Consider the following 144179-nt stretch of genomic DNA (forward strand, 5'->3'; position numbering starts at 1 on the left):
GTATTTCAATTATATATGAACTACCAAGATCAAGACAAGTCCTGGGTTTTATGTTCAATTAACAGTGGGATGCTAAATCTCAGTCAGCATGGCAAGTGAGATGTTACAAGATGTTGAAACCCCATGGGCTGGCATTGGACTCAGACCAACGGAGACGCAAATGGGGTGTGCATCGGAACCGGGGGCCCAGCACGTGGGTAGGACAGGGTCTGTACTCTGGGTGTGCGCAGACAGAACTAGGACCAGGAACATTAGGGGCAATCTAAAACACACACAACCAGAAACATGCGTGTGTTCCATCACCAACTCCCTTTAAACCCACTGTTCACTGGAACGATTATTATAAAACCGTGTAGCACGGGGAAAGAGTGAAGCAAACGTGGTTTTTGGGTGTTGCATGAGGTAACCTCCAATTATCCAGAAAATCATGCAGTACTTCTAAACTAAACTAAACTAAACTGAGCTAAGGAGAGTTTTCATGAGTGTGGCCCAACCATAGCATTGAGTGCAAAGGTAAATGTTCACCTTCCCAGTTTCCTGATGCAGGGGATAGACAAGTAATGTCTCTGCTCAGGGACTTCTTCATTCTTTTTTACGTTGAAGGCGGTGGAATTAGAGTAATCCAGCTGTACATCATGGAAACAGGCCCTATGGCCCACCCTGTCCAGGCTGGACAAGTTGGCATGTTGGCCTAGTCCCATTTGCCTGCACTTGAACCATAGTCTTCTAAACCCATCCTTTTCCTATATCTGTTCAAATGTCTTTTGAAAGTCATAATTGTATCTACTTCTGTAACTTCTTCTGGCATCTCGTTCCAGATGTGGATTTCCCTCTGAGGTCCCTCTTAAATATCTCCCATCTCACTATCACCCTAAGCCAATGGCCACCAGTTTTGGAATCCTCTCTGTTGAACAATGTGTTGGATGCAGAGGCTGGTGTGGTGAAAGGTGATGATGGGGAAAGGTGACGATGGGGAAAGGGGAGCTAGAACAGAACTGTGGGACGCAGAGTCTGAAGAAAGGTCCTGACCAGAATCGTCATCTACCCATTCCCACCACGGATGCTGCCTGACCTGCTGAGGTCCTCCAGCAATTTATTTGTTGCTCAAGCTTCAAGAGGAAGGAGTTGAGGCAGATACAATAACGACATTTAAAAGACATTTGGACAGGTACATGGTTGAGATAGGATTGGAGGGATATGGGCCAAAAACAGGCAAATGGGACTAGCTTAGATGGGGCATCTGGACAAGTTGGACTGAAAGGCCTGTATCCATGTTGTATGTTCTGCTTATGATTATTCTTCCAATTGGTTTTTAATAACAATTTATTTGAAGCACACTGGAGTTGCTTTAGAACAATAATATTTGTACTTGTGGGTTTTTTTAATGAAACAAACCAGACAATATATATCACTCAAAGGCAAAGAACAGATCTTTTAAAATCTCCTGTTAAAATACCTGGCTGAGGAAGTGATCACTAAATGGTGGTAATATTAAAACTTAATTTGAGGACCAGCTATCTGCACATGAATGAATCATTATGTTGAGAGCCCCCAGGCTAAAATGTTCAAACTGACGTGTAAATCTTAATAATTCTTAATAATTCTTCAGTGGATTGAATTGTATTTCAGGATGATCTCATTCAGTGTGGAAATAATTTGATTATTGAGGTTGAAACATAAAATATAAATTTGAGGCACAAGGAACTGCAGGTGCTGAAATCTTGAGTAAAACACAGAGTGCTGGAAGACTCAGCAGGTCAGGCAGCATCTGTGGAGGGAATGGACAGAGACAGGCACAAAGTGCTGGAGGAACTCAGCGGGTCAGGCAGCATCTGTGGCGGGGATTGGACAGATGACGTTTCAGGGTGGGACAGCTGTCAACATAAGTTGAGAGGCGTGAAAGGGAGAGTGGAGCCAGGGCCACGGTGGGGGAACAGTGGGTGTGGGACCAGGGGAATGGTGGGTGTGGGATCAGTCTAAAGAAGGGTCTTGACCCGAAATGTCACCCATTCCTTCCCTCCACAGATGCTGCCTGTCCCGCTGAGTTACTCCAGCTTTTTGTTTCTATCCAACATCAATAGTTTCCTTTGTTGACAGTGGGTGAAAATCCTAGAAGGGTCTTGTGTTTAAATACTGCAGGAACCTATAATCTCTGTCAACCACCCATGGACAATGAGGACCGGCGATCCATGGTGGCCGTGTCAGTAAACACAATGTGCAAGGATGAACTGACCTGTTAATGTTAAGAATGGACGGACCCTCTGAGTCTGAAATCATCAAGCCGTGACTGTGCATGGATGACCTCAACTGCCCACAGACCAACACACAGGCACAATCCATGGCAATGGCTCAATCATTTTATCTTACTTACAACAATAAAGAGGAATAGGAATACCTTATTGTCACATGTGACTAGGCACTGGAGATTCTTTGCTTGCCTACCCAATGTATACAAATGTATAAAGAGCCCGTTCAGCCCATTGAGTGTAGCTCAAGTCCCAACAAAATAATCACATCAGTCCATTTTCCCCTCCTTTAATCGTGCAAACTACTTCCTCCCTTTGTATTCTTTTCTCATTTACCTGCAGTCCGAGTAATTTACAATGGCTAATTAACCCAGCGGGTCTTTATGATGCAGGAGAAAATCTAAACACCTAGAAGAACTTTAAAACTGAGGTGAGAAAAAACTTTTTCACCCAGAGAGTTGTGAATTTGTGGAATTCTCTGCCACAGAGGGCAGTGGAGGCCAAATCACCGGATGGATTTAAGATAGAGTTAGATAGAGCTCTAGGGACTAGTGGAATCAAGGGATATGGGGAGAAGGCAGACACGGGTTATTGATTGGGGACGATCAGCCATGATCACAATGAATGACGATGCTGGCTCGAAGGGCCGAATGGCCTCCTGCAACTATTTTCTATGTTTCTAAGAAACCTACACGATCAGCCTGGGAACTTAAGCCATAAAAAAATAACATGTTTGAAATAGTTCATAATAATTTAAAATATTAGCCCAGATTGCGTTGACTATTTTAATGCCTGTCAAAGACAAGAGAATTAAAGAGCAGGAAGATCGTAGTTTTGAACAGATACACCTCACAGACAAAGACCAAGGAATGGAGCGAGCGGGAGACAGTGTGTATGATGGCAAAAACATCCCAGGAACCAGCAGACAACCAACGCTACATAAAGTTAATCGTGATTGGAAAATAAATGCCAAACAGGCTAGAATCAGAGCCCAGCATTACTCTGTGGGTGGAGCAGAGGGATTTCAGAAACAAAATTCTTTCCCACTGACTCCATTTGCACCTCACGCTGCCTCAGAAAAGCAGGCGACCTCATCAAAGACTTATCCACACGGGTCATCCCTTCTCCCCGCTCCCGTAAGGCGAAAAATAGAGAAGCTTGAAAGCGCGCACCACCAGACTAAGGGACAGTTTCTTCCTTCTGTTATCCTCTGAGCAGTCCTTCTATTAGCTGGACTATTGTTCGACTCCCCTCTGCCCCATTGTTCACAGTGCAATTTGCCTCTGGAATGATGAGGTATTATGCTAAGAATTATATTCTGTACCGTACATTCTGTCTATTGTACTTGCGTTTGGCTTGATTGTATTGATGTATAGTTTTATCTATTTGATTGGATAGCATGTAAAACAAAGCTATTCACTGTACCTCGGAACACATGACAATAACAAATCTAAACCTCCCCATGTTGTTCACCTCCAATTGCTCAATCTACAACTATGAAATAATCTTCTATTAATCGTCCTACTAGTTCTAATGTTCGCATCCTTGTATCCATGTCGTTAGCCCACCTTCCCCACCCAACAATGGGCCATGATGGACTCCACCTTTCCAGAGGTCATCTATTGGCGGCCCTGTTTTGTTCTGGCCTTCTCTGTCTTTCAGTCTGAAGAAGGGTTCCGACACAAAACCTCACCTGTACCTGTTCCCCAGAGATTCTGCCAGACCCGCTGAGTTACTCCAGCACTTTGTGTCTATCTTCAGTATAAACCCAGCATCTGCAGTTCCTTCCTACACTATTGAATCTTTTCTTTTTGTGCGCATATCATCACAAACTTACAAAGCTTCACGAACTCAGAGCCTAAATAATTGAATGAAGTGATTGGCAGTGAGGGGCACTGGACACTGGAGAGTTCAAACGTGAAATATTACCGACGTTAAGGTCGGAAATGTTATTCATAAACCAGCAAGGAATAATGCCAATGCTTTTACAGTGCTGCTGAACAAGCACTATAGTATTCGCCACACTGTGATACTGCAAGATTCACTGCATTTCAGAAGAATAGTATTTCAATGATTTGCGGCTGGGATGTCCAAAATTGATTGGGCGATTGATCAGGTCCTCGGCAAATAACTTTAAAAGCTTTGCGATTCAAAATGGAATTCACAGCTCCAGTGGACTTTCAAAAGCAACATTTACAAGGATGAATTTGTCGAGATTAGTGTGTTGCACACTCCTAATGCACTGACTCCATGACCAGTCTGTGGGATGATTTAATTCTTTACCTAATGCTTATTGTCCTGTTAAATAAATTGAGCCGTCTCTATTGCTTTTAATCTTTATTAATTTATTTATTTTTTAAACAACGAGGTTAAACCATGCATCATAAAACAACAACCTTCCGCCCCTGGAACTGCACTCCGGCCTCGGGCATCAGACGAGAATTTCACGTTATCTAGTACGGCAATAGTCACTTGTGTCGCTTCGTGAATTATTAAATCAGTACTTCGTGGTAATACATAATTTCTTATCAATTATTCATGCTAATGTGTGTGTAGTTTACTTAATTGTGTTATTGACGATTAAAAGTAATTTCCTGAAAATCCTCAAGGACACAAAATTTAATCAGTGTAACTACTTTTCGGATGCAATGCTGTTAAGTGTTCTTAATTTGTTCAACAGTCATTTATTTATGTACTTTTCTGCTGGAAATACAAATTTAATCAAACAATTAAATTTGAAAGTTGGGTTTGCAACAACCTAGATCATATAAAGTTCAATTTTTTTGCAAGTTAATCATATTTTCGAAAGAAGAAGTATGAACGTGATAATTAAAGATCGGGATGCATAGTTTATCCCTGGGTGTGACAATTAATCTCAGACAGCGGCTGTTTAAAAAAATCACTGTGGCACATTGCTCCAGAATTTACAGATCAGATCCATTTTTCTTAGTAAAACACTAAATTAATGAATTATTTTGAAAATAAAGTAGCAACAATGAAGATATTTTTTACATTTTACTCCATCACATTCGTTTTCCCTTAACTAAATGCAGTTTTTGTTCTTCCCAGAAATCACACATTTGAATGGTATTTACAAGCCTCGATACATGTACTGTGATATCTCACTCTCTATAACTTACATCATTCATATTTCATCAGAACTTCAAGTTAAAATTAACAGCATAAATTAAAATCATAAATCCTATTGCAGCAGAAAGTATACCAGAAATTGTGCTATTAATATTTTAAATGAATTACTGTTAACAGTTTATCCACTTAATAGAAACCTACTATACCCGTGACCTCAAAGCATGGAGCTTTATTGCGTACTAAAGGTCACATCTTGCAGAGCCACGGACTTTTGTCTGCAAGTTTATTGGAAACCTGCTGGATGTTTCCACATTTGGTCTACAAATGCTTACCTGCTTTTAACTGCAATCTCCACCTTGCATGGTGAGCAGAGAATAGTTAACATTGCATGTGTTCTGAGGAGGTTCTTTCTGACATTCATCCCAACCATGCCAATTCTAGTAAGTGTCTGCCTTCCTATTAATCCATGAGTGGAATGAACGCGCTTAGAAGGAACAAAGGCAGGCAATTATTTTGCTGCAAAAATCCAGAATCCATCTATTTACATCTTTTGGCTTTGACTCAGGTTGGAACATCTTAGCTTTTGTACAGATAGAGTCAAGTTTGATCAGAGTGTGGGCCCGGCATGTCAGAACTCTGAGGATATTCTCAAGGTAGTCTCAAGTGATCTCAAGTGTTGTCTCCACAGTCAGTGTTGGGTTCTTCTGCTCATAGATTCCTTTCGCCCTCAAGCTTCTCTTTGGCATGGCTTGCCTTCTCCTGGTCTGTGTCCAAGGGAGCCTTTGGTCCAACGGCGGGGCTGCTGGCGGGCACTGGGAGCAGGTTGGCAGACTGGAGAACCGCCTCAGAGTGTTCACGGGCTTTCATCCGCAGTGCTGCCACACTGGCCGTCCGATTACTCTGGCAACCGTACGGTGGCAAAAAGGACAGACCCATCGGATCCGGCACACAGCAGGAGCACAGGGAGTTTCCTAAAACAAACACAAGCACCAGAATAAGGAAAAGAGACACAAAGTACTGGAGTAACGCAGCGGGTCAGGCAGCATCTCTGGAGAACATGGATAGGTGACGTTTCACAGAGTGCTGGAGTAACTCAGCGGGTCAGGCAGCATCTCTGGAGAACATGGATAGGTGACGTTTCGGGTCAGGGCCCTTCTTCAGACAAACTACAAGTGCCATAGTAATGCTTCTTTACAAATTGAAATGTGACATTCCGCAAAGTTTAACATTTACACAATGATGCGGTTGGCCAAAACATCGTGGCAGTTGAAAAGAATGCACTCGTGAGTAATTTAGATTGCAAGCAATTTGAGTTGGAAAATCACTTTCCATGTTAGGCAATAATAGGCCGTTGACAACTCAATGTTTCTAATTATATTTGTCAACCAAATATAAGTTAGATCAGAGGGGTGTACATACAAGGAACTGCAGAGGTTGGTTTACAAAAAAAACATGTAAAGTGCTGGAGTAACTCAGCGGGTCAAGCAGCAACTCTGGAGAATATGGATAGGTGATCTCTCAGGTTGGGCCCCTGTTTCAGTTGGCTAGAGAAGGTATTTTACAAACAAACACCATAAACAAACAATAACTACATTATTGGACCAAGTGCGGCAGAGTGGCACAGCTGTAAAGACCGTGAATATATGGGTTTCATCCCAGTGCCCCAGTCCACTCCTACATCCCAAAGACACGCAGGTTTGTAGTCAAGTCAAGTCAATTTTATTTGTATAGCACATTTAAAAACAACCCACGTTGACCAAAGTGCTGTACATCAGTTCAGGTACTAAAAGAGAACATACAATGGCACACAAACATAACAGCACGGGATAACACAGCACGAGTGTAAACAGGTGCTCGATGGTAGGTGTGGACTCGGTGGGCTGAAGGGCCTGTTCCATGATGTGTCTCCACACCAAATAACGTGCACATCAATGATCAAAACACAAACTGCTGGAGGAACACAGCGGGCGGAGCATCACCAGTGGTGGTGGGGGGGGGGGGGAGCATCACCAGTGGTGGGGGGGGGGGGGGGGGAGCATCACCAGTGGTGGGGGGGGGGGAGATTAATTGTCAACATTTCGGGTCAAGATCCTGAATCATCAGGGTCTCGAACTAAACACCAACCATTCCCTTCCCTCCACAGATGATGTACCACCCACAGATTCCTCCAGCAGTTTGTATTTTCCTCCAGATTCCAGCATCTGCAGCCCCTTCCGTTTCCAAACACTGATCATGGTTTGGTAGAATTAAAGCAGATGTTAGTTCACGTCTTGAAATAATTGAAAGATTTGCTATTTGGTTGTTACTCTAAATAATTAAGTCAATCTGCCGAGAGGACATCATGGGAAGGAGATTCAACAACACTTCAAAACTATCTACAAGATCCAAGTTACTGAGCTTTCACATCTAACTGGTGAGGGATACTCCCACATCAGTAATTCTGGGAACAAGGAGCATTCTGTGCAATAATATCTTGCATTTCTGCATTTGGTTCAAAGTTGCTTTCCACTTAAACAAAGTTAGGTCATGAAACAAAATATTTTTAACTTGCCAACCAAAATAGAAATGAAGATGTATTGGTGTATCCAGGTAAAGCCATTCCCTTTCAAACAATTAATAAAACAATATCCAGATGTGTAGGAAGGAACTGCAGATGTTGGGTTAAACCGAAGATAGACACAAAAAGCTGAAGGGTCACAACATGAAAAGTCGCCTGTTCCTTTTCTCCGGAGATGCTGTCTGACCTGCTGAGTTACTCCAGCTTCTTAGAGACAATAGACAATAGACAATAGGTGCAGGAGGAGGCCATTCGGCCCTTCGAGCCAGCACCACCATTCAATGTGATCATGGCTGATCATTCTCAATCAGTACCCCGTTCCTGCCTTCTCCCCATACCCCCTGACTCCGCTATCCTTAAGAGCTCTATCTAGCTCTCTCTTGAATGCATTCAGAGAATTGGCCTCCACTGCCTTCTGAGGCAGAGAATTCCACAGATTCACAACTCTCTGACTGAAAAGGTTTTTCCTCATCTCAGTTCTAAATGGCCTACCCCTTATTCTTAAACTGTGGCCCCTTGTGTCTAACTTTTTTTCATTTAAAAAATCACTTTACACAAAGTTCTCAAGAAACCTTCTGATTGATCTACAAACACATATCTCTATTGCGCAAAATTGTGATAATTGTGTGCAAGTTAAATGCCAAAATGTCCAAGCTTTTCCCACTGTGAACTTCCTCGTGTCAAATCATATGGCCGCAGGCCACAGAAACCTCAGCAAATTCTGTCATTAATTCCCATTTACGTCAAGCAGTGGTCACCAATATCATTGGGGATCTGATTTATACACCTATGGAGTAATAGTGTAAAAGAAACACAACGGATCTGCAAGTACCGTATCTGAACAAGGGTAGAAGAACCAGATCACCTGGGCTGCAGGAGCATGAACTGGTTGGACCTCAATGTGAACGCACCAAGCTTGTCAGTATGAGCCAACATGTGCCAATAAACAGAAGACAGGCACAAATTCAAAAATAAAATCTGTACCATCCAGGGATGGTAATTAATTCATGTTTACCCTGTGGACCATTAGTTCTCCTGTTACACGTAGATTACGCTCAGTATTTCTCAAAGATAAGGGAAGAAAAGTCATAATATTGCCAGACTGGGAATAAAACCCACATACAGCATTAAGATGTACATTCCAAACATTATTAGTTATCATGATTTATATTGACAATTAATGGATTAAAGATCAGCTTCCTCAGAATTGAATTTGTTCCCACTGTGTAATGAGTCTGGCCAATCTACCGCTAATTGCATGTAATCCTTTGTCTCGTGGCAAAGTGGGACTAGCTTCAGTTCATCAATACTGTTGTACTTAAAAAACTGAAGCGCAAACCTAAATGGACGCAGATGGTTAGGTTTGAAAGAATTCTGGAATTTGATCGAAATTTAATCTTACATTTTATAAATAAGAAATGTAGTAAGGTTAAGATTTCAATTTAAAAAATCCAAACGTTGTTTAATATACTCTGAGATGTTTTTTTTGTACAAGATTGACTTTAAATGTTCCATCCCAATTCGCGCAGGTGATCAAATATCAGCAGCGCCTCCTTGGTGCTGCATTGAATCTTGGCCCTGTTTCCTTTAACTATAAATGGTGACCTGTACAAAGTTCAATGGTTCAATGTGTGTAGGAGAATAACTCCAGATGCTGGTTCAAATTGAAGGTAGACACAAAATGCTGGAGTAACTCAGCGGGTCAGGCAGCGTCTCAGGAAAGAAGGAATGCTGGAGTAACTCAGCGGGCCAGGCAGCATCTCAGGAGAGAAGGAACGAGTGATGTTTGGGGTTGAGACTCTGAAGAAGAATCTCGACCCGAAACGTCACCCATTCCTTCTCTCCTGAGATGCTGCCTGACCCGCTGAATTACTCCAGCATTTTGTGTCTACCTTCCATGGTTCAATGGTCCTTTATTATCACACGTACAGTGAAGTTATTGTCCTTTTTGTTGCATGGGGTTCGGTAAAGTATTACCATATCCAAACACAATCCCCGATTAGTACAAAATGCATAGAAATTATCCACTGCGTGCAATAACTGGTCACTGAAATTTCATTATTACTATAACGCACGTGACACTTTCAATGCCCTGTAACTGTATCTGTTGATTGTTGGCAGACCAATTTCCCTCCGGGATAAATAAAGTCGTATCATATCATATCGGATGCAAGAGTCGCCCATTTCAGTGCCATTTTCCCAGTCTAATCGCATCCGCTCGCTCTGTATTCTGGAGCGGCGCCCGATCCAGGAGCGCTCCAGGCTGCAGCATGAAACCTCCCCTTGCACTGAGACTCCTCGGTGTAAATACACAGGCCTGGTCTCACAAGGTTGGAAGAACACACGTGGACCTTTCACAACGGATGTTCACCCATACCAGCCCATGTCTTGACTGTGTGATATCACAAAGTTGCACAGAACATCCTTCCAATTTCACTGCAAATTAGCCACGCTCCCAAAAACAGTAATTTGTATGAAACTAATGTATAAACTACTCTATCATTTCTCAACTTTTGTTCAGAATCCATTGTGCAAAGTTAACCAATAATTGGTTAAATTCGTACACTCTTTATACAAACTGATGTATAAATCATGGCTATAATTTCTCAACTTTTGTTCGGACTCCATTGTGTGAATTTAACCAATTATCACAAATGACATTAAGACATTTTGTTCACTTTGTCAATTGGATAATTGGATAATTGGAGATTGTTTCGGACTTCGACCCTGCCAAGTTTGGTTCATGTAAAACACCCGTAGACTTGATCAACCTGTTGGGAATATCTGGAGAGAAATGTGCTTCGAAAATCCTCGGCAACTGATTGTGGTCATGGAGGCGTGCGGATTGTGCAACCCTGAACAGTGGTGTTCGTTAGCCCCGCGGTAACTGGGGGAATAATGCCATTGTCATGGGAAACACGTGTATCTGCACATCATTCCTCCAGCGCCACATCTGCGGCTGCTTTGCGGATCTGTTCCTGGTTTCGTGCAGCTTAAAGCTGAGGGTCTGTAGTTCATCTCCACACTACAAACGCGTCATGGCCAGCAATCTCACAGCCAACATCTAACCTAAACCAAGAGTGAAAATACACGCCGTACCGGTTAACTAAAACGCCGATTACCCTCAGCTCTGTGCTAATACTACAATAGAAAATAAAGAAATATGTTTATTATTCTTGACTATTGTCTGTAACTATTGTTTGATCAGCCTTTAAAATACAGTCAATAATTAACCTGTTTCAAATTGTCCTCTTTCTCCAACAGATTTGATATATATAGTGATGGTATATAATGTGGTGGTATATATAGTGGTGCTATATATAGTGGTGGTATATACAGTGATGGTATATACAGTGATGGTATATACAACGATGGTATATACAGTGATGGTATATATAGCGATAAGCGATGGTATATACAGTGATGGTATATACAGTGATGGTATATACAGTGATGGTATATACAGTGATGGTATATACAGTGATGGTATATATAGTGATGGTATATATAGTGATGGTATATATAGTGATGGTACAAAACAGTGATGGTATATACAGTGATGGTATATACAGTGATGGTATATACAACGATGGTATATACAGTGATGGTATATACAGTGATGGTATATATAGTGATGGTATATATAGTGATGGTATATACAGTGATGGTATATATAGTGATGGTATATATAGTGATGGTATATACAGTGATGGTATATATAGTGATGGTATATATAGTGATGGTAAATACGCGGATTGTCGTTAATCGGGCTTTATCTTGCACTAAATGTTATTCTCTTTATCCTGTAGGGGAAGAAAACTGCAGATGCCGGTTTAAATCGAAGATAAACACAAAATGCTGGAGTAAATCAACGGGTCAGGAGCATCTCTGGAGACGAGGAATGGGTGACGTTTCGGATCGAGACCTTTCAGACTGAAGAAGGGTCTCGACCCGAAACGTCACCCATTCCTTCTCTCCACAGATGTTGCCCGACCCGCTGAGTTACTCCAGCATGTCGTGTTTATCTCCGGTATAAACCAGCATCTGCAGTTCCTTCGTACACGACCGATCCATTATTCCCGATGCCGACATTCGTAGCTCGATCTTAACTCGATTCCTAACCGCGTCCAATATTTCTGTTTAAATCACAGCTGGTTAAAAACAGCAACGAAACTACACGGGCGGCAACTGTGATCCAGCGTTAGAGTCGCCTCAGCCACCGGCCACTGGCGTGGATATCGGGTTATTGTGCAGCGACTGGGCGATGTGATTCACCTGGGGAACATCAGTGGTGGGAGGGGGGGGGGGGTCTAAGAAGGAACTGCAGATGCTGGTTTAAACCGAGGATAGACACAAAAATGCTGGAGTAACTCAACGGGACAGGCAGCATCTCTGGAGAGAAGGAGTGGGTGAGGTTTCGGGTCGAGACCCTTCTTCAGTGGGGCAGCAGCAGCCGGGATGGGGGAGAGTGAATCGCAGCAGCGACCACAGGTGTCCCTGGTCAGGACAAGTGCAACTCCGCGGCGCGAGTTCCAAACAAGCATCGCTTGGCCCGGGAGTGTGTAATCCGGCAGCCCGCCTTCACCCAGCGCTCCCTCACATACTCCCGTCTCCCAACTCCCGCCCTGACTCGATTCCACTGTCTGCTCTTTCTTAAACTGTTCGGACGGAATCCCATCCATAGATGCACTAACAAGAGACATTCCATCACGCCATCGGTTACAACCATCCAAAGGCAAATCAGTCTCACGCTGCAGATCGCAAAACCTCCAATAGGTGAATAACAATCGGATTAAAGATTCTCCTCGTGGGAAGCGGTTGGGGTTCAGACGTGGAATGGACTTGACAGCAGGTCGGGGGGTACAGGAACAAGATGCGGGAAGGAACTGCAGGTGCTGGTTTACACCGAAGACACAAAATGCTGGAGTAACTCAGCGGGATGGGCAAGCATCTCTGGAGAGAAGGAATGGGTGACGTTTCAGGTCGAGACCCTTCTTCAGACCAGAAACGTCACCCGTTCCTTCTCTCCACAGATGCCGCCTGTTCCGCTGAGTTACTCCAGCATTTTGTGTTAATGTTCAGGAACAAGACCCCTTGTGACTATATGTCTCTCTGTCACCGCCTACACTCTCCGCCCGGGTATCTCTGTTCCTGCCTCCGGCCGGGTGGGACTGACCCTGGCGTGTCCAGCCTGCCAGTCCACCCATACTGCCCGGACATGCTAGACAGACGAGCTGCCATCGCCTGGTCTCGCTGACCATTAGTACTGGACTGGACAAAACACAAGTGGCTGGAACAACACAGCGACGCGGGCAGCATCTGTGGAGGGAGCGGACAGGCGATGTTTCGGGTCTGCAGACTGACTGACCAGTCTGAGGAAGGGTCTCGACACCCATTCCTTCTCTCCAGAGACGCCGCCTGTCCCGCCGAGTTACTCCAGCATGTCGTGTCTATATTCGGCGTAAAGCAGCACCTGCAGTTCCTCCATGCACGTTTTGCCGGGCGGACTAGCGCGGGTTTCTCTGCCAAACCCGGCCCTTGTGTCTCACACTCTTTCTAAACCTTGCATCAATTGTCAGAATCACAACTTCACCGCGATCAGAGTTGTCACGGCCACCCCTCGGGGGGAGGCGAGGACAGGCTGCGGGCGTGTTGGCCGGTGCGGTTTACCTTTCAACGTTGCAACTTGGGTTAACGCTTGTGCGTACGTGGCGGTGTTGAGGAGAGTGGTTGGCAGACAGGAAGGAAAGAATGGTCCCGCCGGTCCCACGGCCCTGCTGAGGCTGAAAGGAAAGCAGCGTTAGGCCTCGGATCTCCACAAGTCACACATACACACCTCAAACGCGGCCAACTTGCACTCAGTGTCTCCCCAGCTGTTATCAGGCAACTAACTGAACCATCCCACCACAACCAGAGAGCAGCCCCGAACTTCTATCTACCACATCGGACTATCCTTGATCGGACTTTGCTGGCTTTACCTTACACTAAACGTTATTCCCTTATCACGTATCTGCACACACTGTAACTGGCTCGGTTGTAATTACGTATTGTCTTTCCGCTGACTGGTTCGGACGCAACAAAAAGCTTTTCGTAGTATAAGAAAATAACTGCAGATGCTGGTACAAATCGAAGGTATTTATTCACAAAATGCTGGAGTAACCCAGCAGGTCAGGCAGCATCTCGGGAGAGAAGGAATGGGTGACGTTTCTTCAGTCTGAAGAAGGGTCTCGACCCGAAACGTCACCCATTCCTTCTCTCCTGAGATGCTGCCTGACCCGCTGAGTTACTCCAGCATTTTGTGAACAAAAAGCTTTTCACTGTACACGTGGCAATGAACTAAACCGAAGGTGGGTGACGGTCGGCTCTTACTTCTGCGGCATTTCTAGCGCATCTTTCTTATTCCTGCTTTGATCCATTTGCGAAGGCGAGCTGAGGTTGATGATCGGCGGCGATCCCTCACGCACGGCATCCTTGCCCGCCTCCTGCTCCGCGCTCCCTCGCTCGGTCTTCCTCCACTTGGCTCTCCGGTTTTGGAACCACACCTGCCAAGCGGATACCAGTAATTAACATTAGGAGAGGCATAGACAGGTGGGACAGACAGACAGAACCCTGCTCCCACGATGGTACAATCAAATACCACAGGGCACGGCTTTGATGTGAGAGGGGAACGTTTAAAGGAGGTGCGTGGGGCAAGTATTTTGTACACAGGGGGTGGTGTGTGCATGGAACACCTACTGCATGAGGTGGTGGTGGTGGACGCAGATATCACAGTGGTGTTTCACAGACTTGTGGATAGGCACATGGATATTCAAGGAATGGAGGGATGTAGCGTATGTACCGTTAGATAAGACATAGTTTTGGCATTGAGTACGGCACAGACCTTGTGAGTCGAGGTACGATGTTCTGTGTTCTAATAACCAGCACTGTGGCGCTGGCTTCGGTTTGATTTAGGAAGTATGGATGATCGATACACTTGCAGCGGTACCCTCAACATCCAGGTTCAGTTCACCCTCTTAGCATAACCCAGACAGTGTGGGCCGAAGGGCCTGATCTTGCGATGATCCATGTTCCATGTTCCATGTTGCATGTCCCATGTCCCATGTCCCATGTCCCATGTTGCATGTTCCATGTTCCATGTCCCATGTCAAGGTGGCAAGGCCTCCAGCATTCACAGACTGCTCCTCTTTGACCCAATAATAACCAGTTGGGTGGCAGACGTTTCGTTCACATCTAAGTCCCGCTGCCCACCGGTGATACAGGCACTGCGGCATCGTGTTCCAGGGTAAAGTTAGTTTAGTTTAGTGTTTGGAGATACCGCGGGGAAACAGGCCCTTCGCCCCAGCGACCAGCGATCCCTGTACACTAACACAATCCTACACATGAGCGACGATTTTACTATTTTACCGAAGCCAATTAACCCACACGTCTTTGTGGTGTAGGAGGAAACCAGACGTACAAACTCCGTACACACAGCACCCGTGGTCAGGATTGAACCCGGGTCTCTGGTGCTGTGAGGTAGCGACTCTACCGCTGCGTTACTGTGGCGCCCATTAAACTCAGCAGTCTCTGCACACACGGACCCAACCTGCTGAACCCACCCCACTCACTAACATCAGTCTGAAGAAGGGTCCCGACCCGAAACGTCACCCATTCCTTCTCTCCAGAGAGGCTGCCTGTCCCGCTGAGTTACTCCAGTTTTCTGTCTGTCTTCCACTACAGGTTCACCTCAAACCACTACTCTGGAAAACCCCCAACAATTTCCCTTTCGACGTCTCTGAATGGTTACAAAAATCGTCCTGTTGATGGTCACCCGCCTTACGTTCGTTCAGAGGGAAACGCTTATCGCTCGGATACCTGACTCGAGTGTGTATTTTGGGGCTAAATGTGGGGGGGCGGTCGCTGACCGGACCCCACTCCGTCCTCTATTGCAATTGGAGTTACTCTCAGCGAGATATTAATGACTTTATAATCGTGTAAACTTGGGTCAGCTAAGTGCGGACCAGATGCGGACAACTTCTTGCATCATAATTGAATGAAGGTCGTTGGCTATAACAACATTTAATTGAGCAATTTTTCATTATCATATTTTAATGACTTTCCACTGACAGTCTGCTGCGGAGTAACATGCATGATGGAGTCGTTTATATCCTATTTAGCGATTGTTTGACAACATCAGCTTCGATTAAGGCTGGGCTTTCTAACGCATTAATCATATTTTAGTGGCCTCCACGTCCCACACAACCTCTTTGATTCCCTTTGTTTTCCTGCCCCCCCCCCCCCCCCCCCCCCTTTTGTGTCAAGGAAATAAAGTGAGGATTGGGAAGCGGGCGCTTCGGTTTCAAGCTTAATTGTCACCATTTGCTATCTCACCCTTGCACCTTCCAGTACAAAGTCGTGATCCGCCCGTCTTCAATGCCCCCTAATTGCTACATTTATCTCAATTTGCAGTTTCTTTTAGGCGGCGATAGGAGAGCAGACAACGCCGGGATCCGCTCAAAACACCTCAAATAGGATTCCATTGAAAAAATAATAATACTTTCCAAGCGAACGTGGAACCATGTGTAGATTTAATAAGCAGGATCCCTTAATCCGTTTATGGGAGAATAATATGTTTACTGTCCCTAATTTGGAGAAGCTAATTCCATTATCTCGCTGCATTCATTGAGTTTAAAACGATGGTATCCTGACGTAGAGACAATCCGCCGTAATTCACCCAATTAACTTCCTCTCATAGATCTCGGAGAAGAGAGATTCTGAAAGGCATCGTCTTTATATAATCATTGCACACGGAGCGAGTTTTGTAATTTACTAGTTGTGTGTTAGATTGCACAGGAGGAGGAGAATTTGTCAACTCTACCCTCGGATGGATCTCGCAGCGAAACATGAAAATCAACTCGAGCTCACAATTTAGGAGATAGTTTGGAGGGTTTTTTCTTTCCAAGGCAAGGAAATGGATATGCATTGATGTAATTTAGTACCTTAGAGACACGGACAAATTAGTGTAGAACATTATCACTAGTTAATTATGGATGACCGATTAATCAACCTAATCTAATATTCCACATTATGTTGGCGTTATTAAAGTGCATCTCATAAATGACAGATAGTCTTTCATTGTTTTATCTCCCGGCCAAATGTGCACTTTACATTGACGCGATCACGAAGGCCGGCCTCTCCTTCGAAGCCACTTTACCTGGACTCTGGCTTCGGTCAGGTTAATCTTCATTGCAAGTTCCTCTCTGGTGAACACGTCGGGGTAGTGAGTCTGAGCGAACACGGCTTCCAGCGCTTCCAACTGCAATATGAGGACAGAGTGCACCTTCTGAGAAACAATCCCTCCCACATAATCACACATCCCGATTCCTAATCGGCCTCGTTAGGCTGCCAATACATTTGCAAAGTGTCGTTAATGCCACACTTTGTAACCGGTCCCGTTTTAACGCCAACTATCGTTTCGTTTCGTCCGATTGTTTCTATTCTCAAATTAATCAAAACCTCTGCCAGACAATGTCGTTTGTTTTGTGTATGTGTGCGTGTGTGTGTATCAGGGAGAGAGGGAAAGAGGGAGGGAGAGAGAGGGGGAAAGGGAGAGGGGGAGAGAGGGAAAGAGGGAGATAAAATTAGCAACAATTCCAAAATAGATTGGATCGGAAACAAACTTTTATCATCCTGTATATGCGTGTGTGTGTCTCTGTGTGTGGCCGTGTGTGCGTGTGTATATATATGCGTGTACGTGTGTCTGTGTGTCTGTGTGTATCTATGCGTGTACGTGTGTGTGTGTGTGTGTGTGTGTGTGTGTGTGTGTGTGTGTGTGTGTGTGTGTGTGTGTGTGTGTGAGAGTGAATAAAGTTCTATCGTATCGTACATGTGTGTGCGTGTGAGTGATAAAATTAGTATCAATTCCAAAATAGATGGGATCTGAAACAAAGTTGTGTAGCGGCGAGCGGCCTGACACAGATGGGGTGCACTTTGCCGGGGTGTGTGTGGGGGGGGGTGTGCGTGTATGGTGGGGGTGTATGGGGGGGATGGGGGGGGGTTGGTGGGGGTGGGGGTGGGGCTGAGTGTGTGTGTGTGTGGTGGGGGTGTGTGTGTGGAGGTGTGTGTCGGGGCACACCGACCTGCTGCAGGGTGAACGTCGTCCTGTTCCGCCGCTGTTTTCTCCGGAGGAACCCATCATCGAAATCACCCGCGCTGTGACTCCCAAAACTGCTGGAATTCACTGAGGACAGAAACAGACCCGTCACTGGCTGTGGAACACAGAGGGAAACTCGGGTTGGTAAAGAGAGGGGAGGAAAATCCATCTATCCCGTGATAGAGTAAGATTTGCTTTTTAAAAATGTGTAGGAAGGAACTGCAGATGCTGGTTTAAACCGAAGATAGACACAAAATACTGGAGTAACTCAGCGGGTCAGGCAGCATCTGTGGAGAGAAGGGAATGGGCGACGTTTTTGTATCGAGACCCATTTTGCCAAAAACGGCATTGTTTTATTAGATTGCGATTGTGTTTAGTAACAGAGCTCGTGTAAGCGGAGCGGGGGGTGGGGGGCTGGAGGGGGTGGGGGGCTGGAGGGGGGTGGGGGGCTGGGGGGTGGGTCTCTGGTATTGGGGCCGATGTGCTTGATTTATGGTTTATAATTGATCGATTTCCACTAAACTAAAATGTGTTTAAAATTTTCGGCGAGAGGCCAAACTGCTGGGGATAACGAAAAATAACTCTGTCCTCTCCCCCACCCCCCCCCCTCCCCTCCCACCCACCCCCCTCCCACCCCCCCTCCCCTCCCCTCCACTCCCCCCACACCACCCCCCTCCCCCCACACCACCCCCTCCCCCCCTCCCCCCTCACCACCCCCTCCCCCCCTCCCCCCTCACTAATTCTCCCGGTAATTGTTATCGCAGTGACCGCTGCTTTCTGTTAGACCTGCGGAAGCCGCGGGTCCGGCGTTTGGGTCAAGAAGCGATCGCTTCCAATAAATGTATTCCCCACTCAGCCAGTCTATAATTTGTTTGCAAAACAGCATAAAAGATTCATGTGGAGCGTTTGGCAGAAGGAGGAGCGTGACGACATTTTACTGCGTTGATTGGAAGTCTGACACCAACCATCTGCGCTGCTGAAAGCCCGCTTGGGCCCGGAGGCTAAAAGGAAGGAGTCTTTGTAGGCGCGATGGGGAGAGGCAGGTGGCTCGCTTCCACACACACAGTACCAACACCCACGGACACTCGCCTTAAACGCAGAGCGGCCACTACACTACAGCGGGTCGATAATTCTGCAAAACATCCATAATTTACCACCTTTAAGATTGCAAAAATAAAGAATGCACAGTAAGTTAGATACGAGCTCGCAGTCAGCATTCTCATGATCGTTATTTATGTAACTCCTTAGTGAACTGCCGCATCTGACCCCCCCCCCCCCCCCCCTACAAAGTGCAGATACTGATTTAAAAATACACCGAAGGTAGAAGACACAAAATGTTGGAGTAACTCAGCAGGTCAGGCAGTATCTCATGAGAGAAGGAATTGGTGACGATTCGGGTCGAGTCCCTTCTGTTGACCAATACTCCGAAGTATTGTTTAGTTAGATGAAGGTTAGTTGAGTTTAGTGTGTGGAAAAAAATACCCCGACGCGCTTTCTCACATAGCCCGAGTGGAAACGGAATTTAAAAAAGAATCCTTCAAAAGGCGGACACGTTCGTTATGAGCTGGGGAATAACATTATTTAAATAGCACAATATTATATAACATTTCCGTTACCACTGGCAGGTTGCGCTTTTGACAACTGATATGTTTAGTGTGAACGACCCTGTTTCCGCGCGGGGATTGTTTACAAGTTACAGCATCGAGATTGCTCGCAGAATCGGCAAATGTACTTACAGGAATTAGTCCGACAACATTCCCCGTCCAACTGCTGCGGGCAGTGGAAATAAAACATCCTGTGTCCAGCGCGCCGGGCAAAATGGTTTAGTATCTGAGAGAGAGAGAGAGAGAGAGAGAGAGAGAGAGAGAGAGAGAGAGAGAGAGAGAGAGAGAGAGAGAGAGAGAGAGAGAGAGAGAGGAGAGATGGGAGAGAGAGAGGGAGGGGGAAGAGAGAGAGAGAGAGAGAGAGAGAGAGAGAGAGAGAGAGAGAGAGAGAGAGAGAGAGAGAGAGAGAGAGAGAGAGAGAGAGAGAGAGAGAGAGAGGGGGGGGAGAGAGAGAGAGAGAAACAGAAGACAAAATGTAATTTCGCACTGAAGTTTGCGTGTCGGGTCGGAGAGAGTGGCCGCTCCGTGTGTGGCGAGAGTCGGGGAAACAGAGGCAAAGGGTTGGAGCGGAGGCGATGACTGAGGGCGGAGGCGGTCGCGAACCTTTGCCGACTCGGGCTAGGCCAGTCCTCACTCTACAACTGACCAGATGCGTCTATCTATCCGCGCCAGCGCTGCCTTTATAATCTCACGCATAATTGGCCTTAATCTAATTATTGCCAGCATTGTCTTCAGTGAGTAACTTAGATAGGTCCTCCGGGCACTGCCAAAACGCACACGTGCTCGCCAACGTCATGTCTGAGCAGCGCAGGTTCGCCTTAGATTTGTAAAAGAGTTTAAAAAAATAGACATATCTTCAATGCCCTTCGTTGGCCACACGCTTCTCCGAAAACATAAACCCTATCCCCACTTCCCCGGCCGGTGGCACCTTCGCTGCAACTGTTGGTGGAACGACTTCTCCTGACTGTAACCCTCCCCGCCCAGCCCCACAATAACATTAAAACGAGCACCAAGTGCCGGAGGAACTGCAGGTGCTGGCTTACACTGAAGATAGGCACAGAGTGCTGGAGTAACTCAGCGGGACAGGCAGCATCTCTGGAGAGAAGGAATGGGTGGCGTTTCGGGTCGAGACCCTTCTTCATAAAGCAAAGCGCTGGAGGAACTCAGTGGGACAACCGGCATAGAGTCACACAACACGGAAACAGGCTCTTCGGCCCATTCCCACCAACTTGCCCATCTGAGCTAGTCCCATTGGCCTAATTCATCTGGGCCGTGTTCCTCTAAACCTTTCCTATTCACATATCTGTCCAAATGCCTTTTAAATGTTGTTAATGTACCTGCCCAACTACCTCATCCTAAACCTATTCCCAACGCCCTCTGTGCGAAAAAGTTGCCCCACGGGTTCCAATTAAATCTTTCCCCTCTCACCTTAAGCCTATGTCCCCTAGTTCTTGATTCCACCACTCTGGGTAAAAGTCATTATGTATTCACCCAAATCTATTCCCCTCATGGTTTTGTACTAATCCATAAGATCATCCCTCAACATCCTCTGCGCCAAGGAATAGAGCCCTGGCCTATCCAACCTCTCCCTGTAGCTCAGGCCCTCGAGTCCTGGCAACATCCTTGTAAATCGTCCCCAGCACTCAGCATCTGTGAAGAGAAACGGACAGACGACATTTAGCGCGGGGACCTTCCTCGGGCACTTGGTGTTTGGATCCAAATTCCAACATCTGCAGTTTTCTCTGTCCCTACAATAAGCCACTGGTGGGGAGAGGCGGCGACTGGCTCACTGGTGTGTGTGTCGCCACATCGCCATGATTGTGCGCAGCAAGGGGTACATCGATTTACGCCGCTACTCCAGTAAATGATGTGCAGGGACGCGATGAAATTATTTGTAAAACGCATTAGAGTCGGAAACAGGCACCGCGCGGTTTCCCGCCCCCTGCAAATTGCATTTTAAGATCTCTCTGAAAATTTCAGGTCGGGCGCAGGATTGGGCTAAATCATATAAAACTGCAAAAAAAACCAAGTGTAATGGTGCATAATTGGTTGTGTAATAGCATTACTCGGGGATAATGGGCTGTTAGAGACCCCTGTACTATTAAGCGGCTCCCTCGCGCCAAGCCTCATGATATTAGGGGAGAATATAATGATATTTTGGTTATTAAATGCGCGTAATTAATTTATGCACCGCTGAAAATAAAGTTGCTTTACGACCTCTGCAAGATGCTCAGATAGAGAGTGTGAGATGCCAGCGTGAGCCCAAGTGTGACCCGACTGTGAGCCGCCAGTGTGAGTCGCTCAGATGGGAAGTGTGAGCCCGAGTGTGAGCCCGAGTGTGAGCCCGTGTGAGATGCTCAGATAGAGAGTGTGAGCCCGAGTGTGAGACGCTCAGATGGGAAGTGTGACCCGACTGTTAGCCACCAGTGTGAGACGCTCAGATGGGGAGTGTGAGCCCGAGTGTGAGCCCGAGTGTGAGACGCTCAGATGGAGAGTGTGAGCGCGAGTGTGAGCCCGAGTGTGAGCTCGAGTGTGAGCCCGAGTGTGAGATGCTCAGACGGGGAGTGTGAGCCCGAGTGTGAGCCCGAGTGTGAGACGCTCAGATGGGGAGTGTGAGCCCGAGTGTGAGCCCGAGTGTGAGATGCTCAGATGGGGAGTGTGTGCCCGAGTGTGAGCCCGAGTGTGCGACGCTCAGATGGAGAGTGTGAGCCGCGAGTCAGGCAACTGTTGACTGTCATTGTTACAAGATTCAATGGGTTATGTTTTATCCCACTATTGGAAGACTCCATTGCACATCAATGGTGGGGATTGGCCGCGGGGCAAGGCTTGGTGGAGCAGGAGGTGGGTTTATAGACCGGGGGAGGGGAATATAGACCGTGGGAGGTGGGGGAGGTGGGGTGATAGACCGGGGAGGGTCAGATAGACCGGGGAGGGGGCTGGTAGATCGGGCCGAGTGGTGCTGAGAGGCCGGGGCGGGGGTGATTTATCAGGCCTGGGCAGAGATTGCTGTACTGGGGGGCGGGGGGGGGGGGAGATTGTACCCGGGGCGGGGTGTAATAAGGCCCTGGATAATGTATCCCCCGGGCAGGGCGGGGCGGACGGGGTACGCGGGGCGGGACCGGTGTATACGGGGTGGGGCTGTTATAACAGGGTGGGGAAGAGTGATGCACTCGGGGAGGGACGGGGCTGCTGTAACGGGCTGGGGGTAGTGTCCGGTGTGAGATGGTAGTTCGCGGGGCGGAGTCGGTGTATTAGACTGGTGGAGAACGTGCCCGGAGCGGGAAGGGTTGATGTACACGGGGCAAGGTTGTTGTCAGGTGTGTGTGGAGAGGAGGGTATTAGGGCGAGAGAGAGAGAGAGAGAGAGGGTGTTCAGGGGCAGGTAGGACGTGCCGTGTGAGGGGTGGGGGTGTTCGAGACTGTCATAACGGGTTGACGAGGGGGGGTTGGGGTTGGCGAGGGGGGGTGTGGGGTTGGTGAGGGGGGGTGTGGGGTTGGCGAGGGGGGGTGGGGTTGGCGAGGGGGGGTGGGGTTGGTGAGGGGGGTCTGGGGTTGGCGAGGGGGGGTGGTGTTGGCGAGGGGGGGTGGGGTTGGCAAGGGGGGGGTGTGGGGTTGGCAAGGGGGGGTGTGGGGTTGGCGTGGGGGGGGTTGTGGGGTTGGCGTGGGGGGGTGTGGGGTTGGCGTGGGGGGTGTGGGGTTGGCGAGGGGGGGTGGGGTTGGCGAGGGGGGGTGGGGTTGGCGAGGGGGGGGTGGGGTTGGTGAGGGGGGTCTGGGGTTGGCGAGGGGGGGGTGGGGTTGGCGAGGGGGGGTGGGGTTGGTGAGGGGGGGGTGTGGGGTTGGCGTGGGGGGGGGTTGTGGGGTTGGCGTGGGGGGGGTGGGGTTGGCGAGGGGGGGGGGGTTGGTGAGGGGGGTGGGGTTGGCGAGGGGGGGTGGGGTTGGCGAGGGGGGGGAGTTGGCGACGGGGGGGGTCTGGGGTTGGCGAGGGGGGGGGTGGGGTTGGTGAGAGGGGTGTGGGGTTGGCGATGGGGGGGGGGTCTGGGGTTGGCGAGGGGGGTGTGGGGTTGGCGAGGGGGGGTGGGGTTGGCGAGGGGGGTGGGGTTGGCGAGGGGGGGGAGTTGGCGACGGGGGGGTCTGGGGTTGGCGAGGGGGGGGTGGGGTTGGTGAGAGGGGTGTGGGGTTGGCGATGGGGGGGGGTCTGGGGTTGGCGAGGGGGGTGTGGGGTTGGCGAGGGGGGGTGGGGTTGGCGAGGGGGGTGGGGTTGGCGAGGGGGGGGAGTTGGCGACGGGGGGGTCTGGGGTTGGCGAGGGGGGGGGTCTGGGGTTGGCGCCGGGGTGTCTGGGGTTGGAGAGAGGGGGGGGGCTGGGGTTGGCGTATTCAGGGCCGGCCTGGTTCACCTGTTCCTCCATCTTCACCTGATCGCGACACCGACCAGCCAGTCCTAACGGCAAACGCGGCGCGGGTGACGGCTCAGTCTGACGGCCTAACAAGGATGTTTGGTCTGTGTGGCAAAAATATCATCTCCGCACCGTCCGCCCGGGCAGTGCGTGGTTCCAAATAGTTTGAGGTCCGGGAAGTAATTCAGCCCGTGATGGAGAAGGCAGGGTCGCCAATGATCACTGGCCCGGGTTAACACATCGCCACTGAAGGCTTTGGTGCAGTTGAAGCAGAATGTTTCTTGACGCCGACGATATAAAGCATGAGGCAAAGGTTACTCTGCAGCGAAGAGTTCTCGGGTCGTCGTCTGTGGACCGCCGGAGGTTGAGGGGAGAGTAGTACAAAATCATAGATAGACACACGATGCTGGAGTAACTCAGCGGGCCAGACAGCACATCTGGAGAGAAGGAATAGGAGACATTTCGGGTTGAAACCCTCCTCAAAATATTGGCAGGTGCCGGTAGATTTTCAGAAGCTTTTCCCATGATGCTAATGTCAGAGGACACAGCTTTAAGATGAGACGGAGATGTGCGGGACAGGCTGTTTACACAGAGGGTGGAGAGAGGAAGGAGCTGCCGGGGGTAGTGGAGGGGAGGGGGGGGGGGCGATGGGAGGGGGAGCGCGGAGAGGGGGGTTAATGCAGGTATTATAGTGGAATTTAACAGGCAGAGGTGGGGATATGGATCACGTACAGGCAAAGGAGATTAGTTTAACTTGGCATTATGTTCGGCACGGACATTATGGGCCGAAGGGCCTGTTGCAATACTGTTCTATGGTATGAGCACCTCAGTAATCCATCACCTCGGCGGGGATTAATTTCATGTTGGCGAGATCTCGCCTCCGTTACAAACTTTTATTGCCTTCACGTAAATGGCAAATTAGTCAAGGAGTTTGGCTTTTATTTCCTCTCACCTCTTTATTCTCAATGCCCTCAAGACTCGTGATGTCAATTGGCGCGGAATACACGGATCAGCAACTACCTCCGGCAGATAAATCCGCAGTTGCTTTTGTCACGGAGAGAGTTAGCAGAGTCTTGGAATGGCCTTTAACCCGCGCCTGACCGTGATACAGCACCGCTCTGACCGCGCTCCGGTACCAACAGCCCTCTATCCAAGCGTCATAGAAACATAGAAACATAGAAACAGGGAAATAGGTGCAGGAGGAGGCCATTCGGCCCTTCGAGCCAGCACCACCATTCAATGTGATCATGGCTGATCATCCACAATCAGTAACCCGTTACTGCCTTCTCCCCATACCCCTTGATTCCTTCAATCCCAAGAGCTCTCTCCACATAACACTCTCTCTATAACATGTGTCTATTGATAATAAATTATGCAATCGATGCTCAAAGCCTTGGACATACAGTCGCTCACACGATATTAACGTTCTGCCGCAGTTAATGGTGATCTTTGGCCGCGGCTTTCGATTATTTATGGATTTTAAAAACATTATTTGTCGCTTATCAGCTGCATAAACTCGGCAGAAATGGCACCTTAAATAAAAGTATTGTCAAAGCGCGGGGACAAATCAATGGAAGAGGACATGACTCTAGGTCACGGATTGCAATGTTCTACTGACCATGAAGAGGGTTTCTCCCGTTAAACTAAAAGTGAATGGATTTATAGATTTGGCATTCTCTTAAATCCTGGATTATATAAAACGCAGTGAGTGCGGCTCTTGTGTCTACGCGGTGACTGTGCGGGATTCTCCTGCCTGTTGTCAGGCACACATCCCACCTAGAGAGAGGTGGGGGGGCAGGGGGGGGGCAGGGGGGGGTCAATGGGTGCACTCGGTCCACACCCGCCCTTCCCTGAGGAAAAACCTTTTCACCCAGAGAGTGAATCTGTGGAATTCACTGCCACAGAAGGCAGTGGAGGCCAATTCACTGGATGTTTTCAAGAGAGAGTTAGATTTAGATCTTCGGGCTAAAGGAATCAAGGGATATGGGGAAAAAGCAGATGCGGGAAACTGATGTTAGATGATCAGCCATGATCACATTGAATGGCGGTGCTGGCTCGAAGGGCCGAATGGCCTCCTCCTGCACCTATTTTTCTATGTTTCTGTGTTTCCATGTTTCCCATCACTGGATTAACAACTTACTCGGCGATATCCAATATGCGGGAGCACAGTATGGATTTGAACCTCCCTACCCCTGGAGTTATCTCCGTGGGCGAAGAACAACTGGCCACTCTGTCTAGGAAGGAACTGCAGATGCTGGTTTACACCGACGATAAACGCAAAATCCTGGAGTAACTCAGCGGGTCAGGCAGCATCACTGGAGAAAAGGAATAGGTGTATACTTTCTCAGTGTAGTACTGCTCCTCACTTGCACTGTATCTGAGATACTTGTCTAATATGTACCAAGTGCTATAAGAAGATAACTGCAGATGCTGGTACGAATCGAAGGTATTTATTCACAAAATGAAGGCAGGAACGGGGTACTGATTGAGAGTGATCAGCCATGATCGCATTGAATGGCGGTGCTGGCTCGAAGGGCTGAATGGCCTACTCCTGCACCTATTGTCTATTGTCTATTGTCTAACTCAGCAGGTCAGGCAGCATCTCAGGAGAGAAGGAATGGGTGACGTTTCGGGTCGAGACCCTTCTTCAGACTTATCAAGTGCTTATGTACAGTGATGCTTGTACTGAAGTGAATACAAAAATGAATTTCACTGTATTTCGGTGCATGTGCCGAAGTAAACCCTGGCGGCGTGGAGCCCACCGGTTGCCCGTGTTAGACAGGGCTCCACCAGGCGGGACTGTCATATGTTGCCCATGTTAGACAGGGCTCCACCAAGGGCCAGCTGACTTGGTCCACGCCGAGATGACCAATTGGAAGTGTCAACGCCACATCAACTGTAGGAGTGAAAGAAAGGCAGACAGACACAAAATGCTGGAGTAACTCAGCGGGACAGGCAGCATCTCTGGAGAGAAGGAATGGGTGACGTTTCGGGTCGAGACCCTTCTCTCCAGAGATGCTGCCTGTCCCGCGGAGTTACTCCAGCATTTTGTGTCTATCTTCGGTTTAAACCAGTATCTGCAGTTCCTTCCTACACGTGAAAGAAATGCAGTTCTACTTCATCTGGTCTGATGAACGGTCTCGACCCGAAAGAAACGTCACCCATTCCTTCTCTCCAGAGATGCTGCCCGTCCCGCTGAGTTACTCCAGCACTTTGTGTCTATCTTCTGTATAAACCAGCATCTGCAGTTCCTTGTTACATATTTTGTTGTACTTCATTGCTGGCTTTGCACACACCCACCTGACCCGCTGAGTTCCTCCAGCGCTTTGTATTTTGCTGAAGATCCCAGCATCTGCAGTTCCTTGTGTCTCAATGTTTTGCTCAATAACTAGATCTGTTGGGATGGAGAAAAACAGGAAAAAAAATAGATTGGGTTTTTTTTTAAACACTTTTTAATAATGAAACGCCAGAGATGATAACTGTCGCAATAAGGGTGGGAGTTTAGGGGAAATCACTGAGACAGTTAACACCAATTCCTTCTCTCGAGAAATGCTGTCTGACCCGTTGGGTCACTCCAGCAACTGCAGATGCTGGAAATCTAAATGGCCTGTTGGAAATGGTCAGCGTGTCAATAGACAATAGACAATAGGTGCAGGAGGAGGCCATTCGGCCCTTCAAGTCAGCACCACCATTCAATGTGATCATGGCTGATCATCCACAATCAGTACCCCGTTCCTGCCTTCTCAGGGTGTGCGGATCAGAGGCCAGGCGCTGTGCCCGGTTTAAGGATGTCCAAACACATTAAACATTTCATGCAACGACCACAGATTCAAGTGTCCGAATACCCATAGGTATATATAACCCGCGTGTTCCTCCACTTTCACAGGGCGGAGATCACAGATCACAAGGTAACTTCTGCAAATAAGCCACTGTTCTGGAGGTTCCACCTTTGCTTGAGTTTTACTTTGTCATGTGTACAGAGATACTGTGAGAGCTTTGTTTCGCATGCTAGTCGATCCAATCAGGCAATACTATACTTGACAATACTATACTATACCTTATTTCCCTTTTCCCAAACTCTCAATCTGAAGAAGGGTCTCGAACCGAAACGTCACCTATTCCTTCTCTCCAGAGATGCTGCCTGTCCCGCTGAGTTACTCCAGCATTTTGTGTCTATCTTCGGTTTAAACCAGCATCTGCAGTTCCTTCCGACACATACTTGAATACAATCAGACCAAAGACCCCAGGTGGAGCGAAGAGGAACCTACCAGTGTGCAGAATATAGTTTCTCAGCATTGCATCGCAACAGTTCCAGGTAATAACTCCGGATTAGAATTGTTCCAGATGTTATAGTCCTACGGCACGACATAAGCTCTTCGGCACAACACCTCCATGCCGACCAAGGTGTCGAGGTGTCCATACGCCGGGAGTTCATAACCTAATTGCCAGAGGAAGTAGTTCACGTGGGTACAATTAGAACAACAGGTACGTGGACAGGAAAGGTTTAGAGTGACATGGGCTAAACGCAGGGCAATTGGGCTACCTTGGTCCCCATGGTCAAAGGGCCTGATCCCATGATATATAACTCCTTAATAGATGGCAGGGAAATATGTGTGAGTATGGTATTGGTCTGAAGGCTGGCATGGACTCAATGGGCTGAATGGCCTCTATATCATAACGCCTGTGAACATAGGAGAATATTTCCTGCAAATCGAAAGTGGTTCCTTCCAAAGAAGGACACAGCGATGGCCAAAAGCATTTGTTGCCATGACCATGTTAAAGCAAGTTTGTAGACTGAAGGCAGGTGCTCATTGATGGAGAACCATTATTAGTTGCTGTATAGTCACTCATTACTAACATGCTGCAACGTTGGGAGATGTTAAATATGGACAATAATATTTATGTCATCGTTGACAGGGCTTTGGTGTTGTCAAGTGAAGGATACCACTGGGTGGAAAAGACCTTGGATTCATTCTTAAACTACCTCTGCTGTCTTCAGTCTGGTAATATAGTGCGTGCACATCCATTAGTGCTTAATTAATTATGGATATGACTAATCAAATCACTGTCTTTAAAGAGTGAATTTATTCATGTCTATCTTATTTTTCATGATTTAAAGCTTTGTACTCCCCTTAGTGACCACGGGAATAAAGAGTTTAATGTCAATGGAGCATATCGGAGGATATGATGTAGAGTGAAATACCGTGTAAGATGACTTGATTCAAAACAAAGATGCCTATAGACAAGTGAATGTAAAGTTGACTCGGAACTTGAGAAATGGTGAACAAAGCCTTACTGTTCTATAAAGCCTTCCTTGTCATAGAGACACGCATGGTTTTTAAATCGTGTGAAATGATATTGAAATATCATCAAGCTGGAAAGAGTGGAGGAAGACTTATGAGGATGTTGCCAGGACTCTGGACCTGAGCTGCAGGGAGAGATTGGGCAAGCTAGGACTTTAATCAAAGGGTCAAATGGCCTACTCCTGCACCTATTTTCTATGCTTCTATTCCTTGGAGCACAGGAGGCTGAGAGGTTTTATACACTTCTTGAAGTGTATAAAATCATTCGGGGAATAAATAAGTTGGATACACAGAGTCTTTTACCCAGAATAGGGGAATCAAGAACTAGAAGACACAGGTTGAAGATGAGAGGGGAAAGATTGAATAAGAACACAAGGGGCAACATTTTCACACAGAGGGTGGGGGTATATGGAGTGAGCTGCCAGAGGACGTAGTTGAGGCAAGTATTATAACATCATTTAAAAGGCATTTGACCAGGAATATGGATTGGAAAGGTTAAGAGGCATGTGGGCCAAACATGGGCAAATGGGACTAGGATGGATTTGGCATCTTGGTTGGCATGGACAAGTTGCGCTGAAAGGTCTGTTTTTGTGCTGTGTGGATTTATGCCTCTTGACTCTATGAAGTTTAGATTGGGTTGTAATGTAGAAAACACAACAAACTCCCACAACCAATAACGTGACAATGAGTAGGCTTTAGTGATGTTGACGAGCTATAACTGGTGGGGTATAGATGTACCTGCTATAATGTGGATTCACACACCCACAAGAGCATCTATCTCAACATCTATCCAAAGGTACCACTTCCAACACCATCCAATTTGAACAGATTAACCCAGTCAGGTTAGGTTTATTATCATATGGATAACAATAGTGAGTGAACTCAGGTTTTTATCTTTGGAGGGGGAGATGAATTATCTGTCTTCCAGCTCAAAGACCAAGGAGGTACAGTGACAATGCCTAGAACTAACATAAAGAAGGTGAAAAAATGTACCTTGTAAACAGAACTGAATCACACCGAACCTTGGCATAAAATTCCAGATGCAAATTGTCACATGAAGCCAAATCCATGAAGATCATTAGAAATGACAGAACAAAAATATGAGATGATGGTTTTCAACAAAAGGATATTATCACACAATAATAAATTAGCATATAGTCTTTAACCAAAATGCATTAGCTAAAAAAAACCCTGAAAAGATAAGTTATTAATTTAATTAACAGGAAGATATATTCAACTCATTTTCAACTAAATTGATACCAGATAATAACTTTATAATGATTGTACATCATACTTTACCGAGAGGAAGAAACTGCTCCTAACTTATTTATTAGCCAGCAGTCTATTCTGTGCTGAATGAAATGCTGGAGGTGGTTAATGGGTCAGGCTGCATCTGTGGAGGGGATGGACAGATGATGGGAGCCTTCTTCAGACACAAAATGTCATCCATTTGTTCCTTCACAGGTGCTGCGTGACCTGACGAGTCATTGCAACACTTTGGAGTTCAGCATTATGTTCTTTGCTGTTCAGAAGTTCACAAGTTCAATCATGGCCGATCTATCTTTTCATCTTAACCCCATACTCCTGCCTTATTATTGTGTGATAATATCCTTTTGTTGAAAACCATCATCTCATATTTTTGTTCTCTCATTTTTAATGATCTTCATGGATTTGGCTTCATGTGACAATTTGCATCTGGAATTTTAACCATCTTTTCATTTTAACCCCATTCTCCTGCCTTCTTCCCATAACCCCTGACACCCGTACTGATCAAGAATCTACCCATCTCTACCTTAAAAACATCCATTGACTTGAGCTCCACAGCTTCTGTTGCACACATATCTCTCTCAGCTTACTTTCAATAAACAATATTAACAGCTGTGCACAATTGCCACACCAGGATCGCAGTTTCAGCCTCGCTTTCTCTCTCCGTCAAATTTAAACAACATTTTAAAAGATAAAGTTGGTCCAATTTTTGCCCTTTCACCATCTCCTTGTCCCTCTCCGGTTGAAAGCTCTACCATTCAGACCTGACTTCCATTGATAATTTATTACCAATGATAATTTATTTTCATTTAGTTTATTATTGTCACGTGTACCGAGATACAGTGAAAAGGTTGTGTTTGTGCTATCCAGTCAAAGAAGAGACTGTACATGATTACAAACAAGCTGTCTGCAGTCGTCATCATGGCTATCCCTCAAGGTCGAGGATCATGGTCTACGTTCCTTCACAGAACGTAGACGCCTGTGCGTGTGTTTGTTTAACGTGTACTTGATGTTGCACTCCAAGAAGCGCACGGTCCTTCACAAATCAATCAACTAATTCCAATGGCAAGGGAACCAAGACGATTGGAGCTGATAGATCTGTGGCAGCCTTCATCCGCCTTCACAGCCGCTGAGTTCAAGATAACTTCGTCCGCCTGGTCAGCCGTTGAGGTCTTGTAAGTTGGATCGTTCTTAGTCTGGACCCTCATCCTCGACCTTACCGCCATGGGTGGCCCTACCAGAAGCTAGTGCTTCCCACGGCATCGCTCTCGGAATCATGGGGGCACACAAGCCTCTTCACCACAACAAGGTGAACGATCAGAAGAGGGATTCAGATAAAGGATAAAGGGTACAACATTTAATGAAAGATAAAATCCAATAAAGTCCAATTAAAGATAAACGATTTTAGGCAAGTTTAATGATGATATTTCATTACTAGTGATGCAGTAGCAATGGTATTTTTTCACTGTTTCACCATGGTGTAAATTCTAGAACTCCTGCCAATGAAAGCTTCACCTCATTGTTAAAGATCTCGCATCTTGGAAGAATAATTCATTGCATCTGTTGTTGAAAGAATCAAATCAAGATTCACAAACAAATTCTCATTCCAATTAGTTCTCTCCAAATACAGAAGATCATTTCCAAAAGCGTTCCTTAAATGAAAGGAATTAAAGTGTCTATTCTTTTAAAAAAAAAGAAATTTAAAGTTCCTCCATACAACCTCCCTGTTGTTCTAAATGATATCACAAACAGCTGAATTGTCATTTTTAATTTGCAGCAAGGGCAGACTCAAAGGTTTTCTGAAGCAAGGTTTAGAACATAGAAGAGTCCAGCACAGGAACAGGTCCATCGGCCCACAATATCTATGCGGAACATGATGCCAAGTTAGGTAGACACAAAATGCTGGAGTAACTCAGCGGGCCAGGCAGGATCTCGGGAAAGAAGGAATGGGTGACGTTTTGGGTCGAGACTCTTCAGACTGAAGAAGGGTCTCGACCAGAAACGTCACTGTTCCTTCTCTCCCAAGATGTTGCCTGACCCGTTGAGTTACTCCAGCATTTTGTGTCTTCCTTCAATTTAAACCAGCATCTGCAGTTTTTTTCCTACACATGATGCCAAATTAAACTAATCTGCTCTGCCTGCATGTGATCCATGTCTTCCATTCCCTACGTATCAATGTCCTTATCCTTGCAAGACATCAGACAGGTATTTGGCCAGCAGTGGATGAGAGACATTGCTACACCAGTCTTGTTGGTAGTCTGAAGGAATTAGTTCTGAGCAATTCCTTTCACATTTATCCGTAATCGATCATAAAGTTCCATGAAAATGACTCTAAACTCTGACATGGACGATTTAGGGTCCATGCCATGGAATACAATTGTTTCCGTGCTGTGTGACTCTATGACTGTGACCTGCCCAACAGCTGAACCCAACGACATCTGATGTTTAAGAATTTAGAAGGATGAGAGGAGATCGTATCGAAACGTATAAGATTATTAAGGGGTTGAACACGTTAGAGGCAGGAAACATGTTCCCAATGTTGGGGGAGTCCAGAATAAGGGGCCACAGTTTAAGAATAAGGGGTAGGTCATTTAGAACTGAGATGAGGAAAAACCTTTTCAGTCAGAAGTTGTGAATCTGTGGAATTCTCTGCCTCAGAAGGCATTGGAGGCCAATTCTCTGAATGCATTCAAGAGAGAGCTAGATAGAGCTCTGAAGGATAGCGGAGTCAGGGGGGTATGGGGAGAAGGCAGGAACGGGGTACTGATTGAGAATGATCAGCCATGATCACATTGAATGGCGGTGCTGGCTCGAAGGGCCGAATGGCCTCCTCCTGCACCTATTGTCTATTGTCTATAATTTTAATGTTCCTGCATATATCCTCCCTGTTGATGTTTGGTGTAATATTATTGGGACATTTCAGTTTTAGATCTCAGAGAACCTACAGTTCCAGCAACCACAGCCCCAATAGCATCAAACCAATAGCACTACAAAAATAAAAAGATAAAACCTTGCCTGAAATCTAACTAAAATTAGAAAATACCATTCATCCTCTGCATGTCAGGCTACTTCAATGGGAGGAGAAACAGAGGCAACGTTTCACCACAAACTCCATTTCACTTCCCACAGACTCGGACAGACTTGCTGAGTGCTTCCAGCATTTAGTGTTCCCAATGTTTTAGGCAGAGCACCATGTTGTTCCTAATGTCCTTCAAGGTTCCACACATCTGGGGTTGAATGTTTAATACTGCCTGGGCATCTGCAGAAGTAGTCCCCATGTTGTCTTTTCTTTCCTTCCCCCATCTTCCAGATCACATTTTCATTAGACAAGATAGATTTTTACATCATTGCATCCAAATGTACAGTAACAATTAATGATCAGATATCAGAGATCGTGTTTTAGTTTGTTCCTTCCTCATGGGATTGACAACAATTAGAGGATTTGAGCTATTGATCAAATGCTCTTAAAATACAGGGTATTGAACCATTACTTAAAATAACGAGAACAAAGAAAAAATAGTTTTCTCTTAATATTAATGTAAGTTTGCAACAGTATCAATCTTTGGAGTTGGTTAAATATCTGGGGCATCCAACAGAATGACAAATATTGTGGTACATTAATATAATGTCTGGATCAGAATAAGACACTTAACCCATCAGCTTCTTCCCTTCAGCCATCAGACTCCTGAACCGTCCTCCCACAAACTAGGGAGTAATCCCAATCTTCCAACCTACCTCATTGCAGATGTTGGACTTTTTGTCTGTAACTGCGACACTACGATGCTGTAATGCTGTATTTTACACTCTGGTGTTTTTTCTTTGCACTACTGTTATACTTGTGTAGCGGGTGATTGTACTCATGTATTGGACAACCAAAGCTTTTTACTGCATCTTGGTACAGGTGTCAATAATGAACCAATAGCATTAGATAGACACAAATTGCTGGAGTAACAGTGGGACAGGCAGCATCTCCGGAGAGAAGGAATGGGTGACGTTGGGCTCGAGACCCTTCTTCAGCATTAGTTTTATTCCATCTAAGAGGTACATAGATTAATTATTATTTATCCATTCTGTATTCATTACCTGCTGAGTACTGAATGATGTCTATATCCATAAACTTTCCTCCTCATAGATAACAATTTGGATTGATTTGAAATCAGCTAGCATCTGATAATCTAACCCAGATGCCCAAAGGCCTCGACTCATGTAAAGGAAACAACTCACCTTGGTTGAAGCTTGTGAAAGGTATACTTGTATCTCCCACAACCCCATTCCATTCTTATTGCACATGCATCCATACCTGTCATTATTTTAAACATCTGTATAGTGTTCAACACCAGTTCTCTTTTCTCTAATAAAAATGAGATGTTTCTAAGCTCTTTTGTGCATATGTTTCTATACTTCCCAAAGCCCCCTTGGCAATCATTACTCTGTTCATTCGTTTACTAACACATTTGCAGCAATAAAGCACAGTGCAGGTAAACACTTTGAGAATAGTTCTAGGACTAGAAGATAAATTGCATTATTCACCCCTATTCACAACTTAATTTAATGAGCAAAACATAAATGGATGAATGACTCTCACAGCACCTTATCTCCATGCAGAATGGCCCATTATTGGCTCCTCGTGTTGCCATATTTCTTCAATGATATTCTCACAGGTTCCTGTGGATTGAAAGTTCTTCAGTGGAATGGAATAAAGCCCAAGGTACTGTAATATGCAAACACATTATTCCTGATTTACTTGAGTTTAATGAAAATATTTCAGAAATTCGATCTGAGCCAACGAGCCTGATTCTTTCGGGACCACAGTAAATTCCAAAGCAAGCAGTTAATGAAAACAGCCTTATTCTCTCTCTTTGTAGTCACATTCCAGGCCTTCAGCCCAGTAAACTGATGTCTAAAATGTCTAACGAATGTCAAGAAAATCTGTTTGACTCTCCAGTCTAGGAATATGTCTGAAAATGCTTGTGATTTCACTGCTGTAACTGGACCACGGAACCAAAGTGTGGAGTTCACAACCAATCAATTGCTGCCTCACCAGTGGCTCTGTATGCAGTGGTGGTGAGATCACATGAAAGATTGTTGGTTACCATAAATCTACACTGCAAGGCTTGACTGTGTAAGTCGGACGTAGAGACTGGGGAAGGTCAGGGGATTAACAGTGCCCAACATTTCCTGAAGGCCGCCATTCACAAACATGGACATAAAAAGACACAAAGCTCAGTGGGTCAGGCCTCCTCCCTGGAGAACATGGACTAACATTATCCCAGTCAATGCTGAGAACTACACCCATATGCAGATTGTAAATCAGCTGGACTATCTCTGTAACTGGAGATAGACACAAGTGCTGGAGTAACTCAGCGGGTCAGGCAGCATCTCTGGAGAAAAGGAATAGATGACGTTTTGGGTCAGAACCCTTCTTCAGACAGAAAGTTAGGGAAGGCAAGAACAAAACAGGGCCAGCAACAGAAGACCTTAGGAAGGGTAGAGTCCACAATGGCCCATTGTTGGCTGAGGAAGGTTTAGCTAACGACAGGGATACAAGGATGTGAATAGTGGAACTAGTAGGATGACGAGGGTAGAGGGAGGGGGGAGAGGGGGCCAGAGTCTGCAGAGGGCCTTTTCAATCCAAACCCAAAGTTCTTGCAAATGTGAAACTAAAATCCTAGTCGTATGTTGATCAGTGTTATCAGGCCGAAGTGAGGGAAGAAGCCAAATAAATCACTGCAGTGAAAAGCTTGGGTGAAGTCAAGCCTTACCCTTGGCCCAGCAGGAGCAGAGGGAAAAAGTGCTGCTACGAGTCAATTATTACCATCAAGCCCTTCACTGCTGCACTAACCATTGATGTGCGTGCCTGCATTGATCATGAATTGATCTGAATGTATTGATACATTCATGTGGTTTCCTGATCAATTCACTACTAAACCAAAAGTAGTTGGAGCGAAGTAGGTTGGCATTACGTCAGCCCCATTAATGATCACCATTACACTTGGTTGTTTCAATAGAAATTCTGTGCAGTCCATGTGTGTTCTGGGTCTTTTTTTCAGCATCAAGCTCAGAACAAAATTTTTAGTTGCAATATATCACAATGGGAGCATTTCATGTTCCAATGCAAATAATAATATGGGGGTAAAATCAATGTTACATTTATCAGGTATAGAAATAAAAAGGCTGATTAATGATCGGAAAATTATGATACCTGATTGTCACAAGTGGAAGTCTGATGGGATTATCTTGTGTGCAGGAGAAACGAAGTGTCTATTCATTCAAACATGTAGATACATTGAGGAACAAGACCAGCTAAACTGAGATTGGTTAGATTAGTTTAGTTCTAGAGATACAGTGGGGAAACAGGCACTTCGGCCGAATGGAGTCTGCACCAACCAGCAATCAACCACCCGTGCACTAACACCACTTCCCAAGCAGCATATTCCTTTAATCAGATCGTGGTAGATCTGACCCTGACCTCAACTCTGTATTCTCACCATTCATTCCAGGTATTATTCCAGTAATCATTCACTGCTTTTCTCATTTGAAAGGTAGAGCATGGAACATGCCCCTTCCAGCCTGCCAATTCCGTGCCCACCAGCAATCACCATTCACACTAGTTGCACATTCTAGTAGGACGACGAGGGTAGAGGGAGGGGGGGAGGGGGGGGGGAGGGGGGGAGGGGGGGAGGGGGGAGAGGGGGCCAGAGTCTGCAGAGGGCCGTTTCACTCCAAACCCAAAGTTCTTGCAAAGTTGAAAGAAGGGTCTCGACCCGAAACGTCACCCATTCCTTCTCTCCTGAGGTGCTGCCTGACCTGCTGAGTTACTCCAGCATTTTGTGAATAACCACATTCTATGTTCTCATCCACTCCCCACATTTTAGACGGACTGTACAGAGGCCAATCAACCTACAAACGCAAAGGTCTTCGTGATGTGGGAGGAAACCAGAGCACCCGGAGGAAATCCACCCAGTCACAGAACAAGGCAAATTCCACACAGACAACACCCAAGGTGAGGATCGAACTGACGCTGCGAGGTGGCGGCTTTACCAGCAGTGCCACTGTGCTGCCTTACAGTAATACAGCTTCTACTGTATTAACAGCCTTCCATAAATATGGCCACCAGAATTGTACTCCACATGTGTCTCAATGATGTCCTGCATGACCTCCCTATTTTTGTATTCAATTCCTTCTACAATAAACAAGAATATTCCGTTACCTTTCCTAATTTCTCACTGTGCCTGCATCCCAGTCATCAGTGAATCGTGAATCAGGGCCTAGATCCCTCTGCGTCTCAGATCTATGCGGCTTCTCACCATTTAGAAAATATGCGTCTTTTTTATATTTTTATTTCATAAAAGCCTTTTAATTGGTTTTTAATTGCATTGCAATACTGTGAAGACATCTTAGAAAGCTCAGAGTTTTAATTGCCAATAATCTGACTTAATTTAGTATTAATTGGTTGGTATAATTCACTATAAATAAAGACAATTGCCGTTTGACAGGGAGATAGATAACAGTTGAGCAACAAATGGAGACAAGGAACTGCAGATGCTGCTTTACAAAAAAAGACACAAAGTGCTGGAGTAACTATAACAGTAACGTATGGATTATGTGCAGCCAGATAACACAATTTCTTGGCATTATGTTTGGCACAGATATTAGAAACATAGAAACATAGAAAATAGGTGCAGGAGTAGGCTATTTGGCCCTTCGAGCCTGCACCGCCATTCAATATGATCATGGCTGATCATCCAGCTCAGTAACCTGTACCTGCCTTCTCTCCATACCCCCTGATCCCTTTAGCCACAAGGACCACATCTAACTCCCTCATAAATATAGCCAATGAACTGGCCTCAACTACCTTCTGTGGCAGAGAATTCCACAGACTCACCACTCTCTGTGTGAAGAAATGTTTTCTCATCTCGGTCCTAAAAGACTTCCCCCTTATCCTTAAGCTGTGACCCCTGGTTCTGGACTTCCCCAACATCGGGAACAATCTTCCCGCATCTAGCCTCTCCAACCCCTTAAGAATTTTATATGTTTCTATAAGATCCCCCCTCAGTCTTCTAAATTCCAGCGAGTATATTGTAAGATGAGGTCCTATTGTTGTGCTGTGTTGCTCCCTATTCTATGTTTGATGCCCAATGCTCAAAGCTCTCCACTCTGCGGTCTACTCACTCTATGCTCTACACTCTACACTCTACCCGCTCTATGCCATGGCTAATCGCCACTTTCCCTCACCAGAAGACCATGCACCTTACTTTACAAACTCCACCCAAATGCCCAAGTGAAGGATCGAAGTATAATCACTGATACGATGAAAGTAACAAATTGCCCACTATGGCAGGAAAGGAATTTTATTTTATAAAGAAGCAAATGGTGTGAATGGTGAGAAACAGCGGAGGTCTGTGAGACAGAGGGTGCTGGGTGCCCCAGTTGTGATTCACTACGACCTTCACATGCAGATACAGTGAGCTAGTAGGAAAGGAAAGCAAATAGAATGCCATTGTTTATTGTGGGGATTTGAATAGAAATGGAGAGAGAGGTTATGCTGCAATTATATGGGGTGTTAGTGAGACCACAGTACTTTGTACACCACCAGTCTCCTTACCTCAGGAAGCATAGGGTCATGCAACATGGAAATCAGCCCTTCGGCCCAACCCATCCACACTGCCCAAGATGTCCCATCTATGCAAATCCCATTTACCTGTGCTTGGTCCATTTACCTCTGAATCTTTCCTATCCATGTACCTGTCCAAGTTTTATCTGCCTGCACAAAATCCATATTCCTTCATTCCTTGAAGATCTGTGTACCTATCCAAAAATCATTCAAAGGCCACCATAATATCTGCCTCCACCACCCCCTGGCAGCATGTTCCAGGCACCCACCACCCTCTGTGTAGAATAACTTGCCCTGCACATCTATATACTAAAACTTTTGTTTGTTTGTTCCTGAACTACAACCAAAACGGTACACGATAGCGCAACAATTTTAGGCCCACCTTACTCACCGTCGTCCCTTTGGTGCCAATGGAAGAAGTTTAATTGAAATCGGTGTTATATTTTTTAAGTTATTCACATTTTAAAGTTTAAATCTATCTCCTGGGGAGGGAGGGGGAGGGAGGGGGAGGGAGGGAGGGAGGGAGGGAGGGAGGGAAGGAGGATAAGGGGGGTTAAGGGTGCTGCACCAATGCAGGAGAGGTTTGTGTCCAATGGGTCCACTTGGTTTAGTCTCCTTTAAAAGTTGCCCCTCTCTTTTTTTAAAATTTTTAATTTTTTAAAGCATATGTACAAATAATGATAAACGACAAACTGGTTATAGAGTTCTTACATAGCTTCAATTTTTAAAGAAAAAATAAAGATGAAAAGAGGCTGGAAAAAAAGACTATAAACTAATAGAGAGAGAGCAAAGAAAAAAGAGAATTACTAACATAAAGATTATGGGGATAGATCCGGGAGTTAATGAGTATAGTTGTACATCCAACCCTAAACTCAAGTTTTAACTTTAGTTTTAAATTTTAGTTTTGTGACAAACCCATTTACTTTTTTTTAAATTCAATAAATGGAGACCATAATTTAAAAAATAGATCTGGTTTGTCAATTAAGGCAAACCTTATTTTTTTCAAATGCAAGGTCTCGGTCATTTCCGTAATCCACATTTTAATTGTGGGGGTTACTGTTTTTTCCCCAAATTTAAGTATTAATTTTTTCGTAGTTATTAAACTGTAGTCAAGAAAATGTCTCTGACTCAGCGTAAAGTTTGTAATATGTTTTGATAATCCTAAAATTATTAATTTTGGATCTAAATCCAGTTGGTTATCGATAACTTTAGAAATGATTTTTAAAATATCGATCCTAAAATTTTGCATGTTTGTACAAGTCACAAAAGTGTGAGTTAAATTGGCTTCTTGAAATTGACATTTATCACAAATAGAAGAGATACTTGGGAAGATCCTGTTTAATTTTGTCTTCGAATAATGTAGTCTGTGTAATATTTTAAATTGTATTAATGAGTGTCTAGTGTTTAACGAGCATTGATGTATGTGTTGTAAACTTTTGTCCCATATGTCTTGCGTTATGGGTTGAGCCAATTCGTCCTCCCATGCTCGTCTATATGATTCTGATGACGGAATGTCGGTATCTAAAAGAGTGTTATAAATATAAGATATTAATTTATTTGTATTGTAGTGACGGTTCAAGCATTCATCAAGAATTCCTGGGCCTCTAAATCTATATTCTTGCGTATGTGATTTCACATCATCTCTGAGTTGTAAATATTTAAAAAAATTATTAGCATGTAATCCATACTTCTGTTGTAATTCCTGAAAAGAGAGAAAAGTTCCCTTATGATAGAGGTCTCCCACCATTTTAATTCCATAACTTTTCCATTCAATTAATCCTCTATCTGAGACAGACGGTTTGAAAGAAGGGTTATTTGCAATGGGTAGGAAGAAAGATAAATTACTCAATTTTAAAGTGAGTTTTAATTATTTCCAAATACGGATAACACTATGTATAATCGGATTTCCTCCATATGTTTCTTTATTCAAAGTTATTGGGGCAAATAAGATCGCACCAATGTCAAATGGTAAGCAATCCTCCTTCTCCAACTTTAACCAATCTGGTTGCCGATCAATGTCGTCCAGCAAGAAGGTTATATTTTTAATATTAACCGCCCAGTAATAAAATAGGAATTTTGGTAAAGCGAATCCTCCATTAGTTTTAGACTTGCATAAATGTCTTTTATTTATTCTATGGGTCTTATGATCCCAAAGAAAATTAGTAATAATTGAATCCATTTTTTTGAAAAAAAATTTTGGAAGGTGTATCGGAATTACTTGAAATAAGTATAGTAGCTGTGGGAGAAAGATCATCTTTATAGCATTAATTTGACCAGCTAGTGAAATGGGGAGTGTTTTCCAAAATTGGATATTTCTATGTAATTTAGTAACTAAAGAAGGGAAATTTGATTTAAATAAAGAAGTATAGAAGTACAAATGCCCAAGTGAAGGATCGAAGTATAATCACTGATACGATGAAAGTAACAAATTGCCCACTATGGCAGGAAAGGAATTTTATTTTATAAAGAAGAAAATGGTGTGAATGGTGAGAAACAGCGGAGATCCGTGACACAGAGGGTGCAGGGTGCCCCAGTTGTGATTCACTACGACCTTCACATGCAGATACAGTGAGCTAGTAGGAAAGGAAATGGAATGCCATTGTTTATTGTGGGGATTTGAATAGAAATGGAGAGAGAGGTTATGCTGCAATTATATGGGGTGTTAGTGAGACCACAGTACTTTGTACACCACCAGTCTCCTTACCTCAGGAAGCATAGGGTCATGCAACATGGAAATCAGCCCTTCGGCCCAACCCGTCCACACTGCCCAAGATGTCCCATCTATGCAAATCCCATTTACCTGTGCTTGGTCCATTTACCTCTGAATCTTTCCTATCCATGTACCTGTCCAAGTTTTATCTGCCTGTACAAAATCCATATTCCTTCATTCCTTGAAGATCCGTGTACCTATCCAAAAATCATTCAAAGGCCACCATAATATCTGCCTCCACCACCCCCTGGCAGCATGTTCCAGGCACCCACCACCCTCTGTGTAGAATAACTTGCCCTGCACATCTATATACTAAAACTTTGTTTGTTTGTTCCTGAACTACAGCCAAAACGGTACACGATAGCGCGACAATTTTAGGCCCACCTTACTCACCGCCATCCCTTTTGTTCCAATGGAAGAAGTTTCATTGATATCGGTGTTATATTTTTAAAGTTATTCACATTTTAAAGTTTAAATCTATCTCCTTGGGAGGGAGGGGAGGGAGGGGTGTGGAGGGAGGGGGGGGGAAGGATAAGGGGGGTTAAGGGTGCTGCACCAATGCAGGAGAGGTTTGGGTCCAATGGGTCCACTTGGTTTAGTCTCCTTTAAAAGTTGCTCCTCTCACCTTGAGAGCCGATGCTGTTAAAGGACATCCTTTAACTGCACATTACTGCTGGAGGGTTATCTGTGCTGGAGATGGAGAGCTGCCTTTATAGGTTACCATTCCAGCTGTGACCAGCTGCCTTGGATTGTGTTGGCAGTCAAGCAGTCAGGGCGAACAGCAGATCCTACAGATGTTAGTCGAGGCGAGGCCAAAACTCTTCTCAACTCTGGTTTCTCACCCAAGCAGTGGAGTGTGAATATTAATTGTACCTTTAAATCAAACAATGATCATTCACCCCACAGGGAGAAGGTTTGTACATTTCACAAATTCAATGTAAATAAACCACAAACTGGTCTAATAAAAACAGAGGATGTTGACTCTATTCAACACATAAGTGTCTCTCAGAGTCACACTGCAGAGAAGGAATAAAAATAATTTTCCAAAATATTATTAGCTTTAAATTACTGGATACACCTGTCAGGGCAGTCAGTTAATAGGCACTAGAAAATAGATTGCCATTATGGAGCAAGACACAAGTGCTGGAGTAACTAAGCAGAGTTGCTGGAGTACATGCTTGGTGATGTTTTGGGTTGGGACCCTTCTTCAGGCTATTACAGTATGTGGCTTCCATATAGAAACATAGAAAATAGGTGCAGCAGTAGGCCATTCGGCCCTTCGAGCCAGCACCGCCATTCAATGTGATCATGGCTGATCATTCTCAATCAGTACCCCGTTCCTGCCTTCTCCCCATACCCCCTGACTCCGCTATCCTTAAGAGCTCTATCTAGCTCTCTCTTGAATGCATTCAGAGAATTGGCCTCCACTGCCTTCTGAGGCAGAGAATTCCACAGATTCACAACTTTCTGGGTGAAAAAGCTTTTCATTACCTCAGTCCTAAATGGCCGACCCCTTATTCTAAATATGTTTACATATTGTGTTGTGCTGCTGCAAGTAAGAATATAATTGTTCTGTCTGGGACACACGACAATAAAACACTCTTGACTCTCGATAAATAACCCTCAATATCTGCCAGTACAAGTTGTGGTTTGGCAAATTCCATTATTGTGTTGAGTTTAGTTTAGAGATACAGCGTGGAAACAGGCCCTTCGGCCCATCGAGTCCGCACCGACCAGCAATCCCCGCACAATAACACTATCCTACAGCAGGAATATTTTTTTTAACATTTATACCAAGTCAATTAACCTGCAAACCTGGATGTCTTTGGAGTGTGGGAGGAAACCACAGTTCTCACGCAGGTACAAAGTCCATGCAGACAACACCCATAGTCAGGATTGAACGTGGGTCTCTGGCACTGTAAGGCAGCAACTCTACTGCTGAGCCACTGAGCTGTGCCATCAGTAAACCTGGATTCTTTGCAATCAGTGCCATTCTCTGTGTCATTAATTATAGATGGGAAGTAGCTGTGGCCCCAACAACAATCCCAGTGGCACCCCACTCACAACAACTTAAAGCCAGTTAAAAATGAAAATGGTTATTGTTAACAGCTCTCTGTATTAAATATTTATTACTATCTATAAACATTTCACCATCTTCAATGTGCATGGATAATTACCACAAATTAATGTAATTATATTGCATTAATACCAGTGTAATTCTATCAGTAGAAGCCAGTGCTGGCAATGGTCAAGTTTTGAAATTGAACTGGGGAATTTGAAACTTGTTAATAAACTTCCTGAGAGAACTCCTGAAGGCTTCATCAAGAGCTGGATGCCTCTGTAATCGGTCAGTGTGAAATATATGGTTGCAGTTGAAATGTCCTGATATCAATATTGAGAGGGAATATGCTGGGATCTGTTTCGAAGGAAGTGGTAACAGGAAAATGGAAAAATAGCAGAAAATTTGGAGAGAGTCCACATGGGTTGAGGAAAGATCAATTCTGTTTGACAATGGAGAAGTTGGAATGATGGACTGGCTTCTCTGGAACGCCCGGGGATGAAAGGATACCAAAAGGAACACAGGAAGTTGAGGGGAGATCTAATAGAAGTATCTAAAATTATGAGAGGCAAAGATAGGGTAGACAGTCAGAACCTTTTTCTCAGGAGGGAAATATCAAATACTAGAGGGCGGAGCTTTAAGGTGAGGGGAGTAAAGTTTAAAGGAGATAAACAGAGATAGATTTATAACAGAGGGTGGTGGCGGCTGGTACAAGCTACCGGGGTGATGGTGGAGGCAGATACAATCAACAATTTAAGAGGCTTTTGGATAGGCACATGGATATGCAGAGAATGGAGGAATATGGATCATGTGGAGACAGATAAGAGTTTGTTTAATTTAGTTTAGAGATACAGCACGGAAAGTGGCCCTTCGGCCCACCGAGTCCGTGCCTACCAGCAATCCCCGCACACTGACACCATCCTACACACACAAGGGACAATTTTACCATTATACCAAGCCAATTAACCTACAAACCTGTACGTCTTTGGAGTGTGGGAGGAAACCGAAGATCTCTGAGAAAACCCATGCGGTCAAGGGGGGAGCGTACAAACTCCGTACAGACAGCGCCCATAGTCGGGATCGAACCTGAGTCTCTGGCGCTGCGAGGCAGCAACTCTACCGCTGTGCAACCGTGCTGCCATTGGAAGCTCTTGGTATCATGTTCGGCATGGGCATTGTGGACCGAAGGGCCTGTTCCTGTGCTGTACTGCTTTATGTTCTATGTCCTAAATCTGTTGAAGTACCTGAATGCTGTAATGAGCAGGATGAGGCAAACAAGTTAATACGTTGCTTTAGGACTTTCGGAATGCTTTTGAAAAGATGCCACAAGGAGTTAACTAAAGAACATGAATGCATTAGTTGAGGATCAGAAGGTAGGAAAAATACTGGATGATTATTGAGTTTGGAAGCTTTGACTGATCAGTGCTGGGACCCCAACTGTTAGAACTGGTATTGATAGTGGGTTTCCATTGTCACACGTACCGAGATATAGTGAGAAGCTGTCCACACAAATCATAATGAATCTGAACGTTGTTTCTTTCCCCTCTTTTAGGCACATATAATTTTCCTTTGGTTTATTTGTTCCTTGTTTTAATTAATAATATTTGCTATCCAAAGTTGGAAGCAGGGAGAGATGGAGAGAGGGAGAGAGGAAGAGAGGGAAAGAGGGGGAGAGGGAAAGAGGGGGAGAGGGAAAGAGGGGGAGAGGGGGAGGGGGAGAGGGGGAGAGAGAGAGGAGGAGAGGGAGAGGGGAGAGGGAGAGAGGAGGAGAGGGAGAGAGGGGGAGGGAGAGAGGGGGAGGGAGAGAGGGGGAGGGAGAGGGAGAGAGGGGGAGGGAGAGAGGGGGAGGGAGAGAGGGGGAGGGAGGGAGGGAGAGAGGGGGAGAGGAGGCGAGGGAGAGGGGGAGAGGAGGAGAGGGGGTAGGGGGGAGAGGGGTAGGGGAGAGGGGGAGGGGGAGAGGAAGAGGGGGTAGGGGAGAGGGGGAAGGGGGGAGGAGGGGGGAGAGGGGGAAGGGGGAGGAGGGGGGAGAGGGGAGGGGGAGAGGGGGAGAGGGAGAGAGGGTAGAGGGGAGAGGGAGAGGGGGAGAGGAGGAGAGGGGGTAGGGGGGAGAGGGGGGAGGGGGGAGAAGGGGAGAGGGGAGGGGGAGAGGGGGAGAGGGAGGGAGGGTAGAGGGGGTGAGGGGGTGAGGTCCCGGCGCTCGCCGGCCCTCGGGGTTCCATTCCCCGCTGCAGACTCTGGGTCAGCCCTGAAGAGGGGTCCCGACCGACACGTCGCCTTTCCACTCCCTCCACAGATGCTGCCTGACCCGCTGAGTCCCTCCAGCAGCCCCCCTCCTCCCTCCCTCTCTGTGTGTCTCTCTATCTTTGCCAGGAGTGGCTGCTCTTGTCCCCGGGGTGGGAAGCGGCGGCCGGGAGCAGGTTCCTGGGACGTGTGTGAGGACTGAAGTCTCCGCTTATCCACCCGTGCCCGCGGGGCTGCGGCCGGCGGCTGCGGTCGTGGGGCCGGCGGCTGCGGTCGTGGGGCCGGCGGCTGCGGTCGTGGGGCCGGCGGCTGCGGTCGTGGGGCCGGCGGCTGCGGTCGTGGGGCCGGCGGCTGCGGTCGTGGGGCCGGCCGCTGCGGTCGTGGGGCCGGCGGCTGCGGTCGTGGGGCCGGCGGCTGCGGTCGTGGGGCCGGCGGCTGCGGTCGTGGGGCCGGCGGCTGCGGTCGTGGGGCCGGCGGCTGCGGTCGTGGGGCCGGCGGCTGCGGTCGTGGGGCCGGCGGCTGCGGTCGTGGGGCCGGCGTACATGGACGTCCACAAGGGTCGGCATTGGCACGTCGGTGGGACCGCCACTGGCTTTACAATGACAAGAGGGACACGAGGAACAGGACCCGGGACCGGGAGCACAACACGCAGCGTTGGAGGATCAGCGGTCAGGCAGCATCTGTGGAGGCGATGGACAGAGATGTTTCGGGGCAGGACCTTCTTCAGACCGAGGTGTGAACATAGCTCCATTATTGTTGGGTGTAAATCCGTCTGAAGGTTCTTGCGTCTGAGGTATGATCGAGGGAGAGCTCGGACTTAGAAAAATAAACATTGTTCTTGGGCCGCGGTTCTCCTGATTTCATGTGTGTTTTGGAAGGAACTGCAGATGCTGGTTTACACTGAAGATAGACACAACATACTGGAGTAACTCAGCGGGTCAGGCAGCATCTGTGGAGAGAAGGTTCGGGTGGTGTTTCGGGTCGAGACCCTTCCTCAGACTGGTTAGGGAGAAGGGAGACGAGAGATATAGGCGACGAGAGATGTGGAGACGCAGTTCCTTCCTACACGGTGTCTTGGCCCATTTGTGAATATGTTCCCTGTTAATATTGGCATTGATCGGGCAAGTGAACGGGGGCTTTCGTTGACGTTTCTGCATCATATATAACGGATATTCCTAACCCTTTCAGGATTCTTAAATAACCATTTGACCAAGTTTGGTGGAATCGTCAGGGTTCTTTCTAGTTTGGATACTGACTTTGTTAAACTTAGGCCGAGCAAAGAGTTCTAAACTTAATCTGTCTTGATACAGATGCTTATATATTAGAATTGAAACTCCATCTGCCCTTGCACTGCGTTGTAAGCATGTGCCTCGACTACAGCGACTGGGAGTCCGATAACAGCGGCGACAGACGCATATCTAAAGTGGTGGATCTGTGGCGAATGATGCCGGGTCGCTTGTGCGAGGGATGTCCAACTAGACTAGGTCTGTTCTCTCTCAGGTGGGGAGCTACAGGTGAATCGCGCTCTGAAACACACGAGGAACAGACAGGACTCATTGTCAGTCCTAACAATGGTCTGTTTCCTTTATCGTCGTTACCTTTTCGCATAACTTTTATTCATTGTCCTTTATCTCTCTACCTCACCGTCTTTAGCTCTCGTTTTCCTTTCTCCTGACTCTCCATCTGAAGAAGGGTCTCGACCCGAAACGTCACCCGTTCCTTCTCTCCAGAGATGCTGCCTGTCCCGCTGAGACACTCCAGCTACTTGTGTTATCTTCTAGGAATTACAGAGGCGCTGGGAACTGCAGATGCTGGAATCTGGAGCAAAGCGCACAGAGCTGGTCGGGCAGCATCTGTGGAGGGAACGGACAGACGACATTTCGGGTCGAGATCCTTCTTCAGACTGAGGTGTGGACATACCAACTTTATTATTTTTTTCTTTCATTTCGTCTTAAATCCTTCGAAAGTTTTTTTTTTGTTGCATTTGAGAGAGAATTGAAGAATGGAGGTGAAAATGCAAAGTCAGGTTAAACAAGTTCAGGCCAAACACGGGGAAGGGGTGGGTTCCAACTGGGACAATATATCACCTGAGCAGGTCATTTCCCAGGTCAACAAATAATGGGTTATCCAAACAGATCAAGCTAATCTGAAAATGGACACAAAAAGCTGGAGTAACTCAGCGGGACAGGCAACATCTCTGGGATCCAGCCCTTCTCTCCAGAGATGCTGCCTGTCCTGCTGAGTTACTCCAGCTTTTTGTGTCTGTCTTTGGTTTAAACCAGCACTGCAGTTCCTTCCCACACAGATCGAGCTAAACTCAGAGTTTGAGGAACAAGGGGGGGATACACCAGTTAGGAAACTTTTAAAAGTTCCCTCTGAGCTATTTATTTCACCTTAACGCACACGCACACACACACACACACACGCATAGATACACACAGACACACAGACACACGTACACGCATATATACACACACGCACACACGGCCACACACACACACACACACACACACACACACACACACACGCATAGATACACACAGACACACAGACACACGTACACGCATATATGCACACACGACCACACACACACAGACACACACAGACACACACACACACACACACACACACACACACACACACACACACACACACACACACACTATATATATATATCAGTCTGAAGAAGGGTCTCGACCCGAACCTCACCCATTCCTTCTCTCCTGAGATGCTGCCTGACCTGCTGAGTTACTCCAGCATTTCGTGAAATAAGTACCTTCGATTTGTACCAGCATCTGCAGTTATTTTCTTACACTATATATTTAAGAAAATCAACTACAAGAATGTTAACAGGGAAATAACAAAATGTACCAGAGATCGCATCCCGGGAACCGTGACGGATTTCTGATTGCCAGTTGTTTCTTTTGAACCAGAAAATCCAGGAAATACTCATCAGGTCAAGCTTTGGACTGGGGAGAAGAAACGCGTTAACTTCTCAGACCGACCACTGTCCAGATAAACCTTTCCAGATTTATTTCCGATTTGTACCATCTCGTTTTTTTGTTTTAGGCTTTTGATATAATAGACAATCGGTGCAGGAGGAGGCCATTCGGCCCGTCGAGCCAGCACCGCCATTCAATGTGATCATGGCTGATCATCCACAATCAGTACCCTGTTCCTGCCTTCTCCCCATACCCCCTGACTCCGCTATCTTTAAGAGCTCTCTCTAACTCTCTCTTGAATGCATCCAGAGAATCGGCCTCCACTGCCTTCTGAGGCGGAGAATTGCACAGATTCGCAACTCTCTGGGTGAAAGTTTTTCCTCGTCTCGGTTCTAAATGGCCTACCCCTTATTCTTAAACTGTAGCCCCTGGTTCTGGACTCCCCCAACATCGGGAACATGTTTCCTGCATCTGGCGTGTCCAACCCCTTAATAATCTTGTATGTTTCAATAAGATCCCCTCTCATCCTAAATTCCAGTGTATACAAGCCTAGTCGTTGTATTCTTTCAACATATGACAGTCCTGCCATTCCGGGAACTAACCTAGTGAACCTACGCTGCACGCCCTCAATAGCAAGAATATCCTTCCTCAAATTTGGAGACCAAAACTGCACACAGTACTCCAGGTGCAGTCTCACTAGGGCCCTGTACAACTGCAGAAGGACCTCTTTGCTCCTATACTCAACTCCTCTTGTTACGAAGGCCAACATTCCATTGGCTTTCTTCAATGCCTGCTGTACCTGCATGCTTCCTTTCAGTGATTGATGCACTAGGACACCCAGATCTCGTTGTACGTCCCCTTTTCCTAACTTGACACCATTCAGATAATAATCTGCCCTCCTGTTCTTGCCACCAAAGTGGATAACCTCACACTTATCCACATTAAACTGCATCTGCCATGCATCCGCCCACTCACCCAACCTGTCCAAGTCACCCTGCATCCTCATAGCATCTTCCTCACAGTTCACACTGCCACCCAGCTACATGGGGATTGTTTCACAGAAGGCTGTGGAGGCCGTCAATTGATATTTTTAAGGCAGAGATAGATTCTTGATTAGTACGTAGGTATGTAGGTTAATTGGCTGGGTAAATGTAAAAATTGTCCCTAGTGGGTGTAGGATAGTGTTAATTTACGGGGATCGCTGGGCGGCACGGACTTGGTGGGCCGAAAAGGCCTGTTTCGGGCTGTATATATATGATATGATAGTACGGGTGTCAGGTGTTATGGGGAGAAGGCAGGAGAGTGGGGTTGGGAGGGAGAGATAGATCAGCCACGATTGAATGGCGGAGTAGACGATGGGCCGAATGGCCTAATTCTGCTCCCATCACTTATGAAGTTAACTTTTGCCCAAACACCAGGATTTCCGTATTTCAATTCTGCACATCAGTTTAAATAAGACAAGCTGTCCCGTTACTCTCAATATATTTGCTAAGATTTGCGTTACAATCATTTACTGTCAATTCGAAACAGACTGAAGCAAATTTAATTTCCTGTCAAACTTTTCTCCACAACAGATTCATTAACTAAAGGCTCCATTAAATGATTATAAAGCATTATTTAATGCGTGAGGGGGTGGCGAGGAGAATTAAAGGCCTTATTTTCATTAGTACTTTCTCACGGGGAAAATCTAGTAGATTCTCGCAGGCCTGTTGTTGTTTTTCATTAGTAGCTAACAATTCCGTTGACACTGTTATCTAATCCAATATGTTCCTTGGGTTTCCACGAGGTTAGGTCTTGGGGCGGGATAATCAGTAAAATGTAATTGACAAGAAAGCGTCAGTTCAACAAAGTGCAATGATCCTGTTTGATATTAAAGTGTGTATTTGTAGGGCCAAGAGTCGTGAGTGTTTAATTGTCATCTGAACGGGTAAGGGAACAGTGCCGTTCTAACTTGCTGTATCTTTACAGGGTCATTATTGTAATAACACACACACATAACTATACAAGAATCAATAATGCAATAAATTAATAATCGTTAATACCAGGTAACCTGCCATAAGTCCAAAACCAGTCTGGAGTGCAACCAATGACACAGGTCTGCCCCTCCACCCCATCCCCTCCCGTCAGTTTTTTCTTTCCCCTCCTGTTCCCCCCCCCCCCCCCCCTCACCCCTCCCCCCTCTGGGGCAACGATGAATCTCCGTGCACATTTCTGCCGCCCTCCTAATGTACAAGGGCCTGTCCCACTTAGGCGATTTTAAGGCGACTGCCGGCGACTAGGCTGCTGCCGAATGTTCGCCGGGATGTCGCAGGCACGATCGTGAGGAGTCTTCAATGAATCGCAGCGGATCTCGGCGCGTCGCAGAAAAACTTACCTGCTAGCAATTTCTCGGCGACAGCTGGCTTGTCGCCAGGTATCGTAGCTTATTGCGGGCGCTGTCTGTCGCACGCTGTCCCCAGGTTTGCTAGGTTGTCACAGATGCATTTAGAAGCACGTAATATTAAATTAAGAAAAGCCATTTGAAGATACCAGAAGATAGTTTTGTTCAACCCATTTATTTACCGTCAGGACATTTGACAGGTAGATTGGAGGCGACAGTTTGACGGTCAGGTAAGCGTGGGGATCTCACGATGTTTCCGACCTGACTCGGCATTGTCGTGGTCATTGTCGTAGGGTCAAAGAAAATTTTGGCGATCTGCTACGACTTTGACAGTCGCCTTAAAAGTCGCGTAACTGGGACAGACCCTATTTAATTAGTAACCCTCCCTGTTTGAGAGAGTTCTCACAACTTGAGTCTAGGACCAGAGGGCACAGCCTCGAAGTTAAAGGACGTTCCTTTAGGAAGGAGATGAGGAGGAATTTCTTTGTTTTTTATTTCTAATTTCCAGCATTTGTAATATTTTGCCTTTCATCTTAATTTTATTCAGACATAAATTGACAGCAGCTGGTGTTGTCTTCAATCTTAGTAATACTAATAGATTGATAATTATTAAATGTGCTTGGAAATCAATATGAACATTTTAAATGCATTGCTGGACATGGTAAAGAATGGTTTCTGTACAATTATGTAAAGAAGTTCAATGTCAGTCATAAAATATTTATTTGAGAATGAAATCCTTTACATCGAACAGTCCAACTTTAGAAAACTACTAGACCAAGTGGACCCGTTGGACCCAAACCTCTCCTGCATTGGTGCAGCACCCTCTCCCCCCTCCCGTCCCCCTCCCTCCCCTTGCTCTCCCCCTCAACCCCCCTTATCATCCCCCCTCCCTCCCTCCCCTCCCTCCACCCCCTCCCCCTTCCGAGGAGATAGATTTAAACTTTAAAATGTGAATGACTTTAAAAATATAACACCGATTTCAATTAAACTTCTTCCATTAGCACCAAAAAGGACGACGGTGAGTAAGGTGGGCCTAAAATTGTTGCGCTATCGTGCACCGTTTTGGCTGTAATTCAGGAACAAACAAACAAACAAACGAGAGTTTTAGTATATAGATTAGATAGATGCTCTGTTCCTGTGTTAATGACAAGTGAGCGGAGCAATCTGTAAAGGGATTGAATGCCGAGCATTCTCTGAATCGTCTGTCACACATTTCCATCTTTTATCACATTTTTGCTGAAGCCTTTTAAGTTCAATATCCATTGGTATCTAATTTTACTTTTCCCTACACCTCACCCCCCCCACCCCCCAAAAAGCATCTGTTGATATTTTCTACATTCAGATATTACATGAGTGCAGACCTAAACTATTAACTATGGTGTATGAACACGATAATTGTCTATTGAAATACAACTTCTCAGAATGTAATGGCAGGTATTACATGAATTATGAGCAAAAAAAGGGCGGTAGGAACTCAGCGGGTCAGGTAGTATTTGTGGAGGGAATGGGCAGATGATATTAGACAATAGACAATAGGTGCAGGAGGCCATTCGGCCCTTCGAGCCAGCACCGCCATTCAATGCGATCATGGCTGATCATTCTCAATCAGTACCCCGTTCCTGCCTTCTCCCCATACCCCTTGACTCCGCTATCCTTAAGAGCTCTATCTAGCTCTCTCCTGAATGCATTCAGAGAATTGGCCTCCACTGCCTTCTGAGGGAGAGAATTCCACAGATTCACAACTCTCTGACTGAAAACGTTTTTCCTCATCTCCGTTCTCAATGGCCTACCACTTATTCTTAAACTGTGGCCCCTGGTTCTGGACTCACCCAACATTGGGAACATGTTTCCTGCCTCTAACGTGTCCAACCCCTTAATAATCTTATATGTTTCGATAAGATCCCCTCTCATCCTCCTAATTGCGGGTCGAGACCTCTCTTCAGACTGGCTGTGGTAGTGAGTCTGGCTCAGATAAGGTCAAAGATCAGGAGAGCAGCAGGACTCACGGAGGGGGAGTAGTGGAAGAGGGTCTCACACAGAACTCCTGCTGGAGAGAGGAGAACCTCTTCAAAGTTGGCATACCTTGAGATTTCACAGTGTAGCAGTGAAATAGAAAGACTGCAAATACTGGAATCTTGAGCAGAAAAAAAGTGCTGGAGGAACTCAGCAGGCTGGGCAACATCAGTGGAGGAATAACCATGAATCTTACTTTACCAGAAAAGCTAAACATTTTTCAGCAAATATAAACAAATCACACGAATGTTAACGTTTTGAAAATGCAACCAGAGTGTGCAAAAAAGTTTTAAATCATAATTGTACGTAGAGTGAGAATGCAGATATCAGTTTTCTGGTTCAGTTGGGATTGTTCTGCCAACAACAGAGCTGACAGATTACACCAGGACAGACACAAAATGCTGGGGTAACTCAGCGGGACAGGCAGCATCTCTGGATGGAAGGAATGGGTGACGTTATGGGCTGAGACGCTTCTTCACACTGATCACATTACACCAGGGAATGGTATTAACACATAGAACATAATAACATACACTTGCAGCTAGATTTAGTTTAGTTTGGTTTAGAGATACAGCGCGGAAGCAGGCCCTTTGTCCCCCCGAGTCCGCACCAACCAGCGATCCTCGCACATTAACACTATCCTACATACGGTGGGGACAATTGCTACATTTATACCAAGCCAATTAACCTACAAACCTGTACGTCTTTGGAGTGTGGGAGGAACCCGGAGATCCCAGAGAAAACCCAAGCAGATCATGGGGGAGAACGTACAAACTCCGTACAGACACCACCCATGGACAGGATCGAACCCTGGTTTCTGGCGCTGTGAGGCAGCAACTCTACCGCTTCGCCACCGTGCTGTGCAAGATCTCAAAACACCAGAAATTGTGCAAATGATAAATCTTCGTCCTGTAAAAGGATCTTAGTTTAGAGCAAAGAGATGAATCCGGGCACTGGCAGAATAAAACAACGATTAGGTGAAGAGATTTGGAAGTTTGGATGAATAAATTCCAAGGTTACGGATACAAGGGGGAGTGGGTTTGTAACAGTCTACAGATTACAGCTAAACCCTGATGCATCAAAAACTCATTAACCAACGACTGGTGCAATCTATAACGGGGCACAAACAATGGTCACTTCTTAAAAATGTTCTAAAGGTTTAGGTTTATTATTGCCCATGTACACAGTTACAGTGAAAAGTTTTGTTTTTGCATGCTATCCAAACAGATCATATATACCATACATAGATATAATCAGGTCAAACTCAAGTACAAGCATGGTAAAAACATTGGTATTTTTACAGAACCCTTCTGTAGTACATTTCATGTACATTGTTAATAAACGATGCTGTGATCAAAGAGTACCACTTGGAACTGCAGCCATTATTTGTTGGGATGTTCAATGTTGTATCATTCAGGCAATAAAGGTGGAATATATATTTTTTAATTCATCGTGTACATTTAACTTTTCCACCAAAATTACGAATAAAAGGGATTATCTTACACCCTTTTACTGGACTAGCTAGGCACATCTCCATATTTAGTTTGGGTTAGTTTACAGATACTGCGTGGAAACAGGCCCAATGGCCCACCGGGTCCAAGCCGACCAGCGATCACCTGTACACTAGTTTTACCCAAGGTAGACACAAAATGCTGGAATAACTCAGCGGGTCAGGCAGCATCTCGGGAGAGAAGGAATGTGTGACGTTTCGGGTCTGAAGAAGGGTCTCAACCCATTCCTTCTCTCCCAAGATGCTGCCTGACCCACTGAGTTACTCCAGCATTTTGTGTCTACCTTCGATTTAAACCAGCATCTGCAGTTCTTTCCTACACTAGTTTTATCCGATACACTGGGGGTATTTTAACTACAAACCCGCACATACCTCAGTAACCTTTTATCGAAACTCTCAATTCTCAGCTAAACTATTTATCCTAATCTCTACCTGGTTCTAGATTTTCCCTCACAAGACCCCACAGGGTATTATTTCATCCAACCAAGTTCCTTCTTACTCTGCTGGATACATGATACATGATACAAGCCCAGCCCGTCCGACCTTTCCTCTTATGATAACCAACCCATTCTAGATGTCAGTTCAGTTATTCAGAACATACCTTTCTGGAGAAGCAAATGGGAGATGAATTAATATAGTGGGCGGAGGGAGCAATTAAGAGGAACTGAGGGATGCAAAAAATGTTAGTTACTGGAAATAGAAAATGCAGGGAATACTCAGCAGGTCTGGCAGCATCTGAGGAGGGAGAAAACACATGTTAATGTTACAGGCTGATGGCCTTTCACCAGAGCTGGCCAATTCTGATGCAAACTGGAAAGGCTGGATATCTGAAATTATTGAATTCAACTTTGGAGCACTGATGTTTGCAAAATGCCTGCATAAGAAATCAGTCGCTGTTCCTCAAGCTCATGTTCTTGTTTGTTACAAGAACATAAGAGACCAAAGTCACAAGTCAGAGTGGGCATGGAGAATGAGTGACAGGCAATTGGAAGTTCTAGGTGTATGAAGGAACTGCAGATGCTGGTTTTAACCAAAGATAAGACACAGAATGCTGGAGTAACTCAGCGGGACAGGCAGCGATCTGAAGAAGGGTCTCAACCCGAAATGTCACCCATTCCTTCTCTCCAGAGATGCTGCCTGTCCCGCTGAGTTACTCCAGCATTTTGCATCTATCTTTGGAAGTTCAAGGTCACCTTTGTGGACTGAAAGGAGCCATTTCTCTGAACAGTTAGCAATCTAGTATCTTTCACAGTCACATCATAACACCACCTGCAGTACAGTTTACGCCGTAATGTGGTCCAGTTCAACAGAATTAATCCACCACCTAGGAGTATTGTGTGTTGCTGGATGGTGGAAAGAGATGAAAGGAAATGTGTAATGGCCTCCCTTTCCAACATCCAGGGTCCCAAATTCCACATTACACGTTCTATCTGTGACTGCACGGGTGCTCTGGTTTCCTCCCACATCCCGGGCCTGTGGGTTTGTGGGTTCATTAGCCTCTGTAAATTGCCTCAAGTTCAATTGTTTAATGGTGTGGAGGGAGTGAATGAGAAAGTGGGATAGCATAGAACTAGTGAACAGGTAATCAATGGTCAGCATGTACTCGGTAGGCTGACGGGTCTGTTTCCATGCTGTGTCACTAAGTTAAACAAACACTCCTTCCAGGTGATGCAGCAATCTCATTGTTTTAACGCATTCAGTTTTCCCAATATAGAGGTTAGATATATTATTGCCATGCGTACCGAGATAGTGAGAAAACCTTGTGTGCTATTGTCAAATCATACTGTGCATGAGTAGTCAAGCCTTACATAAGTACATGTAGTGCAAAGTGGTTTAGTCTGCAATGTTGACTTCACCCTACAGTTGTTCATGTTTAAGTCCCCACCCCATTCTGATCTATCTTTGTCCTATTAGACTGTTCCAACAAAGCCCAACACACGTTCAAGAGACAGCATCTGATCTTCCATGCAGAAAAATCGCAGCCCTGAATACTGAATTTCAGTGATTTCAGACAACCAGCCTTTCCAGTTTGTTTCAGAACAACTGAAATGAAAGGTCACCAGCCTGGGGCACGGCCTGTGTTTCTTCCCACGCAGTTGTCACCAAACTGGCTGTGTGTTTCTAGAATTCTCTTTTATTTCAGATTTCCAGCACCTGCAGCATTTTGTACTGCACAATTCCAACATTGTTCTCTCTCATTTATCATTCATCTCCTTCTAACTGCTGTTGCCCCAGAGAGGTGAGCTGCACTTGACGTACCATCACTATGCTCTCCCTGCCAGCACCATTTGCACCAGTGTGTCTTGTTCTTCACCTTATCATTGACATTCCCTTTGTTTCCTACACACCTCAAGCTCTTTGCTGAACTTTATCTGTTTCTAATGACTTGGATCTTGAACTATTTCTCTCTTCACAGATGCTGCCTGACCCAAGTCCATAAAGTTGCTTACTTACAAGTCTGTTCAAATTAGTATAAAATGTCCAATGGCACCATGTGTAAACTTGCAGGAAGTTCTCTCAATGCCCGAGCCAACAATCCAAAAACAAAATGATCAATCGGTGATTAAGTTGATGTTGCTGAACTTGTGCATACGTATTATGCATGTACACATATAGTGAGCACACATTAGAAAGCAATTCACTGACTGTAAACTTCAAATATCCTTCAAACACCAGGACGAATGATCGGCAGTGAAGTGACCATGGCATAGCACTCAATGCATGGTTCTCCCCATCTTCAAAACCAAGTCGAGTCTGACTTTCACTCAAGATTCTGGCATCCTACATAAGCAAACTTTGTAACTTGATCATCTATAAATGCACAAAGCTTATCAAATGGAGATCTAACTTCCATTTATTTAGGATCCTTCTCAATATCCAGTTCTTAATTATTACTTGGGATAACATTATCCCAGTTCTTAATTATCACATGATAATATTATTCTAGTTCTTAATTATCATTTGGAATTATTATCCATGCTATTAGATTTATTACAAAAGGCCAATTTAAACTCATTATCAAACTGACTAAAGTTACAGGTGATCCAATAATAAATTAGTAATATATTGTAGTAATCATAATGAATTTAAACTTGTCACATATTTAACTTTAAAGCATGCAGTTTCCTCCTGAGGTAGGTAGCACCATATTCTCAATATTAAATATCAAAGCTCAATATAAAGATCTTTCTTTTAAGTCTAGGCCACTGACTAAAATGGACACAGATTAATTAAGCTGTCCTGGACAGATGTAGAAAGAATATTTGTTAACTTTTACAAAATTTGTCATGGATAATTTAATCTTTATTTATAAAATAATGACTTTACTTAGCAGCAATTAAATCAATAGCTGCCACATCGTCTCCGGGACATTCGGCAATGGGATCGGCAGGAATGTTCACCGGAAGTCTGGTTTCAGTTTCCAGACCCCGTCTCCTGAGGAGCTTCTGTGGAAGGTGCACAGGTTGCGGAGCAGTTCTCGGAAGACAACCGTCTGCGCGGACGATAACCTGGACTGGAACTCCTGCAACAACTCTGCCGTGGTTGCTTGTCCATCATTACCGGCCTGGAATGCAATGAAGTTCCTCATTTCCACCAACAGATCATCGTGTTCGGTTGGAACGGGGGGAGGTGCCGTGCCCGGCCCACAACTCTCGTCAGCCTCCAGTACCTGCGAGAGGGTCAGGTGGTTCCTGGCACGCATTTTGGCCAGCAATGAAGATGAGGATGGAAGTGCACGACTCGTCTCCTCTGTTCCAACGCCGCTGAAATGAGCTCTGGCTGACTGGTTCCTTTCTGGTGTAGCAGCATCCTGACCATAAAAAAAACAAAATCACTGATCCATCCCAATGGTTGCCAAACTCCAGTTACTGTCATCCTGGCAATATACTGCTATTCTTTTTATTAATTTGTAAAAGTCACGTCAATAAATACCTTGCATTTTTCTGGTACAGATTTGGAAGCAGGACTACTGGTTGGGATCAATGGGTTTTTCTTCTGACCAAATCTCAACCTGGGACAAGAGAAAAGGTAAATAATGTTGAACTTTCACTTTACACGATTAAATGTTCAAAATGCTCACTCAGTATGTTATGTGTTTTACTTCAAATGCATGATATTGCTTTTTAGGTTTGTAGAGCAATGAAATAAGGTTCCTGCCATTCTCTCGCTGTTCCCTCAGTCCTGCAGTAATGTGCTCCACCAACACCAATTTGAGCCCGACTTGGTTCCTAAATGTTTGCTCTGCTCTGGTTGCCTTCTATAACCCAAAGGCCTTGTCAGTTGGCACGTTAACGAGCTCCTGCAAATTCCTCTGCAGCATGTGGGCCGCGGGATAACCAAGTGGGAATAAAGGCGGGATAAATGACTGCATGCGAGAGAATAAGTTACGGAAGAGGGAGAATGGTGTTGAGGGAATGGCCTGAAAGCTGGCACACATTATGCTGTAAAAATAATGAAGAAAAATATGGGAAGAATTTACATTGATGTCACATATCTTACTTTGGCCCCGCGCCTGTTCCTGGTGACTGACTGTTGCTGATCCTGGATGTAACACCAGAAGGGGCAGCCAGACAACGTTGTCTTGATGCCTTCAGTGCTTTCAAAGCCTCCTGTGCCACACGATTAGCCTCTGCTTCCACCAGCACATAATCTGGGTTGGAGGACTCCATAATAACGTCATGTTTCATCACACTGTGGATTCCTCGAGAAACCCAGAAAACAGCAAAATTAAATGCCAATTCTAGCACAGCTTTCATCTTCCCTGTGCTCATTCCAGGAGTAACTGTACTGCTATTTCTGATTACCTTAGCTTCCCACTATTGTCAACTCACAATAAAGAAATTAAAAGCAATATTGGAAAAAGTAATGTGCATTCTTACCTGACATCAGATTCAGAGCACTTGATATTTGCTCTTCTGCTCAATTAGACTTAATGAAGTCTCATCACAGTGCTAAGTAGCATAATTATGTATCTAACAGCGTGTCTGAGCTACTCTTGAAATATTGGATTTCATTGTAATATAACAGAAAGATGTCAATTATAATATTTTCTTATTTTGTGAAGGTGCCAAAGATAAATATGAATGAGCAGAATTACCTGATTTTTTGAAGAGCTTTTCCAACACATAATCGTCACTCTGCCTGCGGCTTTCCTTCTCATTCTGTTCCTCAGAGCCCCTCTTTTTAATTTTATGCCGCTTTACCAGGTGTGGAATGATTGCACCTTCGCAATGTGCATCCCTGTGTTGCTTGTGGTTTCTGTGTTTGTGCTTAGCTTTACATCCACTGTCTGAAAGAGTGCCATCCTGGTCACGTCCTGAGAGCTGATGTTTGGATTTAGACTGGTGCTTATGAAGCAGTCCACAGCCTTTGCTGGCATCTGCTCTATTATGCAATGTTGCTGGAAGTAGTTGCCTGCTTTTTCTCTCCTCGTCTGATGCAGATTGCCCTGGATCTTGGTCATCAGATAATTGGGTCAAGCTTTTACATTTGCTGTTAGTTGTCTTGTGCAGCAGATTGGTGGGTTCATTTCTGTTATGCAAGCCATGATATTCAGTACTTAAATTAGATGGACATTCAGCACCTTTCATTTCTAGTTTTACCTGAGGCAGAGTTTCAGAGCTATCACAATTATTGCTCTGTCTCACTTGATTTAGTGAACCATCAGAACTCTTGTCTGCAGGTTTTTTCTGTGCATCACGTTGGAAAGACGAACTCCATCGCAACTTAAGACGCTTGATGGCATCTTGGTCTGATGGAAAGGGTTTTCGTTTCTGTGAAGAAGTAGAAATTCTTCCAGTTTTCTTTTTGAGTGTGATTGGCACTTGAACATCTGACCCCGTGCCTGCCAGAATGCAAACAAAATTGTAGTATTTGATATATGCACTAGCACAACCTTATTTCACTGCATTTCAAAGTAAATTAGTTTGCTGGAAAATGATGCTGGATACTACAGAACATGCAACAATCAAGCACAGACTCACCCTTCCCGGCTGGTAATTTCTGCCGCCCACTACATATTTGCTGGAATCAGTCTTTCCCTTATCATCTGATCTTTCAGTTCAGTTTCTTACAGGAAACAAAACTGTGCCATCATCCTCTGGGGGTAAATTATCAAGGCACAACAGAGTCGTCAGTTTAGGACACTGAGTGCTTGAGAAACTCAGCAGGTCAGGCAACAACTCTGGAGAACTGGATAGATAATATATTCTGCAGTCTGTAGGGGCTCGACCCGAAACGTCACTTGCCCACGTTCTCCAGAGATGTTTCCTGACCGGCTGAGTTACTCCAGCACTTTGTCTCCTTTTGTCTATTAACCAGCATCTGCAGTTCTTTGTTTCTACAATAGTCAGTGGGTAGAACCGACACTGGAGTCTGAAGATCGTGGGTTCAAGTCCCACTGCAGAAACCAGAGCTGAAGTGCTGCCCTGACAACAATGCTGTCTTGTTGATCAACTATTACATTGAAGCTTCCTCTGCCCTGTCAGGTGGATGCACACAAACACAAGAAACCATTGGAATTGTGAACATTGGGCACTGTTCATCTCTCAACCAATAACAAAAAGCAAGCTCCCAAACAGTAGCCTCGACATAGGGTGCAAGTTGAATCAGGAGCTAAAATTGGCATGTCGCAAATGTAATGCTACGGTGGTCATGGGAGATTTCACCATGCAGGTAGACTGGGAAAATCAGGTTGGTATTGGACCCCAGGAAAGAGAGTTTGTGGAGTGCCTCCGAGATGGATTCTTAGAACAGCTTGTACTGGAGCCTACCAGGGAGAAGGCAATTTTGGATTTAGTTTACGTAATGAACCTGACCTGATAAGGGGACTCGAGGTAAATGAGCCATTAGGAGGCAGTGACCACAATATGATAAGTTTTACTCTACAAATGGAGAGGGAGAAGGGAAAATCGGAGATGTCAGTATTACAGTATAGCAAAGGGGATTGCAGAGGCATGAGGCAGGAGTTGGCCAAAATTGACTGGAAGGAGGCCCTAGCAGGGAAGACTGTGGAACAGCAATGGCAGGTATTCCTGGGAATAATGCAGAAGTTGCAGGATCAATTTATCCCAAAGAGGAGGAAAGATTCTAAGGGGAGTAAGAGGCACCCGTGGCTGACAAGGGAAGTCAAGGACAACATAAAAATAAAAGGGAAGAAGTATAACATAGCAAAGAAGAGTGGGAAGCCAGAGGATTGAGACTCTTTTAAAGAGCAACAGAAGATAACTAAAAAGGCAATACGGGGAGAAAAGATGAGGTACGAGGGTAAACTAGCCAATAATATAAAGGAGGATAGTAAAAGCTTTTTTAGGTATGTGAAGAGGAAAAAAATAGTCAAGGCAAATGTGGGTCCCTTGAAGACAGAAGCAGGGGAATTTATTATGGGGAACAAGGAAATGGCAGAAGAGTTGAACCGGTACTTTGGATCTGTCTTCCCTGAGGAGGATACAAACAATCTCCCAGATGTTCTAGTGGCCAGAGATCCTAGGGTGACAGAGGAACTGGAGGAAATCCACATTAGGCAGGAAAAAGTTTTGGGTAGACTAATGGGACTCAAGGCTGATAAATCCCCAGGGCCTGATGGTCTGCATCCCAGGGTGCTTAAGGAGGTGGCTCTAGAATAGGAAGGCAGATTATTATTTGAATGGTGTCAAGTTAGGAAAAGAGGACGTACAACATGACCTGGGTGTCTTAGTGCATCAGTCACTGAAAGGAAGCATGCAGGTACAGCAGGCAGTGAAGAATGCCAATGGAATGTTGGCATTCATAACAAGAGGAGTTGAGTATAGGAGCAAAGAGGTCCTTCTGCAGTTGTACAGGGCCCTAGTGAGACCGCACCTGGAGTACTGTGTGCAGTTTTGGTCTCCAAATTTGAAGAAGGATATTCTTGCTATTGAGGGCGTGCAGCGTAGGTTTACTAGGTTAATTCCCGGAATGGCGGGACTGTCATATGTTGAAAGACTGGAGCGACTAGGTTTGTATACACTGGAATTTAGAAGGATGAGAGGGGATCTTATCGAAACATATAAGATTATTAAGGGGTTGGACATGTTAGAGGCAGGAAACATGTTCCCAATGTTGGGGGAGTCCAGAACCAGGGGCCACAGTTTAAGAATAAGGGGTAGGCCATTTAGAACAGAGACGAGGAAAAACTTTTTTAGTCAGAGTTGTGAATCTGTGGAATTCTCTGCCTCAGAGGGCAGTGGAGGCCAATTCTCTGAATACATTCAAGAGAGAGCTAGATAGAGCTCTTAAGGATAGCGGAGTCAGGGGGTATGGGGAGAAAGCAGGAACGGGGTACTGATTGAGAATGATCACCCATGATCACATTGAATGGCAGTGCTGGCTCGAAGGGCCGAATGGCCTACTCCTGCACCTATTGTCTATTGTCTAAGCTGTCTAGCTACAGTAGATTGCAGAACCTTGCTCTGTGTAAACTGGTTGGTACGGTTCCCCTTTTACACTTCAGAATGGACACACCTCATGCTGAAAGAAGGGTCCTGACCCAAAACATTGTCTGCTCCCTCCAAAGAAGCTGCCTGACCCACTGAGTTCCCCCAGCATTTTTGCCCAAGATGACAGCATCTGCATTTTGTTGTGTGGATATAATGCAACTCTTTCTTGAACTCTGCATGAGGATTTACAAGGTATACATTGTTGTTGATGAAGGACAGCAAACATGGTGAATTGCAATCTATTTTACAATGTATTCTTTTACTTCTTCACATTAATGCAGTAGTACCTGCAAAGATTGCACTTGTTTCTGTTCCCTGAGAACCATCTGGGCTGCTTAATGTGAAAAGCTCCGTAAGATCATTAGATTTGAAAAACCGCCTCTGCTTCGGATCCTTCAGTACTCGATTACACAGGAACTGCTTGAAAATTTGCCTGTAATTAAGTGCGAATGACATAATTTATTTAAAGAAACCACTTGTGAAAAGATTCACAATTTCCTCTTTGGTAATAAAAAATGAATAAAAAATGAAAATTAAAATCACAGAACTTGTTGGTTATTTGCACTTTCAAGAACTACGTTGGGCTATCAGTTTTGTTAACATCTTTTCTTTTCTTTCCTCTTACCTAAATGCCTAACAACGTTGTTTCAATATCACTTTACAAAATGACCACTGAGGTTTTGTATAGAACGTTTTAATATAAGTTACATTGGCCATAACCTTTGTAGATTTTAAATACCTTTCAGATCTTACAAATAATATTTAGGTATTTTTGAATCCCAATAAATGTTATAACACAAAAAAAAACTACATTGGATTATAGCATTCATAACAAACTAGCATTCATTTAAAATCATACAGCCTTTCTACAACTCATAAACTTAATGTATTGTATTTTAAAATTGTTTCCTCTCTCAATTCTAAAACAATATGTATCTCAGACAAAAATGTTTAAACATGTAGAATATTACTATATACATATATATATATATATATATATACACACATATATATATATATATATATATATATATATATAAAAAGGGATTTCAATTTCCTGTGGTGCTCAGAAAATGCACTTATTCACCATCAATTTGGTGATGGTGCATTGGGGAGGATTCTAGTGAGTGCTCCTTCTCCCAATGCATCAAGAACTATTGGTCCTCATACTAATTACAATGCAAACAGGTCAACCTTATTATAGAGAATGATGCAGGAAAATAAACACTTTCAGCAAAACCTAACATGCTTACAGATCACAAAAAATGTTTATTCATTAAATTCACGCTGAATTCTTTTTGTATTCTTAAAATTTTGGTTTACTTTACATGTGTGGAGTCGAAACACAAAGTGCAAGTAAACACAAAGATGGTTGCAGGAAAACAGCCAAACTGGAATTGTAAAGGCAGACAGGCTTATGGCTACAGTAGGATCCTTAATGGTGCTACCAGTGAAAGGTGATTAGCAAGTACAGTGGGTAAAGTCTTTCATGCCTGGTCCCTGGTTTAAAATAAAATCTGGATAAATGAATTTCAAAAATCCCCTTTCAGCTGTTTCCAAAAGTGTAAAATCAGATAACACGGATCACAACAAATAAAGCCTGATCACTAATTGATAGCATCACTCAGAAGTGGCATAAGATGGTGGAGATGGGCCACTGAAATGAACTTATTGGTACAAAAGAGCTGTTCCACTGCTGCTGAAGTATGACTGAGACACAGAAACATAGAAAATAGGTGCAGGAGTAGGCCATTCGGTCCTTCGAGCCTGCACCGCCATTCAATATGATCATGGCTGATCATCCAACTCAGTATCCCGTTCCTGCCTTCTCTCCATACCCCCTGATCCCTTTAGCCACAAGGGCCACATCTAACTCCCTCTTAAATATAGCCAATTAACTGGCCTCAACTACCTTCTGTGGCAGAGAATTCCACAGATTCACCACTCTCTGTGTGAAGACATACTTTGAACCTAAATTGGTGATGCTATCAGATCACCACTATGGTTATAACCCTTTCATCGTTTGTGATCATTCGTAGGGGCCTCAATTGTAACCTCATCTTCTCTTTCAAGTACTGATTTATTTGCTGAGTGTGTGCGGTTTTCTTGTTTTCCTTGTATTTCTTTCTTTACCTTTACATTTCTACATGAATGAGCGCAGAGCAATACTCCTGTAATTGTAACTGAAGGGTACGCATGGGAGGGGGAAGAAAAATCAAGAACAATATTTGGCTGATCACCCAGTGTGAAATTAAAATGTTTTGGCATGTAAAATCATTTGGAATAAAGCAAAATGGCTCCTAAGAAATTTTTCATTTTCTATCAAATCAAATGACAATTTACAGAGTTTAACGTGGCAGGACACATCACAAACAGATATCTCCAATTGTAAACAGACCTGTGATAGATCTTTTCTTCAATCGAGCCAGCAGTCAGTAACCTGTAAATGGTAACTTGTTTATTTTGGCCTATTCTCCAGGCACGTTCTCGAGCCTAAAAAAAGGGTTAAGCAAACATCATCCAACACATTGTAAATGGATTCAGAATCAAAAGGCAAATATGAGCAGCGTATGCACAATTCTCTCAACAGGTCAGCTCTGAGTTATGCATTTTTATTGCTGAAACTATGAGCCTTTATTGCAGGGAACCTTTCGGCAGCAGGGCAAAGGTTTATGGTCACATTATAGTTCAGTAAAAATTTGTTATAGCCCCACCTGCACAAAGCAGTCATATTATTCGTATTCCAGCAGTTTTTAATTAAGTTTTCTGCTAGCTTTATACTTGCTGTAATTGCTGACAGCTGAACAACCGTACCACATACACGCAAGCAAATGGGTATCAGGCCATCATCCAGCCAACATTTTATTTGTGAATACTCTGAACAGCACAAAGTGAACTGTTTAGTGTTAGTACGGAATCGGGCATTTCAAAGTACCTCAGATTGCTTCAGTATGTACTGCTCATGAAATACATCACATTCTCTGCCATAACCAGAACATTAGCAAAATAAAATAACTGAACAATTGAAAACAGAAATTCCACCTGAGAAAATATATAGATTGCAGATTTTAGTCGTTGTTCTTAATGTAACAAATTCAGCTTGCACTTGTGAACACATAATTACTTAATAACGAGTCTATATACACATGCATGTTTATGGCCTTATGAAGCCTGCAGGTGATAGATGGAAGCAGAGTACCAGTTCAGTGCTGCTTGCTCTGATACAAAATGAAAAGGGCTCACCTGTATGTCAGTGCTCGGGTTCCAGTCAGGGTCATAGATAATAACTCTGTTTGCTCCAGTCAAGTTGATTCCCAAACCACCAACACGAGTGGTGAGAAGGAAGACGAATATGGAAGCGTTCTGTAACACAAAAATACATTTGTTTAAAAAAAATAATCTTTCAAAAAACATTGCATATTCTATATCCATGGCAAACAGCAAGAATAAAAGCACTGTTGTAGCTCAAAAATAAGCACAGCAATGTTGTATAGATCTCCTACCTCATTGAATTTATTAATGAGTGGCTGTCTAGAAGCTATTGTTGTTGATCCATCCATTTTAAGATAAGAATAGCCCAGATTTCGTACAAATAGCTCCATGATGTCCAACAGCTAGTGCAAAGAAGGGGGAAATGTTTATCTAGCACATGAAGCATATCTTAATGTAAACAGTTTCTGATGTGCTATAAAAATAAATTAGAAATTAACATTTTTAACACAGAATATGCTCAAATTGCCATATATATTGAATATAATTATATTATTTGCACCGGCCATATATAAATTGTAATGAAAGCAAGCGAAAAGTGTACCTACTAATTGCTGTTTTTATTTTAAACTCAAGCTAAATGAACTGCATATTGATCTGTTTAACTGATTGAAAGTACATCAAAAGTGTTTTGAAACAATATCAGACACTGTCAATTCTAATTCAGCTAAAAAATGAAGCATTTGTTTATATTCAAAACGCATCAACCTAACAAATGTAATAGAACTAAGCATTAATTTAATGGATCTATAAAAGCTTTTCATACTAAAATTCTGAGGAAGTTAGCATTAACTGTGGATGATGCTAAGCATTGACTGAATTTTTAAATAGGAGATCACAGGTACTGACCTCCTCCGTACCATCGAAGGGATCTACAGGGGTCACTACTTCAAAAAGGCAGCCAGCATCATCAGAGACCCACACCACACACCACACTCTCATTCACTCCCGCCATTGGGAAAATAGTATCGGAGCCTGAAAGCTGTAACGTCTAGGTTCAGGAGCAGTTCCTTCCCTACAACCATCAGGCTATTAAACCCTAGACCCTCAAAATAAACTGCAAACTACATAGACTTGGAGGTATTGTTTTTGCCTTTGGTCTATTAGTTTTGTTGTTGTTTATTATGGTGTTTACAGAGTATTAAGGTTACATATCTGATGTGCTGCTGCAAGTAAGAATTTCATTGTTCCGCTTCAGGACAAATTACAATAAAATAGTCCTGAGTCTTGGATAGAAACTATAGGTATAATGGACACCTGGCACTTTCTGCGTTGGGTAGGAAGGCACATTAAGTGGATTTGCTCTGCATTACATTATTGCCAGAGCATCTGACCTGCCGTGACTGTGAAAAGAGCAACACTCGATGGCTCTGTTTGTGCCAAAGTTTTAGTAAGGCATTGACCACGATCATTTTTCCAGAGCGCTTCCAATATCCAAAATGCTCTTCTTCAGTCAGCTGTTCATCAGGCACACCCTTCAGGATCTTGGGGCCACCTGAAAAGAGATCTGGGTGATTGCAGATCTTCCTGAGAGCTATCAGGCCTGAGAATACCTATGATAGACAGGGTGGGGGGTGTGGGGAGAGAAAGAGAGACAACTCAGCAACATGTCCATTTGCTCCACTGTATAGACATTGTATGTTACAAAAACATAAGGTCTTGTATGTACAAGAAATCTTGGTACCAAATGGAGGATTGTAAGACTGAACTGATGTGGTGCATTTGGACTGCACACCTGTTCCACCAGAGATATGAAGCAATTTCTAAGTCAAAGTACAGAATAGAACTGCAGATGCTGGTTTACACCGAAGGTAGACACAAAATCCTAGAGTAATGCAGTGGGTCATACAATACAATACAATATATCTGTACTGTCATTGTACAGGGGTACAACGAGATTGGGACATCAGCATCTCTGGAGAAAAGGAACAGGAAACGTCACCTATTCCTTCTCTCCAGAGATGCTGCCTGACCCGCTGAGTTACTCCAGCTTTTTGTGTCTATCTACGGAATAGAATATCTAAATTATTTATCAAAAAAATTAAGCTCATTTCTCATCCTCTGTAACCACTTGTGGATTTGTGTTAATGTTAAAGAAGAGTGTGTCAATGTTACAACAATTGGTATTATTCCTCACTCCACTCACTCCCTGAACTGGAAATCAAGCTTTCTTGACAAATATAATGCAATGAGATACCAGACCTGCATTTCCCCATTGAGAATCTGATAGACCTCCTTGGAATCTATAAAACCTTGATAGATTTCACGCTGCTCTTCTGTTAGGCGACAGAACAGTACCTGCAAAAAGAAAAGTTCCAGTCAGTTTGCACATTTCTCCTTAAAGTGTTCATTCAGATGACCCTGTAATTTGGGATTACTATTTTAGAATAAAAAGCTCTGATGCTACACAAATTTCATGTCAGTACCACTACCTAAACTATAGTCACACTTGCGTGGCAAAGTTTAGACTTCAAATATATTTAACGTAAGACTGAACGGAACATTGGGCGGCACAGTGGCACAGCAGGTAGAACTGCTGCCTCACACCACCAGAGGTAGAACTGCTGCCTCACACCACCAGAGGTAGAACTGCTGCCTCACACCACCAGAGGTAGAACTGCTGCCTCACAGCACCAGAGGTAGAACTGCTGCCTCACACCACCAGAGGTAGAACTGCTGCCACACAGCACCAGAGACCTGGCTACTGTACATGTGGAATTTGCACATTTCTGTGAATGCATGGATTTCTTCCGGACATTCCAAAGATGTGTAGGTGAATAGGACACTGTACTTTGCTCCAGATGTGTAGGTGACTGGTTGAATCTGGGGAGATAATGACAACATTGGCTGTACGACACAGAGGAGAAGGGCAACCTTTGTCCCTAAGGCTGTTCAGCTCCTCAACTCCCAACCACCCCTGTCCCACTGCTAATCCCCTCCTCCCCAATAGTTTTTGTACTGCTCTACGTTCCTTTGTAAATTGCCCCACGGGGACAAATGAAGTGTTTTTGAATTTTGAACATGAGGGGTGTCTAAAGAAAATGATTACTGCAGGATTCTTGGACACGGGTGGTTGATAGAGAGCATGGATTTGGTGGGCCAAAGGGCCTGATTTCATGCTGTATCTCTCCATAACTATGAATGTTAAATAAACAGATTAAAGATTATGTACATAATGGAAAAAGATGACCCACATGAGCAATGCCTTTCAAATCAACCGGTCTTGTCCTATTGATCAAAGAGCAGCTTACTGCCAACTGCTCAGATCATATTGTACCAATAAGAATCCCATCTCCCCACAGTATTGAGCCAACAAGACTATTTCTTTGGATAAACAAAAAAACTGTAGTTGCTGGAATCTTGAGCAAAAAAGCAATGGTGGAGGAACTCAGCGGGTCAGGCACCATCTGTGAAGGGAATGGACAGAGACGCTTTGGGTCAGGACCTTTCTTCAGACTGTCTCTTTACAATAAACAAAAAAAACTGTAACACAAGATAAGAAATTTGGGCAGGTTTGCAACAGATAATTTAATTTTGTATTTTGAGGCTTCAGCTTCTAAAATATCCTCTCTCCATGTTTAGAAAAAACCCCAATATTATTCTGAAAATAACTTCCTTTCAATTTGTTGTCTAGTTTCTCTATGTATGAATAAGATCCTTGTATCATTAAATTGAATATAACAATATTCACTAATGAAAACATTCGAAATCAAAGAATGCATCAAAGAAAATAGAAACATTGTGGGGTATGCCATCTTGTCAATGAACCAGATCAGATGATGAGGTATATGAAGGTGCACCACTCTGAACATTCAGTCCCTCTGCCATTTGCACACATAGTTGTAGTTTTTACCATCTACCTAATGCATCACAGTTACTTGACAGGCTACTCTGACTCTACTTTGTAATATGTGGCTTTAGCATTAACAGAAACAAGGACAGTAAGCACACGTGAACATCAACAAATTGTTGGAGGAACGGAGTGGGTCAGGCGGCATCTATGGAGGGAAATGGACAATGTTTCAGGTCAGGACTTGTCTTCAGTCTGAACAGTTACTGCACCAGATTATTTTTGCTCAAGATTCCAGCATCTGCAGTCTCTGTGTCTGCAGGTGAAAATCATTGGGAAGTTCCCTTTTGCCTTGCACCCTCGATTCATATATGATTACTAGTCTAAATCTTAGACGGTTCTGTCCAATAACACTGTGGATCATTGTCAGAGGATTGCATGAGATCAGGAAGACATCCTTCTACCACTCACACAAAGGCTATAAATTCTGCACTTGCCAGTGATGGCTACATCCTGTTGAAAAGATGAGAAAGAACTACTACTCAGTAACAGGAAGCCAGGAAAAATGGAACAAATAAGGTCATCGGTTCACAATATTTCAGATACCAGTCACCAATAAATTCAGATACCAGTCATCACAGCTACCAAGCTAATGTTAAAATCTTAAATAGACTTGGAAAGAACTGGGGAACTAAGTACCATGGAAATGTTATTAGCTTAGTTGCGCAGTAGAGAATCCTTGCCAACTGCACCATTCACTGTGACCCAAGGATTAATGTAGTGGAAGGCACATCACTGGAATCAGCTGTGCATGCAAGTAGATATGCAAAAGCTCATCCACTGTCGATCGATAAGATATTAACTTGAGGACTCAGAAAACATAGACCCACTACAGAAGGATTGAAAGATCCTTTCCATCGCAGAGGGGGTTATTTTCCAATACCAAGATACTTTACGACTTGTTTTCGCAGTACTCAATCCACACACCGTGCCAAACCACAGAGCATTAGCCATAAAGGTTGACAAACAAATTGAATCTGATGGAGTTGCAACTTTTGTAGCAATCCATGCCGAACAATATGGAGAATAGATGTCTTCCCATCTGTTATGTAAAATAATAATATTTGACTTTTGCCCCAAGCTTTGTTGCAGGGATGAAGCTCACGAGATAACAAAACTAACCGCAAAGGAAGATGGGAGGGCAAAATGGCATCACTTTGCCAAAACATTAAGTCACCTTAATTGTCATGCACACAAGTATGGTGAAAAGCAATATGTGCTGAGATTTGAGGATCTTTAAAACTGCTCATTGTTTTGACGGTTTCAACAATCATAACAAACAAACAAACGTAAAATTCCTTGAAATTAACTGTAACATAGTCTGTCCATAACAAGCCAATTCTCTACAATCCCTGACACATATGTAGAAGTGCCAAAAGGGTAGAAGGAAGCCAGTAACCATACTTGTGTGACTCAGGACTCGTCCTTTACAAATTAGTGGCATTATGGACCACTACAGAAGGAAGACAATCAAAACAGGAATGAGCAACATGCTTCAGGAATTATTCATATCTTTATATAAAGTGATGATGTGATAATGCAGCAGCACAATGCTGGAGTGTTGTGTATTATTGATGAATATTCCACTCTGTGATTAGTTCTGCCTTTAAACTAATCATTAGTTCCTGTGAACGACAAACACCTTTGCTGGTATACATTACTGCCAACTCTTTGGAACAGAAAACATTAAACTGCTTACAATTTGTGCATGCTGTGTGTTTGATAGCAAACTACACGACACACTGCTAATTAATTAATTAATACAGATTTTTTAAAAGTCATTAAATTTATGGGGTAAAATTAAAAATGACACGCTTTCTTCTCAATTCAGCATTAACTTATATAGGTAATTAAAAATTTATAGGGAACAATAAAAAAAAACACAATCAGCATCTGTGCCCACAGATGTGAAGTGCTCTTTATTTTTGTGTGACTGAAATCTTTGTTATTTTGTATGCATCACCCCTGCTGTGCATCCATGATGGCATTTTAATATTTAATGCAGCTACTGTCACACCAAGCTTCCAAGGAAAGGGTCTGGAGAAGCTCTGGAGGTCAACCGTCTAATGTTTTGTTCATCTGCTTTTTAAGCAAACCAATAATCGTGCGGGTCTCCAGTTCCATTGAGAACAAGTGTTCATATACATTATATTTAGCTTAACTTCAGAGTTAAAATTGTACAGCTGTTACTCACACATCCCCAAAAGTGATTAAAAAAGAATCCATCTTTTCATTACGAAATTCTCAATAACTCCACGGGTAATTGCATCTAGAGTGCAACTGTTGAGTCTTAACAAATCAACAGGTTTCCAGGTGCATTCCCCAGTCTCTGCTGTCAAACAATCGGAATCAAAGTAACAATACGTACGATAATTGGGCAGTTCCCCCTGCCCAGAGCAGGAAGCTCTGGTCTAGGCACAGTACAGTACAGTTTCCCATTGGGTACGAACACAGAATTATGTGCTGTCCTGTCAAAGGATAGCTAAACTATACACTGCCAGGTAGAAATTTACTTTGGGCCATAAAGCTCTGTATTTCACTCACCTGTTCACTCTTATCTGGTAATGCCAGATTCATTTTTACATCTGCTTTGATTCTTCGTAGCAAGTATGGGTTTATAGTGTCCCGTAAAACACAGGCACATTTGTAAGCAGTTTGTACCTGGGAAAAGTATAGAATAACAAGTCAGTGTTGTATTCTTGATGGTCCATGGGACACATTCGCAATAGTTAAATCAAAATTCTACTTTAAGACAGCCTTCACAGCATTTAACAGAACCCTTAGACACGATGTAATACATTTTAATACACATGGTGAAGAATTGACTGTCAATTCCTCTCTTGTAAGGGTTATTTTGTGGAAAAACATTGAGAAATAATGCAGGTAAGTTAATTAACATCACAATATTGCTATTAACTACAATAATCTTCAATTTGTGCTAATCCTTTTCGTGGCAGATGTGGCTTTTAAATTTAATTTTTAATGGTATCAATGCTCCAGTGTACTGATGTTTGGTTCTATATTTAATGGTTTAAAGCTTAAAACCGGGGTATAGTTCGAAGCTCTCAAGAGGACATGAAATGGAAGTTTTATTAGCTGCGTAAGTCCTTCCCTCAGGGAAATGGACCTTTCATCATGGTACGTTATCTCTGTGTCTAATCCTATCTCAGTTCAAATGTCATTTATCACTAATCTAAGTGGTCCAAAAAATCAAAAGGAAACCTGCAGGGGGCCAACAAGAAAGGTACATTACACGGAAAGATTAGTGTCCGCTTGATGCGACAAAAGCAGGCTTAAGACAAGAAAATATCACCACACAAACAGAGGTCTGTTTTTACTTTAAGGAACATATGGCAAAGTAGTGGATCTGCTGAAAACTGAGGGTGGGTTATTATAGCACAATTTGGACACCTACTTAATTAATGAGTATTATTATAAACAATGTTTTTATTTTGCAAAGAAAATCTAATCCACTATTCCAAACCAAAATGTAATGTGAATGTGCATGCAATTACCAAGCATTAGCAAGGCTAAAAGATTCACATCATGCATCACACCGTTTTTTATCTTTACTGTAATGGGAAAACAAAGTGCGTACAGCCAGCATTTCAAAGTGTGAATTCTTTGGGAGATATTTAAGCATGATTATTGCTGTGGCGCCGTGAGTGGCAGCCCCGCCAGCCTGTCTTGTCCATTTCTTCTTTGTTGTTTTTAGTGTTTTATTTGCATGTTTTGCAACTTTATTTAATCTCTTTCCTCAACGGAGATGCGTCTTTTTCCGTGTCGTATCTCCGCCCACACTGCGGCCTAACATCGTGGAGCTGGCGGTCCCCTTGTTAGGGATCGGCTTCGGAAGCTCCAGTGGCAGGAGCTTCGATCGCCCCTTTGCGGGGGCTTCGATCGCTGCCTGCAGGAGCTTCGATCGCCCCAACTGCGGATGTTTCGATCACCCCCATCGCGGGAGAAATGGAGGAAGAAGGTAAAAGTTATTCACCTTCCATCACAGTGAGGAGTACGAGGTCACTGAAAGCAAGATGGATGCTGCCTGCGCTGGTGGGGACTCGGAGGGAGTGCCGTGAGCGCGGTGGTCTCGGTATTTGCGGGGACGTCGCGCCACGGGAGCGTCCTGGAGTCTGGTGCGAGTGCGGACGGGTTTCTGACTGTTCGGGCGGACAGGGACTGCATAGAGAGCGACAAGCGGTCGGTGCAACTCTGGTGACATGACGGTGGAGGAGCGTGTGTGTGGCCCGGACATTGGACTGATGGCTGTGGGTCTCTGCTTATGCTGTGTGCCTAGCGATTCTCACACACTGCTGTGGTAGCTGTTTATATTAAATTTTAATGTAATTTTGCATCTTGTTGCTTTTTTTTGGTATGACTGTATGGTAAATCAAATTTCACTGTAGCTCAGGGCACATGTGACAATAAAGGACGATTGAACTATATTGGAATAGTAAAGGTGAACTATCTGACTTCCTTTCCCCCATTTTCCATTTAAAAGTTGTTTTCTTCTGGTTTCATCTTTCCAGTTAATTCTCAAGCCTAATAAAGGGTCCTGGTGAGGCCACACCTGGAGTATTGTGTGCAGTTTTGGTCCCCTAATTTGAGGAAGGACATTCGTGCCATTGAGGGTGTGCAGCATAGGTTCACGAGGTTAATTCCCGGGATGGCGGGACTGTCATATGACGAAAGAATGGAGTGACTGGGCTTGTATTCACTGGAATTTATAAGGATGAAAGGGGATCTTATAGAAACATAAAATTATTAAGGGATTGGACATGTTAGATGCAGGAAACATGTTCCCGATGTTGGGGGAGTTCAGAACCAGGGGCCACAGTTTAAGACTAAGAGGTAGGCCATTTAGAACTGAGATGAGGAAAAACTTTTTCACACAGAGAGTTGTGAATTTGTGGAATTCTCTGCCTCAAAAGGCAGTGGAGGCCGATTTACTGGATGCATTCAAAACAGAGATAGATAGAGCACTTAGCGCTAGAGGGATCAAGGGGCATGGGGAGAAGGCAGGATCGTGGTACTGATTGTGGATGATCAGCCATGATCACATTGAATGGCGGTGCTGGCTCAAAGGGCCGAATGGCCTACTCCTGCACCTTTGGTCCATGTATCTACTATGATACAGTACATGGACAGGTCAAGTCCAGGGACAGGAAAGGCAAGAGCGAAGATAGATGTAAAATGCTGGAGTAATTCAGTAGGACAGGCAGGATCTCTGGATAAAAGGAATGGATGATGATTCGGGTCGAGATCCTTCTTCAACAGGGATAAGGGCCAAACTCTGGTAGGTGGGACTGGTGTAGATGGGCCAGCTTTATCTGCATGGGCAAGTTGGGCTGAGGGGCCTGTTTCCATGCTTTATGACTCTATGACTCTAATTTCCCTTTCTCATTTGCCTATCTGTTTTAAACTATGGAATGGAGCATTAAAAACATGCTGACAGCTGGATAGGAAGGTTTCGTGGGATATGGTCAAATGGGACTAGCTTAGATTAGGCATCTTGATCGGCATGGACAAATTGGGCTGAAGGGCCTGTTTCCATGCTGTATAACTCTAATCAGAAGACATGCATGAATTAGTAACACTTCCATTACTCAAATATGATACGGATTTAATGTGTAAGCCTAGCAACTGTAAAGCAGGAGAAGTTGTAAATGTATAGGTGGTTGATTTGTTTTCAAAAGACAAGTCTCTTATTGGTTACAGTGTATGGAGAGTAGCAACCTCACCACCTAGTACCTGAACAGCGGAAGCATTCTGATAACCTCCCATTGTAATCGGCACTGAAAACTGTTCCATGAAGACTTGCAATGTTCCTAGTTTTCCTGGAAAAATAAAGTCAAACAAGGACCAGAGCTCCTTCAGGTTATTCTGCATCGGTGATCCAGACAGGATAATTCGGTGTGCAGTCCGGAACTGTAAAAAGAACAAACACAGTTAATGTCAAGTCAAGTCAAGTCAATTTTATTTGTATAGCACATTTAAAAACAACCCACGTTGACCAAAGTGCTGTACATCTGATTAGGTACTAAGAAAAAAATGAAACATACAGTAGCGCGCAAACATAATAGCACATACAAAACAGTTCACAGCGCCTCCTGAATGAGCCTCAAACGCTAGGCATGTGCACAACCCGCAGGCATTGCCACTTTCATTTCACTGCACATCGAGTATGTGTATGTGACAAATAAATTTGACTTGACTTGACTTGACTTGACTAGGGAGTAGAAATAGGTTTTGAGCCTGGACTTAAAGGAGTCGATGGAGGGGGCAATTCTGATGGGGAGAGGGATGCTGTTCCACAGTCTAGGAGCTGCAACCGCAAAAGCGCGGTCACCCCTGAGCTTAAGCCTAGACCGCGGGATAGTGAGTAGCCCCAAGTCGGCCGACCTGAGGGACCTGGAGTTAGAGAGGTGGGTTAGAAGATTTTTGATGTAGGGGGGGGGAATGTCCATTTAGGGCTTTATATGTGAATAGGAGGAGCTTGAAGTTGATTCTGTACCGTACAGGGAACCAGTGGAGAGAGGCCAGAATCGGCGTGATGTGGTCCTTTTTACGGGTACCCGTCAGGAGTCTCGCTGCGGTGTTTTGGACCAGTTGCAGGCGGGACAGGGAAGATTGGCTGATCCCAGTGTATAGGGCCTTGCCCCAAACTTGTTGCTGTTGATTGACTTCACACTGTTGCTTCAAGCTCTCCATGAAATAAAATTTATAGCTCTGCAGTATAAAAATACGGTGACTGCAGTTTAATTTTGCTACTCAGAGGCAAGCAGTATCCATTAACAGCACTGAGTACAAGACCACTATGAAACTTAGATCAAATACATCTCTTTAAATATTAATCTACATTAAAAGCTCTTATGATTCAATAAAGCTGTGCCAAAATTAAGTTCACAAAGATTCTTTTAAGAAAGATATCAGGGTAGTTCAAATAGTAGGAAGGAACTGCAGATGCTGGTTTAAACCGAAGAAAGACACAAAATGTTGGAGTATCAGTCTCAAGAAGGTTCTCAACCCGAAACGTCACCCATTTCTTCTCTCCAGAGATGCTGCCTGTCCCGCTGAGTTACTCCAGCTTTTTGTGTCTATCTTTAGTTCAAACTAGTGATGGGTCTATCAGCAAACAATGATTTAAAGATGGAATCTCATTCACCTTTTATACATTCAACTGTAATAAATGGTTCTGGGTTATCTTTAGAATACACTAATTATCTTATCTTATAATTGCATATTGTTTTCTGTAACTGTGCTATAATTAGCTGCAACAGAACATCTAACTCTGGTCCTGTTGGAGTAATGCACCGGTTATGTTTCTGGAATATTACAATATGCTCTTGCAAATTCAATTCTCACCATCACAGCTGAGATGCTAAAATTTAATTAATTGAATTAATCTGTAAGTAAAGAATATTATTGAGAATAGTGACCACCTGCTTGTGTTAAAAATACCGGTATGCTTTACAGAAGGGAGATCTGCCCTCGATGTGACTCCAGGCCAGACCCAAGAGCAAAGGGTTGAACTTTAACCATCTTCTGAAACAGCTCAGTGAATTTCAACTCTCGGATAGTGAAGGATGGGCAATAAAAGCTGGCCTGTCTGATAACACTCCAACATCATGTGAATTAATGAAAAACAGCAGCATGTATTCCTGAAATGAAGTTTAAAGTCTGTGGCTGCTTCCTTTAAACCCTCTCCCCGGACGGAATTGGTCGGGGAAATGTCTGGAGTTTGGAGTTCAGATTGTCAAATCAAGTCAAGTTTATTTGTCACATACACATACAAGATGTGCAGTGAAATGAAAGTGGCAATGCCTGCGGATTGTGCAAAAAATTACAATTACAGCATCAAAATTAAAATGAATACAGAAAAAAATTTGCATCGTTTAAAACTATTAGCAGCTAACATAACATTTATTTATATGAAACATTAATTGTGTGGATGAAAAGATTACTGGGATCTGTAGAGAACAAGAATGTTCTCCATTTTAATATAAATCTTTGCATGTTGCAGTGTGAATGCTTTTATACCAAAAAATAAACTAATTGCACAAGATTGAATTTTTCAATAAAAAATATTCCTAAGTGATGATAGTGCCTATAAAGATGGACAGTAGGTGCAAAAAGTCCAGTTCCTTATAGATAACTTCATGAGATAGCTTCTGAATACATAGGAGCATTGCATATAATAAGACTTCTCTTGGTGACTGTGGGCCCAGGCATTTTTTAAATAAGAACAAAATGTGTAAAAGAGCTGTACCTCGGCAGGCCAATGGCCTTTTAATCCTGATTTGGATCTGATCATTGATCCAAATTCAAATATATGCCAGGACATTGTGAGAAATTACAGAACAGATTGTGTGGCCACTGGCAAAGATATTTTTATCATCAATAGCCAAGGGAGGAAGACTGTAGGATGGCTAAAGTTGTGCCCCTATTTAAGCAAGGATGCAAGGAAAACCCTGGGAACTACAGGCTGGTGGTTGGTGAGTTATTGGATTCTGAGAGGTGGTCTCTACCAGCCTTTGGAAAGGCAAGGACCGATAAGGGATGAGGGCGGCGTGATAGATGTCATCTACATGCACTTTAGTTGAGGTCTTTGACAAGGTACCGCATGGCAGCCTGGTCTGGAAGGTTAGGCTGAGATCCAGATAACCATTGAAATCAGGACTTTCCGTAACACAAACAGCCTTTCCCGCAGTGAAGCCCATGTAACGTGGAGGTAGATTCCCTCGGCACGTCTTCTCTCATATTAAACCATTTTATCAATGCTGACAAAGTGACCCAGTGCCTTTATTTAACTGCAGAGGCCAACATTAGGCCTGGGGATGGCCAAGATTCTTGCGAATGAAACTAACAAGTGTTGTCACTTTTTATTTTTGCTCTCTCAATACAGTGAGGTAATAAAATTTGGCTATGACATCATCACATTGATGAGTTTGGCAGTGGATGCTCCGGCTTCCCCCCACATCCCAAAGACGTGCGGGTTTGTAGGTTAATTGGCCCTCCGCAAATTGCCCTCAAGTGTGTGGGGCGTGGGTAAGAAAGTGGGATAACAGGTGATCAATGGTCAGCTAGACTTGGTGGGCCGAAGGGTCTGTTTCCTTGCTGCATCTTTAAACTAAAGTAAAAAGTCACAGCCGAGCCTCTCCTTTGTCACGTTCTCTCCAGTCAGAGGACCTGTGAACAGGCATCTCACATTGCCAACACTTTTCCCCCCCATTTTTTAAATGTTTTCCCACATAAATTCTGAAACAGCAAATTTTATTCCATATATCCAATTTTTGGGTATTGATTTGTGAAATCCGTAATGGGTAATTTCTGTAACCTGTACACCAGGTCACCTGTACATCAAAAATACAGGCACAATATTTCACCCCCATAGAATTTAACTGACACTTCAGTTCCTTCTGGATCCAAAATTTAATGATCTGGCACAAAGTAAATACCAAGTGCCCTTTCACATGAAGTTTAGCTGGACTCTCATATTCTACTGATCAAGAAGATTGGCCTCGATTAATGCTGGCTAGCTTTGTGTTTATCCCAGCACCAACACTAATGAAGCTCTCTCATCCATCTCCATAACTCCCAACTTGTCCGAATCCGTCTCATGTGTAGCAGACTTCTCAATGATCCATTACCCCCATCATCAATGAACTAGACTCCTAGTACATAGATACATAGACAATAGGTGCAGGAGCAGGCCCTTCGACCCTTCGAGCCAGCACTGCCATTCAATGTATCCCGTTCCTGCCTTCTCCCCATACCCCTTGATTCCGCTAGCCCTAAGAGCTCTATCTAACTCTCTTTTGAATGCATCCAGTGAATTGGCCTCCACTGCCTTCTGAGGCAGTGAATTCCATAAATTCACAACCCTCTGTGTGAAAAAGTTTTTCCTCATCTCAGTTCTAAATGGCCTACCCCTTATTCTTAACTGAGAACTGTAGCTGACTTCTAAAACATTTGGGGTGTGCCCTCTGGAATGCATGACTGGACTGAAAGAGAGTTGCCTCATCATGGTAGTTCTGATAAGGAACTAGACATAACCTGTCCATCTTCACTGCCCTGTATCTGTAATCAACAGCATGTGGTCAACATAATAGCATCCGAAAGAGATTAGCATGCAATTTAATTATAAACATAATCATTTAAGGATGAGCTACACATTCTGTCCGATTCTGCTCATACTAAACCAGAGGAAAGGGTAAAATAAGTGTTGGGATACCTGTTTACATGCAACAGTAACGGCAGCATTTGGGTTTCGGATCTTTTGCCCCTCATCCAGAATTAAATATTGCCAATGGTAGCGTGCAAGTGACTCCTGCATGATCCGGATGTAGGAATAAGAGGTGATCAGAATACCATTGCATGCTGCAATTTCATGAATGAGCCTCTCCTGCAAGATCAAAATACAGTGTAATTGCAATAACATGTATAGTAACGCTCTCTATTTTGCATGTACAGTGATAACAAAAATCATTATAAAGTGTACTAAGACTTCCATCAGCAGATTTAATTCTCAAAACATCTCCCGTGATTTCAAATTAAGTGCTTGTAAAATATGTAACCTCTCCTAGTTTTTGCAATTAATAAACGATGCCTGCAATTAGCCTAACTCAATGAACACAGTTCTTCCATCATTAAAAGACATTTTGTGAAAGTGGTGCTGTTATTATTGATGCTCTGGAGACCAATACCTCCTAGAGGGCAAACAGTGGACTGTTAGAAAACAACAGCCATAAATCACATTGTCAGATACCAGCAAAACACGACTTAAATGCAGCACATGAAGGCCATGCACAGCGAACTGAGCAAAGCAGGTTCACAGTCATGAATTGCTGAACCTGGAATTAATTTAAACTTCCTTCAAGCAAAATATTTAAATAAACAAGATCTTGGGCAGGCAGGGGAAACAAGATGAGTGAAAATGCTCCATGTCAAAGTAAAAAGCCCAGTCTTCATCAGCATCACAATAATGTACAGGGCAAATAAAACAAATCTTGGTATCATTTTCTGCACTGCTGAACACTAAAGCTGGAGATTGAGTATTCTCATCATCGTAGAAAATATAAAAGGCTTTTTACTTTATTTCAGTGGTTACTGAGCAGTATCTGATTAGCATGTCATCTCCAGAACACTACCTCATTTCCAGTTATTAAAATCAATCAGATTGGCAAATGATTGCAACTTATCCATATACACAAAGAGGACATTAAATCAGCAAAATATTGTGAACATTTCACTGGCAGTAGGAAATGCTTTCAATTAATAATTAACTTGGATTTCATCAATTGAACTTAGGCTATTAAAAGATGTTGGTCTGCAGATAACTAATAAATTATAACTGGTTTCCATATTTAATCACTGATGATATTAACTTGAAAATAGGAACAAATTAAGTTTTCAAGTTATCTGCCTGCAACAAAGAAAATTTGAATATTTTGCCAGATTCAATATTTTTAAATCTATGCTGAGGTAGGTGGGAATATCTGCAGCAGCATTCTCATGACTACATTCAAACGAAGCATCAAATTAGTAATGTTCCTTAGATCCCTTCTAAAATGAAACAAATTTAGTAAGTGTAGCAATCCATGCAGATTATGTAACTTGGTAACTCAAACATTGTCATGGGGGGACTAGAACAGGAATGCACCAGGTTAACCTCCAATATTTACCCCAAATTATTCCAAAGATTCCATTATCTTTAGCTGGAGCTTGAATAACGAAAGATTAAATTCATGGATAACAATGTGAATTAATGTGCATTTGTTGTATTCAACGTTATTGGGGCCATAGGAATTCAAAAGCCCTGTTACAGACATTGATATTTAACTAAACCAGAAGTCGTCAGTAATGGTTTCCTCGGGGTGCTCCGGTTTCCTCCCATATCCTAACGCCGTGCGGGTAGGTAGTTAGCCTCTGAACATTGTAGGGAGTGGATACAAAATTGAATGGGTGATTGATGGACTTGGTGGGCCGAATGGCCTGTTTCCATGCTGAATCTAAACTAAACTAAGAATAGCGGATTTCTAAATTGTAAGGAAAACAATGAGACGTCAGCTGTGAGAACTAAAACTGCCTAAAATATACTCATTGGTGTTATACTGAATATTTTATTTTGTCTTCAAACACATTAGGAAGTTATGCACGACAGCAAGCAATAAACTGTGTGGCAAACATCAGTAAATCCCGTGCATGGAATCTGCAATATTGACATTTATACAAAAATTAATATTTTCATTAAGTACAAGTTCATTAAATTCATAATCTAGCATTTCCTAAAGAATTGCAACGTGTATTCGCTGTAATATAGATAAAGGCACATCCTAAAAGATTATCTTACTTTTGAGGATACTTCTACCATAAATTCTAAAGCATATCCAATTTCTTCACTTCTGTTATTCCTACATGTTTGAATAATGCTAAACCTGAAGTTAATACATTATTAAATAGACAAAGAAAATATCAGATAGTGATATTAACCAATTTCTATCAGATCATATTGTACTAATTTCACAACTTCCTCATGCAAACCAGCTCGTGATTTTTACATTCATGAATATCTCAACGCAATTTCTGCTTTATATTAGGCAGTACCAAGACACCCGCTTTTCTAGATACTTGCCTTCCTGCTGGTAAAAGAGCCTGTCTCATGAAGAACTGCAACTCTGAACGGTGGCCACCAAGTATGGAATTCCCTTACCCACTGGTGTAACACTGTAGCTGGACAGACAATAACTACAGGGCCCAAACCCTCATACCTTCAATTTAAATGGAAAAAAAACATAAACTTAAACACTAATTTTAACATCATGGCATATCAATACCAAAACAATCTTCTAAATTAGGCATATTCTAGTCGTTATACTCAACAGCAAACATCAATAATGAAAATGAAAAAAAAACACTGCAAAAACCTAGAACAAACAGAAAGTATCAATAGATTCCAGGACACTGCAAAGTGTCATCCTCATGTAAAACAACAGTGTATACGAGAAAAACAAAGAGGTGCAAGTCTTCAGAGGCAGTAGAGTACATCTGCATAATAGCATCTTTTCAGCACTGACTGACAGCATCAAAAGATATTCATTACAATGTAAAAGCTGTGGATATGGAACGCTGCCAAAGGAGATTTTAATACTAGATTTAATAAAGTAAGATAACTTTTTATATGCATGATTTAAAATTCAGTTTACACAAAATATTGATATTGGGCACAAGTGAGTTTGCAAACAGGCTCTATTGAAAAGGGTAACTCTATACATTTATCGACCCGTGGCATCATGTGTTTCTCTTCTGCAAAATGAAGTTTCAATGTTTTGCCATTCATTAAATGTGTTACATGTTTAATTTCCCTTGCCCTCAGCTCCTACATCTCGTAAAAATTCCCTTTGATGGTCCTACTAAAAGAATTAAAGGAATATTGTAATTGAAATGTCATTAAAAATTCACGAGTCATTCCTACAACAGCAATACAAATGATGAAATATTAATTGAGCTACACAGACTGACAGTCTGCAGGGCAGCACTTGCCTGTAATTTGAGCCGCGTGTCCTTATCTTGCTGTAGCTGAGGCTTGCCAAAAAGGCAATTATCTGAATGGTCTTGCCTAGTCCCATTTCATCTCCCAGGATCCCCCCTGCTTGCTGACAGTGCAATTCCCACAGCCACCTCACACCTGTCTGTTGGTACCTGGTAGTAGCAGAAAGAGATTTCACTTTGCAGTACATAATGGAAACCATTTACAAATAGTCATTAGCAGCAAAACAATCTCTAATTTCCCCATTGCTCTATCTACTGTATTTGAGTTTGACTTTATTGTGTTTATGTTTAATATTATCTACTCTGATAAGATAGCTTGCAAAACAAAGCTTTTCATTGTACCTCAGTACAATATTGAAACTTTATTAAACCTAAATCAATTCAAAATCAGAAATAATAAATGCAACTGTGTCTCAATTAAGCGATTTGTAACTCATTAAACAATTGTGAAGCTGTGAAACTAAGTTAACATTGCTTGTAAGCCTAATTAATTCCATTAAATGTTTTACAGATAACTTTGTTTCATTCAGATATAGGGTCAGTAGAAGCACAGAAGGAAAAGTGACTAAGTAACCAGAAACATGGAGCAATAATCAAAGATTGTTGGTTGGACTTGAGGAAATTGTGCAGAGTATTTCCCCAGGGATAGGATATATTAATAACTTGGACTTGTATACAGAGCACCATTCCCAAATCTGCAGATGTCACAGAGCTTGCATACATCATAAAAAGTGATGGGGATAATAATACATTTCAAGATGATAAAGGCAGAATGGGGCAAGCACAGACTAAATTTTATACATAGAAATGTGAAGGGTGATGGGAAGTGTGAGAAGCAGTGATGTAATTAGGAGATAGAATTCAAAAAGGGAGTACAGAAAACAGATTATGCGTGTATGTGCACAGATCATTGAACGTGGTTGGGCAGGTTATAAAACTAGTTAAAAAGGCAAAGGGGGTTTATAAACAAAGCTACTGAGCACAAGAACAAGGAAATCACGATGAATCTCTGAAAACAATGACTTGGCCAGTTGATGATGCCACATATAAGGAAAGATCAGAAGGGTCTGCACAGGGAACAGAAGCGTTTTAACAAAATGATTTGGAGACAAGTCCCAAGTAATGAGGATAGACTGAAGAAGCTGGGTTTGTCCTCTTTGGAAGGAGGACAAAGTTGTGAGGAGATCTGATAGAAGTATTTAAAATCATGAAGGACATAGATGGAATAGATAGAGAGAAGCTGTTGCCACAGGCATATGGTCAAGAACTAGATAAACAGAATAAAAATGACTGTTTTTTTTTTTTAAATGACACTAAACAAAAATTTAGCAAGTAAATGATTAGGATCTGGATTTACTGCCAGGTTAGTACAGGTAATGGAAACCAATTCAAGTATAGATTTTTAAAAGGGAGCTGGAAAATTATCTGAAAGGAAAGATTTTGCAGGAGCAAGTGAGAGGCAATAACTAGATTGCTCCAACATATCTAGGACTGCCTCGAACGGCTAAATTGCCTGTGCTGTGACTATTGTGATTTTGCCAATATTTTAAAGTAAACAATAAATGTTGTAACGGTTTATGGACGTATATTTTGCAAACTATGCATTAGTGGATTTTAGGTAAGCATTGAATTTTACTAGTAATTTGCTAAATGCAGAATGATCCATTTTTGATTCACTCAAAAACCGTTATTAATTGCACGAGTGGTCAATAAAATGATTTGGAGCCTACACTGCTCTTTCCTACAGCATCACAAACCAATTCCATTGAAAGCTGCTTCCATCAAGATGGAAATATCTGCATTATTTAGTCTTACTACTTGGCCAAAGCCAAGAGGAAATAAACACATGTACAAACCAATTAACTAAAATGTAATTCAATGGCAATGACTTTATAACTCTAATAAAGTAAACATAGTCTGCCAGTTTTAACAATTAATTTGTTTTGCTTTCCCACATTAACTGAAAACTCGAGACCATCCAAGTTAATTTCTTTTACAGCTGCTTATTTTCCTCACCCAGAGACAGGCAGATATCCAGTGATATGCCTTTCCACTTCCAGCCATCATGCCCCACCTCTCACCACCACCAATCTCCTCATATTCAGTGTTACAGAAATTTACGAATCCATTCTATTCTAAACATCCTTTTCACGGTTTTACATACTTGTACAGCTTTCTCCAAAAGAAGCCTGGCACCTTGAAGCCCTCATCAAACTCTGCATCACTCTCATCAGATGCAGCACCCTCTCCACTTGCTCGTCGCTGCTCCTTCTCTAACAGCCGCTTCCTTTGCCATTTCCTGTGTGAAGACACATTGGGTTACATTAATACCGAAAAAGCTTAGAGCTTGGCAAAGTAGCAAAGCTTGGGTTGTTTTCTCTGGAACGCCAGAGGTTGAGGGGAGACTTGATGGAAGTATATTTAATTTGGAGAGGCATTGATAGAGTAGTCAGTTAAAACCTAAGATAGACACACACTCTACATGCTGAAGTTACTCAGCGGGACAAGCAGCATCTCTGGATTATCTTCGGTGTAAACCAGCATCTGCAGTTCCTTCCTACACAATTAAAACCTTTTTCACAGGGACGAAATATCAATGACCTGAGAGAATAAGGTCATAAGTGATAAGAATAGAATTAGACCATTCGGCCCATCAGGTCTACTCTGCCATTCAATCATGGCTGATCTATTTCTCCCTCCTAACCCCATTAGCTTTGATGGAAGAGGGGGAACATTTAAAGGAGATGTGCAGGGCAAGTTTTTATTTTTACCCAGACAGTGATGGATGCCAGGAACATGCTGCTAGGGTTGGTGGTGGAAGCAGATATGATAATGCAGCTGAAGAGATTTTTAGATAGGCATGTGGATATGCAGGGAATGGGGGGACATGGAACAGCTGCAGGCAGAAATTATTTTAACTTCGCATCATGCTTAGCCAAAGAGCCTATTCCGATGCTGTACACTTCTATGTTCACAGCTTTTTTTAAGTTAATGGCACCTGGTGGTGCTGAGCGGGTCAGGCGCCAAATCGCAAACTCCACTGCACCACTGCTGCTTCTCCATTTCACCAAGGCTCCTCCAGAGTTCTGTCAGCAACTACCGATCAATGCATATCCCTCAATCCAAGTTGCCAGAACTCTGTGAGAACAACACGGTGAGAGCTGCTGCCTCACAGCGCCAGAGACCCGGGTTAGATCCTGACTATGGGTGCTGTCTGTACGGAATTTGTATGTTCTCCCTGTGACCTGTGTGTTTTTCTCCGGGTGCTCCGTTTTTCTCCCACATTCCAAAGACGTGCAGGTTTGTAGGTTAATTGGCTTCAATAAAATTGTAAATTGTCCCTCGTGTGTGTGGGCTAGTGTTGGTGTGCGGGAATTGCTGATCGGCATGGTCTCGGTGGGCTGAAGGGCCTGTTTCTGCTCTGTAACTTAACCAAAATAACAAAACTATTTTGCTTAAAATGGCTCATGGATTGCAAAATGCGTTTGGACATCTGAGATTATTAAAGACACTATATAAATGCAACTTTTTTTCTTTCATAGATCACGGCCAGTTCAAGTCTGTTAAATTTACACAGCAATATGTTATTACAAAGCCCAAGCTGCTCAGTCAATTAAAGATCTATTGCCTCATAAGCAGGATATACAAAATATCAACAGTGCGATTTAACACAGTGTTTTTGTTACTAATAACTTTAGGGTTTACATCATTTTGAGGATTCTCAGGATATGATTCAGACGACAAGTAGCATATGAAGAAAGATAAAACAATACACATCGACACCTGTGGAAAAACCTGGGCCGATCAACAAGTGGAATTATAACAGGAAGGTACAGACAGCCCTGAATGAGCTGCAGTACACCACAGCCGTTGCTAATCTCCGTGATTTTGTTGTGGAACAGATTCTGTTGCTCCTTGCTGGGATACACAGGTAGTACAGTTTCTTATTGCATTATCTCACAGATACACTCCTAATCAGAGGCTTATTTATTTTAACGTGATATACAATTCTAGGAGTATGGAAACCAAGCACAGTGGATGAAAAAGGACATGTGGCTAACGCATGAAGACCCAATATATGGAGCAACAGGCCTACCAAAGGATAAAACAGGAGAGCTACACACAGCCATAATTAAGTTAAGCATGAAAAGAAAAGAACAGAAGAAATAGAAATAGGAGCAGCCAATGGACCCTGCCTCCTCCTCTGCCATTGAATAAGATATGAATCTTATAGCTGATCTTCTATCTCACTGCCAGCTTCATGTATAACACTGTAATCCATTAATATTCAAATATTGATTGATCTGGGTCATGACTATTCTCAATGAATGAATCTCCAATCTTAAGTCTAAGACTTCCAATGAGTCACTACCTCGTTGTTGAAGAAGTTTCATTCTCCATCCATCCTGAATGGCACACATCTTATTCTGAGTCAGTGATCCCTTGTTCTAGACAGCAACCAGAGGAAACAACGTATTTGAGATAGCCTGTTAAGCCTCGTAAGAATTTTACACGCTTTAATGACATCACCACTCAAGAGAACATAGGTCCAAACTTTTTTAACTTCCTTCACAAGTCAGTCCCGACACTCCAGCAATTAATTTGGTGAACGAATCGCAGGTACTATTGCAATGTTTGAGAAACATTTAGACAGGTACATGGATAGGACAGGTTTAGAGGGATATGACCCAAATGCAGGCAGGTAGGACTAGTGGAGATGGAACATGTTGGCGGTGTGGACAAGCTGGGCCAAAGGGCGTTTCCACACTGTACGACTATGACTCCATAGCTCTCAGCACACGCTGAATTCTAATTTGCGTTGGGAGACCACACCTGTATATAACATTCATACTATGGTCACACTATGGCCCTACATAGTAACAACAAGATGTCTCTACTTCTGTACTTAAATCCTCTGACAAGATAGTTAGTGTTCTGAACTGCTCATTGTAACTGCACTTTGTTTAGTGATTTGTGTACAAAGACACCCAGGTCCCACTAAATACCAACTTTCAATCTCCCACCTCGGGAAACTACTTGATTTTCTATTTTATTCAAGATTCAAGATTCAAGATAGCTTTATTTGTCATCCAATATTGGACGAAATTCAGTCACCCACAGTCCAACAATAAAAGCATTAAATAGGCATTAAAATTACACAACCCCAAAAACACACAAAAAAAGAAACATCCATCAAAGAAACATCATTCTCTCCCAATGATGATGACTTCACATTTTCACACATATTTAATTTACCTTGCCCATTAATTTCACGTGTAGGAAAGAACTGCAGATGCTGGTTTGAATTGAATTGAATAAATTTTATTAGCTAAGTATGTACAAGGAATTTGCCTTGCCTTGGTTTAAATCGAAGATAGACACAAAAATGCTGGAGTAACTCAGCGGGACAGGCAGCATCTCTGGAGAGAAAGAATGGGCAACGTTTCCCCCGTTCCTTCTCTCCAGAGATGCTGCCTGTCCCGCTGAGTTACTCCAGCATTTTGCATCTATCTTCCATTAACTTCAAGGTTCTCCGTATGAACCACAACTTCGTATCAATACCACGCTTGGATATATTATACTTGGTCCCCTGATCCAAGTCTTATCTTTTGTGAGCAGATGTTGTACCATACCACTAATTCCAGCTTCCCAACTTGAAAATGTTCCATTTACTCCCAATTGTATGTATTTTGCTTGTTAACCAATCTGTCCTAAATTCACAAAAGAAACTAAGATACAACAGAGAACCATATAGTTCATGAAACCATGAAATGTGCTGGGGCAATGCTAATAAAAATCACTGCCAGGTTTTCATCACTAGTGCAAAAAAATCAATCAAGTGCTGTAGTAACTTATGTAGATTGATTTCTTTTCCCAAAAGCCATTCATTATAAACAGCATTGAGAGCACTTAAGCAGCTGCATTCAGATGGGTGGGATGCAGCAGACAGGGTAATGCGGGTACAGTGTGAAAGGCCAACCCTGGCAATCATAACCCATGTTACTCGTGCAATCACTCCTCTGCAGACTTACAACAAGAGCTGGAATCTGGAGAGAAATCCAAAAATAAACTGCAAAACAAATCAGCAGGATTGAGAAATTATTTCAACATTTAAGATTGCTGGAGGGAAGGGAGTCCAGCCTTCCTCCCTTCCAGTCCACCTACACTTCACATTGCTCAGGAAAGCAGCCCACATCATCTAGGACTATGTTCACTCCAGTCATTCACTGTTCTTCTCCTGTCAGCTAGAAGATACAAAAGCTTGAAAAAATGTACAACTAGATTCAGGAACAGCTATTATCAGACTACTGGACGGTTGGGCCTCCCATTAGCTGGAGTGTAGTTGAATGAATGAATACTCCCAATCTGCCAACATACCTCATTGTGGACCGTGCATGTTTTCTCTGCAACTGTAACACCATAATGCGGTTGCACTTTTTTCTGCACACCAGTATTTTTTCCTTTGGTCTATCTGTTGTCAATGTGTCTGGCTTAATTGTATACGTATAGTACGATTTGACTGGATGGCAGGCAAAAAAAGCTTTTCACAGTATCTCAGCACACGTGAAAATAACACCAATGAATACAAATCTTGTTATTTTACTATAGACATAAATTTTGGGTTCCATTGAATTTGATCTGATTTGTACATGGCTGTATACTTTGCTATGCTGTATTCCATCTGCCCTTTCTTTTCCCACTCTCCCAACCTGTCCAAGTCCTTCTGCAGACCTTCCTTCCCCAACACTACTTGCCTTTCCATCTATCTTCATATCATCCACAAACTTGGCCACAAAGCCATCAATTCCCACATCCTCATCATTAACATATAACGTGAAAAGTAACGGCACCAACACCAAACCCTGCAGGACACCACTAGTCACCGGCAGCCAGCCGGAAAAGGCTGCATTTATTCCCACTCTTTGCCTTCTGTCAGTCAGCCAATCTTCTCTCCATGCTAATACCTTGCCTACAATACCAATATTCCATCATGTAGTGCCCTCTCAAAGGTCTTCTGAAAATCCAGTAAACAACATTCACTGACTCTCCTTTGTCTGTCCTGCTTGTTACCTCCTCAAAGAATTCCAACAGATTCATCAGGCAGGATCTCCCCTTCACAAAACCATTTTGACTTCAGCCTATTTTATCACGTGCTTCCAATAAACCCCAAAACCTCATCCTTAATAATGGACTCTAAAAACTTACCAACCACTGAAGGCAGACTAACCGGCCTATAATTTCCTTTATTTTACATTGCATGCTTTTTAAAAAGTGGAGTTACATTTACAATTTTCCAGTTCTCTGAAACCATACCTAACTCTAGCTATTCTTGAAATATCATTACTAATGTCTCCACAATCTTTACAGCTACCTCTTTCAGAACCTTAGGGGGCAGAACATCTAGCCCAGGTGACTTATCCACCTTCAGACCTTGCAGCTTCCCAAGCACATTCACCTAAGTAATAGTGACTGCACTCACCTTTGCCCCTGACTCGCTTGAATTTCTGGCATGCTGCTGCTGTCTTCCACTGTGAAGACCAATGCACAAAACCTATTCAGTTCACACAAAATTAATACTCAACAAACTGCAGATGCTGGAATCTTGAGCAGAAAACAAAGTGCTGGAGTTCTGACGGGGAGTGGGTGATCATTTTGACCCAAGGGCGATGAAGGAACAACAACATATTAGCAATACAGGAAAGACTTGGAACCTGCCTGGTCCTGGCATTCACACCTGCTTTCTATTCATCCTTCTTAGTCGTAGTAGAGTATTGGGATGCACTTCCAGTGTGGAGGATAAGCAAATATTGAAGTGAATTTTATAGATAGTAAACACGGCAGCCACAGTGTGCCAACAGTGGACAAGATGGTAATAAAATGAGCTGTTTATCCTGAATGGTGAAGATTTGGGTGAGTGTTCCTGCACCTGGTCCCATCTCAGCAGTCAAAGAAGATTCCATGACACTTTTGACCTATGGCTTGTAGATGGTGGAAAAAATGAAAATGCGTGGGAAATTCAGAAGTTCCATAAATACTCAAATCTGCTTTAGTGACCATCGCACTTATTTGACGTCCAATCAAGTTTCTGGTCAATTTCATGTCCTAGGAGTTCCTGTTTGTGGATTTATTAATGGCCACGCCTGCCACTGTTATAAACTGTGAGTGGGTAAAAGCAGCGTGACACCAAGGCATTTGAATCTGCTATAGATAAATGATGGAAAAATATATCAAGTCTGAAATCATTCCTCTAGACAAAATGCACCACAAAGCCTGTCATCTTCGAAATAGTTATCAACTAGTTGGCTTTATTGATTAGAATACGACTTTGCAATATGTTCCATAATTATTTCATGGAGTGACCTTCATGTCTCTTTTAATTAAGATTGTTTAACTCTTGATTACTTGCCAATAAAAGCCAAGAGGACTAAGAGAAGGCCAAATGCTGGGCTGATCTATCAAAAATGGGATTGATAGATTAGTGCTCTTAATACTGTTTATTCTTTTATTTACACAAAGGCGGTTGGTGCCTGGAGCGAGCTGCTGGGGGTAGCAGCAGAGGTAGATATGATAGTAGCATTTAAGAGGCGTTTATTTAGGCACATGGATGCGCAGAGAATTGAAGGATATGGATCATATGCAGGCAGACAAGATTAGTTTACCTTGGCATCATGTTCAGAACATACATTGCGGGCCAAAGGGCCTGTTCATATGTTGTACTGTTCTATATTCCAGATAGGGAAATAAATTTGACACTTTGAGAAAAAAAAAGGGTGCACAACAATAATTGATTAGTGATTGTAAAGAAGCAGCAAGTAAAACTTGCAATTTGCTTTATAAATATTATGAAACACTTCTGTGGTCATGGAAAGCCAACACTGTTTCATTTGACTGAATAAAACAGTCAGGTGTTCATAAACAGGAATTATTACACTATGAAAGGGTAATAAGAATTGAAATTTGATTTCTTAAGTATTTCATTTCTTGGCTCCATACTGCGTTTTTAATATTGTTAGCATGTTAAGGTAATATCTCATCCGTTTAAAACAACACAACATCCTCAACAGACTTCCCTAATTCAGTATTTGGACTATTCAATAAAACTAAGATGGAGATACAGTTACATTTCATTGATGTGTCTTAACTGCCATAATGCAAGCATTTATTGGCTTTGGAATCATCCAGCAAATTAAGATTAATAAAACGAATTATACGCTTGAGCAAGAAATTAAAGGTGCACATAACGAGGTTAAGATAACTTCCATTGTTCAATTCCCTGCCTGACCATTTTAAAATATATGCACCATCACTATTTTTCTGCCTTGGTAAAAACTTACTGCAGAATTGCTTTTGTGAGATTAAAAATAGTCTTTATGTAACGCACATATTAAAAAAAAGCAGGCTGAATTAGAAGAATGAAATAATTGCTCAGAAAATATGAGTGAAAGACTTGAGACTTATATCTGCTCTGGTGTAATAATGCTTTGTGTCTTGTCAGTAGCAAAAGGTGAAAATTATGCACATTAATGTCTCCTAATATATGTACCAGAGCAAAATATGTAGTTTCATGGAATATACGTATGTTAACAGTATTCCTGTTTTTGCTGTAAGTATATGGAAAAAGCACTTTGTAGTCAACAAATCATTAATTAGGTAATAAAAGTGAAGGAGATTTGGGAACTCAATTGGTTTAACAAAGCCACAAACATTAAGTTAATGTTTCCTGCCGTTAGGCCCTGACTCTGCAACAAATGTTGTGCAGTTTCTCTCAGCAGTCAGGAAAATTTGCAAATTCATCAAAATAAGATAAATAATTCATCCAAATGGAAAATATTGACAACTGTTTAGGTGTGCTTTTAATTCAAAGTATCATATCCATACAGTTAAAAAAAATGTTTCTAGTTGACAGCCTATCCAACTGTGCAGGTTTCTGTAATAAAAACTGAAAATGATGAATACTCCCCAGCCTGGGCAGAGCCTGCAGAGAGAGAAACAGGGTGCATCTTTCATGTCGATTGACTTTGATCAGATTCGGCCAGTATGATACCAAAGTGAAGGAACAACATCTCATACTCCACCTGGACAGCCTGCGACCCAACAGCATGAACTCGGAAATCTCCAGTCTCAGACTTTTAGTTTAGAGATACAACATGGAAACAGGCCCTTTGGCCTACCGAGTCCAGGCTGACCATCCATCACCCTTTCACACCAGTTCTATGTTATCCTACTTTCCTACTCACTACATACAGGGGCAATTTACAGAGGGTAATTAACCTACAAACCCACACAGCTCTGGAGTGCGGGAGGAAACCGGAGCACCTGACGGAAACCCACACGGCGCCAGGGAGAACGTGGTAAATCCACTCCCTTCCCACTCTATGCCTCTCCTCACTTACCCAGTGTCTCTGCACACCTCTCCCCCATCGGCTCATCTGCCAATCAACCCCCTCTTACTGGATCCTCCAATGATCTCAAGAGCTTGAAAGGGTTCAGAAAAGATTTACGAGAATGTTGCCAGGACTAGAGGGTTTGAGCTATAGGGAGAGGTTGAATCGGCTGGGTCTCTATTCCATGGAGCGTAGGAGGATGAGGGGAGATCTTATAGAGGTGTACAAAATGACGAGAGGAATAGATCGGGTAGATGCACAGAGTCTCCTGCCCAGAGTAGGGGACCAGAGGACATAGGTTCAAGGTGAAGGAGAAAAGATTTAATAGGAATCTGAGGGGTAACTTTTTCACACGAAGGGTGGTGGGTGTATGGAACAAGCTGCCTGATGAGGTAGTTGAGGCTGGGACTATCCCATCGTTTAAGAAGCAGTTAGACAGGTACATGGATAGGACAGGTTTGGAGGGATATGGACCAAGCGCAGGCAAGTGGGTGTTGCTGGGACTTTGGGCGAGTTGGGCCGAAGGGCCTGTTTCCACACTGTATCACTCTATGACTCTAATATAAAGAAGTGATATTTCACACCTCATATTTCGCGTGGATAGCTTACAACCCAGCGGCATGAACATTGAATTCTCTAATTTTGAGTGACCATCTCAGTCCCCTCCCATACCGCCTGCCTCCTTCTTCCCCCCTAGTCGTTTTACCAGCTCCACAGTTCTCCGCATTGCCTGACCCACTGAGTTACTCCACTACTTTGTGTCTATCCTTGGTAAAAAGTAATATTGTTTGGAATCACAAATGACAGTCTTCTGTAGCTATAAACAGCATTCAGTCTCCCTTGAGTTAAAAGTTATCCATAAACTAAAGAGACACACTACACACGGACTTGTGTAGTGGTAGACGAAGGATTGCTGGGACCAAACTGTGAATGTTTGCCTACCACTAGAAGGCACTGCTGTATCATAATAGTTTTACAATCTGCCTAGATTATTATCCAGATTTCATTTTGCTAATAAAATGGCAGTTTTCATTGCCGTCAAACTAGTCAAACGAAGGCAGCTTAACTGGGCAACTTTTCCAGTTACATACCAACTACTCTCACACACATGATGTTGCATAAGCACTGCCATCATGTAACTAATCGTACACTTTAGCCTTCAAATATAATTATTTCAAATAATTCAAACAACAGAAAAATTAAAATATCCAACAGTTTTATGGCATTGGACTACAAATTGGGGAGGGAAGGTATTCTGACCTGCCAGATTACTATCCCAAAGTCAGCAGAGAACTTGATTTATCTTTGATTATTAGTAAACAGACAGCCCCACCAGTATCAGTAAAGCAGGAGACACAAGATACTGCAGATGCTAGTTTACAAAAAAAGACACAAAAGTGCTGGAGTAACTCCAAGGGTCTGGCATCACTTCAGCGGAACATGGATAGGTGATGTTTCCGGTTGAGACCTTTCTTCAGTCTGATTGCAGTAGAGGGGAGAAAGCTAGGAGAGGTGAGGTTGTGGAAAAGGCAATACGAAAGGTAAAGTTGCTTGATTCATATCATCATCGTCATATTGAATAAATAAGACACTTATGGGCAGCATGGTGGTGCAGCGGTAGAGTTGCTGCCTTAGAGCACCCAAGACCCGGGTTCCATCTGGACTATGGGTTCTTTTTTTATAAAGTTTGTACGTAAAACTGAAATCTACTAACCGTAATCTTTTCCGGTATAGCTCCACATTGCCATCATCCTTGTATTTTTTCAGTCTGTGTTTTGTTTCATCTTCTCCTGAGCTTGCAGTGAAATCTTCGTCCGTGTGCCGAGCTTTTTGCCTCTTCTTCTTTACTTTCTTCAGCCTCTCGGAACCCGACAGCTCATCGCTGTCGCTAGCCACCTCATCTGGGTCGAACAGCTCCTCGTCAGGCACATAGAGAGACGTATCGCTGTCCGTGCCTTTGTCCTCTTGCTCCATCGTGGGCTCCTGACACAAGCTCCTCTTTACTGGAACCCCCGCCTTAAATTTAGTCACCAGAGCTTTACTCTGCAACCTCTGCAAATGCTTTTTCAGCTTTCGATCTATTCTAGACGAAGTGCCATTTCTTTTACGGCTATGTTTTGGAATGGAAGTTCTGCTGTTTGAAGTCTCAGCTTCAACTTGATTAGTAACTGTCGGTGCCTTGGTCTTGTTTCTTTTAATGAAAGGTTTCCTCCGTGTTGCTGCCATCTTTGCCTGGTCCGCCAGATACTTCTCAAAATCCGAAGCGTCGTTGAGCATAACCTTTCGAGGTTTCTTTTTTGTTTCTTTTTGTGGTATTTTAGTGCCGAAAGGTGTCATCTGTCCCGTGCGGATTAAATGTTCCCATTCTGTTTCTTGTACAGGCATCAACATGCTTCCTAAAGATGAAGGACCTGGTTCTGTCAAGTACACAAGTATGATATACTAAGAACTCAGTAACTTTTGATAGAGTCTATTCAGAAACTGCAGTTTTACATTAAGAACAATATTAGTGACAATGTTAATTGAGATGATCTGGAAATTTACCAAACCAGTGTTTTGTTTTGAAAAATGCATATAACAGTTCACACGACTCTAATGACTGTTGTACAGCAATCTAGTTTTTAATCTAGTATACCGCCACAGGTTTACTGTACTTGCATGTTCCATCACAGATAAAGCACTGCTCCTAAATATCTGCTTTCAGATGCAGAAACTATTCACACCACACACACATTTCACCCCAAAATGTGGATGTAAGAAACACAATATCAGGGTGGGTTCCCCATTTCAGTCTTTCACAGCCATTTCTAATTAGTCGTTCCAAACGCATATGTTTTGTCTTATTGTACATTCTTCCATTCCAGACTGTTGACATAGCACACCTTAGGAGCTAGTTAAAAACTTCTCTTCAGTGTTTTCACAATCACCCCAAAGACATACAATGCACTTTACTGAAAGATAACTGGTATAGTACAGGCCATCCCTGGGCAACGAACGGGTCGTTTTTACAGGCGTCCACCCAGCCCCTCAAGCTCGGTGCACCTTTCAATAAGATTATGGTTGATCTGATTTGATCAATGCTGTTCTTCTAGCATTTCTGTTTTTGTTTGAAGCTTTAAATAAAAGCCACATAGTGCATTGAATGTTTCGACAACAAAAAAAATCCAGTGGGCTGAATGAATATTTGAAATGGAAATCCAAATGACAGGGAAATAATGACTGTGCACACAATGGCCTTCATTTTACCTTCTTCACCAGGTTCAAACTCAGCTTCGAGTTTCTGAACATCAGCACCAGTCAGCACAGCCTGCAGCCGTTTCTGTTTTGCCGTAATCTTCTTCAGTTGTTTCTCCTTAGTAATGCAAAGCAAATGTTAAATTAGCCATGTTCTGCATCTGTTTTCCACTCTTTGTCAGGAAAATGTAAACATTTAATTCAGTGGTTCTAGCACAAGAGGCCATTCAGCCCATCGCGTCCACAGACTTCCCACTATAGCAACTCTTCAAATCCACCCTCGACCCTTTCTTCTCAACACGGCTCATTTTGCCTCACCATGTATTTATCCAACCCCTCTTAAAGGCCACAATGGAACCACCACATCCGTAGGTTCAGGCTCCAGATTGCAACCACATACTCTGTAAAGTTTGTAGGTAAGAATTGGAGATGCTGGTTTAAATCTAAGGTAGACTCAAAATGCTGGAGTAACTCAGCGGGACAGGCAGCATCGCTGGAGAGTAGGAATTCAGACTGAAGAAGGGTCTCGACCCGAAAACGTCACCCATTCCTTCTGTGTAAAGTTGGATCCTTTGTCATTCTTATTTCTCTTTCCCTTTATTTTGTACTCGTGATTTCTAGTGTTTGATCTTTCCATCGAAGAAAATAGCCAGCCAATTCCATTCTGCCCACACCCTACAATACCATATATTAAATCTCCATTAGTTACCATATATCTACCTTTTTGGAATGAAATACTTTATTGTCACATGTGACAAGGCACAGTGAAATTCTTCACTTGCATACCCAAGGAATGCAAATAGCAGTCACCTACAGCGCTGACGTTTTTAAAAGCAAAATGATTTAATTCTTGACTGGTCCACTCCTTCCTCTGGCTGCACAATTCTGAATTCTTCAATCCCTTTGTCTCACTCCTTTTTTTCTGGTGTCACCTGTCACGTTTTGCCCAGCTTCTCCTCTCTTCCAGCTTTCTTTCTCTCCCCACCCCTACAATCAGCCTGAAGAAGGGACCTGATCCCAAACGTCACCTATCCATGTTCTCCAGGGAAGCTTCCTGACCTGCAAGTTACTCCAGCACTTTGCCTTTTTTTTCTAAACCAGCGTCTGCAGTTCCTTGTTTCTACTTCTTCACTTTCAACCTCCAGCAGATGCTGATATCCAGTGAGTGATGGAGGGAGATGAGGTGGTACCTTGTTTTCTTTCTGTCTCTTCACCGACTCCAGCTTCCTGTGGATGTCTTTATTTGTAGCAGCAAAGGGAGTCAACTGTTCGATGATCTGGTTGGTGTGCTTCAGGCATGCTGTGGTGGACCTAGAGCACAAGGGCAAAACCACAAAAGTGTCACGCAAGATTGTTTGACTTGATCTGGCTGACCACAATAAGTTCCATCCATTCTGTCATGAATACTTACTTGGAGTTCAATGCTAAATTTCAGTACGTGAAGTGATCTAAGAAGGCTGTTGTTAAGCTGGAAAGTGTACAGAGACGATTTATGAGGTCGTTGCCAGGACTCGAGGGCCTGAGTTACAGGGAGACGTTGGCAGACTTGGAGCACAGGAAGATGAGGGGTGATCTTAGAGGTGTATAAGATTATGAGGGGAATAGGTAAGTTGAATGCACGGTCCTTTACCCAGAGTTGGAGAATCAAGAACCAGAGGGCATAGGTTTAAGGTTGGAAGAGAAAGGTTTAATAGGAGCCTGAGGTGCAACTTTTTTTTTTACACAGAGTGTTGGGTGTATGGAACGAGCTGCCAGAAGCGATAGATGAGACAGGTACTATAACAACATTTGAAAGACATTTCGATAGGTACTTTGGTGGTAAGAATCGGAAGGCAGATTATTATTTGAATGGTGTCAAGTTAGGAAAAGGGGACGTACAACGTGATCTGGGTGTCTTAGTGCATCAGTCACTGAAAAGAAGCATGCAGGTGCAGCAGGCAGTGAAGAAAGCCAATGGAATGTTGCCATTCATAACAAGAGGAGTTGACTATAGGAGCAAAGAGGTCCTTCTGCAGTTGTACAGGGCCCTAGTGAGACCGCACCTGGAGTACTGTGTGCAGTTTTGGTCTCCAAATTTGAGGAAGGATATTCTTGCTATTGAGGGCGTGCAGCGTAGGTTTACTAGGTTAATTCCCGGAATGGCGGGACTGTCCTATGTTGAAAGACTGGAGAGACTAGGTTTGTATAAACTGGAATTTAGAAGGATGAGAGGGGATCTTATCGAAACGTATAAGATTATTAAGGGGTTGGACATGTTAGAGGCAGGAAACATGTTCCCAATGTTGGGGGAGTCCAGAACCAGGGGCCACAGTTTAAGAATAAGGGGTAGGCCATTTAGAACAGAGATGAGGAAAAACTTTTTTAGTCAGAGAGTTGTGAATCTGTGGAATTCTCTGCATCAGAGGGCAGTGGAGGCCAATTCTCTGAATACATTCAAGAGAGAGCTAGATAGAGCTCTTAAGGATAGCGGAGTCAGGGGGTATGGGGAGAAAGCAGGAACGGGGTATTGATTGAGAATGATCAGCCATGATCACATTGAATGGCGGTGCTGGCTCGAAGGGCCGAATGGCCTACTCCTGCACCTATTGTCTATTGTCTATTGTACATGGATTGGAAAGGTTTAGACGGATATGGCACAAATGCAAGTTGGGCCAAAGGACCTGTTTCCCCACTATGAGACTCCATCTACACTTCATGCTGCTTTGGAAAAGCACACAATATAATCAAAACGTCCCACCCCAGTCATTCCAACTTCTTCCTGCTCCCGTCCGACAGAAGATACAGAAGCTTGAAAGCACGCACTGCCAGGCTCAGGAACAGCTCATTCCCCTCTCTAATCAGGCTTCTGAATGGTCTTTCTATAAGCTAGGGTATAGTCCGATTCACCTGAACTCTATTGCAGACATTGGACATTGTCTAAGGAACATTTCACAAAATGCTGGAGTAACTCAGCAGGTCAGGCAGCATCTCAGAAGAGAAGGAATGGGTGACGTTTCGGGTCGAGACCCTTCTTCAGACTGAAGAAGGGTCTCGACCCGAAACGTCACCCATTCCTTCTCTCCTGAGATGCTGCCTGACCTGCTGAGTTACTCCAGCATTTTGTGAAATAAATACCTTTAATTTGTACCAGCATCTGCAGTTATTTTCTTACACTTTGTCTAAGGAACAGATCGCTAAAATGCTGAGAACTATATTCTGCACTCTGTATCTTCCCCCTCTACCTATTGTACTTGAGTTTGAACTGGTAGCATCCATGTAAAGTATTATCTGATCTGATTGGATAGCATGCAAAACAAAGCTTTTCCCTGTACCTCAGAGCACATGACAAAATAAACCTAAACCTAAACATAGACTGATAGACTTTCTGAGCAGCAAAGAAGTGTTCTTCATACATCTTTACTGGAAGCTGTTAAACTATTTTCACTAATGGAGAGTTTAGGACTAGAGGCCATAGCCTCAGAATAAAAGGACGTACTTTTAAAGATGATAAAGACAAATCTCTTTAGCTAGATGGTGGTGAATCTGCGGAATTCATTGCCACAGATGGCTGTAGAGGCCAAGTCAATGGGTATTTTTAAGGCGGAGAGTGATAGATTATTGATTAGTACGGGTGTCAAGGATAATAGGGCAAAAGCAGGAGAATGGGGTTAAGAGGAAAAGATAGATCAGCCATGATTGAATGGCGGAGTAAACTTGATGGGCTGATTGGCCTAATTCTGCTCTTAGAACTTATAAATCCCATCATTTTAATGTTTTATCATTTTAAAATCCTCATACCTCAGGTCGTCCAGCACAGAATGGTATTCCTTTTCTGCCCCTGCTCTCCTGGCTGCTTGGCTGGCTTCATTGATAGCTTTGTCCACTTGTTGTAAAACTCCTTGCTCCAACACTTCCTGGTCATAGACGTCCACTCCCAGGCTCTGCAGCTCCACGACCTGGGCACTCCGCTCCACCGCCTGGATCTGCTGCCGGTCAATCTGCAGCCCCTTGGCAGCGCCCCGCACCTCCGCGGGAAGTAAGACCCCCGAGGTGGACGGTCCGCTGTCGGAGACGTCAGCGTCAGCCCAGCCATCGGCGGGAGCTCCATGCCCTTGAGGAGACTCTGGGCCAGCTGCTGGGAGAGCGTGTGGCACATCTGGATGCTGGCCACCTGCAGATGCCACATCTGAATCCTGGTCACCTGGCGACTGGCTTCTTTCGGTTGGCATCTTCTTCAGCCTATAACAGGAGCAGAGTGAACAATGACACAGACCACGGCGTTTATAACTGATTACAAGAGCATGGCGTGCAGGCGAGGAATGGATTCATACACTGGATTACAGGGATCCAGTAGACGTGGTGTCTTTGGATTTGCATACGGGCATCAACACGATCCCACATGGTTTGTCAACAAGATTAGAGGACCCTATAGGATGAGGGGTGATAGTACAGAGCTGTACAAGATCACGAGAGGAATAGATCAGGTAAATGCACAGTCTTTTGCCCAGAGTAGGAGAATCGAGAACACGAGAATGCAGTTTAAGGTGGGGGGTGGGGAAGATTTAATAAGAGCCTGAGGGGCGTTTTTTTACACAAATGGTGGTAGGTATATGGAATGAGCTGCCAAAGGAGGCAATTGAGGTAGGGATCATCACAACGTTCAAGTTATTGTACAGGTATGTGGATAGGATAGGCTTATGCACAGCCTCAAATTAGAAGAATGGGAGATGAGCTCATGGAAGCGTACATTTTTATGGGCACAAAGGAGCTGCAAATGTTGCATCTTCGGTTCCCTGTGCCAGACTCTCACCCTTTGATCTGGTTTATGTTTAAAGGGAAGCTAATGAGAGGGAGGGGGTGGTTTGTATGTGGGAGCAACTGCCAGAGAAGTGCAGACACAAGGAGCTGCAGGTGCCGGTTTACACAAAAAGACACAGAGTGCTGGAGTAACTCAGGCAGCAACTATGGGGAACATGGATTGGTGAATTTTGGGGTCAATAGACAATAGGTGCAGGAGTAGGCCATTCGGCCCTTCGAGTCAGCACCGCCATTCAATGTGGTCATGGCTGATCATTCTCAATCAGTACCCCGTTCCTGCCTTCTCCCCATACCCCTGACTCCGCTATCCTTAAGAGCTCTATCTAGCTCTCTCTTGAATGCATTCAGAGAATTGGCCTCCACTGCCTTCTGAGGCAGAGAATTCCACAGATTCACAACTGATAAAGTTTTTCCTCATCTCAGTTCTAAATGGCCTACCCCTTATTCTTAAACTGTGGCCCCTTGTTCTGGACTCCCCCAACATTGGGAACATGTTTCCTGCCTCTAACGTGTCCAACCCCTTAATAATCTTATACGTTTCGATAAGATCCCCTCTCATCCTTCTAAATTCCAGTGTATACAAGCCTAGTCGCTCCAGTCTTTCAACATATGACAGTCGGGATCCTACTTCAGATAGATGGGCACTTTGTGTCTTTGGTATAGATCAGCATCTGCTGCAGTTGTTTGTTTCTACAAAGTTGTGGAGGACGTGGAGAGGCAACAACAATCATCAGGCCATGGGTGACCCACAGTAATGGTGGAGTGGAGTGGAGTCACATCACAGCGGGTCAGGCAGCATCTGTGGAGGGCGTGGAGAGGTGACGGTTTGGATCTGAAGGAGGGGGAGGAGGCGGTGCAGGGCCCGGGGCGAGGGGGGGGGGGGGGGAGCGGCGTCTCCCTGGGACAGCCCGGGGCCCGGAGATCTGCACTGACAACCGGCCCGGCCCGGCCCGAGGGGGGGGGGGGGGAGAGGCTCCTCAGCGACCGAGCTCCCGGACCCTCCACAGCCCCCGGCCCTCGGCCCGGCATTTGTCCCGCACCACCCGGCCCCCGCTCACCGCTCGGCCAGTCGGGCTCCCGGTCTCCGCTCACCACCGCCAGGCGCCGGCTCCCCTCACTGCGCCCACAGCGCCCCCACTCGGCCGGAGGACCAGCGCCATCCCCGCGCCCACAGCGCCCCCAACTCGGCCGGAGGACCAGCGCCTACAGCGCGCCCACTCGGCCGGAGGACCAGCGCCATCCCAGCGCCCCCACCCGGCCGGAGGACCAGCGCCATCCCAGCGCCCCCACCCGGCCGGAGGACCAGCGCCCTCTCCTCGCCCACAGCGCCCCCAACTCGGCCGGAGGACCAGCGCCCACAACGCTCCCACTCAACGGAGGACCAACGCCCTCCCCGCGCCCACAGCGCTCCCCACGCGGCCGGAGGACCAGCGCCCTCCCCTCGCCCACAGCGCTCCCACTCGGCCGGAGGACAAAGCCGCCTCTGTGACTTCCGGTGGGGTGAACGATAAAGCGCACTGCAGCGACACCTGCCGGAGCGGAGGGACATTGCCTGGGATGGACGCCGCAGCGACACCTGCCGGCGCAGCGGTAGAGTTGCCGCCTTACAGCGAGTGCCGCGCCGGGGACCCGGGTTCGATCCCCACTACCGGATTCTGTCTGTACGGAGTTTGTACGTTCTCCCCGTGACCTGCGTGGGTTTTCTCCGAGATCTTCGGTTTGTCGGATAATTAGCTTGGTAAATGTAAAACATGTCCCTGGTGGGTGTGGGATACTTCCAGTATGGTCCCTGGTGGACTCTTCGGAAGTGATGACCACAAGATACAAGGAGACAATGGGGAACAAGCCGCTCACAGCGATGTCTGCCGGAGCCCAGATGACAATATGCCCTCTTTACAAGAGCCCAGAGTGTTTAATTGTCCCAATGGACAATGGACAATTGTCCCAATGCACTGGGACAGGAATAATGATGTTCTTACTTGCTGCTAACACAACATATTATGATAAATAAGGTTCAATCCTGCCCTCGGGTACTGTCTGTGCGGAGTTTGTACGCTCTCCCTGTGGCCGTGAGGGTTTCCTCCGGGTGCTCCGGTTTCCTCCCACATCTAAAGACGAGCAGGTTTAGAGGGTAATTGGCCCTCTGTAAAATTGCCTCTAGGAAGTGGATGAGAAAGTGGGTTAACATCAACTCGAATGGGGGAAAAATATCGTCCATTTTCCGTAAGGTCAACCCTCAAAGCACCAATCGGGAATACAGCCATCTGAACGTTTATTCCTGTCCCTTTCCTCCTATCTCCATATGCCCTTCCACCCATACCCCCCTACACTCCACCCATACCCCCCTCTACACTCCCCCCTTACCCCCCCACTACACTCCCCCCATACCCCCCACCACACTCCCCATACCAGTCCCCCAATAAACTACACTCCCCCCATACCCCCCCACTACACTCCCCCCATACCCCCCACTATACTCCCCCCATACCCCCCCACTACACTCCCCCCATACCCCCCACTATACTCCACCATACCCCCCACTACACTCCCCCCATACCCCCCCACTATACTCCCCCCCATACCCCCCCCATACCCCCCCACTACACTCCCCCCCATACCCCCCCACTACACTCCCCCCCATACCCCCCACTACACTCCCCATACCAGTCCCCCAATAAACTACACTCCACCCATAACCCCCCACTACACTCCCCGCATACCCCCCACTACACTCCACCCATACCCCCCCACTACACTCCCCATACCCCCCCACTACACTCCCCGCATACCCCCCGACTACACTCCCCCCATACCCCCCCCACTACACTCCCCCCATACCCCCCACTGCACTCCCTTTACACTCATGACGGTACGACCAAATTTGTCTCTAATTCCATCTACAAGTTTGCAGATGACACCACTGCGGCGGTGGGCAGGATCATGAACATTGATGAGACGAAGTACAGGAAGGAGATAGTGGACTTAGTGACAAGGTGCCAGGACAATAACCTCTCCCTCAATGTCAGCAAGATGAAGGAGCTGGTTATTGACTTCAGGAAGCGTGGTGGAGCACACACCCCAATCAGCATCAATGGTGCCGATGTGGACATGGTTGGGAGCTTCACGTTCCTTGCCCATGATCTGTCGACGACCAACCACGTTGATGCAACAGCCAAGGATCACATTCACCGCCACTTCCTGAGGTGACTGAGGAAATGGGGCATTCTCCAATGACTCTCCCAAGCAAAGATAGCTCTCTCAGATCACCCCTCAGCCTCCTGCACTCCAAGGAATAAAGTCCCAGCCTGCCCAACCTCTCCCTTTAGCTCAGGCACTTCAGTCCTGGCTGTTATGATCTTCTAAGGATGGTGTCTGTAGTTGCATCTTGGACTCTGGTTTTGCACTATTATTGTTACCTGGTATTACCCATTATTAATTTATTGTAGTTCTGATTATTTTGTATTTATCTGAATGTTATTGTGTTTATGGGACTGTTAGCTGCTGCAAGAAAGATTGTAATTGTCCGTTGTCTGTACATCTGACAATCAAAACACTCTTGACTCTTGAACACAGTCAGCTACAAACTAAAACTGTCTTTGTTGCCCTCGGGACTTGGGCCTTTGTTTTGTTTTGCACTACTGGAATTTTTATATTTATTGAACTTCTTTTTACGTTTGTTTATTATGTTATCTTTATTGAGCCCTGTGTTTACAGACATGTTGAGCTGCTGCAAGTAAGAACATCATTGTTCAGTTTCACCAACATTGTGAAGGCTCTTTCTTGTCAGTTGCCAACTGCAAGATGACATTGTGCATTCTGCTGCCCTCTGCTGTCGCACTCTGAAACTACAACCATCCTCGGCGAGAAACCTCCCTGTGTTCTTATGCTTCCAAATATCTTTGTTGATTGCAAAGTCACAGCTTTGAAAACTTTGGCAATGTGTCTGGGGCAAGAGATATCATGGTCGTCACGATGAACAACCTGTTGCCCCTGACCTTGACTACGGCCCCTTGAGATGGACCTTTACATTGACCTTCACGGTAGAGTTGCTGCCTCACAGTTCCAGAGACGCAGGTTCGATCCCGACTACGGGTGCTGTCTGTATGGAGTTTGTACGTTCTCCCTGTGATCTACCTGGGTTTTCTCTGAGATCTTTGGTTTCCTCCAACACTCCAAAAATGTACAGATTTGTAGGCTAATTTCCTTGATATAAATGTAATTTGTGCCAAGTGTGTGTAGGATAGTGTTAGTGTGCGGGGATCGCTGGTCGGTGTGGACTCAGTGAGACAAAGGGCCTGTTTCCACACCGTATCTCAAAAGTAAACATCTTAAATTACATGGCGTTGTATGTTATATGACCTTGACAATATCTCCTTTAGATAGAATGGTATAATTTGCCAATGGGTGAGAATGGATATGTGATGTAAACCTTGTAAACTTTACAGCTGATATTCACTATTTAGAAAATAAAGAAATTCAAGCTGATTGATGTCCCGGCCTGATTCTATGGGAGGATGGGGCAAGTGGGAGGTGGTGGCACAGTCCAAGAAGTGTCCACAACTCTTAGCTTTACGTTTAGTTTTATTCTTCTCATGTGTGCTGAGGTACAGTGAAAAGCTTTGCATGTTCACTAGTCAGATCAGATAATACAATATAATACAATCAAACCAAAGTCAAGTGCAAGAGAAGCTCCAGAGATGCTGCCTTACCCGCCGAGATACTCCAGCACTTTGAGTCTTGTCAAGTGTAAGTACAATGGGTAGATCGATGGGGAAGATACAGGGTGCAGAACATAATTCTCAGCATTGTAGCGTAGCAGTTTGGTTTAGCTTAGTTCAGTTTAGCTGGGAGATACAGTGTGGAAACAGGCTCCTTGGCCCACCGGTCCCACGCTGACCAACGCACCTGTACACTACATACAGGTAGTAATCTACCCATAATACTCGGGAAGATTCACAGAAACCAAATTAACTTACAAACCTGTATGTCTTTGGAGAGTGGGAGGAAACTAGAGCATGCGGAGAAAACCCACCTGGTCACAGGGAGAACGTACAAACTGTACAGACAATACCTGTAGTCAGGATAGAACCTGGGTCCCTGGAGCTGTCAGGCGTTAACTCTACTGCTGCACCAAAGTGGTAGTGGGGTAGACATGAATTAGACAGTGCCCTAGTTTGCGGCTTGTGGGAGAAACCTGATAACAGAGGGGCAGAGGCTGTTCCTGAGTCTGGTGGTGCGCACTTTCAAGCTTCTCTAACTTCTGCTGGATGGGAGCAGGGAGACTAGGAATGGAACAAGTTATTATGTTGGCTGTTTTTCTGAGGCAGTGTGATACGTAGATGGAGTCAGTGGTGGGAAGTCCAGTCTGTGATGGATGGGGCTACATCTACGAATCTCTGCAATGTCTTGCAGTCTTGGGCAGAGCTGTTCCCAAACGAAGCTGTGATGCATTCTGACAACAAGCTTGCTGATACTGCGATATAATCCGACCTTCTCTGCCATTATTACTCCTCCTTCCTCGAATGTTTCATGACATTGGACCCATCAACAGCATTAAATCCACATGGAAGTTATGGCACCAGCTCCAGCCCACTAGAAGTAATAAAAGGGGGCTATGAAATATATAAATCGGGCGGTGGAAGGTAATTAAATTAGCCATTGAAATGTTATAAAATTAGGCTGTAAAATAAAATAAAACCAACCAGCAAAGGAGTAATGAAAACCTGGTAGTGAAATGTATTAAAATCAGATTATGAAATAAAGCCAATGCAAGTAGATTAATGGAACTCAGAGGAAGAAGGAATATTACACAAAATTAAATCAGAGAGCACGATCATAAATTATTTGGGCTAAATCTGTAAACCACAAAATAATCTGTTCGCTCAACAATAACAAGAAAAACCTCTGTTGCTGCTTAATAATTTGAGTGTCGTTGGTAGTCTGATGAAATTGTCACAAGTCTGACACTTTCCGTGGATACAGGAGATTGAGTGGGCAATACTGCTGTTACTTCTGCACTGGGCTGGCCGTATGATCTCCCGGCAGTCACATGTTGAAACATAATGATAATCATCATAATCACAATCATACTTTATTTTTAGTAGCCAAGTATGTTTTGCAACATATGAGGAATTTCATTTGCCGTACAGTCATACCAGTAAAAAGTAACAGAACACACAAAATACATTTTAACATGAACATCCGCCACAGTGACTCCTTCACATTCCTCACTGTGTCAGGATAGACACAAAGTGCTGGAGTAACTCAGCGGGTCAAGCATCATCTCTGGAGAGAAGGAATGGATGATGTTTCGGGTCGAGACCCTTCTTCAGACTGAGACTCAGTGGAAAGGGAAACGAGAGATATAGACAGTGATGTAGAGAGATATAGAACAAACGAATGAAAGAAATGCAGAAAAGTAACGATGATAAAGGAAACAGACCATTGTTAGCTGTGGGCTAGGTGAAAACAAGTTACAGACAACGAGACTCAACAAAATGGTTTAGAAGATAGTACGACTTGGGTGGGGGAGGGACAGAGAGAGTGGGAGTGCAGGGGTTATTTGAAGTTAGAGAAAGAAAAATTCATACCGCTGGGGTGTAAGCTGCCCAAGCAAAATATGAGGTGCTGTTCATCCAATTAGCGTTTGGCCTCACTGTGGCAATGGAGGAGGCCGTGTTTAGCAGTGTGGACACTGTTACAGGTCAATAATCCCGAGCAATTTGACTGTCAGGTCTGACACTTCTGGCATGGCCAACTGTACGTAAACCCTGTGAGATGGACCTGTAAGCTATTGAGGAGAGCATGGCACTGGCCCTGACTCCTGGAGTGGAGCTTGGTCCCTGGAGCTGGGGCTGTAAACTACACACGTCTTGTTGCCATCATCCATCATGCCATTTAAACCTCTCTTGACATTCACAACTTGTGAGAGATTAATATTCTGGGTGTAAAAGCCTCAGGTGTGCGTTATTTCCCATGAGCGAATGAACTAATTTGAACCTTTTGGTTCCACGGCGTACTTAACATTGATTGCTTTGTGTAATTGTTTGAAACAATTACCGGTCTTCTCAGTGCAGTGACAGCACAGGGGGGGGGGGGAAATCCTAGAGGGGGGATTGGTCAAGTCAGCCCCTGTCTGAGTCCTACAGTCGGGTTCCAAGGAATTGGATGGATTCCTACTTCTTGCTAAAGCTTACTTTCTTTTAGATGCTAAAAATGTACATATAATTCCCCCCATCACAACCGTGCCTAGACATGTGGCAGAATGCATCATTAATTTAAAGCAATTTCTGCAGAGGTTCCCCAGCTGGGATTGAATAACTAATGGACAAAAACAAGGAAGACTTTATGTTATCAATCATCACATTTCCCAAGTTACAATCTCCCCGCTCAAAAGATTTAGCGCAAACAGGGCTTTCTATTTATACCACATCTGCCCAATGTTTGTCAGCTGAACTTTAGTACATCGGACATAGGCATTTGACGCAGGGGAGAAACTGGGTGAAATAATCTGAGGGACGGAATGAGCAAATCCTGCCCCTCGTTCTCATGATCACCCTGGCCACGCACGCATCTCACTGCCACCATCTGGACAAAGGTGTAGGAGCCGGAGAACCGTGGCCTCCTGGTTCAAGAGCAGTCTCTTGCCAGCAACCATCAGGCTCATGAAATTACATTGCACAACCCTAACCTCACCCCACCTCAGCCCCGATCAATGATGGACATTGTATAGGTTGTGCTACACACCTGGGCTTGCTCTGTCATGTGTAGAAAGGAACTGCAGATCAATTCAGATCAGTCTGATGAAGGGTCTCGACCCGAAACGTCACCCATTCCTTCTCTCCAGAGATACTGCCTGTCCCGCTGAGTTACTCCAGCATTTTATATCTACCTTCGATTTTAGCCAGCATCTGCAGTTCGTTCCTACATAGGTTTAAACCGAAGACGGGTCTCGACCCGAAAAGTTACCTATACCTTTCCCGCTAAGTTACTCCAGTACTTTGTGTCTATCTTCCTGCAGTTACTTATGGCCTTGGGCAGAGCAGTTGCCAAACCGAGCTGTGATGCATCCATTAGGAGAAGCTCACAAGAGTCACACAAAACATGCCGAATTATACATTGGGTGTTGCACCCGGCCCCCCACCCCCTCCCATTGACTCCAACTATACTTCACGATGCCTTAGCAAAGCAGCTAACATAATCGAGGACCACTCATACCCTGGTCATTCCCTCATCTCCCGTGACTGAAGCCACATGCCACCAGATTCAGGAACAGCTTCTTCCCACAATTATCACTCTCGTTCAGGATAACTATGTTATCACACTTGTTCAGGATGAATTCCTGATCTCCCAACCTACCTCGTTGTAGCCCTTGCACTTTTTTATCTGTAGTTTCTCTGCAGTTGTAACGCAATATTTCTGCATTCTGTTTATTTGTGTCTCTTTCCTTGCTTTGACGTATTTTCTCATGGCATGATCAGCATAGGGAGCACGCAACAAGATTCTTCAGTACCTGGGTACACGCAGCAATAATCCACTGTGGATATGTGTGCACGTGTGGATATGTGTGCACGTGTGGATATGTGTGCACATGTGAATATGTGTGCACGTGTGGATATGTGTGCACGTGTGGATATGTGTGGATATGTGTGCACGTGTGGATATGTGTGGATATGTGTGCACGTGTGGATATGTGTGCACGTGTGGATATGTGTGCACGTGTGAATATGTGTGGATATGTGTGCACGTGTGGATATGTGTGCACGTGTGGATATGTGTGGATATGTGTGCACGTGTGGATATGTGTGCACGTGTGGATATGTGTGCACGTGTGAATATGTGTGGATATGTGTGCACGTGTGGATATGTGTGCACGTGTGGATATGTGTGCACGTGTGGATATGTGTGGATATGTGTGCACGTGTGGATTTGTGTGCACGTGTGGATATGTGTGCACTTGTGGATATGTGTGGATATGTGTGCACGTGTGGATATGTGTGCACGTGTGGATATGTGTGCACGTGTGGATATGTGTGCACGTGTGGATATGTGTGGATATGTGTGCACGTGTGGATTTGTGTGCACGTGTGGATATGTGTGCACTTGTGGATATGTGTGCACGTGTGGATATGTGTGGATATGTGTGGATATGTGTGCACGTGTGGATATGTGTGCACTTGTGGATATGTGTGCACATGTGGATATGAAGCCAGTGGAACACATTTGTGCTGGAGACCAATTAAAAGCATAGCACTGGAATTGCCGATAAAACTGCATCTTTCAGAGCCCGGTAAAGCTCAGGTACATCAGAGTAATAGATCATAGTTATCCCTGATGGTGTTTGCATTAATTTCACTTAGGGTAGCTGTCAATTGTTGGAGTAAATGGACTCTTTTCCACATCCCTGAATGATTGGAAGGGTAGAGCATATAACTAGCAGATAACTAGCATATAACTAGCATATAATTAGAAAATAACTAGCATATGCAACTATCATATAACTAGCATATAACTAGAATATAACTAGCATATAACTAGTATATAACTAGCATATAACCAGCATATGTCACCGGCATATGCAACTATCATATAACTAGCATATCACTATCATATAACTAGCATATCACTATCATATAACTAGCATATAACGCATGTAACTAGCATTTGTCACTAGTATATGCAACATTCCCTCCACACATCCATCTGCCTACTTGCCTCTCACTCTCCCTTCATCAATGTGACAACATTTTCTGAGAATATGTCACGACCAAATCCTGGTTATTGCAGGACTGGAGATTAAATCAAGAGTGTCATTTTAAATGTAAATGTGGTCTTTTAGTCTGAGCATTGGCTTTTAAGAATCTAAGTTTGGATTTTAGTTTCAAGTAGCCTTTTACTTAAATTGTATGTAGTTCTCAATATTTAACTTTTGGATTAATGTGTCATATCTGATTACTATGTTTGAAAGCTATTTGTTTGGATTGGCTTTGGTAAATTGTCCTTAGTGTTGGTGTAGGATTTGTTGGTGTGGACTATCGGGGCTAAAGGTCCTGTTTCCATGAAGTATCTCCAAATTAAACTCAACTAAACAGCTCTATGATAAGTAGATAGAAAGTGCTGGAGTAACTCAGCGGGTCAGGCAGCAACTGTGGAGAACATGGATAGGTGACGTTTCACAGAGTGCTGGAGTAACTCAGCGGGTCAGGCAGCATCTGTGGAGAACATGGATAGGTGACGTTTCACAGAGTGCTGGAGTAACTCAGCGGGTCAGGCAGCATCTGTGGAGAACATGGATAGGTGACGTTTCACAGAGTGCTGGAGTAACTCAGCGGGTCAGGCAGCATCTGTGGAGAACATGGATAGGTGACGTTTCAGCTCGAGACCCTTCTTCAGACCATGTCTCTAAGATAATTAGCATAATTCAGATTAGGTCTGTATTTACTGTTTTATTAAGAGCTTTTTATTGTTCTAGTGTGCAGTTCAGAGCCATATTTCCATATTAGACCAGACTATGCCTGACACAAGCCTTCATCCTGCTTATCTAGTTTAAGTTCACAATTAGTTCTCTTGATTCACAGATAAATTATTCATCTGTTGTTTTCTCAAATGGAAAAGAAACAGACTTTCCTTGCTGCTGTCAACCTGTCAATAGTCTTCATGATAACACTGTGGGGAGTCAGTGTCTGAAAATACTCTTAATTGAATAGTTAGCCCAGGAGGCAAACAAACAAAATCCTATCTCTCCCACAATTCAACTCGATCCTTCAAAACCTTGGAGTGGTATCTGAGCTGAGTTTGACATCCAGTTAGTTAGTTAGTTAGTGCACAATGGTGTGAATCTGAGGGGTTTCATTACAACTAATGACTGATCAGGGGCACAATGCTCTTCCCAGCAATTAAAAACATTGGTGCAAATAGTTGATATAAATCGAGCGGAAGGCAGTCTCTGTATTGACACGAGAAAATTCCCTCGTGAAAATCAGTGCTGCAAAGATACAGCTCCTTCAGCATAGCCTCATAATTGTCTTCATCTTTAATCGAATAAATGGCAGAGTGTAGTTTGCCTTTGTACGGGCAACCTGGAAGAGCACGACACGGGATTGTTGAGTGATTTACCTCAATTGTTTGGGAAGACAATTTAATAGACTTTGAATAATTAAAACAAATTGTTTGCTCTTTAAAGAGGAGATAAACAAGTTGCTTATGTCACGTTGGTGGTAAAGCCTTATCATCTCAGCCGGAGAGGGAATGTTTCAGAGGAGGGAGAGAGAGATTAGCTGTGCAGCGCAATGTCCCAGAGGCTCAGACCACAATTTTGTTTGGAGCTTCGTGGAGATGAATCTTCTTGACAGATCTTAAATGGCACAAATGAATGATCATGATTAATCAGAGATCTTATCTCTCACCTGTGTGTATTATTCTTGATGAAGCTGAGGGCGGCACGGTGGCGCAGCGGTAGAGTTGCTGCCTCACAGCGCCGGAGACCCAGGTTCGATCCTGACCACGGGTGCTGTCTGTACGGAGTTTGTACGTTCTCCCTGTGACCTGTGTGGGTTTTCTCATGGATCTCCAGATTCCTCTCACACTCCAAAGACGTACAGGTTTGTAGGCTAATTGGCTTGGTATAATTGTGAAATTGTCCCTTGTCATCCATTCCCTACACATTGGGGGCGGGGGAGGGGGAAGGGGGGGGTTACAGAGACCAATTAACCTACAAACCTGCACAACTTTGGAACCTGGAAGGAAACCAGAGCTCCCTGAAAAAACCCACGCGGTCACGGGGAGAACGTACAAACTCTGTACAGACAACACCCGTAGTCAGGATCAAATCTGGGTTTCTGGCGCTGTGAGCAGCAACTCTACCACTGTACCACTGTGCAGCTACTCTTGTTGAATCCAAAATCATTAAAAACCAACTGTTAACTCCTCTGAGCGAGGAATATTTACACAAAAACCACAGGAAAACAGGTGGAACAGTTACTAAGCAAAACATGGTACATCACAGGAGTGACAGAGGGCCGTGTGAGGGACTCCAGCCTTTTGGCAGATACAATGTGATCAAAGAGATGGGTTTTAAAGAGTGCCTTGGTGAAAGGACGGAGAGGATGTGGAGCGGAGAGGGCCAGAGGGAGTCCTGGCTTTGACAGTTGAAGATGTGGCCACCAGGGTGGAAGAATTAAATGCAGGGGTGATCAAGAGGCTGGAAGTGGAAGTGTGGAGGTTTTGGCCAACGGAAAGGGATGAGAGGAGATTTGGCAAAGCTACGGTGGGATTAGAGAACCACAGAAAGAATTTCAGCATTTAAACAGGTACTGATGAATCCCACGCTCCTTGTGGAATTCTGGAGTGGTCTGCTTCAACAAACATTCCCAGTGTTTTATTGTGATTGATGATGTTTCCCACCAGGATCACAAAATTAAAATTGTCCCCCCCAAGTGTACAGGCCCCTAATAACAGCCGAGGCAACACTCTGGGGCTGTTCAGTCTTTAGACAGGTGTGGATTAGTAACTGTACAAAGCAAAGCATTCATCTTTTTGGGCCATTGGAATCTGTGCCTCGACCGGTGACGATTTGGTGCCAATAAATGATGTGAAATCTGAGAGATTATATTAGAAGCAAGAATATTAATTGGAGTCACCAAGGTTGTGGATGTGGAGTGGGAGTGGATAATTCTGGCCGCTGGCCTAGGTGGTTACGACTGCAGACTGAGTGTCTCTCTAACGCTGCCAGACGGGACCGGCCGGCCTCAGATCCTTCCTCTCTGGTGTCTGGGGATGAGGGGAGAGAGCGCAGGCTTGGTATCTCAAGGTGCTTTTGTTTCCACGTATCCCAGCTGGTCTCAGGCTGGGACTCCACTGCCTGACTCACACAGAGTCGCAGTGTTACAGCAGGCACTACACAAGGAGGTGGTGAGAGAGGCAACTGACCCTGGGCTACCCAGCCTCTGTCCACTGCTCATCTGGTCATCTGCCTACCTGTCTAAAGGTGGTCTGTACTTCGGCACACCCCTGCTGTTCATGCACCGGTCTAGATGCCTCCTAAACTTCGATGTGAGGGGGAGAATCCGCTAGTGAGAGAGTCTAGGATCAGAGGGCACAGCCTCAGAAATAAAGGACGTGCTTTTAGGAAGGAGGTGAGGAGGAATTTCTTTAGTCAGAGGGTGGAGAAACTGTGGAACTCATTGCCACAGAAGGCTGTGGAGGCCCAGTCAGTGGATATTTAAGGCAGAGATAGACAGATTGTTGATTAACATGGGTCTGAGGTTATGGGGAGAAGGTGGGAGAATGGGGTTAGGAGGGAGAGATAGATCAGCCATGATTTTCATTTATTTATTTATTTATTTATTTAGAGATACAGCGTGGAAACAGGCCCTTCGGCCCACCGAGTCCGCGCCGCCCAGCGATCCCCGCACATTAACACTATCCTACACACACTAGGGACAATTTTTACATTTACCCAGTCAATTAACCTACATATCTGTACGTGTTTGGAATCTGAGAGATTATATTAGAAGCAAGAATATTAATTGGAGTCACCAAGGTTGTGGATGTGGAGTGGGAGTGGATAATGCAGCACGCTGGCCTAGATGGTTACGACTGCAGACTGAGTGTCTCTTGAACGCTGCCAGATGGGGCCGGCCAGCATGATTGAATGGAGGAGTAAACTAGATGGGCCGAATGGCCTAATTCTGCTCCACTAACCCGTAACCTTGTGATCTGCTATATCTGCGCGCATATTGCTTTTGGCCCTGGCCTGACTTTGCCACCACAGAGCAGATGTTGAGGCCAGTATCTTGGCCGTCCCCCCCCCCCCCCCCCCCCCCCTGCTCCAGTACTATGGCTGCCGTGGTGACCCAGTTCTTTTTAATCAACATAAAATTTATTCAGAATTTTTAAAAATCTACAAAACAAGGACTGAGCAAAAGTTATTCCGACATTCTCGGAGGCTGTGCCTACACTCACTAGCGTTGTATCATAGTTACGACATTCCCGGAGGCTGTGCCTACACTCACTAGCGTTGTATCGTAGTTACGACATTCCCAGAGCCTGTGCCTACGTTCACTAGCCTGTATCGTAGTTCCGACATTCCCGGAGGCTGTGCCTACACTCACTAGCGTTGTATCATAGTTACGACATTCCCGGAGGCTGTGCCTACACTCACTAGCGTTGTATCGTAATTCCGACATTCCCGGAGGTTGTGCCTACACTCACTAGCCTGTATCGTAGTTCCGACATTCCCGGAGGCTGTGCCTACACTCACTAGCGTTGATCGTAGTGTTCTCAGAATTACCATTATCCCTGCCAGTCTTGCTGCTCATGATAAACCATTTTTTTTGTTTATATTTAATCAAAATAAACTTTATTCAGGATTTAGAAATATGTATAAAACAAGAACTACGTGGAATTCCTCGTACATTCGCTGCTACTATACACACTCTCGTTAACGTTATATTTGGTCATGTTCCCAAAAACCATAATTATACCCCCCACCCTTGCCACCCATGTGGCCTCCTGGGGTGCTACCCCTCCCTCGTTTGAGGGGCGTCTCTCTCCACCACACCCTGTCCCCCATGTCCAGCAGCGGAAGGACCCTAGACTGTGGTCCTCCACCACAGGACCTTGGCGTTGGCTGCACCGAGCTTCAGTGCGTCCCTCAGCACGTACTCCTGCAGTCTGCAGCGGGCCAGTCAGCAACATTCCCCGACGGACAGCTCGCTCCGCTGGGAGGTCAACAAAGCTCGGGCAGACCAAAGAGCGTCTTTCACCGAGTTGATGACCTTCCAGCAGCACTCGATGTCAATCTCTGAATGCGTCCCTGGGAACAGTCCGTGGATCACAGAGTCCTCTGTGACGGAGCTGCTCGGAATAAATCGTGACAGGGACCCCTGCAAACCTCTCCAGACTCTCTTTGCAAATCCACACTCTGCGAAGAGGTGGGCAACCGTCTCCTCTCCATAGCAGCAGTTGCTCAAAAGCCCAAAGCAGGGGATGTGCTGAATAATATCTCCATCAAAAGCCCCAATGGTCCACCTTTGTCATTTCACTGCAAAGAGTGTATGCGCCACAAGCCAAATAAACGGTTATTTCCTGCACTTACAGTCTATAATGTTGTGCACAATGGTTACAAATTGCTGCCCCTGATCTCTGTTCTACCCATTCATTAATTTCTTCAGAGCCCCACATTTGTTGTAATGCAGGCTGTGAACAGCTGTGTAAAGTGTGTCAGGGCGAGGGTACAGTCCAAATTAACAGAACATTGTTTCAACTCATGAAGTGTTGACAGATTAATGTTGAATTCAATGGTTTCTTACTGAAGATATGGCTTTGAAAGTGGGTACTTAATTCACAATAGTAATCAACTGATATTTCCAAATTTAAACCTAGGCAGCCTGTCCCATGGCTCCACACACACTGGGGTCATTTACTAAGTGGGGACCCTCAGGACACAGCCTTGCCAGCGATACACACTTCATCTTCTTGTCATGAGTGGGTTTTGACCGGGATCACTCTATTCTCATCGCTCCCAGTCCTGGCAGTTTGTTCACCCTCCGACACTGGACCTCCAGCTGCCTGGACCCTAAACCTCAACACCCAGCCTATTATTCCCCCTTAATCATCATTGCTTTTTACATTTCTTTCAATCATTTGCTCGATGTACCTTCTAATATCACTCGTTTTCCTCTCCCCTGACTCTCAGTCTGAAGAAGGATCTCGACCCGAAACGTCATCCATTCCTTCCCTCCAGAGATGCTGCCTGACCCGCTGAGTTACTCCAGCGTTCTGTGCCTATCTTCTGGTGTTCTCCCATGCGGCTTGAAGTCAAGGTCTTGAAGGAAGCCTTGGTTTGATTTATGGGGTGGAAAGTTCTGCAGAGATCCCTGTTCTTGTTCTTACTTTATTCCAAGAATAAAGGGCTTTGGAAGCAGACTAATCAAGAGGACAGTAAATCAGATTATTTCAGAAGACTGCCCGCGTGTGAGGGAACCACGACTTGAACCGGTATGGTCTTTGATCATCCAGCCCCGCTCAGATGCAGAGTGTGTGAATCGCATCAGAACCACATCATGCCAACAATGAGCTGCTGGAGAATGGGAGAAGGTGGGTCCAATTACAGTGTTGAAACAGCATCAGGACAGGAATGATATTGAGTGATACAGGCCAAGTATAAGCAATTACAATCAGCATTGTTGGGCGTCACAGTCAGTATGATGAGGCCCACTTGTACTATTACAATTCTAACTATCAACAGGGCAGCACGGTGGCACAGCGGTAGAGTTGCTGCCTTACAGCACCAGAGACCCGGGTTCCATCCTGACTATGGAGTTTGTACGTTCTCCCTGTGACCTGCGTGGGTTTTCTCCAGTTACTCCATTTTCCTCCCACACTCCAAAGACGTGCAAGTTTAGAGGTTAATTGGCTTCGGTGAAATTGTAAATTCTCCCAAGTGCGTGTAGGATATCTTGTTAGTGTGCAGGGTGATCGGTGGTCGGTGCGGACTCGGTGGGTCGAAGGGTCAGTTTCCATGCTGTACCACTAAAGTAAAGTCCCCTTTTCATTCCCACACCAAACATCCTCTCCCTAGCCTCCTCCACTGCCAGAATGAGGCCACACACACACTGGAAGGCCAGCAGAACTGTACATGGTAACACCAGGCCACGATTGCTTCCACAGTTATCATCATCGTGATACTGAGGTTTAAATCTCATTTCAATGACCAAAAATTCATTAAAATCAAAAATAAGTTGAAAATGATCATAATTTAAAAAAATAAAAGTTCAGCATAGATGGCAACTTAAATGAGCAACGCACGAAATGCATTTTCTACTGGATCAGATGCCGATATAATAGCTTATTCGAGGCACAATTAATATTAATAATTAGCTGCAAGTACAGTCACATTTTTTAACAAAGGGAGCCAAATTATGACTGTGTATTGGTGGAGATTGGGATTAAATGAGGTTTAATCAATTACTCCTTAACGGGAAAACAAGTCCATGGCGGTGCAAGCTTAACAAAACAATGTTAGAGCAAAAGCTAATTACAAATGCAATTTGATGGCAGCACACATGGCAGTAATGGTGTTCTATTGCTGAGGTAGGGTTAGGGTTTGTCACGGGTACTGACCTCCCCACCATCGAAGGGATCTACAGGAGACGATGCCTCAAGAAGGCAGCCAGCATCATCACCGACCCACACTACCCTGGCCACACTCTCACTGACCCACACCACCCTGGCCACACTCCCACTGACCCACACCACCCTGGCCACACTCTCACTGACCCACACCACCCTGGCCACACTCTCACTGACCCACACCACCCTGGCCACACTCTCACTGACCCACACCACCCTGGCCACACTCTCACTGACCCACACCACCCTGGCCACACTCTCACTGACCCACACCACCCTGGCCACACTCTCACTGACCCACACCACCCTGGCCACACTCTCACTGACCCACACCACCCTGGCCACACTCTCATCACCGACCCACACCGCCCTGGCCACACTCTCACTGACCCACACCACCCTGGCCACACTCTCACTGACCCACACCACACTGGCCACACTCTCACTGACCCACACCACCCTGGCCACACTCTCACTGACCCACACCACCCTGGCCACACTCTCACTGACCCACACCACCCTGGCCACGCACTCATCTCGCTGCCACCATTGGGATGAAGGTACAGGAGCCTGAAAACCGTGACCTCCAGGTTCAAGAGCAGATTCTTCTCATCAACCATCAGGCTCTTGAACACAACACAACACCAAAGAAACACACACTTCAGCCCAATCCACCCGTGCCCACCACATTTACATGCATTTGTTCCATATCTTTCTCAACCTTTCCTACCCAAAGACTTCAGGGTGTTTTGCAGTATTATTGAGTGAGTTTTTTGTTGTTTATGATATTATCTATGTGTATTGTCTTTACGGGTCTGCTGTGCTGCGGCCAGTATGAATGTCATTGCTGTGTTGTCAGTACAGATGATAATTAAACACTCTTGCCTCTCGACACTTGTGGGTTTGTGTGGGTCGGTGGATAAGGTTAACCTGCTGTGGCAACGACTGAGTGGTGCTGAAACATGGACATGTTGATTTAATCGCACCTCAGGGGAGAGGGTCTTCAGAGTTCCAGAGCTGGGTAGGTGGTCCCTGCTCTAACAAGCACTTCACTTAACATCTTTATGTGTTTATCCTGGTGCTGGTGAGTGGTGGGCAGGGCTGGGCAGGCCAGGGGGGATATATCAGGAATCTGCAGGGGTGTGAGACTGTCCAGGAGTGAACTGCAGATGCTGGTTTAAACTGATGATAGACACAAAAAGCTGGGGTAACTGTGGGACAGGCAGCATCTCTGGAGAAAAGGACTGAGAGTCAGGGGAAATGGAAACAAAAGATACTGTGTAGACAGACGGTGATATAGAGAGATACTGAACAAATGACTGAAAGATGTGCAAAAAAGTAACGTTGACAAAGGAAACAGGCCATTGTTAGCTGTGGGCTGGGCAAAAACAAGTTACAGACAGTGAGACAACAAGGCGATTTTGAAGCTGGTACAACTTGGGTGGGGAAGGGATGGAGAGAGAGGGGTGCAAGGGTTACAAAGTTAAATAAATCAATGTTCATACCGCTAGGGTGTAAGCTGCCCAAGCGAAATATGAGGTGCTGTTCCTTCAATTTGCGCTGGGCCTCACTCTGACAAGGGAGGAGGCCCAGGACAGAAAGGTCAGTGTGGGAATGGGAGGGGGAGTTAAAGTGTTGGGCAACCGGGAGCTCAGGTAGATCAGGCAGTGTTGCTTTGCAAAGGCCGAAGCTGGGGCCTGGAGTCACGGGTGAAGGTGCGACTGACGTTGGGAATAGTTTGTGGTGTAATGATCACTGTGACTGGGGTAGCAACCTCTCTATCAGAGGGCACTTACTGCAGCTGCCCCTGCCCTGTGACCACAGTCTGCAGAGCCGAAGCAAACACATTTGGATTATCACTCGGCAATGAGCAGAGTCCCAGTCACACGCCCGCCTCCTCTCCCTGGTGAGATGTCCACGCCACCTCCACACTACAAATGTCCTCGCCACCTCCACACCACCAATGCATTCCTCTGGTCATTCTGCTTTCAGTCACAATCAGTGAGTAATGGCCGCACTTCAGGTATACACTGTTCATCATAGAAACATAGAAAATAGGTGCAGGAGTAGGCCATTCGGCCCTTCGAGCCTGCACCGCCATTCAATATGATCATGGCTGATCATCCAACTCAGTATCCCGTACCTGCCTTCTCTCCATACCCCCTGATCCCTTTAGCCACAAGGGCCACATCTAACTCCCTCTTAAATATAGCCAATGAACTGGCGTCAACTATCTTCTGTGGCAGAGAATTCCAAAGATTCACCACTCTCTGCGTGAAAAAAAACGTTCTCATCTCGGTCCTAAAAGACTTCCCCCTTATCCTTAAACTGTGACCCCTTGTTCTGGACTTCCCCAACATCGGGAACAATCTTCCTGCATCTAGCCTGTCCAACCCCTTAAGAATTTTGTAAGTTTCTATAAGATCCCCCCTCAATCTTCTAAATTCCAGCGAGTACAAGCCGAGTCTATCCAGTCTTTCTTCATATGAAAGTCCTGCCATCCCAGGAATCAATCTGGTGAACGTTCTCTGTACTCCCTCTGTGGCAAGAATGTCTTTCCTCAGATTAGGAGACCAAAACTGTATGCAATACTCCAGGTGTGGTCTCACCAATGCCCTGTACAACTGCAGCAGAACCTCCCTGCTCCTATACTCAAATCCCCTCGCTATGAATGCCAACATACCATTCGCTTTCTTCACTGCCTGCTGCACCTGCATGCCTACTTTCAATGACTGGTGTACCACGACACCCAGGTCTCGTTGCATCTCCCCTTCTCCTATTCGGCCACCATTCAGGTAATAGTCTGCTTTCCTGTTCTTGCCACCAATGTGGATAACCTCACATTTATCCACATTATACTGCATCTGCCATGCATTTGCCCACTCACCTAACCTATCCAAGTCACGTTGCAGCCTCCTAGCATCCTCCTCGCAGCTAACACTGCCCCCCAGCTTCGTGTCATCCGCAAACTTGGAGATGTTGCATTCAATTCCCTCGTCCAAATCATTAATATATATTGTAAATAGCTGGGGTCCCAGCACTGAGCCTTGCGGTACCCCACTAGTCACTGCCTGCCATTCTGAAAAGGACCCGTTTATTCCTACTCTTTGCTTCTTGTCTGCCAACCAGTTCTCTATCCACATCAATACTGAACCCACAATACCGTGTGTTTTCACCGCATCACCGCATCAACATTTACAGCAACAGAATCACAGAGTCATACAGCACGGAAACAGGCCCTTCGGCCCATCTTGTCGAAGCTGGCTAAAGTGGCCCATCTAAGCGAGCCCTATTGCCTGCGTTTGGCCCAGATCCCTACAATCCTTTCCTATCCATGCATGTGTCCAAATGTCTTTTAAATATTGTTATTCTACTTGCCTCAACTATTTCCTCTGGCAGCTCGTTTCATACACCAACCACCCTCTGTGTGAAAAAATGGTTCCGTAGATTCCTATTAAATCTTTCCCCTCTCACCTCAAACCAACGCACTCTAGTTCTTGATTCCTCTACCCTGGGAAAAAGATTCTTGTATTCTCCACATGTGTGAGTATTATACTTACTGGGAATTGTTTCTGCTTCAACTGTTCAGCATCAGTCCAAGAATAGAGACCAGAACATCTGTCTTTATTTACAAGAGCACGCGGGTGCAGCGGTAGAGTTGCTGCCTCAGCATTAGAGACCAGAGTTCCATCCTGACTACGGGCGCCGTCTGTACGGAGTTTGTACGTTCTCCCCGTGACCAGTGTGGGTTTTCTCCAAGATCTTCGGTTTCCTCCCACACTCCAAAGACGTGCAGGTTTGTAGGTTAATTGGCTTGGTATAAAAAAAAAGTAAAATTGACCCTAGTGTGTGCAGGATAGTGTTAATGTGTGGGGATCGCTGGGCGGCATGGACTTGGTGGGAAGAAGGGCCTGTTTCCGTGCTGTATCTCAAAACTAAACTAAGCTAAATGGCGCTCAGAGCAATACAGCTGTGGAGGGTTAGTGTGAAGTTGGTCACCCAGCATAAGAGGGACTGGTGGACTCAGATTCAGAAGTCAGTCATACCTTGAATACGTCCCACTGAGTTACTCCAGCATTTTGTGTCTATCAGAAGTCAGTCAGATCTACAATCTTCAAATTGCCATTATTTACATGTCAATGAGGGTCAGATGAATTTATTTCCAGGAGGAGACTGAAGAAACTATATATTTGGTGAAGATAGACACAAAGTGCTGGAGTAACTCAACGGGACAGGCAGCCTTGCTGGAGAGAAGGAATGGGTAACTTCATCTGAAAAAGGGTCTTGACCTTAAACGTCACCCATTCCTTTGTTCCAGAGATGCTGCCTGACCCACTGAGTTACTCTATCTTCAGTGTAAACCAGCATCTGCAGTTCCTTCCTGCACATATTTGGTGCATGTTGTTTTTGGTTTTATTGCAATGGAAATGCGGGGAGGGGTGGGGAGGGGGGGAATACCTTTGTGGTGAAGAAAACCTTTGTTTTCATGCACCTCAAACTGGAATTTAAAATACCAGCAGAATTAAACAATAGGCAGAATAATAAAACATAGTGCAGGGATTTAAAAAAAATCTAAACCAGCACAAATGGGAACGGTTCCTGGTTCCGACTGCATTTGTTCAACGCTACACATAAATCTTGGAATCTGACCTAATTTTTGTTAGCATTCCTCAGACAAATCGTGACATTTTTATGAGACAAGAAATCTCAGGTGCTGGAATCTTGAGCAAACACAAAGTGCTGGAGGAACTCAATGGGTCACATCCACCTGTACAATGTGGACGACACGATCGTAATCATGTACTGTCTTTCCGCCGGCTGGAGAGCACTCAACAAAAGCTTTCTATTGTACCTCGGTACACGTGACAATAAACGGAACTGAAACTGAGAGGCTGGTTAATACACAAAAGGACACAATGTGCTGGAGTAACTCAGCGGATCAGGCAGCATCTCTGGAGAACGTGGATAGGTGATGTTCCGGGTCGAGACATTGATTGCAGAAAGACTTGGGCAATTGGATGTGCCATTTATGACTTTTCAAAGATATGTGCATGGATATACGGACTGGAAGAGGTTAGAGGACTACGGCCAAATGCAGGCAAATGGCACTAGCCCAGAATGCCAACTTGGTCGCCATGGACAATGTGGGCTGAAGGGCCATGCAGCTGTGTGATTGGTCCCAGGACCACAGACTAGAGCCATGCCATTTCTCATTGATTAATAAGAAATATATGTCATAAAAGGCCATTCAGCCCAGAGTATCCGTGCTGGTCAAAAGCCAAATGGCAGCGTCCAGCATTGAGTCCGCAGTCCTGCAGATCCAGGCTCTTCAAGTGCACATTGATTGTAATCTTGTCTAGTCTTTCTGCTGACTGGATCCAACCACAACCAGAGAGCAGCCTTGGCCTACTATCTACCTCATTGGAGGCCCTCGGACTAACTTTGATCAGACTTTACTGGCTTTATCTTGCACTAAACGTTATTCACTTTATTCCCTTTATTCCTGACAGATGATGAAAGAATGGACCGACTGGGCTTATATTCACTGGAATTTAGAAGGATGAGAGTGGACCTTATAGAAACATATAAAATTCTTAAGGGATTGGACAGGATGCAGGAAAAATGTTCCCGACGTTGGGGGAGTCCAGAATCAGGGGCCACAGTTAAAGAATAAGGGGTAGGTCATTTAGGACTGAGATGAGGAAAAGCTTTTTCGCCCAGAGAGTTGTGAATCTGTGGAATTCTCTGCCACAGAAGGCAGTGGAGGCCAATTCACTGGATGTTTTCAAGAGAGAGTTAAATTTAGCTCTTAGGGCTAACGGAATCAGCAGGGAAAAGCAGGAATGGGGTACTGATTCTGGATGATTAGCCATAATTATATTGAATGGTGGTGCTGGCTTGAAGGGCCGACTGGCCTCCTCCTGCACCTACGTTTCTATGTTTCTATGTTTCTATGCTGTATCTGTACACCATAGATGGTTTGATTGTAATCATGTATTGTCTTTCCGCTGACTGGTTAGCACGTAACAAAAGCTTTTCACTGCACCTCACTACACATGACAATTAACTAAACTAAACAGATAAACGAAACCTTTCACCGTACCTTGGTAAATGTGACAATAAGCTAAAACTAAACTGAAACAATGGTTTTCATATAATGAGCGATTCTGGCTCTCCCACCTTCTCAGACAGTGGGATCAAAACATCCAACCACCTATTAATTGCCATGAAAATAATGGTGATCTTTGACTGCACCATATATCACATGGACTACATGGGTCAGGGTTCAGCAGTTGACTAACTGATCAATTTGCCAACGTTCACGATTAATACATTTGTAAGGATTACCAGCATTAACCAGCATAAGCCCCTTGGTCACAGTGGCCCAGTGCGGCCCTTGTTAGTCGTGGCGAGGTGTTGGGGGGAAGGCATGTTCTCCGGGCTAGACATGGAGTAATTAACCACCAGGGCACAGCTGTGGCCATTGGGGAGGTAATTGTTTCCAGACGTATTGAGAGAAAGTTCAGCACTTGTCCCCCAGATTAACCCTTCCTGCATCTAACTTACACCAAAGCAACTAATATTCTTACCACACCACAGTGTGTTGTAGAGAGGCACTGTTGAGATAGATATTTGAGTCTAGAATAATGGTTGAAATATGAAGTTGACAGCACATAATAGTTTTGTCAAGACCCTTCTTCACCCATTCCTTCTCTCCAGAGATGCTGCCTGTCCCGCTGAGTTACTCCAGCATTTGGTGTCTATCTTCGGTGTAAACCAGCATCTCCAGTTCCTTCCTACACATAATAGGTTTGTCACTGTAAGCACCAAGATCGAATAGAATTCAGTATTAGTCTCACAGGTAAAAGAAGACACAAAGTGCTGGAGTAACTCAACGGGTCAGGCAACATCTCTGGAGAACATGGACAGATGACATTTTGGATCAGGACCATTCATCCAACTGCAATTTCCTGCAATGGATCTCAACTTTATTTTCCCGCTGAGTTACTCCAGCACTTTAGGTCTTTTTTTGTAAACCAGCATCTGCAGCCCCTTGTCTCCAGGTCACTCTCACAGGTGGAGGTTTACAAACAACAGTGGCACTTGGTTTCTTCTCAAACATGTGGCAGCCCCAGGGATCATGGGCTCTAAGTGACCAATTACCTGCTTCAGTGAGCTGCATTCCTTACACATCAGTCTGGCGTGAGAAGTTGTTTACAGCCCAGGAGGTTCGTTGCTGCTTGTTCCAATGCATGGAGCATGGTTCCAGTAACAGATTGCGCACTAAAGATTTCCAGGTGTCTCTGTGTCCCAGAACAACTGAACCACATTCACCTCCACCGTTGTTGTGCTGTAAATGTGGTGGCAACTTCAACAGGCAAACACTTCATTTGTGTGACACGTAATCAACTCTCATCAAAGATTAAACTCCAGTCTTTTTCAAGCTGGATCCAATTAAATCCGTTTGCACACAGGTGCACCAAGAGTTCTGGTGCAAGTTTGTGATTCCAGTTGATGGCTGGAATGAGGGAAGCATTGTTTGGATGGCAAATTCATGTAGTTCATAAGTTCATTACTCATAGGAGCAGAACTCCAAAGACGTACAGGTATGTAGGTTAATTGGCTGGGTAAATGTAAAAATTGTCCCTAGTGGGTGTAGGATAGTGTTAATGTACGGGGATCACTGGGCGGCACGGACTTGGAGGGCCGAAAAGGCCTGTTTCCGGCTGTAGATATATGATATGATAATTAGGCCATTCGGCCCATCGAGTCTACTCACTATTCAATCATTCCCTCCCAACCCCATTCTCCCCATAACCCTTGACTTCGACCTTGATACTAATCAAGTATCTGTCAATCTCCGCCTTAAAGATACCCAGTGGCTTGGCCTCCACACCCTTCTGTGGCAATGAATTCCACAGATTCACCACCCACTGACTACAGAAATTCCTCCTCACCTCCTTGCTAAAGGTACGTCCTTTAATTCTGAGGCTGTATCCTCTTGTTCTAGAATCTCCCACTAGTGGAAACATCCTCTCCACCTCCACTCTATCCAGGCCGCTCACTATTCGGTAAGTTTCAATGAAGTCCTCCCTCATTTTTCGAAATGAGTGGTGCAGCAAAAAGCAGCATCTAATGCACTAGATTAGTGTGCAATGATGCACTTGTGTAGTGTGAATGATACCAGAGCCTACTGCATGAATGGTAAGTTCCTAGGAACACTGATGAACTGGAGCATAAAAGTCCAAAGAGCCTTGAAGATGGCACCACGGGAAGGCAATGTGGCTCAGACATCACCTGGGATGCTGGCCTTCATTAGTCAGGGCATGGAACAACATGCATATAGGTACTGATATTGGTTATTGCCCTGTTTCCACGCTGCATGACTCCAGATGTAGGTACACACAATGACACAAAGAATAAACATATCTGTCATGAGGCCTGAAAACAAAATAATGACATTTAACTTTTATCAGTATATATGTTTACAAGAAAAACACTTGCATTAACAATTAGCTTTTACATTTAATGGCAATCACATACTTTTAAACAGGCAAGTCTCATTAACACAGTACCCATTTAATATGATAAAGCAAAATAAATTCACATCCATTCCTGAGGAGTTGTGATAAATATCAGGGCAGGCAGCAGACTGAAGGAGGGTCTCGACCCGAAACGTCACCCATTCCTTCTCTCCACAGATGCTGCCTGACCTGCTGAGTTACTCCAGCACTCTGTGAAACGTCACCCATTCCTTCTCTCCACAGATGCTGCCTGACCCGCTGAGTTACTCCAGCACTCTGTGAAACGTCACCTATCCATGTTCTCCAGAGATGCTGCCTGACCCGCTGAGTTACTCCAGCACTCTGTGAAACGTCACCTATCCATGTTCTCCAGAGATGCTGCTTGACCCGCTGAGTTACTCCAGCACTCTGTGAAACGTCACCTATCCATGTTCTCCACAGATGCTGCCTGACCCGCTGAGTTACTCCAGCACTCTGTGAAACGTCACCTATCCATGTTCTCCACAGATGCTGCGTGTCCCGCTGAGTTACTCCAGCACTCTGTGTCTATCAGGGCAGGCAGCAGGCAGCAGGATGCGATATCTGTCCTGCACAATATACATCTTGTGCTGCCTGCTCTCCCAGCTGTAACGTGTTATCAGAAACGGCTTGTTTATCTTCAGTTACAGAATGCCATTGACATTTTGGGAGCATGAGTTTGTTTAACAGCAGCAAGCACTGACATCTGTTCAGTGATAAAGGTTTTCTTTACAGAAAAACTCCAGACTTCAAATCATTTATACTGTGTGTGGAAATGGGCAAAGGGGCAGCATGGATGTGATGGGCAGAAGGGCCCTTCTCTCTGCTGTATTAATCTGCGACTCTATCAGCTTGGACAGCTGAGATTGTTTTCTCTTCAACACTGGAGGTTGTGGGAAGACCTGATAGAAGTGTATAAAATGATGAGAGGCGTAGATAGGGTAGACAGGCAGAAGCTTCCCCTCGGGTGGAAATGTCAAACACTAGAGCGCACAGCTTTAAGGTGAGAGGAGGAATGTTTAAAGGAGATGTGGGGGGCAAGTCTTTTATACAGAGGGTGGTGGGGGCCGGGAACGTGCTGCCAGGGGTGGTGGTGGAGGCAGATACAATCGTGGTGTTTAGAGGTTTTTAGGAAGACACATGGTTTTGCAGGGAGTGGAGGGATATGCACAGGCTGGCCAAGGAGAGGAGTTTAGTTAGGCTTTATGTTCAGCAGAAACGTTGTGGGTCAAAGAGCCTGTTCCTGTGCTGTCTGTTCTATGTTCTATAATTATGTGGGTCCTACGAGGCTGGAAGAGAAATATTTGCAGGGATGAGCTGGGGACCCATTAATTGACCATGTGATTCCAGAGCCCAGCTCTATCCTATTTGTGCAAGGTCCAGTACAGAATATTGTCCTCTACACACAAGCATCACAAGGGAAAATGGGATTAACATAAATGGGGCATCTTGGTCAGCATGGATCAGTTGGGTCAAAGGAACAGTTTCTGTGCTGCATGATTCTGTGACTCTGTGTGTGCGCATGCGTGTGCGTACGTGTGTGTGTGCGCGTGTGTGCGTGTGTGTGCATGTGTGTGTGTGTGTGAGTGTGTATGCGTGGCTGTGTGTGTGTGTGTGTGTGTATGTGTGTGTGTGTGTGCGTGCGTGTGTGTGTGTGTGTGTGTGTGTGTGTGTGTGTGTGTGTGTGTGTGTGTGTGTGTGTGTGTGTGTGTGTGTGTGTGTGTGTGTCTCTCTATCAGACTGATGTCTGAAGAAGGGTCTCAACCCACAACAACGTCACCCATTCCTTCTTTACCAGAATGGTGGCTGGATTATAGGGTTTCAGGTACAGGGAGAGTTTGGACAGACTTGGATTGTTTTCTCTGGAACACAGAGTGAGCGGGGAGACCTGATAGAAGTATTTACAATTATGAGAGGTGCAGATAGGTTAGACAGCCACAAGCTTTTTTCCAGGGTGGAATAATCAAATTCCAGAGGGCATATCTTTAAGATGAGAGGGGCAAAGATTAAGGAGATGTGCATATTTTACACAGAGGATGGTGGGGGCCTGGAACGTGCTGCCAGGGGTGGTGGTGGAGGCACATATGATATTGGTGTTTAAGAGTTTTGCATAGGCACATGGCAATGCAGGGAGTGGAGGGATACAGATTACGTGCAGGTAGACGAGAGATCATCTTGGCATCATGTTCAGCCACAGACACTGTGGGCCGAAGGGCCTGTCCCTGTGCTGTGCTGTTCAGTTCTAAAGCTCAGCTTCCACAAGCAGCTATGAACTTGCCTTCTCATTGGAGATTTACCATAGACCATTCCACAAAAATTGTTTTGAACTTAGTGGCTTGGCACTTGCCCAGATTTTGCTAATGCAAACATTAACAGGAAAACATTAATAATTGCACCTGAAAATTTAATCAATGCATATTGTTGCGCTAAATAGTTTTGGAATTGACTCAGGCTTATTCTACGGAACAATGTGATTCACAGTCAGTCTGGAGAAGGTTCCTGACCCAAAACCTCGTCTGTCCATTCCTTCCACAGATGCCACAGATAATGTCTCATCATTTTTACAGCACACTCCTGGAAACAGTGTCCAATTCATTCAGCTTTTCTGTAAAGTCCGAGTCTACTGCTGATTTATGTTCTAGTCCAGTAATGTCCTGGATTCGATTCGTTCAATCTCCCTGCTAGTCCCAGAGATCTCTGCTACCCAATCTCCAGAGACCAGGGTCCATCCCCCCCCATCCCCCCCCCCCACCCCCCCCCCCCCATCCCCCCACCCCCATCCCCCCCCCCCCCCCACCAAATACAACTGTAATGCCACATTGGCAGTGTTGGATATCTTTAGTTAATGTTGTCATGCTTATAGTGGCTGGTTAATAAAGTCCATTCTCAATAAATAAACTGAGACCTTGAGATTAAACATTGTAAATACTTGAATAATACAAGAATAGTTAAATGTATATTTATAAGCTTTAGTTATATTTTTCTTGTTTGAGTTTATTGAACATTATTAGTTATCAGAACAAATCCAACTTTCTGCCAAGCAGTCTCCTTGTTTACATTGTGAGATTAAAGTCCGCAATGGGTTTAGAAAAACAGAGGAATGTTGATTAATTATCATTCCATTTTACTTGTTTATTGCATGATAGAAATTGCTTATGTCTGTTGAAATATATGCCTAGATTGATAAATTGCTAAAAAAAGTCGCTGACAGCCTTAATGCTAAATTTGACACAACATTTTAGAGCCATAGTCATCGAACTGTACAGCACAGAAACAGGCCCTTCGGCCCACCTTGTCCATGCCATCCAAGTTGGCATACTGGACTAGTCCCTTTGCCTGCATTTGGCCCATAACTCTCTCTACCCTTCCATCCATTCATCTGTCCAAATGTTTTTTAAAAGTCGCAATTGAACTCGCATCTAAAGCTTGCTCTGGCAGCTCGTTCCAGATACAGACTACCCTCTGAGTGGACAAGGTGCCCTGACATTTCTGTATAAATCTCTCCCCCCCCATCATCTTAAGCCTATGCCCTCTAGTTTTTGAATCTTCTACCCGGGGAAAATAGTTTGCAGTAAGGTTTGAGTGTTTTGATTTCATCTTCAGTTCATTAACAGCAGAATCTTTAGGAATTAAACAATGAAGGGTCGGGGCAGAGAATTTGTCTGTTCAAGAATCAGAGTTGTAACATCGGCAGTTTTCATTCCTACAGAGTTGTGATGTTGATTATCACAATAATGTGCCGAGAATCCATTTGTTTCTGGGTCTGTTAGTGCTGATATCTGTTTTTGGGTGAGATTTCTTTGCCTGAAATCTTTCCTGGTGTTCAAATTAGACACGTTGGCCAATAATTTGGATTGGAGACAGGGGGAGAGTGGATAGACTGAGACTTTTTTCTTTGGAGTGCAGGAGGCTGAGGTCATCTCTTGACCTTATTGAGGTGGACAAGATCATGAAGGACATAGTTTAAGTGAACATTCACAGTCTTTTTCCCCAGGGTAGAGGATTCTAAAAGTAGAGGGCATAGGCTTAAGGTGAGAGGGGAGAGATTTAAGAGAGACCACAGGGCAACTTTTTATGTCAGTGGGTAGTTCCCATCTGGAACGAGCTGCCGGAGGAAGCAATGGAAGCAGATACAATTATAACTTTCAAAAGACATTTGGACAGATAGTGTCATAGAGACATAGAGTCATAGAGTTATACAATGTGGAAACAGGCCCTTCGGCCCAACTCGCCCACACCGGCCAGCAATGTCCCAGCTAACCTAGTCCCACTTGCCTGCGCTTGGTCCATAACCCTCCAAACCCGTCCTATCCATGTACCTGTCCAACTATTTCTTAAACGATGGGATAGTCCCAGCCTCAACTACCTCCTCTAGATATATGAATAGGAAACATTTAGAGGGATATGGGCCAAAAGCAGGCAGATGAGTCAAGCCCAGAATGACAACTTAATAGGGACAGGGATTAAAAATGTTCGGGGCAACGTTTTTTACATCGATGGTGGTGGGTGCCTGGAACGTGTTTCCAGGGGCGATGGTGAAGACAGATATAATCGTGGTGTTTAAGAGACTTTTAGATAGGCACACGGATATGTAGGGAATGGAGGGGTGTGGATAATGTGCAGGCAGATATAAGGTGGTCTTGGCACAGACATTGTGGGCTGAACGGCCTGTTCTTGTGCTGTACTGTTCTACGTTCTAACTGACCTTTACTGATGTGATATTTCAGTAGACTCAATGCCAATGTTACTTAAAGGGAACTTATACCAAACATCAATCACAGCCAGACCACCGCACACCGTCCTCAGACTATGAAGAAGGATCCCGACCCAAAACATCACCTATCCTTTTTCCTCCACTGAGTTACTCCAGCACCTTGGACCTATTTTGGTATAAACCAGCATTTGCAGTTCTTTATTTCTACCTCCTTGACTGGTGTATCATTATCACCTTCCATTCCTTAAAGGACGGTGTGGTGGTGCAGCGGTCGACTTACTGCCTCACAGCGCCGGAGAACCAGGTAGGTCCGATCCCGACTACGGGTGCTGTCTGTACGGAGTTTGTACGTTCTCTCCGTGACCGCGTAAGTTTTCTCCGAGATCTTCGGTTTCCTCCCACACTCCAAAGATTTGTAGGTAACTGGCTTGGTATAAATGTAAATTGTCCCCAGTGCGTGTAGGATAGTGTTAGTGTGCGAGGATCGCTGGGCAGTGTGGACTTGGGCCTGTATCTCAAAAACTAAAACTACTTTGCTGATAATTCTTAATGTGTTGATCTTTCTTTTGTTTATTGTGTTATCTATGTGTTCTGGGTTAACTGCTGCAAGTACGAATCCAATTATTCCGTTTTCAGTACACATGGCAATTAAATGCTTTGAGGGTAGAAAGATATGCTGGGAATTATGTAGATTAACATTCAATCATTCCCTCTATTATCAGCAATGTGGGATGGAGGTGATGACAATAACCAATCAACCTTTAAAATAACATTCAAAGACATTTGGACAGGTACATGGATAGGAAAGGTGTGGAGGGATTTGGGCCAAGCTCAGGCAGGTGGGACGTGTCGATGGAACATCTTAGTTGACGTGGACAAGTTGGGCTGAGGGATCTGTTTAGACAGGAACTGCAGATGCCGGTTTATACCGAGGATAGACTTAAAATATTGGAGAAACTCAGCAGGACGGGCAGCATCTGTGGAGAGAAGGAATGGGTGACGTTTCAGGCCGAGACCCTTCGTCGGACCTCTTCAGCATGGTTCTGTTCCCATGCAGTATGACTCTAGGATTTAGGTTTACTGATAGCAAACCTAAAGAACACGCTTTACATTATGGGCAACCTTAACCTAACCAAGATGGCTGGGAACTGAACAGAGCACAAAGTGCTGGAGGAACTCAGTGGGTCATGCAGCATCAGTGGAGGGGATGGACAGGTGGGTTTTGGTCGGGACCCTTCTTCAGATTGAGTGGAAGGTGGGTTTGTATCTTCTCCCCATTGCCTGTTGTCCTAGTTCCAGCAGCTGGCTGTAAGTGGGGGCTGTTTGTGTTGTTTCCCTTGCTTTCCAAAGAATCACTGCCAAGCTGAAGGATAAATCACAGCAGTTAATAGGACAAACATAAATGATACTAATGATTTAAAATGCTAATTGCCAAATAACTCAGGAACGAGGCAGGTGGACCTTGTAACCGCAATGGATCCCGAGAGTGGGAATGAGAGGGGGGGATGTGAAGGGTCCAGGAGGAAGGGCTTGGCAAAGACATTGACCATTGCTTCCAAAGCAATGCACAATGACGCAAGTTGTGTTGGATCGCACCATCTATCATTGCGATGGAACTGACCTGCGAACCTCTGCTGTATTACTCCCATCCTCGGCCATTGGAACAATGTTCCTCTTTAGCAAAGATGTGCCATTTTGATTGAATTGATTGAAAGATATAGCACAGAAACAGACCCTTCGGCCCAACGGGTCCACACCGACCATTGATCACCCTAGTTCTATGCTATCCCACTTTTGCACCTACTCCCTACGCACTAGGGGCCATTTACAGAGGGCCAATTATCCTAAAAACCTGCACGTCTTTAGGATGTGAGAGGAAACCGGAGCACCAGAGGAAACCCATGCAGTCAGAGGAAGATTGTGAACACTCCACACAGACAGCACCCAAGCTTGGGATCAAACCCGGGTTTAGTTTAGCTTAGAGATACAGCACGGAAATAGACCTCCAGACCTACAAACCTGCACGTCTTTGGAGTGTGGGAGGAAACCGAAGATCTCGGAGAAAACCCATGCAGGTCACGGGGAGAACGTACAAACTCCGTACAGACAGCACCCGTAGTCAGGATCGAACCCGGGTCTCCGGCGCTGTAAACGCTGTAAGGCAGCGACTTTACCGCTGCGCCACCATACCGCCCAGTCTCGGCACTGTGAGGCAGCAGCTCTATCAGCTGTACCATTGTGTTGTCCTGTTAGACAATAGACAATAGGTGCAGGAGTAGGCCATTCAGCCCTTCGAGCCAGCACCGCCATTCAATGCGATCATGGCTGATCACTCTCAATCAGTACCCCGTTCCTGCCTTCTCCCCATGCCCTCTCACTCCGCTATCCTTAAGAGCTCTATCCAGCTCTTTCTTGAAAGCATCCAACGAACTGGCCTCCACTCTCTGACTGAAAAAGTTCTTCCTCATCTCCGTTCTAAATGGCCTACCCCTTATTCTTAAACTGTGGCCCCTTGTTCTGGACTCCCCCAACATTGGGAACATGTTTCCTGCCTCTAATGTGTCCAATCCCCTAATTATCTTATATGTTTCAATAAGATCCCCCCTCATCCTTCTATATTCCAGTGTATACAAGCCTAATTGCTCCAGCCTTTTAACATACGACAGTCCCGCCATTCCGGGAATTAACCTAGTGAACCTACGCTGCACGCCCTCAATAGCAAGAATATCCTTCCTCAAATTTGGAGACCAAAACTGCACACAGTACTCCAGGTGCGGTCTCACCAGGGCCCTGTACAACTGTAGAAGGACCTCTTTGCTCCTATACTCAACTCCTCTTGTTATGAAGGCCAACATTCCATTGGCTTTCTTCACTGCCTGCTGTACCTGCATGCTTCCTTTCAGTGACTGATGCACTAGGACATCCAGATCTCGTTGAACATCCCCTCTTCCTAACTTGACACCATTCAGATAATAATCTGCCTTTCTATTCTTGTTATCAGGTTATCTATTTCTATTCCTGTTATCAGGCTTCTGAACAGTCCTTCCAGAAGCTAGGGTACTGTCCGATTCACCTCTACCCCCTTGTCTCTGGAACTGGTGCGCTACAATGCTCAGAACTATATTCTACACTCTGTGCCGTCCCCTTCGCTCAATCTATTAGACGAGTTTGATGATTATATTTATGTCTAGTATTTTCTGATCTGATTGGATAGCATGCGAAACAAAGCTTTTCACTGTAGAAACAAGGAGCTGCAGGAACGGGTTTACCAAGGAAAGACACACAACACTAGTGCAACTCAGGGTGTTAGGCAACTCTCTGTCCTCCATGTCACTGAGTTACTCCACTATTTTGTCTTTTCACTGCACCTGGGCATTGAGGCAGGGACTATCGCAACGTTTCAGAAACAATTAGACAGGTACATGGACAGGGCAGGTTTAGATTTAGATTTAGATTTAGATTTAGAGATACAGCGTGGAAACAGGCCCTTCGGCCCACCGGGTCCGCGCCGCCCAGCGATCCCCGCACATTAACACTATCCTACACACACTAGGGACAATTTTTACATTTACCCAGTCAATTAACCTACATACCTGTACGTCTTTGGAATGTGGGAGGAAACCGAAGATCTCGGAGAAAACCAACGCAGGTCACGGGGAGAACGTACAAACTCCGTACAGACGGCGCCCGTAGTCAGGATCGAACCTGAGTCTCTGGCGCTGCATTCGCTGTAAGGTAGCAAATCTACCGCTGCGCCACCGTGCCGCCCAGAGGGTATGGGCCAAACGCAAGCAGGGGGGGACTAGTGTAGGCAGGTGGGTCATGTTGGTCGGTGTGGGCAAGTTGGGCTGAAGGGCCTGTTTCCATGCTGTATCACTCTGTGACTATCTATGAGCGGTACACATGACACTAAACCTAAAGCATGCAGCAGTCCCTCACCTTGGCCTGACCTTGTGCCTGATGTGTTACGCCCTCACCTTGCTGAGTGGGTGTCACTGAACAAGACAAGAAGATGCTAGCCAAGCCTTGACCACTGCTGGGTCTTTGGTCAACGTCCAGGCTTAGCTGTACATTGGGAAAACAACCTCGTCCTGGCCAAAGTATATCTGTAATGTGGAAAACAGACTAATTAAACACAAAACAAAAAAGATTAACGATATAAATATTTTAAAACATTTTCAATGCCATGAAGTATTTTTAAAAGTCGTCGGAGTTGAGAGATGTGGGTTCTCAGGGGGCTAATCGTCATGGGCAAGGAGGACTGGTGTCTCGGCCTTGGACCGTGGACTCTGCTTGCTCCTCATTGTCCTGGCGCCATCGGCCGCAGTCAGTCCTGGCTGCATTTCTTCCTGTCACTAAACAAAGCCACGGAATATAACGAGCATGAACAGGAAGGCGCACACAACAGAATGCGAAGCACACAGCCACTAAAGTAGAGGGTGGCGGGTGGGAAACCATTGATTTGATTCAGGCTGCATTCCAATAAGTGAATAGTTCTGCTATTCACACAGTTTGGGAAATGTCTGCTTCTAGAATATACCCAGTACAAAGCAACAACTTTGACACAAGTAATGAGACCCCACCTCGCATAACCCTGCCCTCAGCAAAACCAGCCCCTGGCGGAGCTCAGCCGGTCAGGCAGCATCTGTGGAGGGAATGGGCAGGCGATGTTTCAGGTTGGGACCCTTCTTCAGACTGATGGAGTGGGGGTGGGGTGGGGGGAGGTGTGGGGGCAGGACAGAGCAACACAGGTAAGGGGTTTGATTTGCAGATGGATGGAGTAAGTGACAAAGACTGGAGGTGAATGGGGGACATAAAGGTGGAAGATACGGAGAGAAGAGGAGGAGAGAAATATAAAGCTGGAGGGATAGATACAGGCGGAAGGGGAGGCGAGAAGGGAACGGGGCAATAGAAGGGAGATTTAAGGCAATCCTCCCTCCTCACCTGTGTCCACCTATCACTTGCCAAACTTTGTCCCAACCCCACCTCTCGTTTCCAGCTTTCTCCCCCTACCCCATCAATCTGAAGAAGGGTCCCAACTTGAAACATCATCTGCCCATTGCCTCCACAGATGATCTGGTTAGGTTTATTACTATTGTCCCGAGGTACAGTGAAAGGATTTTGTTTGTCTGCCATCAAATCAAATTCGATAATACAACCAGACTGTACAGGAGGAGTGAAGAGAGCAATATCAGTGTGAAGAATATGGTTCTCAGCATGGTCGCGTAGCAGTTCTAGTCTGCAGTGAGCTCGGGCAGAACATCAGGACAGGAACCTAGTTTATGGAAGGGCCGTTCTGTAGTCTGATTACAGAGGGGCAGGGGCTGGTCCTTAGTCTGATAGTTTAGTTTAGAGATACAGCATGGAAACAGGCCATTCAGCCCACCAAGTCCGTGCCAACCAGCGATCACCTGTACACTAGTTCCGTCCTACACGCTAAGAACAATTTACAGAAGCCAATTAATCTACAAACTTGCATGTCTTTGACATGTGGGAGAAAACCAGAGAAAACCCAGGTGGTCACGGGGAGAACGTATAAACTCCGTACAGACAGCACCCGTAAGCAGGATTTAAACCCAGGTCTCTGGAGTGGTAAGGCAGCAACTCTACCGCTGCGCCACCGTGCCGACTCCCTATTCCTGAGTCCTGATGTTGCCTGACCCGCAGAGTTCCTCCTGCACATTGGTTTTTTCCCCTCAAGATTCCAGCATCTGCAGTTCCTTGTGTCTCCAGAGTCTTTCACTTGCCAGCTGTGTTGGATCGCCAGTGGAACTTGGAACAGTGACAGCCAGAACCGTCTGAATGAGGCCAAGCTACGGTCTATATTCCAGGACCCTGAAATGAACAGAGAGGCTGAGAACAACGTAACTGGGAATATAGAACAGTGCAGCACAACAGTACAAACAACAGTACAGCAGGGACAGGTCCATCAGACCATAATGTCAGTGCCGAACATGATCAACCTGAAACTTAGGGGTGGCACAGTGGTGCCGGGACGGCACGGTGATGCAGCGATAGAGCTGCTGCCTCACAGTGCCAGAGACACAGGTTCGATCCTGACCACGGACACTGTCTGTACGGTATTTGTATGTTCTCCCCTCGACCGCATGCATGGGTTTTCTCCGGGTGCTCCGGTTTCCTCCCACACTCCAAAGACGTACAGGCTTGTAGGTTAATTGGCTTTGGTAAAAGTTGTAAATAAGTGCTCGTGTATGGGGGATCGCTGGTCAGTGTGGACCCGGTGGGCCAAAGAGCCTATTTCTGCACTGCGTTTCTAAACTGGTCCCTTCTACCTGCACATGATCCATATCCCTTCATTCCCTGCATGTTCCTGTGCCTATCCAGAAGTCTCTTAAATGCCTGTTCCAGACACCCAGCACTCTCTGTGGAATAAACACAACGAGTGCAGGACAGCTGAGTGGTTGATGCAAGGTTGTAGCATGAAATCGGCAGTGAAAAAGAATATTAAAGAACAATAACAGAGGAACCCAATGAGTTGGAGTTTGGAGCTAGAATGCACAGCAGCACCTGAAGGAATAAGGTGTAAAAGAGGTGATTGGTTCTGGAGATTCCTGCAGTGGAGACAAAACTGTTCTTAAGTCTGGATGTTCGAGTTTTCAGGCTCCTGAATGTTGAAACCTGAAATTTTTAGACTTTTCCAGGGGGTCTGAATAAAGGAAACGTCAATTTCTTGTAAATGTCTTCTACAGTAAACAGTAGTGACATTTTAAATAATCAAAATTACCAGGAATATTGGAGATGAAACAACAATGTGCTGCAGAAAGCTGGAGAGGAAATGTGGTCTCCTGCTCCAGTTGTTGTGGTACAGGCGTTGTGAGCTTGGCACAGCCTCAATGGGAACAGGCAGAGGAAGCAGATGCTGCTGAACGCTGGCAGTCTCTGTCTTCACCAGACCTCCCCTTCCACAGAAACCAACAGGACACCATTGGCTCAGCTCATCACTCTGCTTCCAAGGAGCAACACTTTCTTGTCCTTTCCCTCAGGGGATATTTGGAAACCCCCTTCATGGTAAATGGACTACAGCAGGTAGTCTCCCAGCAAGGTCACTGCTTCAACTTCCTCGTGTGTGGGGAGAGAGTTGGCTTCAGCAGAGCTTGACGATGTCAAAACCTCTGGCTGGGAAGAGTGTTGGAATCAAAGACGTATTTCCCCCAATTATCACTATTGTCCCTTGAGCAGAAGTGGGCATCTTTTGATTGTGATCTATTTTTATTTCTCAGGACGTTTCGGCCCACAATGTCCATGCCAAACATGATGTCAAGATAAACATATCTCCACTGCCCGCACATGATCCATACCCCTCCATTCCCTGCATATCCATGTGGCTGTCAAAAAGTCTCTCAACTACCATTATCATATCTCCCTCCACCACCACCCCAGGCAGCGTGTTCCAGGAATCACCACTCTCGATGTAACAAAACTTACTTCACATCTTCTTTAAACTTTGCCGCTCGCACCTTAAACCTGTGCCAATAGACAATAGACAATAGGTGCAGGAGTAGGCCATTCGGCCCTTCGAGCCAGCATCACCATTCAATGTGATCATGGCTGATCATTCTCAATCAGTACCCCGTTCCTGCCTTCTCCCCATATCCCCTGACTCCGCTATCCTTAAGAGCTCTATCAAGCTCTCTCTTGAATGCATTCAGAGAATTGGCCTCCACTGCCTTCTGATGCAGTGAATTCCACAGATTTACAACTCTCTGACTGAAAAAGTTTTTCCTCATCTCCGTTCTAAATGGCCTACCCCTTATTCTTAAACTGTGGCCCCTTGTTCTGGACTCCCCCAACATTGGGAACATGTTTCCTGCCTCTAGCGTGTCCAACCCCTTAATAATCTTATATGCCCTCTACTATTTGATTTTTCCATCTCATCGAATTGAAACTTAAGTACAAAGACTGTAGATTTAAACTTTAGACTTTGGGGATACAGCATGGAAACAGGCCCTTCAGCCCAGCGAGTCTGTGCCAGCCAACGATCGCCCCGTACAGCAGCACTATCCAACTCACTGAGTACAATTTACAATTTACAGAAGCCAATTAACCTCCAACCCTGTACATCTTTGGAGTGCGAGAGGAAACCAGAGCACCTGGAGAAAACCCACGCAGGTCACAGGGAGAACGTACACACTCCTTACAGGCAGCACCCATGGTCAGGATCGAACCCAGGTCTCTGGCGCTGTAAGGCAGCAACTCTACTGCTGCACCATTGTGGCAATGTTGAACCAAATAGCCCACCACTTTTCTCAGAAGGTAATCCTAAGTTTGGTGATGCATGTCCGGTCATCCCTTGGTTCTGTAGCGACCATAGAGAATGGTCCAGGTCGTCGAACCCTCGGATTGGCCAGCGAGGTCACGTGGGAACGCGACCATGGGGATTGGTCCAGGGAGCGACATCGCTGATTGGCCACCGATGTCATGTGCGCGTTTGGCGCCCGATTTAGTCAGTTCGGCGAAGTCTTCGAAGAAGACAGTAAGTTTGTGATGGTTGTCCTTTACCTTGTTGTTTAACTCTGTATTCGAATATTGCGGCTGCAATAAACTTCTTCTACAACCAACAAGTTTCGGACTCGCCATATTGGTGACCCCGACGTGATCTGGACGATCACCGAATAAACAGGAACCCGACGCCTCGTTGACGATGACCGCACCGGGCACACCGGAGTCAAGCGCGGCAAGCGTTCATCTTCCGTTGTTTTGGACGCACGCACCGCAAGCTTGGTTTATCCACACCGAAGCTCAATTTCATATAAAGAAGGTGTCGGACGAATCCACGATGTACTACTACCTCGTCAGCGCCCTATCGCCGGACACAACCAAGCGCGTGATGCGTTTCATCGTGGATCCACCTGCGGAAAACAAGTACGAGGCCATGAAGAAAGTATTACTGCGAATCTTCGGGTTTAATAAGCATGGTGGTGCGGCAAGACTTCTGCACCTACCGGATCTTGGAGATCAACTGCCTTCCGTCCTCATGTCCGAAATGATGATGCTAGCCGGTGAGCATACGGACTGCCCTATGTTCGAACAGGCATTCCGCGAGAAACTTCCCGAGGATGTCCGACTGCTGCTCACGGATTGTTCTTTTAAGGACCCCGAAGCATATGCAGCGAAAGCGGACGCGCTCATAGCGGCAAAAAACAAGGCAAGTGGTTCGATCAACAAGGTCTCGACATCAGTGACCACGCCACAGCGACGGCAAGATGGCGCCACATTTCCCGCCAATTCTCCGAAAGCCCGCCAAAAAGATCCGCACAAGCGCGGCTGGTGCTATTATCACCTACGATGGGGTAACGAATCCCGCAACTGCCGTTTGCCTTGTACCTTCGCGGGAAATGCCTCGGCCGATCGTACATAGGGGCAGTTACGATTGGCCAGAACCGGCGCCTCTATGTCCATGATCGATTCACGGACACCGAATTTTTGGTAGACACGGGAGCCATCGTCAGCATAGTGCCGCCGACCGACCTCGAAACCAGATCGGGTAAGACAGGTCCCACCCTCATCGCGGTTAATGGCAGCCCAATTCGCACTTTCGGTACACGGAAGATGTCCCTTGTGTTAGGCCTCCGCACGTACGAATGGCCATTCATCATAGCCGACGTCAAACAAGCGATCCTGGGCGCAGATTTTCTCTGGGCTTTTTCACTGGTTCCTGATGTCCGCGGTAACGACCTCCGACCCTCCGCCGAAGATGAGCACGTCGCTCCGACAATCGCCTCCTCGCCCAGCCCTACTGTCCAGGCCGTCGTCGCGGCCCCCGACTCGTATGCTGCGATTCTGGCAGAGTTTCCAGAGCTGCTCATCCAGCGTTTTGACACGCCTTCGGCCAAGCACGGCGTGGTCCATCACATCCGCACCGAAGGCCCTCCCGTTTTCGCTCGGGCCAGGAGACTACCGCCAGACAAACTGGTGGTGGCACGGGCGGAGTTCAGGAAAATGGAGGAAATGGGAATTGTCCGTCAGTCTGACAGCCCGTGGGCCTCGCCGTTACATATGGTCTCCAAGGCATCTGGGGGGTGGAGACCATGTGGCGATTATCGGCGTCTCAATGCTGTCACCACGGCTGATCGCTACCCCATACCGCACCTACAGGATTTTTCATCTGGGCTGGAAGGAGCGGTGGTGTTTTCCAAAATCGATTTGGTGCGAGGATACCATCAGATTCCGGTGCGACCGGAGGACATACAGAAAACTGCAACAATTACTCCGTTCGGGTTATTTGAATGGTTGCGTATGCCTTTCGGTTTAAAGAACGCGGCACAGGCTTTCCAGCGACTGATGGACCGCGTGGGCCGGGGTTTACCCTTTTTGGTTATTTATTTATACGACATCCTGGTCGCCAGCCCCTCAGTGCAGGAACACCAGGCCCACTTGCGGACCGTGTTCCAGCGGCTCCAAGACCACGGGCTCATTATCCAACCCTCCAAATGTCAATTCGGCCTTCCTGCTCTTGATTGCCTAGGGCACAGAATTACCCCTGCCGGCGCCTCCCCTTTGCCCGAGAAAGTGGAGGCTATCCGGGCATTTCCCAGGCCCACCACAGTAAAAGGGCTACAGGAGTTCGTAGGCATGGTTAATTTCTACCATAGGTTCGTTCCAGCAGCTGCGCGAGTCATGCGCCCACTTTTCCAATGCCTGGCAGGGAATCCGGTAGAGTTGTTGTGGTCCCCGACCGCAGAGTCGGCTTTTACAGCAGCTAAGGCAGCCTTGGCAGACGCCACCATGTTGGTCCATCCGAGCCCCTCCGCCCCCACGGCCCTGACGGTTGATGCCTCTGACGTGGCGGTGGGCGGGGTTCTGGAGCAGCAGGTCGGTGGCCGTTGGCAGCCTTTAGCGTTTTTCAGCCGGCAACTAAATTCGGCCGAGCTGAAGTATAGCGCATTTGACCGAGAGCTTCTGGCTCTCTATTTAGCTGTTCGTCATTTCAGGTACTTCCTCGAGGGCCGCCCATTTGTGGCCTTTACGGACCACAAACCATTAACATTTGCTTTTTTGAAATTGTCTGACCCATGGTCGGCCCGCCAGCAGCGGCACCTGACTGCTATCTCCGAATTTACCACCGATGTCCGTCATGTCGCGGGTAAGCTTAATGCCGTTGCTGACGCCCTGTCTAGACCTGCTTTTTCCCCTATTTCGGCGGTGGACTGCGAAGTGGATCCCCA

General features: G+C 44.8%; 2 protein-coding genes across 2 annotated transcripts; both read right to left on the reverse strand.

Annotated features, from left to right (window-relative positions):
* Window positions 1-6044: 6044 nt before the first annotated feature.
* drgx (dorsal root ganglia homeobox) lies at window positions 6045-19819 on the reverse strand. Its single transcript, XM_078428447.1, has 6 exons — window positions 19780-19819; window positions 18012-18112; window positions 17087-17188; window positions 14263-14435; window positions 13564-13676; window positions 6045-6307 (listed from the first exon to the last, which is right to left on the reverse strand). The coding sequence occupies exons 1-6, from the start codon at window positions 19817-19819 to the stop codon at window positions 6045-6047; spliced, it is 792 nt and encodes a 263-aa protein (XP_078284573.1).
* Window positions 19820-54705: 34886 nt separating this feature from the next.
* Window positions 54706-103748, reverse strand: ercc6 (excision repair cross-complementation group 6). Its single transcript, XM_078428337.1, has 21 exons — window positions 103662-103748; window positions 101584-102024; window positions 98997-99117; window positions 97819-97924; window positions 96287-96989; window positions 86352-86486; window positions 84179-84337; window positions 83271-83406; window positions 80871-81041; window positions 76388-76564; window positions 73181-73297; window positions 68989-69084; window positions 68121-68339; window positions 67020-67130; window positions 66760-66879; window positions 65915-66009; window positions 63804-63949; window positions 60159-60905; window positions 59561-59762; window positions 58994-59072; window positions 54706-58871 (listed from the first exon to the last, which is right to left on the reverse strand). The coding sequence occupies exons 2-21, from the start codon at window positions 102012-102014 to the stop codon at window positions 58458-58460; spliced, it is 4485 nt and encodes a 1494-aa protein (XP_078284463.1). The 5' UTR covers window positions 102015-102024; window positions 103662-103748; the 3' UTR covers window positions 54706-58457.
* Window positions 103749-144179: the final 40431 nt, after the last annotated feature.

The sequence above is a fragment of the Rhinoraja longicauda genome, chromosome 35 (genome assembly GCF_053455715.1).
Source record: "Rhinoraja longicauda isolate Sanriku21f chromosome 35, sRhiLon1.1, whole genome shotgun sequence".
Taxonomy (NCBI): domain Eukaryota; kingdom Metazoa; phylum Chordata; class Chondrichthyes; order Rajiformes; family Arhynchobatidae; genus Rhinoraja; species Rhinoraja longicauda.

Coding starts and splice junctions, on each gene's coding strand:
- drgx (XM_078428447.1), bottom strand. CDS start 19,819: ATGTTTTATTTCCACTGCCCGCAGCAGTTGGACGGGGAAT. Junction 18,113..19,779: donor GCAGCAGTTGGACGGGGAAT/GTTGTCGGACTA, acceptor TTCTGTCCTCAG/TGAATTCCAGCAGTTTTGGG. Junction 17,189..18,011: donor CGACGTTCACCCTGCAGCAG/GTCGGTGTGCCC, acceptor CTCATATTGCAG/TTGGAAGCGCTGGAAGCCGT.
- ercc6 (XM_078428337.1), bottom strand. CDS start 102,014: ATGCCAACCGAAAGAAGCCAGTCGCCAGGTGACCAGGATTCAGATGTG. Junction 66,010..66,759: donor ACCCGAGCACTGACATACAG/GTGAGCCCTTTT, acceptor CCCTTTTTTTAG/GCTCGAGAACGTGCCTGGAG. Junction 59,073..59,560: donor GGAACAGGCGCGGGGCCAAA/GTAAGATATGTG, acceptor CTCTTGTCCCAG/GTTGAGATTTGGTCAGAAGA.